Consider the following 104,378-nt stretch of genomic DNA (forward strand, 5'->3'; position numbering starts at 1 on the left):
TATATATATATATATATATATATACTTATTTATTTTACATTTTTTTAACATTTTTTAATTTTATCTTTTTATGTATAATTTAATTTTTTTTTATATTCGAAAATTCTAAAAACACATATACTTCATTTTATTTAATTATTTTTTTTAAAATTAAACTATAAATAATATCTTATTTCATTTTATTTAAATATATGTATTTTAATTATATTATAAAACTATTTTTTTTAATTTAATAAAATTTTTCTTTATATAAAATTATTTTTTTTTATTTTTTTTATATATTTTAATTTATTATATTAACAAAAAAATTTTTTATTATATAATTTTTAACTTTTTAAAATGTAAAGTAATTTATTTTTATTTTACCTAAATAAATATTCTTTATATATAGTAGTAAAAATTCTAATTTATAAATATTAATCTATATATAATTTTCGTATTTTTTTTAAATTATTTAATTTTATTATTTCAAATTAAAAAGTTAAATTATTTTATTTTATTTTATTTAATTAGTCATTCCATTCCAAATAATCCTTCGAAATCACTTTGTAAAATTAATTGAATGTTATTTCTCATATCTTCTAATGATTAATACCTTATATTTAATTAATAAATAATAATTTAATCCATATATTATATATTAATATTAATACATAGGTAATTCTAAACGATTAAAGCATGTATGAGACTTCGGATATGGATATTTTATATCATATTCAACTTATTAAATTACAAACTTTTAATAATCTCCTCTATTGGATTCTAATTTTCTGAAAATAAAATTAAAAAACTTAAAAATTAATAAATAATAAATTTACTTAAATCCTTCAATAGGAGTTTATGAACAACCTGTACAAAATTATAAAAATCTAGAAAGCTATTATTAATTAAGTTCACTTAAAATTTACCAAAACCATTTTACAACTTGATGTTCACTACTGTAATTTCCTTTATATTCAGTATTATTTTTCCAATCATCTAAATTAATAAAGGTTATTCCATTTAAAATCATTTCTAATTCATGACTTTAGAAAATACTTAGTATTTCAAAAGGAATAACCTTATAAATTTCCTAACACATAGATTCTAAAAAAGGCTTAATAAATTCAACACATAAATATTAAATTCTTTTTTATTAAATTAATAATAAATATAAAATAAATGATTTTACAATTTTTATATATATTATATATTTAATATTTACTATTTCTCAATAAAAAACAATTTATTTTCATTATTTATTTCTATATTTTCTCCATTCTCGATTAGTTCGAATTTTTAGATTTTACCATTTATTTATTTTTCTATTGTAAAATTTCCTATATAATCGTCTGGCTTTAAAGTATTATTAACCAAATAAATATAAGAGTTATAAAGCTTTATTTTTTCAAACCAAAAAAAATAAAAATAATAAATATTATAATAATATAAATTATAATTAAAAAAAAAAAATTACTTTTTCATCATAATAATATATATCACTAATTAAATTATTTTTACCCAAAATATAATTTATAATAGTTCTATCAAAGCAAGCTTTTATTGGAATTCTTTCAAATAAAGATTTCCCTACAATTTTACCTAATAATCCAAAAAGTTCAATAAAATATTCAATATATTCAATATTAGAATTTATTCTATAAGCCAAATTTTAAGTATCGGTCTTAACAAACATTTCTTTATATTTATTTAAATTAGAATATTGTTTATATTATTCAAAAATAAAATACCTATTTTTTTATCAAAAATATCTCTTGTGCATAAATGTACCCATTCCCTTAATAATCCTCCTGCATCTTAAACAATATCATTTGAGAATTAAATTTTAATCTCCTATTTAGATTTTAAAAATAAATATATAAAAAAATTACTCTTCTTAAATCACAATATTATATGTTAACAACACTATCAAATAAAACATTATTTGAACTTATAAATATCCAATCACTCCCATATGTCCAAGGAATTCTTAATTATTCGCATTAATTTCGAAACCATATATTTTTATACTCAAAAGATTAATTTTATATTTCTTATGGAGTCATCTAAAGTACTTTATTATAGTTTATTTTTGATAAGTCAAATTATTTTTTTTCCCATATATATCTTATTTTGTGTATATTTTGGTTAATTTTTAGGTTTACTAAAGGTGTTTTATTCCAATAATACTCAATGTTATTTTAATTATCTTTTATGGTATTATCGATATTTGTTTTAGATTCTTCATTTATAATATTACTGTTATATCTTTGTTATATGCATATAGCTATATGAGCATGTACCTTTTTTAATTTTTTAAAAATTTTATTTTATTTATTATTAATAACTTATTAGTATGTTTAAGTTTAAACAAATTATAATGAACATTTTAGGACATTTTAAATTATTATTTTAAATTCTATCAGTTTTTTTATTTTTTATTTGATGAAATATTTTTGATCCCATTTTTTTTTTTGCTATTATTTGTATTTTTTTTTTTAGTTGAAATATTAATGTTGAAATTTGTATATTAATTGTTTTTAATAAATTAATAATTTTATAAAGTATAATTTTTTTTAAAAAAAAATAGAAAAAAAATTATTAAATTTTAGAAAATAAAATATTATTATATATTTGATATAATTAATATATATTATAAAAAAAAAAAAAAAAAAATTATTAATTATTTTTTTAAAAAAAATCATATACTATTAAAACCGCCTTTTATTATAAAATAAAGGCGAATAAATAAATATAAATAAATATATAAATAAATATATATATAAATATATAAATATATATATTTATGTATATATTTATATATATATATCTTTTTTTATAATTTAAATTAATTTATTTAAAATAAGATTATACTATTTTATTTTAAATTTTGTTAATAATCTATGTTACTTATAGCTTAATAAATATATAAATATATTTATTCTTAAAAATTTATCCATTTTTTAAATAAAAATTTTATACAGTTTTTTAATTTTTATTTATAATATAATATATTTTTCTAAATAAATAATAATATTAAATAATTTATATATAAAGATATAATATATTAATATGCATTTATTTTTACTTTTATTTTTTTTAATTTAAATATAATAAAGATATATTTCTTTAGCTTTAAATATTTTATATTTTATTTAATATATACATAAAATGAGATTTTAATCAATAATATATATTAACAAAAATATTTTATTATAACATTTTTATAATTTGATAATATTTTCTTTTAATAATTATTTGAAAATGCATAAACTAATAATAATAATAATATTGAAATTTATTGTATTAATTATTATAATAGATTTTTATAATAATGAATATAATATATTATATAAAAAAAATATATCATTATTTTTCTATTTAAAATAATAAGTCTTTTCTTATAATATTTTTTTTTTTAAATATTTGTTTTTATTTTTAAAAATATACATATATATTTATAAAGAACCATTTTTTGATAACTTTCTAAATTTTCAAACAAAATCAAAAAAAAAATGATTTTAAATAATATTTTTATAAAACTTAATTCTAAATATAATAATTTTAATTTTTTTTTTTATTTAAATCCAAAATATGTTTTAGTATTTTATTAATAATATTATTATTGTTTAAATCTTAAAATTAAAATTCAATATTTTCTAATATATTTATATTTTTTTTAATTTGTCTATAATTTTCTATTTTTATTTTTTAGTTTATTTTTTTTAAAGGAAAATTTTATTAAAGCAAAACAATAAAAAATTCTTGAAATTTTAATTCTAAATTATATAGGATAATTTTTTTTAACATTAAAAAGTCTTATATAAAAATTAAAGAGTTTATTTTTCGCAATATATAAAACTATTAAAATTAACAATAAATAATTTAAATAATATTTCTTATTGAAATAAAACATTATAAAAATAAAAACAAAATATAAAACTTTAACATTGAAAATCAATTAGTAGTGAAAAATCTAAAAAAAATTAATAATTAATTTTACTCTTATAAATTATACTCTAATATAGATAATAAATAATATATATTAAAAAAGCAATTATATATTGCTAAATAAATATTTATTTTCTATTATAAACTTTAAAAATTATAATATAATAGTTTAAATATTTATAAATTTAATATATATGAGAAAAATATGATATAATTAAAATTTAAAATATAATATATAACAAAAATAAATAACATATTTATATAAAAAAAATTCTTATTTCATGATCTTTCTTTAATTATAATCTATCTAAGTAACTCCACTAACTTCAAAAGCAAAACAAAAACATCTAAATAGACTGTAACAGCACTTAAAATGGAATCTCTATTTTCTAATTTTACTTCCGAAACCCTAGTTTATGATTCATAAACAAGGAAGTATCCCCAAATAATAGTACCCATTAGAATAAAAATCAATTACAAATAACTTAAATTCGTAAAGATTAAAAACATTTAATAAACAATTAAAGCCCCACTAGTAACAAAAAGAGTAGATCCTTTAAATGAAAGTTCCGTTTTGGAAGTAAAAACATAACAAAATAATGTAAAATAGCTCATAAATACAGATATTAAAATTAGAAAAGCAAGTTCACTTGAATAAGTGTTCATAATATAACAATACAATATAGTTAATGAAGCAGAAAAAACTAATAGAAGAAATACGTTTAAAGGGAACATACTGCACTTTTATCTGAACATAAATGATAATAAGCATGTCGTAATTGTTAAAGATAAACTCACCCATGTTAACCAGTTATTTTGATTTAAAAATTACAATATTTAACTAAAATAATGAGCTAAAGTTACTGTAACTAATATTATTAAAGTTTATATTAATAATATAGAATATAGACTTCTTAAATAACTCATATATTTAAATTGCGGGTATGTTTGTTCCTCAAAACTATGATTTTATGAAAACATAATTTTCTTTATTTTTGATTCTATTTTTTTTTTTTTTTCTTTATTTTTAAAAATTAAATGAAATAAAGAAGTTTTATTTATTATTATTAAAGTAAAATGATAAATAATAATAATATATTTATTTATATTATATTTATTGAAATATATTTTATTTAAAGAAAATTAAAAATAAATATATTTTATTGCAAATAAAAAAATACATATTTAATAAAGTAAAAAATTGCATATTTAAAATATTTATTTTAAACAGTAGAAATATATATTTAGTTTAATTTCATTATAATCTACTTTTTTATTTTATATAAAAGTAATACTATTTTTTTTTTTCTATAAATAACTAAAATAAATTCATTTATTTATTGGTAATATTAAAATCTTTTAATAAATCTTTTGTTTTTTTTCATAAGGAAAAAAAATAAAATATTAAAACAAATAAAATTTTATTTATATTTTTAATTAAATATTATAAAATAAATGTATAACTCTGAATTAATAAAGCTTTTTGACCAGCTAAAAAAAGCCAGAAATGAAACTTCTGAAAGACTAGCTTAAGAACTTTAATAATATTATTTAAAAAACAGTAGTTAATATGATGAAGTAATAAAAAAATTATTTTTTAAAAAAAACAAAAAAAATTCAAAATTTATTTATTTTCTGTTCTTATTTTTTTTTTTTAATATAAAAAAGATATTTTAGTATCTTTAAAAAATAATAAACAGCTCTGACTTATAAGAAAAATATAGTAATTTTATTTTTAGCTATTAAATATAATTTTATTTATTCTTTTTTTTTATTAAAAAAAAAAAAGATGGATTACTTGGATTAGATTAAATATCATATGTCATACAAGAAAATTAATATATGAATTTTGTTAATAAATTTCATACAAATGTTTTTTAATAATTCCAAGAAAATGCAGATTAGCGATATTTGAAAAAAACCGCAGAAGTATATGGCCGCTTATTAAAATTAGGTGGGACTAGAATATAAAATATATTGCATACATATATTACTAATGCCATTGATTGGCTTTTTAACAAGAATTTTAAAGAAAATCGGAAATATGCAGGTTTACTCGCATTAAAAGAGCTTCTCGAGTAAGCTCCTTTTGTAACATTTAAATCAATAATACAAACAGAAAAGTACAGAGAAAATATATGGAATTTAATAAAGTAAAAAAAAAATATATATATATTTAAAAAATAAATAAAAAAAAAGAAATAAAAGCATTCAATTAAGAGAAGCTGCTCTTATGTTTTTTGAGGTTTATATAAAATTAATTAGTTTAAAAGAATGTAAAAAAAAATTAATAATTTATATTTTATTTTTCTTTAATAATAAAAAGCGGATTTTCAAATAAAAGAATATACCACATTTTATAATGATATTTAATAAAGTGTAAAATAAAAAGATGATGATGTTATAATTGGGAATATCTCTGTATTAAAAATAATCTTAAGTTATTCAAATCCTGATGTTTTCTAAACACAATAATTTTATGATATGTGTGAATATGTTACAAGTAAAAGAAGTTCTTCTTCAGAGTAAATTCAAAAAGCAGTAATTGAGGCTTTACCAATTTTATCTAAATATAAAAAATAATATTTTATTGAGAATTTTTTCTAAAAGACTATCGAATTTCTTATTCTAAAAATAGCATAAAACCGAACTAGTCGAAACTATAATCGTAAAATAAAAAAAAAATACAAAAAAATATACTATTCTTTGCTTTTAAAAAATTTATAAAATTACATAATTCCTTTTTTATTTTATTTTTAAAAAAAGTTGACATTACTATAAGTTATTATGATACTTTAAATAAAATTTGCTAATGTTTAGATGGAGGTGTTTATACTAAATTAGATGAAGCTTAACAAAATATAGTATTTAAAAATATAGAACTAGTAACAAGGACTATCCGATAAGATCTGATAGATAGAAAACCTTATATACCTTCTAGAATTTTATGTTTGCAGAATATTCTGAAAGTATTTAACGCATAATATTAATAATTAATAATTGATGAAGATAGCTTGATAAATAATATATTATTTAATGGTTTATACCCTCAAAGCATTGATTTTTTAAAGCAGATATAGAAGACTTATTTTTTTTAAAAAGATTAATAATAGAATAGTAAAGAATTAACTAAAAAAAAAATAGACTTAACCTAAAGTATTTAATATAAGCTTTTACTTTGTATAATAACTGTTCTTTCGAAATAAAAGAATACCATTCCTTAGAGTCTTTTATCAAGAAAATAAGAGAGAAAAGAAGAACATTAAAATTTTTTAAAAGCTTTAAATTAAATAAATGAATAAAACAAATAAAATGATGAAAAATCAATAGCTAATGCAATTTAAACTTTATCCACTTTTAACTTTTCCAAATATGAAAATGAACTTGCTAATTTTGTTAAAGATAATGTCCTGGACTATTTGGATGATAAAAATAATAAAATAATAAGAAAAGCAGCAGCAAAAGCAGGATGTTTATTATATGTAAAAAAAAAAAGAGAATAATAAATCTCCAAAAATATTATGTATGAAATTCTCGAAAAATTCATGAGTGTAGCTATTAGTGACCCTGAAGATGAAATCAGATAAACTATGTTATCTTCTTTGAATGAAAATTTCGATTAATATTTAAATGAACCTAATTATTTAAAGAAGCTTTTTTTATGTGTGAATGATAGTAATATGTAAAAAATATTATATGAAATATTTTATTTTTTTTAATAACAAAAAAAATATAAAAAAAAAGAAATGTTCAATAATTAGCACTAACTATTCTTTGTAGACTTTCCAAACATAATCCTTCAGATATAGTTCCTTTTTTAAAAAAAACTTTGTTTGAGTTTTTATCATAATTAGCATTTGATGAAGTAAAAAATTAATATAAAAAAAAAAAGTAAAATAAAAAATAAGATGTAAAATGAAAAATAAATGATAAACTTATTAAGTAGTTTAACTTGTCTTATTAAAAACGGCCCAGATATAGTAAAATCACATTCAGAGTCGATAGCTCATATTTTGCTTAATTTTTTGAATGATCCAAATATGACAAATAATATGATACCTGAACTTCTAAAAGCATTCAGTCAATTAGGAAATTTAGGAGAATAAAATATGCTCCTTTATATTGATGAAGTTGTTCCTATAATACTTTAGGCTATGTAAGATAAATCTTCTACTTCAAAAAGGGAAGCTGCAGTAAAGTCTTTTGTTGATATTATAAAATGTACAGGATTTGTTGTCTTACCTTATTATAAATATCCAAATTTTTTAGAAATTATATTGGGATTAATGAAAAATGAAGTAAATTTAGAAATGAGATAATAATGTATGAGATTAATAGGATGTTTAGGTGCCATAGATAATTTTTATTATAAAAAAGTAGTGGATAAATTAAAAAATAAGTTCAAATTAATAAATAATTAGGATAATAATGAAATCGTTAATTCAATTGTAAGTAAATAATTAAAGAAGAAATTTAAATTTTTCGAAAAATTCAAAAACGCCAAATAACTTCAAGGATCATATAATTTAGTATTTATTAAAAAAATATATATATATATTTAAATAAAAAAAGACAAAATAATTACATTAATATTATGAGAATATTATACTTTTAGAAAATTTTAAATAGAAAAAATTGTTTTTAAAATTGGCAAATATTTAAGCTGAATCTAATCAAAATTAAACGAACAACAAAAACAGTGTAAATGGTACTATATTTGCTAAAAAAGATTCCAAATTAAGAGATTAAATTTAAATTGATAAAATTAATAATAGACAAGAAAATGATGAAGAAATTAAAGTATTACTTTAAGCGCCTACTGTTATTTCTTTAAATGATGAAGATTATTATTCTAGAGTAACTATTAAGGCTTTATTAAAAATTCTATGTGATAATTCCCTTAGTTAACATCATGATCTTACAGTAAATACGCTTACATGCATTATTGGTAATTATAATATATTTCTAAAATAATTTTTTTATTTTTAGGTGTTCTTAAAAATAGAACAAAAAATTTCCTTGACATAATAATTCCTGTATTTACGAAAATAATTTCTTAAGAAAATTTAAGATAAAGTTTATTAGATTTAATTTAGAAAATAATATAACATTGCGGTATTTTATTTTTTGAAAACAAAAAAATATATTTATATTTTTTTTACAATTTATTTAAATAAAAAAAAAGGAGTCCATTATGATTAAGCATATATAGATCCAATTTTAAATATATTTTTGGAATATGGAAAAGAAGTTAAACATTAAAAAATTTGTTTCTAAATATTAGAAAATCTAATAGATTAATAAAAAATTAATCTTAGGCATAAAATGGAGCCCATAATTCGTCTAATAAATAATGTAATAAATAAACCTTAACTCGATAATTAAGCTGAAATAGTTGATTTTTCTAAAAAAATGATTAAAATTTATATGAAATTAGCCGAATTATTAGATTCTAATCTTCATTTGATAATTCCTTTTTTATGTCAATTTATAAATAAAAATCATTCAAATGCGCATTCAGAAGTAAAAGTTGAAATTGTGAAACTTTTTAAAACTTTAGCTTTATATTGTCCTTCTACAATTTAATTTTTATCTTTAATAGTTGATTCAATATTGAATTATTTAAATGATGGAAAAAACGACTAAGTAACCAATAATTAAATTCTAGACACTATTGTTGTATTTATTTATAAATATAGAAATTAATTTTTAGTTTATTTACCTAAAGTAAACATAATTATTAAAAATTGTAATATTCATCATAATTAATACTCTCGTTGTATTGAAATATTTTTAAATAATGGAAATTTAGATGACGTTTCTTCTTAATTAGAAAATGAATATCCTGTAAATATTATATATATATATATTTATATTTATAAAAAAATATTAAAATAAGAATATAGTTGAATAAATATAGAGATAGCCTCCATATACCACTGAATCAAATAACGGAATATACCGAAAAATGGTAAATGAGAAGTTCATAAAAGTATTCGACACTTCAAGCTTGACATCAAAAGAAGACTGGAATTAATGGATAAGGAAGACTTCTGTAGAACTACTAAAGGAATCTCCTAATTTAATATTATCCCCATGTCATTAACTAGCAGAAGTATACGAAGAGCTACAAACGGAACTATATAATATATCGTTTGCCTGTGTATGGAGTTTTTTGAGAGATAAAGATAAAGAATTTATAATAAACTAACTCACAAAAGCTATCAACCCACAACATTAAGACGCAGATAATATTCCAATAAATATTCTTTAAACAATTCTTAATTTAGCCGAATTCATGCAACACGATAAGGATGGTTTATAAATTGATAATTCAACTTTAGGAGATTTAGCAGAAAGATGTATGGCTTATGCTAAGGCACTTTATTATCGAGAACATGAATTCGAAACTGCAAATGAAGAAACAATAGAAATTTTAATTTCCTTATATACAAATTTAGGGTAGAGGGAAGCGGCTAACGGACTTCTTAATATTGTAAAAAATTAATTGGGAATGAATTAGAATATGAGCTGGTATGAAAGATTACACTAGTGGGAAAATGCCTTGGATGATTATAGAGTAAGATAATTAAATTAAGTTGGATAGAATTTTTTTGTGCCGAAAATGAGATGTCTGAATGCACTTTCAGATTGGGAAAAATTAATTAAAAGTACAGAAGATGAAAAAAATATGGAAAATAGAAAATAGGTCATGCATTTGGCTGCTAATGCAGCAATGCATTTAGGTAAAAAAAAATTAGTTTTTTTTTTTTTTTTTTTTTATTTTATAGGTAAATGGGATTAACTTGAATTATATACAGAATAAGTAAATGATGATTATCCTGATAAAAATTTCTGGAATGCAGCTTTGTGTATTTAAAAGGCTTAATTTGAAGATGCTAGGTAATATATTTCTGAATCTATTCTTAAATTAGATAGTTAGGTTAGTGGTCTTTTGTTAGAAAGTTATAATAGAGCTTATGATAGTATTTTGAGGTTATAGTAATTATTTGAAATGTAGGAAATTATTGAAATTAAAGAATTTGAAGACAAAGTTAAATAAGCTTAGAAAGAAAATAGAGAAGGATTGACTAAAATTTATTTATAATAAGACCTTGAACAAAAGAAAAAATAACTATAAGATGTATGGATTGACAGATTAAATGGAAATCCAAAAGATATTGACACTTGGTAAAATATTTTATCCGTAAGATAATTATTATTATCAAAAGTGGATAATATGGATACGTAAGAAATATATTTATAGATATAAAATTAATATTTTTTTAAAAACAGATGGTTAAAGTTTTGTAGATTAGCTTTAAAAGGAAATCAAATGAAAATCTGTTAAAAAAGTCTTGACGAATTAATGAAAGAATAAAATCCAGACCCAGGTGCTATTGAATTTTTTGATTATCCACCGAAAGTAGTACTCGCGAATCTAGAATGTAGTTATTAAATGTGTACAGCAAAAGAATAATAAACATTTGAAAGAATGGACGAGTTTTTATAAAAAAATTAAAATTAAATAGATAAAAAACTAACAGCAAAAATGTTTTTAAAAATGGGAAACTGGTTAAGAGATAAAGTAAAATAAATAAAAATATATTAAATATTATATATATATAATATTATTATATTAATATTAATTTAAATTAAAAAGGCTGAAGATTTAAGTTAACCTGAAATTATTGAAAAAATCGAACGTTTTTACTAATCATCTAAAAACTTTAAAGCAGATTATTATAAAACCTGGCATCATTACGCCTTATTAAATTTCGATGCCATAAACATCGCCCATAATTCCTTAGGAGAAAACCAAGAAGAAAAAAAGCAATAATACATAAAAAATGCTTTAGAGGGTTTTATGAAAAGTATATCTTTAGGTGCTTCCTAGGAACATAAATCTCCTTACTTATTCTAAGATTCCCTCCGTTTATTAAGTATAATATTCGAATATGGTGAACTAGAAGAAGTGAATAATAAATTTCTTGAAGACTATAAATAAATCGACATTCGTGCTTGGATAGAAGTCGTACCTTAAATAATAGCAAGAATTTCCATATCAAAAAAAGACATATAAAGACTTCTACATCAACTACTAATACATATAGCTAATCATCATCCTCAGGCTCTTATATATCCCCTAACGGTAGCTTGTAAATCTAAAACTTAGGGCCGTTAATAGGCTGCAAATCAAATAATTTCTGATATTAAGACTCATTCGCCTACTTTAGTTAACTAAGCTATGTTAATATCTGCTGAATTAAACAGAACGGCAATTTTATTCAAAGAGCAATGGCATGAAGGTATAAAGGAAGCCTGGGAATCATTCCTCTAAGGCAAAAACTCTCATTAACATTTGATAAAAGTACTTTTAGGACTACATGAAATGATGACAATGTAACCTGAATCTTTAAGTGAAATTTCCTTTCACTAAAATTTCGGCGCTGAAGTTTTTGAAGCCGAAGCCTGGCTTCAAAGATACAATACTACAGAAAACGAAATCTGCTTATGTTAGGCTTTTGATATATACTATAAAATTTATTAAAGAATAAATCATTAGTTGGAAAGTTTAGATTACGTCTATTTAGAAAATGTATCCCCTAAATTACTTGAAACTAAAAATTGCGAAATTTCAATCCCTGGTTTATATAAGCCATCGCGTCCAGTGATAAAAATAAGCTGTTTCTAGCCTAAACTAGACGTTCTTTTTTCCAAAATGCACCCTAGAAAACTTTTTATATATGGTAGTGATTCCAAAGAATATCATTTTTTATTAAAAGGAAGAGAAGATATTAGATAAGATGAAAGAGTTATGCAATTATTCGCTTTAGTTAATCGACTTTTACATAATAATCCTGAAACAGAAAAAAAAGCCTTAAATATTACTAGATATAGTGTAATACCATTATCTATTAATACAGGAATTATCGGTTGGGTACATAATTGTGATACATTATAATCACTTATAAAAGAATATAGGAAAGCTTATAATATTCGAGAAAATCCAGAAATGTCTCTAATGGATTAATTTTGCACTAATTACAGTGCACTTCCTTTGCCAAATAAAGTTGAGATTTTTAGACATATAATAGAAAATACTAAAGGGGAAGATTTAAAAAAAATTCTCTGGTTAAAAAGTCCTAATAGTGAAATTTGGTTAGAAAGAAGAACTAATTATACCAGATCTTTGGCTACAATGTCAATAGCAGGGTATATTTTGGGATTAGGGGATAGACATCCATCTAATATTATGTTATAGAGATAAACAGGTAAAATTGTGCATATTGATTTCGGAGATTGTTTCGAAGTGGCTATGAGAAGAGAAAAATTCCCAGAAAGAGTCCCTTTTAGGTTAACAAGGATGCTTGTAAATGCAATGGAAGCGTGTGGAATAGTTGGAAATTATAGAAATACATGCGAATTGGTAATGAAAGTGATTAGGGAAAATAAAGAATCGTTAATTGCAGTTTTGGAAGCTTTTGTTTACGATCCTTTAATTAATTGGAGGCTTATAGCTATTTCTGGAGATGATTAAGGAAATAATAAAATAGCTGAAACAAAAGGAAATAAAAACTAAGATAAGGATTAATAAAAAAACAGTTTAATTGAAAATGATCAATAATAGAATTATTTAGGAAGTATTATTTAATAAGGAACTTCCTTAGCAATTAAAAAAGCTATGAAATAAACTTAAAAAAATAAAACAGAAGATAAACCTCCTTTATCTTTTAAAAAAGAAAAAGAATAACAATATTATGAAGATGAAGAAAAAGAACAACCTTAAGAAATTATAAATAAAAAAGCGCTAGAAGTAATGGATAGAATTAAAAAAAAACTAAACGGAAAAGATTTTAAAGAAAATGAATAGTTGTCTTATGTTGAATAAGTAAATAAATTAATAAATTAGGCTACTTCTCATGAAAATATTTGCTAAGCTTATATGGGTTGGTGCCCTTTTTGGTGAGCAAATAAAAAATAAATTATATTATATAATAATTATTTTATTTTATATTATTTTATTTTATTTTATTTTATAAATATAAAAATATATATAATTATAAATATTTATTAAATTATCAAATATATTTTTTTAATAATTTATTTTATTATTTTAATAATACATAATTCATATTTTTTTAAAATTTAATATTTTTCCTTTTTTAATACTTATTGTTGTTTTTATTTTTCTTTTTACTTTTTGTTTATAAAACAGATATTTTTATCATTTATATTTAATTATAATTTTTATTTTGTCTATATAAATATTTAAATTTCCATTGTTGATTTTATGTATTAGATTATAGAAATTTAAATAAAAATTTTTATAATTCATAGTTTTTAAGTATATCAAGTAGAATTCTTTATTTTTTAAAAAACATTTTATTTTATTTATATTAATTTTAAATTATTTTTAAATATAAAATTATAAATGATATTTAATTCTTTCTTTTAAAATTATATATTATTTTTAATTACCATATAAACATTTTAAACCTAAAACAAACTACTTAATTTCAAAATATGTAAACGAAATCTCCAAACTAACTTATAATTACCATTGAAAAATATACATAATATCCATTATGATACCGAAATGTATTTCGGAACTCATAAAGATGCTTTTAATTTAATAATTGATACTGGATCCACTGAATTATGGATTCCGGATATATCTTGTAGTTAATGTAAAGCTCATAAACTATGGAAACAATACGATTGTAAAAAAAGTACTTAATGTAAATTATTAAAAAATGATTAAAATGAAAAAGAGATATTAAGAAAAGAAATAGTATACTCAATAGGTAAAATATAAGGATATGGTGTAAAAGATAGAATATATGTAAATGAACAAGATTAAATCGGATTTTCATATTAATTTTTATTAGTTGAAAATGTTGAAGATTTAAACATTATTTAAGGACAAGGACTTTTAGGTTTTAAATTTATATATAAAAAAAATTTAATATATGTAATAAAATAAAAAAAAGGCTTAGGAAGATAAAAAGCAAGCGAATTTAATACAACAATTTTATGGACTATGAAGCAATAAGGAATAATAGATAAAATGATATTTTCATTATACTTAAATGACGCTAGTTGTTAAGGAAATAGTGCCTTAATAATCGGTGGATACAAGTAAGAATACGCTTTAGATAAAATTAAATACATAGATCTTAACAGCGAGGAATTTTGGAGCATAGATTTGACAGGTATAGGTTTATAATTTGAAGAAAAAGTACATAAATTAAATCTTTTAAGTAAATCAGTTGTATTAGATAGTGGAACTACTAAAATAATAATGCCATTTGACGACATAAATTAGCTTTTATAGCTTTTTAATAATTAATATAATTTATAATGTAGTGTAGAGTAATTAAATAATAATTAATAAGTAGTTAATATAGTATGTGATAGTTCTGATAAATTCCCTACTTTATATATTGGGTTAGCAGATAAAGAAAAGAAACTTAAATTAGAATTTAAACCAGAAGATTATATAGAAAAATGCTATTTTAGGATATCTTCGAAAAAATGTGTACTATATTTTTAGTCTATATAGGAAGATTAAAATGATGAATATACTATTGGAAATATTATTTTATTAGGAGATGCTTTTATGAAAAAATATTATACGGTATTTGATTTGGAAAAGAATAGAATCGGGTTCGCTTTATCTTATAAATTATAATAAAACTAATTTCTTTTTTCAAAAATAATGGACTTTTAGTTGCCTATATATCAGTTTTTATAATTATTATCTTTTTGATTCTTTTTATAATTAGTTGTTTAGTTTATAATAAATTTGAGAATTAAAAATTACTTAAATATATTTAAAGTTAAGGGCAAATTAACAAAACTAATAATTAAAATGAAAATGATTAAAATATTGAAAGTAATAATATTGAATTTTAATCAAATTTTAAATGCTATGATTAAAGCTAAAGTATGGAATCTGAAGAAATGAGTTAAGAAGAGATATCTGATATTGATAATTCTGAGAATAAATAATAATAATAATCAATAAAAAATTTTGATAAATGAAAAGAGCATTTATATGTTTAATTATTAGTTTTTTTTGTTTTTGTTTTGTTTTTTTTGTTAAAAATATAAAAGTATAAAAATAAATAAATATTAAACAAATGATTAAAAAATCTATACTTTATTTTTTTACATCTAAAAAAAAAAACGTTTAAAAGCTATCTATTAATAGAAATTTAACTCTAGAAGATTAACTTTTATAAAGGAAAATTTAAGTTGAAACCTAAAATTAATAACAACCTTAAAAAAAAGCCAATAATAAGTAAAAAGATTAGCCTAGAAATATTTAATTTTCTCAAAAATAGGCTATTTAATAATAATATACATAACACTCCAATTAATAAATACAAAAACCTTAATTAAAAGAATTTTAAATTCCCATATAATAAAATAATATATAAAAACCTTAATAATATAATATATAAAAACCTTAATAAAAAAGTCAAGATACAATATTAGATTATAAATTATTTTTATAAAACTTGATTTTTCCATGGAAATTTGACGAAATAAACATAGAAAACTAAGAATATTTAAAAGACTAAAACCTAAAGACAATTTTAAAATTAGACGAAAAATAATTATCAAGCAAAAATATTTTTTCTTTATTTAATTAATACTGTACTGCATTATAAGAATATGATTATGAATTATTAGAAGATATACTAGAACCAAGTTTTTATTAAAAACTAAAAAAAAGCCTAAATACGATGCAATAATCTAATACGGAAATAAAAATAAAGAATATAAGAGAAAATAAACCAAACGATAAATTTGCAAATCTATATGATATTTAGAATTTTTTTGTAATTGGAGTAAATGAAAACAGGAATTTAAATGATGGAAAAGATAATTATGTTATTTTTTAAGATTTTATAAAGGAAGATGTACCTTCTACAATTATATTTAAAAAAACAGCTGAATAAGATGATATGGCAAAGATAATTATATAATTTCATATTTAGATTTAAACAAATATTTCTATATAAATTAAATGTGATTAATACTAGATTTTATTTTAAGATTCTTTATGGAATTAAAATTCTTCTTAAAAAATGTTCCATTATCTTGTCCTTGAATAGGTTTTATCTTAGATTAAACTAAGTTAAATTAAACCCGATATATAAGAAATGATAGAATCATTAAATAATAATATAAAAATAGGAACTAAATTATATATTGTTGATTTTGATTAATATATGAGTTAAAATTAATTAGTTAAATGAAATATTTATTTAATTTTTTTTTTTTAAAAAAAAAAATTAGTATTTACATATTTTTATATAAAACTTTAAAATGATTTTATTAATATTTTTTTTTTTTTGTAAATAAAATATTATCAATAAAACTAATCTTTATTTTCATAGTCTGCTATTTTATTAAAAGTTGTATTATTTAAATTTAAAATATTAGATGTATTATTTTAAAAAAATCGACTTTTATTAACACTATTAATTATTTTGTTATTATAACTTTAATTAAATGTTTATTCTTTACTTAAATTTATTTATCTTTTATGATCTTGTTTAATTAAAAAAATAATATAAATATTTTTATTTTAGTTACTTAATTTTTTATTTTATATTTAAGTAGAATTCGTTGATCCAATTGATGTAATATAAGAATTTGGGTAAATAGTTTAATTATAATTATTAGTTTAAATCTTTTAGTTATAAATTTTTTTATATATATTACAAATATGACTTTAAGGATTTTAAACACTTTTTATTAATTATTCTATATCACTATTATAACCCATACAAATCTTTTATTAAATATAGTTGTATATGTATATATACTTATAAATATATATATTATATATATATATATATATATATATATATATATATATATATATATAAATATATTTATATATATCTATTTTAATATTAAGTTACTAGAGTATTTAATATATCCTAATCAACACTTTAAATAATTTCTTTTTATCCTAGAATCTAAAACGGATTATTACTTTTATTTATTATATTAGTTATTCCATTAAAATTAATATTTCCTTCGGAATTAAAAGTGCAGTCTTTTTATTAATATTCTTAAGAATACTTATTTCTTTATTTATTTGTTTACAATAATTCTTAATAATTATTGCTCATAAAATAGTCTTCTGCTATATTTTTTGTAGTTTATGGCAAAGGTGGTTTATTTACAGGACTATTAGTATTATTAGTATTTAAATTAATTTTATTTTTGTTAGGAATTTATGCATTATTTTTATTAGGATAAAACAAAAAATTATTATTACATTATGGATGTTTAGGAATATTATTATTATTTTCTTTATTAAGAATATTTTTATTTGTTTAATAATTATTAGGAGATAAATCAACTTTATTTCTTGGACTATTTTATTTAACATAATTATTCGTCTGAATTGTATTTCCTGAACTACCTCCTCCATTAGCTATAGGTCTTTAAATAATTCCATCAGACTATGAGTTTTGAAAATTTTAAAATTACAAATAAAAGCTTTAATTATATTAATCTTCCTTTTATTTTTTTGTATCCCAGAAATATTATTAAAGCTAATAAAAAAAAAATATTTCAATATAATATTTATAAAAATTAAATATATATAAAAATAATAAATATATATATATATATATACATATATTTACGTCACTTGCAGAAGGTCTTTAGTCAGCATCTACAGTTAAAATCCATTTAATGAATTATTTTGATTCTATTGATAAAAAATCTGGTTAATTATATTCTCCTTTATTTATTCTTTTATATAATTCTTTATCAGTTTAACCTAAAAATTATATTTGTTAAATACTTTTTTTTTTATTAACAAAAAATAAATTAATATACCTTTAAAAGGAAAAGTTCCACACAATAAAACATATAAAAGTACTCCTAAAGCCCAAATATCAGCCGGAGGTCCACAATATTCTTATTTATTAACAATTTCTGGGGCCATATAAGAGGGTGTTCCACAGAACATTTTATATTTTTTATCATTAGGGATACATGTCGAAAAACCAAAATCGATTAACTTAGGATTATTGTTTTCATCAAGGAGTATGTTTTCAAGTTTAAGGTCTCTATGGCATATTTATTTGGAATGGCAATATTCAATTGAGGAAATAATTTATTTAAAGATTCTTTTTGCTTCATTTTCGTTTAATCTTTTATTTGGTTGAACTTTTAAATACTCATAAATAGAATATCCAGAAATATATTCCATTATAATATTGACATGATTATTAGTTTCTATAGTGTCATAAATTTTAATAATATTCTAATGACATAATTACTATAAAATAAGAACTTCCCTTCGGACTGACTTTTTTCTGTTTGCATCAGATATCCTTTATTTTTCATATATTTTAATAGCTACTTTTTTATTATAAATTTTATTAAAAGCTACCCTTACAGTTGCATATGCACCTTCCCCAACTTATTTTCCGACTAAATATTCTTCTTTGAATTTTGCGGTTTTATCATAGTTTTATTATACTTCGATTTCTCTACTTTCATTATTTTCATTTTCCTATACTTATTATTAATTATTATGGAAATAGTCGGGAATTTCAATCAATAATTTATCTAGTTCTTAACATTTAGGGTCTTTCCATAAAAATTCTAAATTTTTAAGAAAGTCTTTTTTAACTAAATCATAAGTAAAAGTATCTTTATTTATAAAATTTTTAGTTGTATTATTTCCATTATTATTTTATTTATTTTGGGTATTTTCTTGATCGAATTCAAAGGCAAAATGTTTTTTACTTTAGTTTTATTACCACTAGTTAAAAGTTATTATTAATTACATATTTATTATTGCTATTATAAAATCTTAGTTTTTAAAGGAGAAAACTATAATACTCTTTATTAAATAATACCACTATTATTTATATTATAACTATTACTGCTCGTATTACTATTATTTTTCTTTAATAAAGAGTTCGAATTATTTTAAATAATGTTACTTTTATTAGTACTTGGATTATATATTTAACTAAATTAGGATGCGTTTATTTTTTGTGTATTTTTTAAGGAATATAATGTATTTTAATAATTATAAAATTAATAATCTTTTTAACTTTTTTCTTTGAAATTTTTTTAGTAATTTTATAAAAACTCGCTTGAGTTATTCAGACATATATTGCCTTTTATTATTGCTGATTTTTTTTTTAATTTATATATGAATTTTATAGTTCTTAATTTTTAGTTTTTTAAAATGTTTTTTTAGCTTATTATTATTTTTCAAATTATTTCATTAATTATAATTAAGAAGGGGATAGAGAATATATTTGATTTTACTAATTAAAAAAATAAATTAAAATATAGAAAATGAAGAATAAAGAATATATATATATATAATATTTATAAACTCGTATTTATATTATATATTAAAATTTATTTTTATTTTTTTTACCTTTTTTTATATTTTGTTTTTTGATTATATTTATGTATTATTAATATCGTTTGTATTTTAATTTTCTAATTTGTTAGGAATATTCATAATTATTTAATTAATATTATTTTTTATGATTTTCTTCATTTATTAATAACCTTATTATTAATTAAGATAATATGTATTATTATTTTTTAGTTAATTTGCTTTATTGTGTATATTTAATTATGGAGATTTTTATTTTTTTAAATAAAAACTATCTATAAGTTCCTTCAAATTTTACTTTTAATCTAAATTACAATTTGTCTTATTACTGTTTTTGGTTGATTCTGGTTGATTTATATACATTTTTTTGATTCTTTCTGCAATAGATGAATTTTTAGTTGTATAACACCCTAAATCTTGACAAAATAAAAATTAATTTTGAAATAAATGAAAATAATTGAATTTTAAATAATTATTTAATTTCATTTTTGTTATATATAAAAATATAAAATTTAGTTATTATAATTTATTTTTACTTAAAATCGAAGTAATATCACCTTTTATTTGAACTTTTTGATTTTATTTTTTAATATTATTTTATATGATATTCATTTTTTTAAAAATATAAACAAAAACAAAAAATTATATATAAAATTTAATAGTTAATTTTTAACTTTTTTTAAAAAAGTATATATAAATAAAAAAGAAAATATATTGTTTTTATTCTTTAAATAGTTAAAAATTAATTTAAATTATTAAATAAATAATACAATCAGATATAATATATTCAGATTATAGAGTTTATATATTTTATCATATAAAAATAAACATTAAAAATGATATTAAATTAAATAATTAATTTAATTGTATAATTTACGTAAATTTAATTTAATAAATAAATAATAAAATTTTACGCAAAAAAATCGATTTTTAAATATTTCTAAAATTTTATAAATATTTTAACTCAAATTACTATAATTTATTTATTAAAAAAAAATAATAAAAATTATTTAAAATAAAATACATTTTTTCATTAATATTATTTTTATATTTAAAGTAGTATTAATATATTTTAATATTAAATTTTGCTTTTACATATAAATTAAAATAAAATTCAATTACAAAATTTATTTTTATCTATTTACTTTCCTTAAATTAATTTAATTCCATTAATATCTTAAAAAAAAAGTTTTTCATTGTGCTTTTGGCATATACTATAAATAAGGATTTGGTTCTTATTTTTTTAAATTTTTTATTTAGCTATCATAATTAAAATAGGTTGCAAATAAAATCCCATAACTAATCATTAATAAAACGGATAAATACAATTTTAAACTATAATACCATTAAGGACATGTTTAATTTTTGAAAGCTAAATTATCTAAACCTTATAAATCTATAAAAAAAATAAGGCATATTTATAAAATATAATTTTTTTTTGTTATATATATATATCTGTATTTTCTAATTTTACATAATTATATTCCAAAAATAATTTATATACAAGCAAAATTTTATATTCCTAAAACCGGCATTCCATATATCATATTCATAATATTACCCAAAATAGCAAATAAAGGTAATGTGGCTTTTTAATTTTTTTTTTTTTTTATATTAATAACATAAATTAATTTATTTAACTTAAAATTAAATATCTGCGAATATAAGGGCTTGATTTAATATAATCTGTTTATAAATCATGCTATTAAATTAAAAATCCCCAATGAGTTGCAGCCTATTAATTATAAATAATTTATTTCGGCATATTTTTTATTTATAAACCTATAATGATTAATGAAAGCCTATATATTTAATAACCCCAGTCATTATTGAAATTGTAAAAATTGAAGCTGATTAACTATAAAATTGATAAAATACATATCCTGATCCAAATAAGATTGGTGAAGTAAAAGTCAAAAAGAAAAATAAAGCGTCTTTTGGGATTTTTTTTTGATTTAATATTGGTTAAAGTTATGCTTCTCTTTCAACTATTAATAATTCTAATTATTATTATGTATATTATTCTTATTATGCAACAGTACTAAGTTCGTTTATTTATTTTATTGCATTATATTCAAGCTCTTTGTTTTATCTTCTTTTTTCTTTATTAGTTAATGTAAAATTATAACTTAATTAATATCTAAATTGAAAATTTTTAATGTTGAATTTCAAAAATTTTGTTAACATTAAATATATATCTTTTTATGTTTATAATTTTTTATTTATTTAATTTAAATACTAATAAATATTTCTTTTTATTTTTATAATATAGTTGTATAAATAATTTATTTTAGTTATTTTTTTATTTTTTATAAATTTATTTAATTAATATATGTCTGCGAATTATTACTTATTATAATTTTCTCAAATACTAATTATGTTTATAAATATTTATTTTAAAATAAATATATATTCACCATTTCAAATAATAAAAATATAGAACAATAATCTTTAATTAAAATTTAATGGTTAACTTTAATATTTATATTATTAGATTTTAAGAGCTATACTTTCTAACAGAATTTTATTTTATATATTAATAAAAATAATATTTAATTTAATTTTTTTTTTAATAGTATAAATAATGTATATATATATATATATATATATATATATATATATATATATACTTTATTTAATTTTAAATTATTTCTTATATATATTTAATATTAATTATTATCATATTTTAACTAAATATTAAATATTAAGCTATACGTCTTTTAATAAATAATAATATTTCTGTTTTTTATATTTTTAATTTAAAATTATTTAAATTAAATTAATAAAATATAAATAATATTCGAAAAGTTAGAAATTTATATTTAAATAATAAAATTATTAATAGATTAAATACCATAAAAATTATATTTATAATTTTCATCTGTATTCAACTGAATTAATTTCTTAACATTTTAAACATTTTATTTTATTTTTCTAAAAAAATGCTTAATAAAAATTTAATTTTTTTAATAACATTTAATTCTTATAAAATTTATAAAACAATTTTGAATGAGATAATTAATAACCTTTAATAATAATTATTTAAATATAATAAAATTATTATTTTTACTATTTTTATTAATCATTTTTAATATTCTTTTATGTAATTAAATATTTATTTATTTTCTTAATAACCAATATAAAATAATTTCATTTCTCATATTTGAAAACCACATAAATTAAATGTTTCATAATTTTTATTTATAAATAAAAAAAAAAAAAATATTATAAATATTTAAAAAAAAAACTTGAGAGAAATAAAAAATAAATTAAAAGCAAAACAAAAAAACCAGAAAATAAAAATGAAAAGAAATTCCGACTAACCTGAATAATAAAAGCCTGTACAAGACAAGAACTAAAGCATCAACCCTAACAACAACGCTAATACCCTTTAATAAAACTAAGCCTAATTCTAAGGATAAAGTATTTAATAATAATTATAAGGATAAAACTTTAGCTAATCCTAACCATAGTAAGCATAATTAGGATAATAATTTCCCATGTAAGCTACTTCTTAACCTGCTATTTACAACTAACCAACTATCGTTTAATAACCTATGATCTATTCATAAGTATAATAATAACCTGCAATTTAAGTCTCTTCATCCATTTAAAGAGAAGTAATTAAAGGTGAATCCAGAATCGAATATGTTCCTTATGAAAAAGTAATAGTTGAATATGAAGCAGTATAAGAGTAGAATATGTTCCTAAAGAAAAGAAGTCACTGACTATTATGCTGTAGAATACTAAACTGAATACATTCCTTAAGTCTATTAAGATAGATATATAGAATACGTTCCTCAAGAAAGACTATAAGAAAGAGTAGAATATTAAGCCATAGAAAAACAAATTGTTCACTAACCTGTACAAGAAGCCTAATAATCTTAAGTATATGTTACTTAACCAGTCTTAACTTAATCTTAAGTCGTTGTCTAATAACCTGTATACTAATAATAAGTATACACAACAGTATAGTAACCCGTCTAATTAGTTAGCTCTTAAGTAAGAACTACTACTATTCCAGTACAAAATGTAGGAGCATCTTATGTTTAGACTGTAGGAGCACCACTTGTTTAAACTGTTGGAACTTCCTATGGATAACCTATAGTTAATTAGGTTGGATATCCTTATTAATAATAATATATGGGTAATTCTACTTAAACATTTGGAGGAATAAGCAGATAATAAGCAAAGAAAGAAGAGAAAGGATTTTTAGAAAAAATGTTCGAATGATGATATTATGATTATTATCAAAAAAAAATATAATAAAAAAATATATAAATATTTATTGCATTAAAATAAAATAAAAATTATATATTCATATATAAAATTATAAAAATTTGAAATTTTATGATTAAAATATTTAATTATTATAATAAAAATTACATATTTATTTAATATATTTTATATAAACCAATTTTTTTCTTTTTTTTTTTCAAAAAAAAATCAGCTTTTCATAATCAATGTTTTATATTTAATTACTTAAAAGTTTTTTATATGATTTAAAAGGAATTTATATTTCAATATATAAAAAATATTTTTTAAAAAAAAATCAAGAATATATAAATTAAAAACATATATAGTTAATTAATAACTTTATAATATAAAATTTAATTTATTTATATTTCTAATATTTTCTAATTTGTATTTATACATTTATATATATGTTTTATAATTAACTTAAATCACTTTATTTTACTTAATAATAATCAAAAAAAAAAAAAAATCAACAAAAATGTTAAGATAAAATGGAGATGAAGGTGAATAACAATAATAAATAATAGAAGAGAAAATATAAACAGTAAACGGCGACACAATAATAAAAAAATACTTACAAGGAAATTTGCTTGGGAAAGGTGGTTTTGCAAAATGCTTTTAAATCACAAACATAGAAACAAAAAAAATAATGGCAGCTAAAATAATGCCAAAAAGCACTTTATAAAAAAACCGTTCTCGATAAAAACTAGTATCAGAAATAAAAATACATAAAAGTCTTCATAATTAAAACATAGTTAAATTCGAGCATGTATTTGAAGACAATGATAACGTATATATATTATTAGAATTATGTCCTTATTAAACATTAAATGAATTAATCAAAAGACGAAAACGTTTATCTGATTTAGAAACACAATATTATACGGTATAAATAATAAATGCCTTAAAATATATTCATTTTAATCGAGTAATACATAGAGATCTTAAATTGGGTAACCTATTTATTGGGGAAAAAATGGAAATTAAATTAGGAGACTTTGGTCTAGCTACTAAACTTGAATTTGACGGAGAAAAAAAACGTACAATATGTGGTACTCCAAATTATATTGCTCCTGAAATTTTAGATGGTAAAGTAGGACATTCATACGAAGTTGATATATGGTCTTTAGGAGTCATTATATATACATTACTAATAGGAAGGCCACCTTTTGAAACTTAGGAAGTTAAATCCACATATAAAAAAATAAAATAAAATAATTATTCGTTTCCTGAAAATATTTAAATAAATGAAAACGCTAAAAATTTAATTTAAAATATTCTTCTATAAGATCCTTCAAAACGACTTACTTTAGACTAAATCTTATCTCATCCCTTTTTAAATAATGGTGGAGTTATTCCGAAACATTTACCTAATTCAACACTCTAAAATGCACCAAATTATCAATTTTTAAAATAATTTGCTCCCTAATAATAAAACGCAAAATAAAAAGATGTTATAGTTTATTTTCATAAAAGTCAAACAACCAATTCCATAAAAAATAAATAAACTGAACTTTAAGAAAAAATAAAGAATCAAGCTATTAGTAGTGTTAATTTACAATAAGTAAAAATATAATAATCAAACGATTTTAAATATTTTGAAAGTGCGGCCACTTACAGATTCAAGGAAACAAAAATTAATGAGGAGGCCAAAAACGAAACTTATGTTTGTTATTATGTGGATTATAGTTCTAAGTACGGACTTGGATATTTACTTTCAAATGGCTCTTCTGGAGTTGTTTTTAATGATAATACAAAAATACTAATAGATCCAAAAGGTGAAAATATATAATATGCATGCAAAGTTGAAAATAATTAAGAAGTTATTAAATAATATACTCTTGCAGATTTTCCTTTATCTTTATAAAAAAAAATTACTTTGATGTAGCATTTTAGGAATTATTTGTAAGAAGAATAATAAAAGGAGTTTAATAGTACTTAAGGACTGCAAATAAATGTTTAATAAAATAAGGATTAAAATTCTATTTATGTTAAAAAATTTATGAATACAAAACATGCCATTTTGTTTAAATTCTCAAATAAAAGTGTATAAGTACAATTTACAGATAAAACTGAAATAATTCTAAATAGTTAAGATAAAAATGTTATATTTGTAAATAAACAAGGAGAAAAATTTTATTATATACTTTCCGAAGCAATGGATTCGAAGAATTAAGAAATGACAAAAAGATTAAAATACACAAAATAAATACTTACACATTTACTTAAATATAATAATGAAAATAAAAAACTAAAGGAATCATAATTATAGTAATAATAATGTTAATTATAATTATAAAATTAAGAAACTATAAGAAAATAAGATGATGAATTTGAAAAAAAATAAACTTTTGAAAATACTATTTCTTTATAAATAGATTCAAATACTAAAAAAAAATGATTATTATAAAAATAAATTATAAAAAATTAATTCAAGAATTATTATATAAATTTATAATATAAAATATAATATAATATAATATAATTTTTATTTATTTAAGCTATTAATATTGTTTAAAAGTATTTATTATAATAATTTATATTTTTAAAATAAAATAAAAAATAAGTTATTAAATAATTAATATATTTTTATTTTTTTAAAGTTAAAAATTAATACTTATAACACATTAAAAAAAATTATAATTTGTCAAATAAATTATGTTAATTATTTTTCATTTTTATTCATATAAAAAAATATATTATATGATTTTAATTTAGATATGAAAATTATATACTAAAAAAATATCTGTATAAATTAGTTTAGAATAAAATTTTTATTGAAAACCATACAAAAATCAAATAAATAATAAAATAAAGATAAAAAATATAATGATTAATTATAAAAAAAAAAAAATACTATAAATAATTTTATTTATAGTCATTATTAAAATTATATTTGTTTAGAGTAAAAATATTTAAACATAAAACTAAATTTAATTTTATTTATAGAAAAATGAAAAAAAAAATTATAAATATATAAAAATATATATATATATTTCTTTTTTTTTGATTCAGTATTCATTTTTATATAAATTTTAAATTAAATATAAAAATAGTTTTTATTAAATATATAATTAATGAAAATTTATTTTTTAATCTATTATATTTTTTTATTATAAATAAAAAATAAATATAAATTTTTAAAAAATGTCTTTTCTAATATATTTTGTTTCTTTATAAAGGTTTGTTAATAATACTAATTCTTATAAAATTATTTATATACAATATAATTAGTATAACCTTTTTTTTATCAATATAATTTCTATTTATTATATTTATTCCAATACTATTTATAATATAAATGTTTTTTTTATATTTTTATTTTATATTACTTTACTGAAACTTTATAAATTTGATATTTTATTATTGAAATTAGATTAGTTTTTTTAGTTTTCTTTTTATTCAATAATACTAAATTTTTCTTTTTAAAACAATTTATTCTTATAATATATAAATAAATATGAAATATTTTTTTATTAAATTACATATTTTTTATTTATAAATGATATATTATTATCTTCTTTTTTACTTTTTTTTTTTTCTTAAAAAGCTTTATAAATTAAATAAATTTACTTAAGAAAGGAATGAAGCTAATTTTATTCTTTATTTTGTTTTTTTGTTTAATTTTAGTTATTTTACTATTTTATCTATAATTAAATTTTATTCAAAGCATTTAACAAAGGACATTAATTCGAATTAATATTGATATTATTATTTATTTTTCTATTAGTTAAAGAAGATTAATTTTGAATAATATCTTTTGTACTTTGTTTTCTACTATTATATTTACTAAGGAATTCTATTTTTTATTATTTAAACTTATGAGCTTAATCTTCAAAAGCATTTTATTATTTTTGAATATTAATGAAACTTTTTATGCCTTAATTTTACTGATTATATAAATAATGATTAAAAATATAAAAATATTTATACTCTTTAAAAATTTTTATTTATTTGAAAAGTTTTCTATTACTATTAAGTATTATTATATTGTTGCTATAATCTAAATTTAAAACTATTTTATTAAACTTACTTAGAAATTTTCATTTAAGGAGAAGGAGTATTTGGATAATTTTTAAAATTACTCAATGAAATTTATTATCCAGTTGGTGAATAAAATTAGGTTTCTTTTGAAAATAAATTACTATCAAATTTTACTTCGTCTGAAATAAGGAATCTTTCAGGGGAATTGTAAGCCGAAATTTTATTTGGTTTGATTAGATTTATTAATTTAGTTGTTTCTTTTTCTAAATTAATTAAATCAGTCTTTTATTATTAAAAAAAATAAAAAATTATAATTTTTTCATATAAAATTATTATTTTCTTATATAAAATTATTATTTTCTTATATATTATTATTATTATTATTTATATTTTATAAAATAATTATTATTATTTTTTTTTATAAATTTTTTTTTTTTTTTTCTTCATAAAAAATTATTACATTTTGCTAAAAATTCAAATTTAAAAGGTTTTATTTATTTTATTAAACTAGGCTTTTTTAGGATTGTATTTTTGATAAAAAATTATTATTTTTTTATTAAAAATTAGAAAATTAATTATTATTTTGACTGTTTAGCTTTAAGTTCTTATTATTATTTTTTAAAAACTCCAAATTTTGTTATTTTTTATTTGAATTTTAATTTAAATAATTCTAGTTATCACTAACAGACCTTAGTTTATTTAAATCATCTTTATTATTTTTATTCAAAATAGGTATTTTTTAATCTAATTACAATTTTATTCTTTAATCAATAAGTTTTAAATTATTCTAAGAATGTTTTTAATATTTAAAATCAATATTTACATTAAAATTACTTAAACATTTTTTATATACATTAACATTATGAGGTAATATTATTTTTTCTGGTTTCTTCTTTGGAGAAAACACTTAAATTTTACTTTAAGGGATTTCCAAAAATTTATTTTATTAGAATTTCTATTCTTAAAATGTTTCTTATAACAAATTACTCTTCTTTTTTTCACAAATAAAATTCGAGACTTATTAACTTTCACAAATTTAGAAATTTAAATTATCTTATGATGTATTTCTTTGAAATTTAGGCGTATATTATTCTTTGCTTTGCGAATTTGCATTTGAGTTATTTTGATGTATTAACTTTTGGGCTTTACTAAAATAAGAATTACTAGAATATTCTGAATTTGAAAAATCGTTTTGCTTTGTAAATATTTAAGTTTCCTATTATTATAATAGATCATTCCTTAATTCCTAACTTTCATTTTCTGAAAATAAAAATACTTTATTTTGCTAATATTATTGTTGCTAATGATTTTCTTTATTTTATTTTATTTTTTTATAAAAAAAAAAAATAATAATAAAATTTTAGTTAAATCTTTTTTTTTGTTTTGTTTCTCTACTTTAGATATTTTTTTATATTTATAATTAAAAATTATAAAGTGCTTTTTAAATTGGATTCATTTTTTTGTTTTTTTGTTTCTATTTGTCTTTGAAAATTAATGTTTTTGTTTTGTTTTTTTTTTTTTTTAAATATTTAAATATAAAAAAAGTAATTTAAAATAATAGTAGTTTAATTAATTATGTTTATGTTTATTTTACACAATTATATAATTATTTATTTAAACATTGAAAAATATATTTATTTCTTATTTTATAGAAATTCTTATTATTTTTTACATTCAAACTATAAATAATAACTATTCAAATCATATAGGGGATAAATACTTTATTTTTATCTTTTTTAAATAGTTCTATATAAATATTTTAAAAGTAAATTCACAACAATTAATAAATAAGATTTTTTATCGAAAGAAAATACATAAATATTGATTCATATAGATAAATAAATTTTATTAATAATTAACAAAAATAAATAGATTAAATAATAAAAAATACTCTAAGCTTCCGAAAACAATTCTATAAATTTGTAAAGGTTCGAATTTTCAAGTATATAAAGTAAAACAAAAATAAGTTACATATATATATATATATACAATGATAAAGCTAAAAATGCCCTAACTAAGTTAAAAAGAGGGAGAGAGACATAATGTATTAAAAGAAGTTTTTAAAATCAGCCTCTTAAGCATTCGATTATATAATAATTTACAAACAGACATTTATAAATGGAATAAAAATATCACTGAAAAGGAGATTTATAATAATAAATATAATTCCATATAAAACCATTCTAAATTTACAGAAGCGGAAATAAGGAAAGCTATATTTTTTATAATAAAAAGATTAAAATAACTTCATAATATGAATACTTTACATAGAGATTTAAAATATGGCAATATCTTTTTAAACTGATAAATTAAAAAATGTATATAAAATTAGTTAAAAAATAAAAAAATACTTCTCTTATTATTTATATAAGCATTAAAATAAAGCATTTATATTTTAGGTAATATAAAATATTATAAAAATTACAAATAAATCAGACCTTGTTTATACTCAAACTCCTTATTATGCCTGTTATGAAATTTAGAGGTATTAACTTTATGAAAAAATGAGTGATATTTGGTATTTAAGATATGCTTTATATGAAATGTTTGGTTTAGAATCTTGTTTTAGGGTAAAAGATGTAAATAGGCTTTATAAAAAAGTATAAAAATGCATTCACTTTTAACAAATTAATAAGCTACTTAACATGATCTAATATATTCATTAAGTAATTATTATAAAGCTAATGAGTAAAATAGGTATAGAGAAATCGAAAAGAAGTTTATCGAAATATATTTAAAATAAAGTTTTGATTTTATTAAAAAAATAAACAATAATTATAAATAAAGAAACAGAAATTTGAGTAGAAATTTTATTCATGACAATATAAGAAAAATGAGATTTTAATTAAGGAAGAAGTATTTGAATAAATGTGTAATATAATTAATAAAATTACGATATAGATTTTTAGGCTTTGAATTTTAAATAGGCTAATAAATAAATAGGGTTATAAGGTAATATTTTTAGTAATATTAAAATAATTATAGAAGCAAATAATATTGAGAAGATTTTAAAAAGATGGCTGTTTCTAGAGATTATAAAAATATATATGGAGACTTAAATAATTAATAGAATAATTTTGGTAATATTGATTACTATATTTTATCTCTAAATATATAAATTGCAAAAAAATAATAGAATTAAAAATTATTAAAATAATGTTATAATAAAAAAGTAGAGATAATAATTATATATAAATAGATAATAATAAATTAAAATAAGTATTAATATATAATATTAATTAAAATTTACTTATATATATCCCATTTTCATTTTATATATATATATATATATTAAAAATAAATTATATTTAATTTTTAATATTAAATAATAAGAACTACATAATAAAAATGTTAAATATTTTTTTTTTTTTTTTTTCAAACTTTATAAGTTATATAAAATAAATATTTTATATTTTCTTTTTTCGAATAAACAAAAATAAAAATATATTATTATTATATTTTATAAAAAACAGTAATTAAAACATTTATATAAATAAAATCATAATTTATCTTAAGTAATTTTTTTATATTTGTTCATAGGACTAATCCACATACTACAAAGAACTTATTCAGCAGAAATTCTTTCTAAAGGATTAACACAAAGTAATTTATTTAGCATTTATTAAGCACTATATGAAATATTTTCAGGATATTCAAATATTCCTGATTTAATTTTAGTATATAAACTTTTATCATCGATTCCGTTAAATGGAAATCTTCCAGCTAGCATGAGAAATAAAACTACACCACAAGCCCAAATATCAGCAGGAGGTCCAAAATATTCTTTTTTAGCTATAATCTCAGGGGCCATATAATTAGGGGTTCCACAAAAGACATTTAATTTTTTTAAAGACGAAGTTGCAAATCCAAAATCAATAATTTTTATATTTTTAGTATCATCCATTAATATATTTTCCAACTTAATGTCTCTATGTGCAATATTTTAACTATTTAAATAAGCCATTCCCTTCATTATTTATTTAAATATTCTCTTAGCTTCATCTTCAGGTACTTTTCTTCCTTCAAAGCTTTTCAAATATGTATAAAGTGAACTTTTTCCTACATATTCCATAACAACATATATACATTTTTAAGTTTCGAATATTTAATATAGTTCGATACAATTCGGATGTTATATTTCTTTTAAAATTTATATTTCTCTTTCTACATTCTTTTTATTCTGTTAATCTGATAATTTGAATTTATCGTATATTTTTATTGCAACTTCTTAATTAGTTCTTATACATTTTGCTATTTTTACTGAAGCATAAGATCCTTTTCCTTTTTTTTTTTTTTATTTTTTTGATAATTTGTTATTTAATAGTTTGTTTAAAATAACCTATTTCAGCTCCTATTTTATAATTATCTAATTCTGATGTTTGTTTCTATTTTTCTGATATACTCTAGGATTTATGTAAATCGGATTTCTAAGAATTCTTTATTATAGTTTAGGTTATTATCTTGTCAATTTTTTTAATTTGCTCCTAATTTTAGATTTTGATTTATGCTAATCCTTATTGATTTTAAAGAATCTATTGTTTTATATTATTCTATTAATAATTTTTATTAAATATTGGCTTTGTTTATATTTTAAATATAAAATATACTATTTATTTAATTTAAAATATATTCATATATTTTTATTTTATTTTACTAAAAAATTTTAATGGTTATCTTTGGTAATGTTTGGTTCTTAAATATTTTGTTATTTGCAAATTTAATTTTCAGCAATTTAGCTAGCTCGTGTGTTTATTTAAATATTATTAATACTAGAGTTTATAATAATTGGCTATACTTTTTAATTAAAAGATGTATGTTATTAAATTTGTTTTTAATATTAATAAGATAATTTTTATCCAATTTTTGGTAATTAATTATTTTATTCTTTTTTTTTTATATATTATTTATTTAATATATTTTTTTAATATTTTACAATTAAACTTATTTTCATCTTCTTTTTCTTCTTAATTTAATTTTTAAACTATTTTAAAGTTTAATTATTTTTTATAATTTTAAAATAAATTAATATTTAAATTTACTTTTTATCATTTTTTTTCTTTTTTTTTTATAAATGTAATTCTTTTTTTTTTATTTTTTTTTCTTTTCTTTTTTTTTTATAAAAAATAATAAAATATTATTATTATATATATGGGTAAACATATTATTTATTTTTATAAAAAATTAAATTATATTTTATCATTTAAAGATTTAAATTAAATTAAAAAAATAAAAAAATGTTTCTTATTTAAAATTTTAATATATGCTTTATTTTTAGCATTATTATAAATAGAAAAAGTATGTAAAATAATAACTTCGTTTAGTAAAAAAAAAAAATATCTTATAAAAAAACCCACAATTTTAAAATGATTTTTTCAAAATTTGAAATAATTAAACAACATAAATACACATTAATTAATAATATATAAAATATACCCTCTAAGAAATATAAAAATAAAAATGAAAAAATGTTTATATATTTAAAAAAAAAAAAAAATCAAAAAGGCTTCCTTTAATTAATAGATTTAGAAACTGTCTTATAATAAATAGACCCTAAATATTCCCACATATTTTCCTAATTAGAAAAACCATCTATAGGCCAGGAATTATTTAAACTTTTAGTACCTTTTTTATTTCCTTCATTTTATCCTAAATTTAGATTATCTTATTATTCTAACGATTCAGGCATACTGTTTTTTTAAAGCAATGATTATTTAATATAGACTTAAGAATTAGATTTAAAAAAAGGATAATCTTTTTGTTTTTTTGGAAATATTTAATCTACAGTTAATTTAAAACCATCATCTAGCATTCTTTTAAGGCATTATTATAAATGGGGAGAAGACTCATCCAAACAAGGATTAGTATTTACTTCAATAAGAAATATATTAAATTTATAATCAATAATGAAGTCATATCCGAAAATTTCAAAAGTATGTTTTATATTTTCTGCATTTATTTTCTTTTTTGCAGCTTACATAGTCATCATAGTTATATTTTTCATTTCAGAATGCATTTTTTCTATATCGATATTCGGATCTACTTTTTTGCAGTATTCAAAAAAAGATTATAAACTCAACTAATTACCCTTTTCGAATTCTCCATAATTATCTGAAAATCTCTAAATTGCATTATTAGTTAAATGAATAAAGCAATTATTTATTTAATCACTTTCTAAACTAAATTATTTACTTGAAGTTCTAATAACACCTTCTTTAAATTAAAATACACTCAATTAATGTGTTAATAGAACCCAAATACGAATATCGAATTTTCTATTATGGATAAGAAAAGGTCTTTCTATGTATTTTTGGATGACAAATTGACTACACTTGATTATACTAACGTTATTAACATTTTACTTCTCCTCATTTTAAAGATTTTTTTCCTCTACACCTTATTGAAATTAAAATATGTGTTTTTCTAGTTCATCCAAAGTATTAAAAATAAAAATGCCACTTCCTCTATTAGTATTTGTAGGCTTAAGAAGCCAAAGATAACTATCTCCATTTACATATGATGGATTTATTTTAGGTTTTAAATAAGAATTTATTTTTTTCTTAGAATGATCTGCACACCCTGTAAAATAAGTCATTGTTGGCTTCATTTTTTTTTTGAAATCTTAAACTTTTCTTTTAATTTAATTCTGTTTTTAAGGCATATTTTTATAAAAAAAAGAGGCAAATCTTCCCAATTCGAGCTCACATTATTCATCATTTAAATCAATAAGGAATGATATAGGAGTAAACGAAAAAATATTAATTTTGTTTGTTTCACAATAGAATTTTAAATTCTTAACTAATTAAAATTTGCATGATATTTATTAATGAAACTCGAAATGATTTACTATTTATTTCATTCCTAAACCAATTCTTTCAAATTTAATTCCTTAAGAGGTTGGAGCCCATCTAAAATTATAAGCAGAATTATGACTTTGTATTAATTACCAATTTTATCTTTTTTGCATTACTATCTTTACTAAATCACTATTATTTCCTTTGTTAACTACATATTTATATTAATTTTATTGATTAAATTCATAATTTGCATTAACTAGAAGCTGTTTTTAAAGCCAATACCTTTTGCTTTCTGACTTTATGATGTGTTTTTTTTAATTTTGTTATTATTAGATAAATTTTTATTATTATAATTAACCTTATTATTTTAGTTAGGTATCATCTTCTAAGAGTGTATTTATTTCTTAATAAGCAGATTAAGGGCTATTAAATCCTACTTATTGATAATTTTTTAAAGGATTTTCAATACAGTAATTAGTTTAATTTTAAATAAAACTTTATGGTTATCGGTATGATTAAAGGGGACGAAATTTTGATTAGGAATTTGAAATACGAATATAATTTGATTAATTTTATATTTTTTTAGCTATTAAAATTATCTGTTAGAACTTATCCTTAATATCTATTATTTAATGTTTTTCATTACTTGTTAATGGTGATAATTATTAATTAATTTATTTTGGCCAAGAACAGATAATATTTAATTGATTTTTTTGCTATACTTATTTTTACTGTTAATGAAGATTTTGTTTAATTTAATTATTTGTTTATTTTTATGTTTGTTTAAAAAATGTTTATAAATTATTTGATTTGTTTGTTAATTTGGATTTTTCTTTTTTTTTTTGGATTTTAGAATTCTTTTCTAAAAAATTACTTAATGAACAATTCATAATTATTATTTTTAAATTTAGGTATAATTTTATATTTTAATAATGAATTATAATTTTTATTTTTATTTTTTTAATATTTTTCGTCTCAAATATTTTCACAACTTTTGGTTTTTTTTTTTTTTTTAAAAAAAAAAAAAAAAATTAAATGTTTAGAACTTAAATATTTTTATAGTTTTAATATTTTATTTTTTTTACATATTTTTATTAATTAAAAATAAATTAGGAAAATAAAATAAAATATTGTTTTAAAAATAGATATATCATATCAAATTACTTATTTTAAAAATTCTAAAGTTATGTTAAATTATAAATATATTATTTAAAAAAATATAATTATTAATATTTTTTAATTAAATTTTTAAAAAGAATATAAAAAATAATATTAAAATTTAATATTTAAATTCAATATTATTATTAAAGTTGCAAGCTTTTTTTTATTTATTCAAATAATAATAAATAAAGATTATATATAAAACTTAAATAATTTATAAATGTTTTAATAATTTTGAATATATAATATTATATTAATTAAATATTTTTATTCTAAATAAATGATAAAAATAATTTTTTTATTTTCCTAAATTATAATAATATTATTAATTAATTATTTATTTACTAAATAAAAATATTTATTATAATCATTTAAAAATAATAATAATTATCTAAATAGATTATTAAATATTATACTTTTTTATATAATATTATTTTTAAAAAAAATTCATTATGTATTTTTTATTTATAAAATTATGTGTATATTTATATAAACTATATTTATCGAATTCAAATTAATAAAATTTATTCAGAAAAATGAAAAATATATAATATTAAATCAGATATTTTAAAATATAAAAAAGCAAAACTTATATACTTGAAATCATCATATATTAATATTTATTTATTATTTTTTTATAAAGTCTTAACTAATTATTTTTATTTTATAAATTATTATTATTATTATTATGACGGATGTTACTCTTTAAACAAACGAAAACATACAATATAATATACATTTATATAAAAATATAAATTATCATTATTTATATTCTATTATTTGTTCTATTAATTTTTTATAATTTATTAATATTTGTTGGAGTTTTTGAAATTTTTTTAAATATATTATTTCTTGATTTATTATATGTATTTTAAAAAATTTTTTATATCATTTCTTGAATATTTTATTCATCATTATCATCCTCTTATTTATGTTGATTTTTAATATGTTTTTAATTCAACATTTTGTTTTAGTGTATTTTGCATTTAGCTTTCTTGTTGTAGCATAGTATATTATTTAGTTTTATTATATTCCAGTTTATTTTAGTTTTATTTGATTCCAGTTTATTTTATTTTATAAATAAATAAAAAAATTCTTAATTTATTTTTTTAAATTTTTATAATATTAATTTATGTTTTTTTTATTTCTTTTATAAAACTAACTAAAAATTTTACAAATTAAGATTTTTTTTTTTGTTATTAAAAATTCTTATATTCAAAATTTTTTATAATAAATAATCCTAATTTTTTTTTTATATATGAATTTAATTTAAGTCATAATGATTATTGAAATTTATAATATATATAAATAATATACTAAATTATAAAAATTCATATAAATAGCAAATTTAATATATATTTTTGTATGTAAAAACAATTAATTTAAAAAGAAAAAAAAGCCTATATAAGCATATATTTTTTACTTACAAATTAAAAAAAAAATACAAAAAAAAAAAAAGCAAACAACATATAAATACATTAATCTTTGTAAAAAAATATAAATATATATATAAAAAAAGCATTTTATAATTTTAAATTTAAAAAATTAGCTATTAAAAAACAACTATTTCTCATAAAAAAAACAAACAATATAAAATTTAATAAAGCAAACTCATACATAAACAAACAAAAAATATAAAAAATGCATTAACTAAATTTCTAACAAATAAAATTTAATGGACAAATAAAACCATAAGCCCGTTTTGGTCATACCTTAACTATGATAACCAAATCAAAAGCAATATTATTTGGTGGCGCTATAGGAGATTCTGGTAAATTTATAATCACAAATGAAACCTATTAATATGATTTCGAACTGTAAAAATGGGAAAAGCTTGATTGTATAGGTGAAATTCCTTCATAAAGAGCTGCACATGCTTCATGTCAATTTGAATAAAACCAAATAATGATATTTGGAGGTGCGGCATCAGGAAGTGGTGGACTTTCAAATGATGATTTATATTTGTTAAACATAAAATACAATACTAATAACATTACAAGTGCAGCCTTTGTAAAAGTTCCAACAACAGGAATTTCACCAGGTAAAAGATATGGGCATATAATGATATATCAAAAGCCTAATTTAATAGTTTTTGGAGGAAACACAGGTTTAGTTTCTGTAAAAAAAATATATATGTACAAATAATTAAAATGATATATACAAAATAAATTAAATAAAAATTTAAAAATAAATTAAAAAATTAAAAGGTCAATGACGTATGGACTTTAAATTTCGAAAAATAACCATATCAATGGCAAAAATAATGCACTTAAAGTAAAGATTAGCCAATCCCAAGAGTTTATCATTCAGCTTCTATCTGTTCTTCAGGCTCTGCAAATGGAATGGTTATAATTTTTGGAGGTCGCTCATAAGAATAGGTTCCTTTGAATGACACTTGGGGTCTTAGAAGGCATAGAAATGGCGTTTGGGATTGGATTTAGGCGCCTTATAAATAAAATGGATATATGCCTGTTGGTAGATATTAACATAAAACAGAATTTTCGGGAAATTAAATGATCGTTGTGGGAGGAAGAACTATCGAAAATACAGATGAATAGGGAAGCTTTATAGATATTTATGATACTGAAAATAGTGAATGGCGGAAAATGACTTGCTTTAATAGATATAGGCACAGTTTAGTTATTTTTGAAGAAAATATGTATGTCCATGGAGGATTTGAACCTTAATTTCCTAATAAACCTTTAGAAACAATGATTTAAGTGGATTTAAAGGATTTATTTTTTAATAAAAAAGGAGGTGTTTTAAATGAGAAGAATTTATTTAATGAAAAATAATATATTTTTGAATAAAATTAAACGTAAATTTTGGAAAAAAATTAAATTTTGGAAAAAAATAATACTTTTTTGGAAAAAAATAATCAATTTTTGACAAAAGAGAATAAATTTTAAAGCTAATTTTAAGTAGACTTAAAATAAAAATAAAGGTCTCATACACCAATAAAATAATAAAGTAATAATAGAGATATTCGACTAAGCAATTAAGTAGTAGTAGCCACAACTACACTATAAGATTTCGAAAATTAAAGCAATTACTAGAATAATAATAATAATAGTAACAGTAGTGCAGGAAATAATATAAAGAAAGTCAATCTTTTAGATTTATAAGAAGAATCTAGAAAATTAAACGCTTCAGAATATAATGAATAGTCTATGTTAATGATGGTATAACCTTCAGATTAATAAACATCGAATTTATTTGAAATATTTATTAATACTTTAGGCAAGAAACCATAAGAATGGAAATATAATGAAATCCGTTTACCTTTTAAAAAAGAGTTAATAATAAGACTTTGTGAAGAAACATATTAAAAAGTTATTTAATAACACACAGTTTTACGATTGAGAGTTCCTTTGAAAATATTTGGAAACATTCACGGTAGATTTGGAGATTTGCTAAGGTTTTTTGATAGTTTTGGCTGTCCAATAGAAGATGGAGATATAGAAAAATTCGATTATTTATTTTTAGGAAATTATGTAGATAGAGGATTTAATTCTTTAGAAACAGTACTTCTTTTATTCGCTTTAAAATGCAAATTTCCAGATTCTTTCCATCTTTTAAAAGGAGCACATGAAGAAAGAAAAATAAACAAGCTTTTTGGTTTCGGTGAAGAATGTGCAATTCGCCTTTCAGATGATATACAAGACCTCCATTCTATATATAATAGAATAAATAGAGTTTTTGATGCACTTCCTCTTGCAGCCCTTTGTGAAGACTATATTATGTTTGTATCTGGAGGTTTAGGCCCTAATGTAAACCATGTGAATGATATTATGGATATAAAAAGACCCATAAGTGCTTTTTAAAATCCTATAGTCTATGATTTATTGTTTAGTGATTATTTAGAAAGTGATGTAGTATTAAATAGTGAAAATAAATAAAAAGATTTATTCGGAAATGCATAAACGTTTAACTTTTCGGAAAAAAAAGTAGAAAAATTCTTATAAGAAACAGGACTTAATATGATTATTAGATCTAGTGAATGTGTTCTGGAAGGAATTCATAGAAATAAATAAGGAACTGTCACTACTATTTCGAGTTAAACTGATTTTATGGGAAAATATGGTAATAAGGCTTGTATGGTTAAAATCAGAAAAAATTTTTAGATTGAACCTTGCATTATTTAATAACTTCCTTATAGAAACGGTAATTGGATTGGTTCTGAAAATAATATTAAATCTAATGTTTATTTTACTGAGGATGAACAAAAAATTAGAAAAAAATAAGTTAATAATTTACTTAAAATATGAAAATTATTGAATTTTGGAATTAGATGCTTATTATAATATGAATTATAAAGTATTATATATTATTTGAGAATTAATATTATTTATAATATATAAATATATATATATATATTTATATATATAAATATATATATATAAATTGATATATTATTAATAAATTTTTATTTTATAATTTGTAATTAAATATATTAAAATTTTTTTATTTTTATTTTCTTTTACTTTAATATTTTTAATATAATTATAATTTTGATAGATATTTTATATACAAATATATTATTTTAATTATATATAAATATTATAAAAATAATACAATAAATTTAAAAATAAATAACATATATGCATTTCTAATAAAATTTATTTTATATATAATAATATTTTCAAAATATTAATATGTATTAAAATATTTTCTTCGCCTCTAATTTTTTCATTTATTTTACTTATAAAGTAAACAAAATAAAAAAAAGTATACTCAATCTAAATAAATCAATATTAAAAAGGTTTAATTTTCATAACTTTTCCAAATCCTATAGTTTTCTCTTCATCTCTCAAAGTAAATCTTCCCAAATTTTATATTTTCTCGAATTTTTCAAGACACAGATGAGAATTTTTAAGCTTTAAATAATAAAAAAGCTATTAATAAAAATATATAGAAAAAATAAAAAAATACACTAATTTTAACAACTCCAATTTGCCCGCTTTTCAAAAACGAAATTTTGTTAAGCCTTTTATTATCCAGATTCATCACAGCTTCAACTTATTCAATTTCAACTTCTATCACAGAAGTATGAATATGTAAAACGCATGAATATCCTTAAGAAAGTATCGGCTTATGATCTGGTAATTTCAATATATTAATTTCTGCTATAAAACACTAAGTAACAAAACACAAATCATCAGTATTACAAAAAACAAATCCTCTTTCAATATCTTTATCTTCTCCAGCCTTAATTTTGAGTTTGATATTTTCTCCAGCTGATGCATAAAATACTCTTTAATCTTTTGTATTATAAATAGCTTATATTTGAACCTATTATTTATTAGGCATAACAGTAATACACATGTCTTCTTTGACAGTTCCACTTTCGATTTTCCCTAACACAAAAAATCCTTATTATTCTTTAATTTTATCTAAAACCGGAATTCTTAAAGCCCCATTACAATTCCTAGCAGGCACTGGGCATTAATTTAGTGTTTAAAAAAGTGTAAGTCCTTAAAACCATTAGCATTTTTCTTCTGGTACCTTCACATCAATATTTTCATTCTACAATCCATTTACAGGAACCCAATCAATAGATTAAAAACCTACATCCTATCTCAAAAAAGTTTCCATTTATTCTTTTATTTTCACATACCTATTTCTACTCCATCCAACCTCATCCATTTTACTAACTATACAAATTACATGTTGAACACCTAAAGCTTTTGCCAAATGTGCATGTTCTTATGTTTATCCTCCTTCAAATCCAGCCTCGAACTCACCTTGCCTCGCCGAAATAACTAAAGCTGCAACATCTGCTTGGCAAGCTCCTGTAATCATATTGGGAACGTAATTTTTATGTCCAGGAGCATCTATTAACACAAAACGTCTTTAAGGAAGCTAAAAGTGAGCTTTTCCGCATTCCACAGTGATTCCTTTAGTTCTTTCTTCTTCATTAGTATCCATAATATAGGCTAAGGACCAACTCTCACGGCTATTTTCTTTGGCTTCTTATTCATATTTTCGAATTTCCTATTCTTCGACTTCTCCACAATTTTTTAAAATACGTCCTGAAAGTGTAGATTTTCCATGGTCAACATGCCCTATGAAAACGATATTCAAAGAACCCCTTTCTCTATCCACAGGATGATAATCTTGATTTTATTTTAGAATTTTTTTTTCAATTTCAATAACTTCCTCTATATTTATAATTTTCTCATATTTATAATCTGAATTATTATTATTTATATTGTTATTAATTTTATTTTATTAGACTCCTTCTTTTCCTAAAAGACGTTTAGGTATTCTTGCTGGAGGAGGATCTTTTTTTGGCAACTATGAAGTTTTTTTTATTTTTCTTTCTTTTATTTACTCATAGTCTAAAGAAAGTAAGTTTCCATACTATCATAAACAAACTTATAATACATTTAAGGAATAAACTCAAAATATTAAAAATCCTATGTCATTAGAATTAATGGTAATAAATTCCCAAATTAATCAGTAGCATATTCCATATATATTTCACTATTTTAGTCATATAAATCCCCTATAATATCACCTTCTTCTGATGGAGATATAAATACAGGATTTCCGCTCAAATCAAAATACCATTCTCCAAATTCATATGTTCCTTCAAACCATTATCCAGTTTTATTCCCATTTTCATCAAATGGAGGAGGCAAACAATCTATTTATTAATAAATATCATCAATAGGATTTTGTATTTAATTAACTATTTATTAATCTTGCATTTTTTATAAGTAATTATTTATTATTTCGGGATCATCAGGAATAAATTCTTATGCTTTTTTAGAAAGCTTTATTGGTTTTTTTAGTTTCTTTTTGGTCTTTTTTTTTTTTCGAAATTTAATTTATTTTTTTGAATATTTTTATATTTTGTTTGTCTTTTTATATAAAATTTACTTCTGTTTGTTCTATATTATTTTAATTGTTTAGTTACATTTATTTATTTATGTTTTTATTTATTTATTTAAATGTTGATGATTTCTTTTTCTTTTTAAAAGTTTATTTATTTAGTAATTTTGAAAATAAGTTTTTTTCTAAATAATATTTAATATTATATTAATATTTTTTTTTTAAATGTGTTTGTTTTGTTTTTTTTTTTTTTTTTTAAAAAAAAAAAAAAAACTTAAAATAAAATACAATACAAAAATAATAAATTTTTAAAATGGAAATTCAATTTATTTTAGCAAAATAATAAATATTTATATATTAAACAAAATTTATAAATTGGATGATTATAAAAATAAAATAAAAGGATAAATAATATTAAATTATATATAAATTTAATTATTTATATATATCATATATATTTAAAACATAACTAAATAATTCAAATATAATAAAAAATATTATTTAAAACAAATATACATTTATTTATACATATATTTAAATAATAAAAAGAAATTATCTTATAAAAAACCTAAAAAAAAAAGTTATTTCACCATACTTTCGCAAAGTACTTTTTACTCAAAGTTTTACAAAATCTTTATTAATATCTATCAGGACTAATAATAGTAGGATCTTCTTTAAAAATGAATTTTTTCATTTCAAACTCTATTTTTTTACTTAAATCATACTACCTAAAATAATCAATAACTCCTAATCTAACACTTTACTTTTCTTTATCAATAATAGTTAACAAAGAATAGTCAACTACAAATCTTTTAGCCAAAAACTCCGAATCACTTTATAAAAACCTATAAATTTTAGTGAAAACTTCCTCTTTAAAAAATAATGGTTCAGAATTAAAATCAATAATAAAATTAGTATCTAAACCAACATCTCCATCTTTTAGAAATCTATTAATTTTTGAACCTTTAAGATCATAAATACTAATAAATTCTTTATTAATTCCATAAAAGAGATTTTCCATAACTACAAAATACTTATTTTATCCTTCGGAAATGATTTCATACATACCAAAGACTTTTGTTAAAAAAGAATTTCTTTCAAAATTTAAAACATATTCAAAATATTATTATATAAAAGATTCGAACATGAAAAATTCTTTTTCGCTAATTTCTTTTATCACAAACAAATCATTACTACTTTTGAAAAATCCGCTTCTTGTTTTTCCTCCTTAGAGTTTTATAGGTTAACTAGAAACTAGACTTTATATATATCTTTCGAATGTAATTTTATATTGTTTTCTTATGTTTTAAAATTACTTGGGATAATATATATTAATTTCCGCTATTTTATTATTTGTTTCCTTTGTACCTGTTTGATATATTGCTATAGCCTTGTTTTAATTTCCTTTATTATGACTTAAGTTAGAATTTTATAATTATAAAACCGAATTTGCTTTATTTTTATTTTTTTGTTCATTATTATTTTATTTATTTTCATCTTAATTTTGGTTCTTTTTTTCTTTATTATTAAACTCTCCTCCTTTGTTTTTTATGGAATGTATTTTATATTTTAAAAGTTCGTAATCTCCTTCAATTTTTAAATTATTTTCATTATTTAAATTAACTATTATATTTTACTATTATATTTAAGGTGTCATTTATTCCTATTAATTATAATATTCATAGTTTGAATCAGAAAAAGAGTTTTCAAATAAATTTTTTTATTTTTCTTCATTTTTTTCTTAAAGTACTTCATTATTTTCGTTATGTTCCTAAAAATCTTCTTTTTACCCCTAAATGACATATTTTTATTCAGAATAATACTAGATTTTTTTTTTTTAATATGAGCATCTTTTTAAATACTAATTTCTTGATTATTTTTTGAATCAAACTTGCTTTCATTTATAATACCTTATTTGTTTTCTAAAGCTTTTCTCTTTTTAAATTCTTCTTAAAATTAGTGTATTTAATCATCTTAAAATATAGTATTTTCAATAACAAAATCTTCTGGTTTATTAATCTATCCTATAGTCTATAAATTATTCAAAGATTAAAATTCTAAGTTTTCATGTGGATAAAATTTTTAGCTTTTTTCGGGAAAATAATGATCAAATTTCATAAAAACGTCATTTTCTTATTATTTAAGGATTTTTACAGATATTTTTTTATTATATTCTGGGAAAGATTTATCGGATTCTTATTAAGAATCAAGAATATTATTTTTTTTTTTATTAATTTCTTATTAATTATCTAAACTTCCATTTAATTCTATTTCTTTCATATGTTTTGCATAAACTTTAGAATTTAATGCCCAAGCAATCATACACAGAAAATTTTTTTAATAAAGAGGAATGTATTCCTTATTTATTTATTTATTTATTTTTAAAAAAAAAAAGGTAATAATATTATTATATACTCTTTTTATATACAAATAATTATTAAGTTTCTTTATCATTTATATTTTCTTCTTATCCATTTAAAACTTAAAAATCTTAAATTTTTTATTTATTTTCATCTGTACTTTTTTTTATATATATTTAAGTTTAATATTATATTATATATATATATATATATATATATATATATATATATATATACATTATTTTTTCTATTGTTTCGTCTATACTTTCTATATTATCTAATCCACTTATACTTACACTTTCATCTCTAAACAAAAATTATAAATATATTTATTTATATATAATAATTTTAAAAAACCTTTCGTTTTTAGGAATTTATTAAGTATCAATTAAAAGTTTATTCTTTCTTCTTTTGACTTCTTTTAATCTCTAATTTATTTTTATTAAATAAATATTAATTCTTTATTCCAAAATATAAATTTTAATGCAATCTTTAAAGTATTTAATATTATCATCCATAATATTCATAATATAATCAATTTCACATTTTATTTTTTCATAATAAAATTCTACTTCACTCATTAATTATTAATATTTATGATTTTTTTTAATTGCTAAGTAATTTTGAAGTTCTTATTATTTTTAAAAAGCCTCATTTTTCGCAATTGTAAGCATATTTTTAAACTAAAAAAAATACTCTTTATAATATTTTTCTTCTAATTTAATTGAATTATTTTCATTAAATTATATTTTGTCTAATGAATAAATATTATTTTTCAAAACTTCAAATCTAATTTCAACATCTGTAATTAAAAAAACTCTCGATTTTTTTAAATGGCTACATTTTTATTAACCAAGGAAATTTAAAGACTATTAATATACATTATTATTTTAATTATAGTTGTTTTCTTTTAATTCTTTTAATTATTACACTTTAGATATATTATAATTTTCACTATAATTCTAAAACATATGTTATAAAAATCTATTAAATGAATAGTATTTTGCTATATTCGTAAAGTCTATATTTTATCCATTACATAAATTTAAATTACATTGTTTACAACATATATAACTATATACTTTTTTATCATTATTATGTGTATTTCTATCTTAATTATGTGTTTTTTATTCTAAAATATTTATATTTTTTATCTTATATTTATTATAATTTTTTATTATATTAACCTTGGGATTGCTATTGTTGTTATTAAGTCTATTTTTATACATATTTTATTACTTCTATTTATTAAGAGTTTACTATACTTACAAATTTTTCACTTATACTAACTCTTATAAATGTATTTTATTAAACGAATAGATGTATATGATTATACATTGCTGACTAGCAATTTTAACATTATGTGTTTATTTTTTTTGACAAATAAAAGAGAAACTTAACTTTAAAAATATAAAATTTAAATAAATATATGAATATATATATATATATATTTATATATATATAATTTTTACATAAAGATTCATCTCCTTAATTATAAAATTAAATTTACTTATATTAATAGTCACAAATTTTAGCTAATTTTCCTACTTTAGTATTATAATAATTTATTTTTTTATCTTAAATATATTTCTATAAATCTTCTTTTTGTATTAAATCACTAAAAATTTATTCACTTCCTATTCTGTAATTTATTTATGTATATTAATAATTATTTAAGCAACTTTAAATATATTCATTATCTCCAATTTTATCATTTATAAATCCATTTAAATTTCCAAAATCAATAATGTTATTTTCCAAACTTTCTAAATAAAGTTTTTTGCTTTTTTTATTTAATTTAATCATCTAATCATTTTTGTAAATAAGTTCTCTTTCTAAATACAAATTTTTAGCCAAAGATAATAAAACTATTAAAAATATATAAAAAAAAACAATTAAAATCGATTAAAATAACTTTTAATATTTTTTTTTGTTTCTTTCAATTTAATTTCATCATCCCCGCAAATTAATAGTGTATAAAAGGGCGAATATTTTTAATCACCTTCAACAAACATTAAAGTTTTTTAATTATATTTATAATGAAAATTTTTGAAATAAACTGATGTTAAGTGCCCAATATAATCTTCATTAATTTTTTGAGAATAAATAAATTATTAAGTATTTTCAATAATTTAACAACGCGCAATCTCCGCCAATTAAGCAATTGTAGTATCTTTTAATTTTTAAACTACACAAATACAGCCTTTTTCAAGTTCCTAAAGTATTTTTTCATCTACATTTTATTTACAGAAAATAATTTAAGGCTAATAATTTTTAATTGTCCTTATTATTTTTTAGAAATTTTCTTATTAACAGTTTATTATTTCTTATAAATCAGCATGTATTAAATCGTTTCCTAAAAAAGTGTCTATCTATGAAGATATAATTAAGCATCTTACTTAAAATTGATTACATTCTTAATAATAATGAGACTAAGATTCAAAAGAGTTAGAAAAGCTTTTATTTGATTTTTTTGTTTTTTATTTATAATATTATGTTTATTATTATTTCATAATATTTTAACATTATTAATCAAAATTTAAGTCATTTGAATTTATATTATATGTATTTACATTATTTGTATGATTTTATTATTTACCTTTTCCTAAATATGTTTTCATTTGTTTTTTTGCTACATTTTTGCTTTTTATTATCCCTTATACATTTATTAAAAATTATTGTTCTTTACAAAACCATTTTTTAATAAAAATTTATTAATTAATATCCATTTCGTTTTTATTATTTTAAATAAAATAGTTCTTCTTTTTAATTGTTTTTAGTTATTTCAAACATTAATTAACAATTAAGAAAAAGGTATCTCTATTATCAAGAATATATTAATCATTCTAAAATATAATATTTGTTAGTTTCCTTAAATTTTAATCAAACAAATCTTTATAATTTGAATTTAAGAATAATAACTGGTTAATTTTTTCTTCTTCTATTTCGTCTTCGGAGTTTTCATCGAATTCTTCGTCTGATTCTATATTAATTAATTTTTACATTTTTTATATTTTATATAGAAAAATAAATTAAAATATTTTTTTTTTACTCTCGTAAATATTTTCCTATTTTAAATAATCCTTACATTTATCAAAACATTGTTTACATAGTCTTGTATTTTTTATGATTTTATTGTTTTCTTAAGTAAGTGTAGAAAAATAATAATTTCCACATCTTTTTTGTTTTATTATAATAATAAAATAATTAGTATATAAATTATTATTTATTTTTACTTAGAACAGAATATTTACCCACATATTCTACAATGATGTCTTCTTCTAAAAATAAAGATAAATAGTTTTCTACATTAAAAACAAACTTTTGCATCAGAATCTTTTACCCAATTTTTATAAAACTTTTTCATTACTATTTGTTCTTTTTTCTTTAGAGTCTATTTTCTTTGTTCTTATTTATTTAGATTTAAATCTATATATAAAGATATTTTATTATTTTATTAATTATCTTCCATTTTTTTTTGTTATTTTTTTTTTAAAAAAATATGTTTATAATAAATTAATAAATATAAAATTATATTTTAAATATATAATATATTTTTTAAGTATATATACAAAAGTTTATATATTAAAAGTAAAAAAAATAAATCACTTATTATATAAAATAAGTTATATCTAAAATATAATAAAATTAATTATAATTTGAAATTTAATTAATCTTATTATAATTAAAATAATACATTTTTTGAATATTTATTTATCTTAATTTTTTTTCTTTATAAAATCTAATTTATATGTTTATGTAAAATAAAAAACAAAAACATTCAATTATATAGTCCTTTTAATAATTTCTTATAATAATAATAAAAATAAATAAAAAACAATTAAATATTAAAGATATAAAATAAAATATTTTTAAAAAGCGCAATATTTTAATTATTTTGTCTAAACAAAAAAAAAAAAAAGAATATAAAAATGGAAGAAAAAATAAACTAATTATTAAAAGAATAAAAGCCTTTAATAGTTGAATAAAATTTAAATAATAAATCCGGACTTATTTTTGGCGAAAGCCTATTATTTTTAGAAACTAATAACAAAAATGTCTATTTATGGTAAATAAATGTTTCAAATGAGTAAGAGATATTTAATAAAAAATATTAAACGAATATTAATTAATAAGAAGAAGAAGAATAATTTGAAATTATAATATCTGAAAAAGAAAATATTATATGTATATATTCTAAATTTTAAGCATATTTGATTGATTTTAAAATCTTAAATGATAAGCACTAAAAACCAAACCTATTATTTTAAAAATTAGAAATAAAATAATAAATATAAAGCATAAAGTTTTTAAGAATGGATGAAAAAAATATAGCTGTATTAACAAAAAGCAAGTAGTTTCTTATTTTTCGAATATAGAATTATTTAGGAGAAGAAATTTAACATGATTAAAACTAATAAAGCTAAATATATAAATTTGAATAAGAAATTTTTATTAGAAATATTTAATATAAAACTATATAACCTATATATGTGTAAAATTTATAAAATTTCGTAAAAGTAAATGAATTTTTAATAGATTTTGAATTCGGAAACAATTAATCTTTTGTTGATTTAGATTTTTTCGCATTGTATTTTTTAACTGATAAAGGAACTATTTATTATTAATGTCCTTTTTTTATTAAAGGTGTCTAAGTATAAGTTTCTAATATATAAAATCTTATTTAATAATTAGAAAAGGAAATATAAAATATACTATAATCAAATATAGAATCTGAAATAAATTAAATAGATTGGTAAAAAAAACAATATTTAATTAAATAATATAATTTAAAAAAATTAGTTTTAAATTTCTGATTTAATTATTAAATAAAATGCTTAATTTTTAATCTTCCTAAGTCTTAAAAAGTTAAAGTTTTAAAAAAAATACGATATTATTAGGAAATATGTAAGATTACAAAATCTAATTTAATTTATAAAAAATAACAAAAAATAATGAAGAATATAAAATATTAAGATAATATGTTAAATTTCATAAAATTTAATCAAAAAAAGGAATTCTACACACTTTTATTTTGGTAAAAAAAACAAGTAGAAATAATTATTCTACAGTAAAAATATTATTTAGTACTTTACCTGTATTTCCTAATGATTTTGGTTCAAATAAATACGTTTTTTAACTTTTAGATTTCTAAAAATTTCATTTAGAAAGTCCAATAGAGTATCCATAAGGAAAAGCCCTTTAATTTATTGAAAATTAATATGGAAAATTAACAAAAGAGAACCCAAATATAGAAGAAGCGATATGTTTTTTATATATGAATAGAATTTATTCAATTAACTTAATTTGGCTAGCAAATATAGAATAGAATTCGATAGATAAAATGAAATATTTAAACGAAGACTCAAAAAGTGAATTCAAAGTGTTAATTAATTCAGAAAAAAAGCTTTCTGAAAAAAATGTTTCTTTGGAATCTTTTGGATATTATTTTGTTCATTAATAAAATGATCTATTGATTGTTTGTAATGTCAATAAAAACGTTTAAAAAGAATTATTTATCCATATTCACTTTTTTTAAGTTTAATATTTATAAACTCATTTAAATTTTGAATATTTAAATCAAAACTTTTTAGAATAACTTTTAAATATAGGAAAATAAGAATACCAAATGTAAGTTTTTTAACCTTAAGAAATTGATTTTCCAGAAAAAATAGTGGATTTATAGGAAAAAATAGATTTTGGAATTTCTAAATTGTAAGAATAATATATAATTTTTGACGATAAATATACTAAGATGAATGATTTAAAAGAAAAAACCGAAAAAAAATATATTGAGACAATAGAAGAAAAGAAAAATATCTATTCTTAAAAAATAAACAGAATAAAAAATAATATAGAATTAATATAAAAAAACTTAGTGATTTAGAAAATCTTACAAAAGATAAAAAAAAAATAGTGATTACTGTCCCTTAACTAAACTAAAAATTTATTTAAAATTATAAATAATCAGAATAGTGTTTAGATAAACTATTTTAAGACTTACAAAAATATTAAGAAGAAAGAACAAATCTTTTTAAGAAAAAATAAGACCAAATATAATAATTAGATCATTAGAAATTTCAAGAATTATAAAATTAAATAGATGAAGTTTTAAAATAATCTGCAAAAAAAATTAAATCTTTATAATAATAAAATTAATATTGAAAAAAAAAAAAATATTTATTTTTATACATAAACAAATAAAAAAATTAATCATTTATTATTATTTATAATCTCTAAGCACTCTTTTTCAACCTCCTCTATATCAAATATTAGTTGTTTTTTATTAATTTTAATCTATTAAATACTCTTTCCGAATTCTTAAATAATTTCTTCTTTAACTTATTAAATCCAAATACAAAAATCACTCACAAAAAGCGTATTTAATAAATATCTAGGTTCGTTTTTTTCAAATATGCCATAAACTCCTAATAAACATTTAAGAACTTATTTTTTTCCTTAAATAAATATCTCTGCTACCTCCTTCTAAGTTTAAACACATAAATCGTAATTTCTAACAAGAGGAAAGACAAGTGCTCTTGAAAAGCAAGCACTTAATATATTTTCGATACAATCTTCAGAAAAAAAGCAAGAAAAAGAATTCGAAATTTAATTTATAGTTTAACCACTTTCACATGAAAATTCGCCTTACATACATTTATATTCATAAACATAAGCAAATATAATATCAAGTAATTCTAGTAAGCATTTTTTTTGATTTTTTATAATAAATTCTTTATTAGGAAGTTTTTTTAAAATAATAAATTCTTCATTTGTAAAATAATCATTATTTTTTTCTTCTTCTTTTTAAATTTTTCTTAAATAATTACATTTTATATGCTCTTATATTTCTTCGTTCTCAAAAGTATCATATGCATAAGTATCTTCATCAAATTTCTCCTTTAAATAAAGGTTTCTTAAATCCTTTCTATCCTTTTTTGGGATTTAATCAGGATTTAAATTTCCTATTTCATAAATCTCATCTTCTAAATCATTAAAAAAATCACAAAACTAATCATTAAAACCATAATTAAAATTATTAATACGATTACAAATAACTAATTATTCATCAAATTATTCTTCTAAGCTTTCTACTTCTCCAATAACTTATATTTTAGGAGCTCTTTTCTTATCTTTTTTGGTTTTTTATTCTAATTTAGTAATTTAGAGATCATATCTAAATCTTCGAAAAACTCTCCTTCGTTTTCTTTCAGTAGATTTACTGTAAGCTCGTATTTTTCGCAATCATATTTAACCGAAGAAGGTTCTTCGACATACTTTAGAGGATTTTTAAATGCTATAGATAATAAATAAGGATGAAGAAAATACTTAAATGTATTTTAATCTATAAAAAACTCTGAGTTTGATATTTTAACATAAGGTAGTCGTATTAATATTATTATATACTTTGTATCTTAAGATATTTTAAATTAAGGAATAATCATTTTTTTTAGTTTATATAAGAGTATAGCTTTTTTTAATTAATTTTAAAGCTAAAAAAAATATTATTAAGAATTAATTATTTTTGAATAATGTATTTTTATACTTGTCATTTTTTATATATAAATTTAATAAACAGTTTCTAATTATTATTTCAAATAATAAAGTATATATATAATAACAAAAAATATAAAATAAATAGTGATTTTTTTTTTTTTTTTTTTCATTTTCTTAAAAAAAATTCATCACCTTCGAAAATGTACCCTAATTTTTCATAAAAAGTAATATTAGAAGCTTTACAATAAAGAGATAGTTTTTAGCATTTTTAATTTTCTAAACCAATTCTATTTAGTGCTTTTATAATTAAAGAACCCCAACCTTTTCCCTATTATTCTTTAGTAGTAACAATATTTTCAATGTGTCCTATATTTCCAACAATATTTTTTTCAATAACAATAGTTCCGGCAGCAACAATTTTTTTTTCACTTAAACTTTCTATTACTATATTAATATAATTAAATAAAGGTTAATCTTATTATTCGAAAAATTCATTTTAAAATTATTCTCTTGAAATTTATGGGGCATCTGTTAGATTTTATAAACATTAAAAGTAAAATTTATCATAATCATCTAATTATAATTCTCTTAAAGCATAATTACAGTCTATTTAAAATTAAGATAAGATAATCTATATGGCGGACATTTTATTATTAAATATTTTATTTTTTTGTTTATTATAATTAAAAAAATAATATAAATTATAATAAATAACATTTTTTTTATTTTATAAATTTATTATTTGTTAAAATTGAATTAAAATATATAAGATAAAACCTTTAATAAATTAATTTATGCCTTATAGCCCCTCCTTGTCTCTTTTCACCTCCACTTGGAAATAATCTAAAAGTTGTTTAGAAAAAATGATGAAAAAACGAGTCTAATTGAAAACTGTTTTAATTAACTACTATTTACAAATATGATATTTTATTTCAAATAAATATTAAACAGATTATAACTTTTATAAAGAACTCATAGCATTTTTTAATATGTATACTGATTTTCTATAATATGAAATTATTATTATATAATTTTTGTTAAAACAAAAAAATTGAGTATTGTAAATACTATATTTATATATATATTCAAATAAATTTTAATTTTATTATTTAATAACTTTTATTATATTATATTTTAATAAGTTTTTATAAGATAAAAATATATTTTGGCTTATAAAATTATTCTTCTTTTTTTTTTTTTTTTTTTTTGTATAATTTTAATATTTATGTTATAGTGCGAAAAACCTTTTCAAAATTCTTCTTACGTTTTACTGTTTGATCTTTTGATAAATGAGGTTATAATAAATTCACTTTTTACTTCATTTTCAAAAAATTCTTATCTGTATTAATTGAAATAAAATTTATATATATTAAAATTAAAAAATACATAGATGCATTTTTATCATCAGAGTTTTAAGATTTATTTAGTTCTTATTTAACTCCAGTACTTTTTTTAGTTTAATTATCTTATTCATTTTTATTTTATTGTCCATCGCTATTAATAGAATTATCAGTATTATTATTTTTATCACTAGGTTCTGTATTTTAATTGGCAATATCATGATTCTCATTTTTAATATTTTCAGTCGTACATTCCTCATCATCATCACTAAAAACATACTCATTATCAGGATTTTATTTTTTATTCTCAAAATAATTATTAAATCTCTATTTTTAAAAAAATAAAACTTAATTCAATAAAATAAAAAGAAAAATACTTAACATATTTATTCAGTATCTATTTCATTGAAATTAGTATCTTAAATTTATTTCTAACTTATAATATTTTCAACATTTTCATTAGCCGCTAATTTTTTATTTTCTCTTTCAGTTATTTTTAAATACGTTTCTTAAACATATTTTTACCAAATTAAATTATTTTCTTTATATTAAGAAAAAGCTTTAGTATTTTCTTATATTTTTCTAGCTAAATTAGTTAAAAAACCCAAAAATCCATTTTTCTCTTCTTTTTCTTGTGAATTAATAGCAATAAACTCAAGTATATTATTCTCTTCAAAAATATATTTTTATAAAATTTAAGATTTTTTCTCATTTATAATTTAAATACTTTCACTAAATATTTTCTCTATATAAAAATGTAATATATTATTCCAAGGATACTAAATCATTAAATTTTATAAAATTTTAACCAAGCCAGCTTCTATTAATTTATTAATTAATTAAATATTTTCGCTTTTAAATATATGTGCCATAAGTTCTGCTATTTTAAGCTTTCCAAAACCCAAAGGAGTAATTTATTATTTATATGAAGTCTAAATTTTATCATCTACCTTATTATTAAGGTAGTTAACTAAAATTTCTGTACTTTAGTTAAATGATTCAACTGCTGGAAATACAATTTCTTCATCATCTTCGAATATTTTTTCATTTAAAACTTCATGAGATTAATCACAATGTTATTTTATTTTAGAATTATAATAAGCAACTAAAATACTAAGACTATTAGCCGCATATCCAACCGAAAGAATACAATTATTTTAATCAGAAATAACATCAAAAAAAGATTAAACAAATTGTATATTATTAATATAATTATAGCATGTTTTAAGTGCTTTGTTATGTTTACTTTATTAAACTAATTCTTAAAAAATTTCCTATAAGATTAGAAAAATGTTTTCTTTTTCATTAACATCACCGCTTTTGAATTTTTGGTTTAATAAATTTAATAATGTTTCTCTTTATTAACAAAATTAGTCTACTTTATCATCTATATGAAAACCTACATGTATTATAAGTCTAGAAATTAACTCCAAAATACTTTTACTTCTTACATTATTTACAAGGCCTTCTAATATTTCCTTTTTATCTGAAATATAATTATATATTTCCCCACTATTAGTCATCAAATTAGAAAATATTTTCGCGAAATAACCTGCTTGGGTTTCTTCGATTTCCTTATTCTCAATTATGAACTTAAATATTTTATTTAATAACTATTTACTGGTAATTTCCGTTACTTAATTTTAACTTTTTTATTTTGTGTCTTTTTAATTATTTATTTCTTTTTTTTCCAATCTTTCTTATTTTTCATTTTGTTCGATTTGAAGGCCAAACGAATCATTATGCTTTGCGGCTATATTATTTTCAGAATTTTGATCTATTAGGTTAATATTTAAATTAAAATATATTTCTTCTATGCCTTTTAAATTAGAACCTAATAATTCACTAGAAACAAAGGGATATCTAAAAAAGAAAAAAATAGCTTAATAAAAATAAGCCTTTTTTAAATATAAATTTTATCTTAATTTACTTATATAACTTTTTCTCATCATCTCCTTCTTCATCTGGCATATTTATAGCATAATCTAAAAGCTTATTAAATATATCAAAATTATTTTTCAAACTTTATTATAATTATTTTATATTTAATAACAAATTTATTTTAATATTAAATTTCAATCAAAATTTATATGAATTTTATTTTTTACAAGTTAATGAATTTTATTGGGTTTTGCTTTACTTCATTTATTATGTTTTCTGTATTTAATAATTCCTCACATGTCAAATTTTCGATGCTTAAAATTTATTCTAAATTTGATGTATTATCACATCCATATTATTACCAAAAAGAACTAATAAACAATTAATTTTATAATATAGTTAAAATTTATATAAAGACAATATTTGAGTTACTTAAAATTCATAATTTTTATATTTTTCTTTTTTTTTAAATATTTGGATGAAATATAAATAGTATTAAAATTTTATTTATAAATTAATTTTCAAATTAAAATAGCCTATATATATTAATATTTACAAAAAGGTAAAATAGCTTATAAATTTAAAAAAAAAATTTAAATGATAATTTAATAGAAAAGATTAAAAAAAAAATCGATTAAAAATTATAAATAAAATATTTTGTATTTATTTAAAATTAATACTTAATAATTATTAATTAAAATTTATTTAAGTTTTAAAATTAAAATTTATAAATAATAAAAAAAAAATTAATAAATATAATATATAAATATAATATGTATATAAATATAATATATATATATAATATTAATGATTTATAAAACATAGTATAAATATAAAAAAAATATGGATAATTTATATTTAAATATAAATATTTCTAAAAATATTAATATAAAAAATAATAGATATAAAATGACAAAAAAAGAAAAATATTAATAATAGATAAAAATATTGAAAATATAATATAATTATAAAATAATATAAATATAAAAATAAATACATCTAAAAAAATATAAATATATAAATTTGTATATAAAATTAAATATAAATACATAAAAAAATTCATAGATATATATATATATATATATATATATATATATATATATATATATATAAATTAATTAATAAAAATATAATATGTATATTTTTTAATACTATTAATTTTTCTAATGGTTTCTTTGATAACTAATTTTCTTTATTTTTTCTACTATTTATTTAATATAAATTCAAAAAAAATTTATAATATTATTATAAAAATAATAAAAAATGTAAAAAATTTTAAAATAACAAGACTCAGCATCATCTTCTACTAGTGGATTTGAAAAAATAGAAAGTTAAGAGTTTTAACTTAATAAAATTTAAATATTTAATAGGAGTAGCTTGGGTAAATTTAATAAATAAATATAATTATTAACTTTTTTTATTTACTTTATATTTTTAATAGCTTTAAGATTGACTATGGATCCTAGAACTAATGATTGTTATTAATAAAAATCTTTGAAGAAAAAAATGTTAATTTTAAAAGATGCTGTTTTAAAGGAAAGAGAGTTAAAAACTGAATCAGATAAAAAAAATTAAGAATTAAAACGAAATTTAGAATAGGTTTAAAAGAATTTAATTTAAATAGTAATATATATTTCTATTTAGTTTTTTAAAAAATATTGTTAATATTATTATAAAATAGGAATAGTTAAATGCAAAGCTAATTTAAGAAATTTCAGACTTAAATGAAAGTTTAATTAGAGAATAATTAAATAAAGAAGTATTTTGTTAAAAAAAAAAAAAAAAACTATATATATAATTTTATTTATCATATTTATTTATTTAATTTAAAAATTAAAAGAAATATTTAGATTTGTATATGAAATTAAAAAAGGAAATAGAAAACAATTAAAATAATAATTAGAATGATTCTTTCTTTTAAGAATTAGTTTCAATATTAGGCTTTAATGTGTAAAATGATTAATAAAATTATAAAAATATATGCAAAAAATTATTAAATGAAAACAAATATTTGAAAGAAGAAAATCTAATTCTTAAAAATTAAATTGATTAATAAAATTAATAAAGTTTGGATTTAACTGCATTTTAGAATGAAATATTAAATTTGAAAAATGAAAATATTAATTTATTAAATTAAAAAATAGAGAAGTAGAATAAATAGATAATTAATATAAAAGTGCCTAAGTTGATATTTAATTATTAAATGAAAAAATATAAAATTTGGAATATAAAAATAAAATGTTTTAAAAAAATAAAAATATTTTTTATACTAATAATTTTTTTAAAAAAATTTAGAAATTAATCTAATAATGAGAAAACATTACTTTTAGAAAAAAACCTCGAAATTTAATAGCAAGAAATCTCTAAACTTAATCAATATGTATAAAATTATAATTTAAAAAATAAAAATTTAATTCGATTTAAAACAAAAATAATTCAAATAATATAGATAAGTTAATTAGATTAAACAATTATGATTTTTAATTTAAAAAAATAAGGGTAATAGCAGATATTCCCATGTTAAGTATTTTAAATTATTATTTATAAAACATATACTTATAAAATAATAAAAAAAGATTATATGTAAAAAAGACCCAGAAGGATAATCAATAATCGATATTGATTATATTGAAGAAAAGTATATTATAAATGCTGACGATTTGAAAACTAGTAAGGCTGATTACGAGCCAGAACCAATATTAACTTTTTATTTTAAAGTAAATTCATTAATAACAAAAAAAAATATTTAAACTAAATAAAAGAAATAAGATAAATCTTTATCTTTTATTGGAGGAATTGATTTAAATAAAGTTCATTAGAAAATCTAGTAAATATTAAAAAAATACTTTAAATATATAAATAATAATAGAACTTTTATTCTAAATGCCACTTCAAACTAAAATTCGATTAGAAGTTAATTATAGAAATAAACATAATAAAAAGGATTAATAGGAAACCTCTATTAATATCTTAAAAATTGATATATACTTTATAAATAAACAAAAAATTATTTATTAATAAAAAAGAATTGAATAAATTTTATATAATATATATATATATATATATATATATTTTCATTTATTAATTAATTTTTATGTACTTCATATTTTATTTATTGACTTTACTTTTTTTATAATTAATTTTAATTAAAATTAATATATTTATTTTATATTTATTATTTATTTCGAAATTCTAGTTTAAATTTTAAATTTATTTCAATATAAAATATGTCCAAAACTTTAGACGGACTTAAAGGTACTAAAATAAATATAAAAAGGATAAAAATTCAACTATATTATATATAGGAGGTGAAAAAAGTATTTATATTATTTAATATATCGTAGTTTTTCATTAGTTATCATTATTTTTTAATTATAATATCTGAAAATAAAAAAAAAATCGTATTAATATATCAGTAGAATGTAAAATTTTCTTTTAAATATATTTTTTAATCTATCAAATTCATTAGATGTATAAAAGGCAGAAAAGTAATATTTTTAAATAATATAATTTTTTATTTAGAAACTTAAAATAAATTATAGGAGATTTTGGTAAATAATATTTTGAAATTACTCCTTATATAAATAGTGAATTAAAAGATTACAATAAATAAGAAAATTAATAATTCATGAAAGAATTAAACTAATAGTAGCAAAGAAATAGCAAATATACTAAAGAAAATTATCAATATAATTAAGATAACAATATCATAAAAGACTGGATTAAAATATAAAAGATACTGATATAATATATAAATTCAAATAAATTATTAAAAAAAGATAAGAAAATATAAATTACCAACCATAATAAAATTGTATATAATAATAATAGATATATTTACTAAATAATCAAAATTATATATTTATATGGATGAAAGTAAACTACTAAAAACAAATATAAAATTAAAATTGCATAATCATAAAGATGTAAATATAAAAATTAATAAAACTGATAATATTCAAATTTTATATGATTATTTAAAAACTAAAATGAATTAGAAATTTAATATATAACTTTCTGAAAATAGAAATACTACTACTGTGAATAATCCGTTTTAATTTTAATTTTTTTTCTTGTTATATTGCTAGATAATAAAGAATTGGCTGTATAATAAGAGGATTTAAGTATGTCAATTATTACATAAAATTTGAATAAATAAAAGATTAAATTTTAAATTTATCTAATAATAAATATAGTCAAATATAATTAAGTTTATTTATATGAAAAGTGTTTAAATTTTGTTTTTAGAAAATGAAAATATGTTTATATAATATTATTTAAAATATTTTAATTTTAAAAAATAATTTTAATAATAATATTACAATTTTATTAAATTATTTATTATTTTTAAATAGTGATGAATTATATGTAAAAATAATTATGTTTAAAATCAATCATTATTTTTCATATTTTTCACATTTTCCTGTTTTTCAGCTCCACCTCCAATATAACTAATACTTTAGGAATTATTAACAATTTAAGCTCTAGTAGAATTATTAGAGTCATAGTTAGTAAATGATTTTTTGCTTTAATTATTTTTCTTAGCTTTTTTAATATTATTTTGCATATAATTTTTATTAGATTATCCTTAAGATCTAAGATCTAAATGAGCTTCTAATTTATCATTAATTAAACTTTATTCGGGTTAAGGAGGATCATATTTTGGTAATTTTCCTTTTACAAGATATGACCAATACATTTCTTCCGTTTAAATTATAAGTTTAGCAGTACGAGTTCCTCCATATTGAATAGGGGTAAACGAAACGATAAAGTTAGTTCCATCTCTTCCATAGGATTCTAAATTTCCACTTTTAGGAAATACAGTAAATTCAGTGTCAGATTCTGAAGTAAAACTAGCTGTAAAGGAGGCAAACTACTTAGATTTATTTGTAAGCTTGAAAGAAACTGATTATGTTTTATTCAAAGATGAGGAAATTATTATTGTATCATCGAATTCTGGTTCTGTAGCTTCGAAGCTCATAAAATATCTTTTATTTAAAATAAATAAATTGTTATATATATATTTAAAATTACCTCCATTTACCACCTGTTTTTCTCAATACATGAAATTCGATAGTTGTTTAGAAAGGTTTCAAAGGAGTGAATTTTAATTAGAACTCTAATTTGTCGTTTGCATTGGCAATTTAATTTTTACTAATTTTAATATTAATAGATTTCTCAATTATTGTTTTTAAATGTTCTTCTATACCTTTTAATTCAAAGGAAAAAATATCATTTTAATTTAAATTATCATTAATTCCATCTAATTTAAGTGAAAATTCTTCATCTAAGCTTTCTCGGCATTTACATTTAAAAGATTGTATAATTGTTTATTAATTTAACTAAGTTATTCCTTCTATTGGATAAATCCATTCTATTTTTTCATTCATTGCTACTACTATTTCACAATAATACTTTGCTATTTCATTAGGAATAAATGAGAAAGGAATATTTAAGGCCTATAAGGCTTCTATTTATGTTTGAATTTTTTCTTCCTTTACCTTCTTACCTTTTAATAACATTTTAAATACCTTCTTACTTTCTGCTTATGCTCTCATATATATTTATATTTATATTGATTCTTTTAATGGATTCTTAAATTATATTGACGATGAATAGTCTTTATTTATATTAACATGTATTTATCTTGTCTCATATTTATTTGGAGGAATTCCTGTACCTGAAAAATAATAACTCCATTTTCCTATTTCTGAAGTTAAGAAAGTTATTTCAGCCTATTCTATTATCTTTTATTATTTATATAAATAAATATAATATCAAATAATTATAAAATAATATGTTACATCTAAAGTAGAAGGACTATACTTAATATAAATATCAGTTTATTGGAGTGGCTTAAGTACAATATCCTGAGGGAAAACTTCAAAGTTCTAACTGTTAGAGCATTTAGTAATTACTTTGACTTTTTTATCAATAGGATTTTCTAATTTAATAACATATTAAGAATTTTTTCCTAACTCAGTTTTAAGAATAGGGACTTTAACTTATTAGAATTCATCACATTATAAATTTAAATCAAACCATTTTTCTCCTAAAATCGAATTAATAAATGCTATTGAGCCTTTGTTTTTTCCAGCTTATAAAGGACTATATAAAAGTGTATAAATTTTAGCTTAGTTAGATTCAATTTAAAACACTTAATTTCCAACAAGCCCAACTCCATTAATTATAACATCGAAAACTACACTATGAGGAAGTGGATTTAATATTTCTATATCAGTTGCACAACTTTATCTTATGCTGGTTTATATGTCAATAACTTTTTCAGCTGCAGGACCTACAGTGTTAAGGGTAACTGTAAACCATTAATAAATACCTTCTTATTCTTGAAAAGTTATAGAGCCTGTATATTAACCACTTAGAACTGGAGTGACTGAAATGTTATAAGAAGCTTTGGCTCCTGCTTTTATTTTCAAAGAAGGGGGTCCTTAAGCATTTATTAAATCTGTTTCAACTTAATAAGTGACATCTTTATCTGTGTAGGGATTTTGAACTTAAATTTCATGTATTTATGATTGCCTTGAAATGCATTTTAGGACTATATGGTTTTCAGCTAAAGGTTCTAATCCTTTTCCTTTTAGGGTGTATTCATAAAGATCATTTGTGATTATGTTTTATAGTTGAAGTTTACATTCAGCCTCACAAATCCATTTAGGTTTGAAATATAAAAGGAAATTTGTTTGAGATTTTTTTTTTACGACAAACTCTTTACTAAAATTGGCCGAGGCTTAAAATAAATGATTATTTATGAATCTAGGTTCTCTGAAAAACAAAACTTTTATAGTCCAATCTTTTTCTGAGTCATTTATAATTGGAATTTCTTATGTTGAAGTTTATCTGGCAGGTATTTTGAATTCAAGTATTGCTTTTATTGGTTTAGGATTAGAAGTTACTTCTAGTCTATATTTTCTGATATCTGTTTTTGCTTTATTATGCAATGTCAACTCTAATTTATAATCTTTAACTGGATTTTTGAAATAAAATGACAAAGGGAATCTCACTAATCCAAATATATTATTATTATCAATTACTGTATTTTCCAAGTTTTAAGATTCTTTTACTATACTTCCTCTAGTATTATTATTATTATTACTGCTAGTATTTGTTTAGATTAAAGCTACTTGGTTTAAAATAATATTCGGAATTGTAAAACTTTAAGGTATAGTAATAAAAGATACAGCTGGTTAAATTTCTACTTAAAACTGTCCTTATTATTCTAAATTAGTACCTGGAAAGTTAATTTTATCAATATTTTTAAGAGCATATTTATCTCCTTTTTAATATTTCTCTTTATTTTTTTCTAGCATTAATTATTCAATTTGCTTTCTTGCCCTCTTTTAAGCTTCATTTTAAACATTTAATTATATTTCGATATTTGTAGTTGTTTCAATATATATAGGCTAAGAATTTAAAGGAAGCTTAATTATTTCTGGATACATTAAAGGTGAATCTACAGTTCCTATAATTTCATATTAAAACTCTCCTATATTAGGGTCTTTGAAAATCAAATAACAACGCTAAGTTTACATGATTAATGGAATGAAAAGTATATTAATATTTGCGCTACTGTTTTTTTTTATTCTTAATTTTTAAGTATTATATTATCTACAGAAAAATGAAGGGAAAATTTCTTCATCATGTGTTTATATTTTATTAGAGTTTTTGAATTATGGATTTCTCTTTGTCTTTGAGTTATTTTCATGTTGTATTTCGGGTTTTATATGAATAATTTGGACTTCATATTCGCCATCTTAAGTAATGCTTTTATTTGTGACTTAAATTTAATGTCTGTCATTACATTCATATAAATTTGAATTGATATGAATTATCTTTTCAGAAATTCTTCCTTTTATTTAAGATTATAAATCAAAAACAATAGCAGCTGTTTAAACATTGCTTTCTTTTCTGTTTGTAAAGAAAATTCGAGCAGTAACCATATCACTAACTCTGGATACGAATTTAACTCTAAAAGAGTATTCTTTTTTCGGTTCAATCATAAAAATATCTTCTGAATTTAATTAAAAATCACTATGACCTACTAATCTTACTTAATACCAAATAGTCCTTTAAGTAGGATTACTAAGAGTTATAGTCCTTACTATTTCTTCTCCTAGGATGCATGAGAATATTATAGGATTTTCTTTTGGAATATAGTTAGGTAAAATATATATCATTTATAAATTGAAAAGTATTAACTCTCTCATTTATCCTTTTGTGAAATCTTAAACTTCAAAATAAGTATTAATACCTGTATTTTTAGCTACTTCAAGTATTTTTTCTGCATTTTATTCTTAATCCTATTGATTTTAGCAATCTCTCTTTATATTTTAAAACATTTTGCTTGTACTTTTTCCCACATGACTTTATATTAAATACTAAAAGAAAACGCAATCTTATAAATCTTATTCAATATTACATAATTTTTTACGAATTAAAGGATTAGCAATTTCAGTATGGATTTCAATCCAATATAAAACTAATTATTCAGCTTAAGAAAAAACATTACTTTTATCAATACAAGGGGGTAAGTTAAGTTTTTCTGTTGGAATTCCAGGAAGTTATTTGAAGGTTTTAGGAACTAATCTTCCCAAAAAATAGATTTTAAGTATTTAGTAGAATAAAGTTATCCAGCTATCAATTTATAAATAAGTGAACTTTTAATTAGACATCCTTAAAGCATTTTGGCTAATTAATTATGTTTATTATTAAGGAAGCATTTTTACATAAATTAAATAGTCAGTATAAACTAAAAGAAATTCTGGACGAATGTGATTTAACATAGCCCCTTCAATTTTAAGTTATTAAATCAAACATTCATATTAATGCATAACCTTTTTTATTCTTTCGACTCTTTTTATCATTTAATCACTTTAATATTTAAATGGAAAGTTTTGTTTTCCTGTTAAAAAGGTCATTAATTCAAATATCTGACTCCCGTGACTTTAAATTACACTTTAAGGAAAATGAACAATTGGTTGTTATAAAACTTAATAATTAAGCCATCTTTTTATATGATCAATTGTTTTATCAAGCAAACCCATTGCAATTGATTAAAATCCAAAACTTTTATTAGAAGCTACTGAAGGTACACCCATGTTCCTTCTATTAATTTCATGATTAAAAGACTCTTCATTTATATTTTCGATATCTTTAAGGAAGATAAATCCTTCTGGAGCAACTTAAAGCTGCTATTTAGCTTCTGGATTTCTTTAAAAATAAGAATAATTCGTAAAAATACTATTATCACTAGTTCCTGAAATATTAATAGAATAAATACGATCTAAATCATCAATAAATTCTACTCTAGTAGTAAAAGATAGTGGTTTTTTAGAAGAAAATAGTGCTTCTACTTTGATTCTATGTTTAGTAATTCCCAAATTTTTTCCTTCAATCCAATTAATAGTAACATTAATAGGTTAAATATCCTAAATAATTTTATATTTAAGGTTTAAATTTTCATAACCGTCATTAACAATTCTAAAAATGCATTTCGATTGCACATCTAAAGGAACAGCAGGTAAAATAATTTCTTTTCTATCAAAAACTAGCCTGGGGAATGCTGCTTCTCCTTTTAGGGAGATTTCTACATAAGGAACTTCTTCTGATATCTCATCATCTTCTAGAATATATAAAGGGACACTCTTTTAATATTTGTCTGGAGTATATGGATTGAATAGTGCATCAATCACTACTTAAGAATTTCCTTCTACAATACCATTACTAGGAATTATATTGAAAACATTATCAATACTTAAACTACTTGTATCTATTTTCCATTTCATAGGCATTCTACTTGGATTATTTAAAGCTATTTACATAGAGCTAGCAAAACATTTATCTGGTGTAGTAATTATTTTCCTTTTAAATTCACAAATTTAAGGATCTATCAGAAATTTAGGATGCAAACCTTTACACAGAATTCTTCTTTCTAAAGAGCTTATAGAACCATATCTAGAAAGAGTTAAAGGAAGATAAAAGTCATATTTTTATATTTATTTCGGGCAAAACTTTAACAAAAAATTAATTTTACTTTAGGGAAAAATAGTTAATTTATATAATTTATTTTTATTTTTATTATTTTTAGCTTCAATAGAATCTAAAGAATTATATGAAGATTAATTTATTGACCTTTCAATATCATCTTCTTCTTCTTCCTCATCTATTTCTTTATTTTTACTATTATCTTTTTTATCATCTTCTTATTATTAGTGTTCTTCTTCATGTACCGAATTTAATATTGATTCTTCATCTTCTCCATCAACTTAAACTTCTAAGCATTCGACTCCTTCTTATGCACCTTATAATTCTTAATTTGTTCTCATATCTAAAATTAAATCTGCTGGAATATCGCTTCTGTTGACTAATAGCATTTTTTGAATTCCTTAATTTCCTAATGTCGTTAAATTTCCAAAATCAAAATACTCTTCTTGAATCATTACTTAAGGAATTATTACTTCTGCATAAAAAGGAGCTTTTAAAATCTTACCACCTCTTATTAAAACACTTATTTCTCCTTTTATCTCTTTTTCTTCCTTACATAAAAAAGTAACTGTTATTTCCTTACTTTCATCTGGACCTATTCGACCTTTAACAGGGCTTAATGTTACACATTCAGGAGTAGTTTATTCGTCTATAGCAAATACTGCTTACATTTTTGATTAATTTTTTATAAAAAATGTTCTTAATACTGTTTTTGATACACATACTTATTTTAAATCCAACTAATTCTTTTTATTGATTTAAAAAATTATTAAAAAGCATAACTATAAAAATAATATATAATTACAAATTTTTAAATTTGACATTTAGCTTCTTAAATGATTCCCTAACACTTCAACTAAAAATCCAATCCATCAAAAGTTCTAAGTGTTAACTTTTCTTCTTCGATTCTGTTAGTGGGATTGTAAAGAGCTTTATCAGCAACTTATTATTCCTATAAATGTTACTACTATTATTATTACTATTATGTTTATTGTAATTATTAATATGATTGTCTTTATTAGTTATTATTGTTATTTAGTTATTAATTATCTTATTTATTAGTACCTTATAATTAAGTAGGCTTATAAATAACATTTAAATTAATATTAGAGTAAGCAGGGACTTCACCTTTTTCAGGAACAACAGTAAATATTTTATTAGGAGTGTGAAACCATTCAAATTTACCTGGAGCATTTCCATTATTGGTAAGTTTGATAGTTTCTTTTGTAAACATTTCATGATTATCATCAAAAAATTACATTTTTACGAAACTTTTTGATAATTCTAATCTAACAACTTGAATTTCTGCTAAAACTTACAATTCAAATGTATGTTTTTCATTAATAATATATTTAACATTACTTCTAAATTATCCTAATTTAAAGCTTTTAAGTACTATTTCAAACCCAGCATCCTGGCTAGGAGGTACAATCTACATCTTTTAATAAGTTCCAGCTAAATCATCACTATCAACAATTAATCTTACAGAAATAGCTTTTCTTAAATCGTTTCTTACTGTAAAATGTTTTATAATAGTCGATTTTATGTAAACCTATCCAAAATTAATATGAATAGGCCCAGCAAATATTTTTTTTAATGATTCCCCTTCTAATAATTAATTAACTTCTCGTGTTTCTTTATGATTCACAGGCTATTCATGCCATTTTTTCTTTATACCTAAATTTGCATCAGGATTAAAAGTTTTTTCAAGTTCTTCATTTTTAAATGGTATATAATTACCAATAGGTTTATTTACATAAAGAGGTTCATCAACTACAGGTAACTATAATTATGGAGAGTCAATTCTATTTTCAATCATTCCTACTTCATATGCAAAATCTATTGGAGGAGGCTGTTTTGCATCATTATCTGAATCTACTAAAGTCGTAGCTTTATCTAAAACTAATGATTAATTTCGATAACCTAATTCTTGCATTTTTACTGATAATTATTCATATTTTTATTTTATTTTTGCATTATTTTCTTTTTTTATTCTTTCTTTTCTATGATCTCGTACAATATCGTTATACTTTTTCTCGTTCTCATATTTTTTTATAATTGTCTAATCATTAATTTCTTTAACCCATTAAGGTGTTTCATTTATACGAACATCATACTATTTTTTGTTGAAAAAAATTAATATAATAAGTATTTTTAAATAATAAAAAAACAACCATTTTTTTGTTTTTTCTTTGAACATTGCTTTTTCATCGATATATTATCTTTCACTTTAAAAGTCTTCAGGAAGGCTTTCAATGCCTCTTTTAAGTATTTCTTTTTTAGCAATATCAAGGGCTTTTCCAATCATTTTAACACTAAGAACATATTATTTATTAATAAGGAAAATTTGCATATTTTTTTCAAAAGTTCCAACAGCTTTAGGAAAAAATCTAGCATTAAAAAATTATTTACTATTTGCTTAAATAACTTAATTATTTGGGCTAATTTCAAAATAAGGAATTTTATCAAAGCAAATCTTAATAGGTATATTATTATTCTTATTCTCTATTCCGAATTTGAAATCGCGATAGGCGTTTACGCTACAATCTCCAAATTAGATAAGGCTTTTTTGCAATTTAACTGTAGGACAAATACCTCTACCAGTAATATGTAAAATAGTAGGTTATTCTTTACTATCTTCATAACAAAATAAAGCTGAATATGAATAGTCCTCTAGTTCAGGCAATAAATCTTCTTTTTGTAAGCTATAAGATTAAGCCCAAAATTAATTTTTAAGTGCAACATTAGATTTGCAAGTAAAAATAAGTTTTATTTTGGAATAACTTTCAATAACTCCTTCCGAAGGACTTACACTCATGATTTTTTCGGTCTATTCTTTTCCAACTTCATTAGGAGTTTAAAAGCTGGTAATGTCATCAGCTGAAAAGAGTAATCCGAACCTAAAAAGACTTTTAAAATTGAATTTATTGGGTGTATTATTTACTAAAAATCCTTCGATTTTCCTCTCTTCACCAAAATAAAAAGTTCCAAAATCAAATTATGTGCATTAATTGCCTTTATTATCAATAATAAATTTACTAAATTCAACACAAGTAGCAGTCACATCTACTTATTTTTGTAGGCATTATGCGTCTGTTTTTACACTTATGAATCCTTTAAAAAGGCCTGCATCAGGACTATCAAAAGAAATTCCTGCAGCGTATTCTTAGTTTGGTTATACCATAAATTAATTTACTTCGATTTGTAAATCTTAAGGATCCGATGATTTTAATTCTACTTTAGCAGCTATACTTCCTTCATTTTTGAAGTATATTTTATCTTTTTTTTTTTCTTGTACTTTTACAAAACCTTTTTTTATTATTATAATTACTTTTTTATTTAAATAATATATACCTAAATTTATAAATGGTTCAAAAATTAATTATGCTTAAGGCATATTTGCATACAAAGGAATTTCTTTACAAAAACCCTCTTCACTTACTATTTTTAAGGTGTCTATATAATTGCCTGGAGGAGTAGTTTCAAAAGTAATAGTTATTTTAATTGCTAATCCAGCTGTAAGAGGGCCTTAAAGATCGTAATCAGCTTTAAAATACGGTGTTGTAGGTTAAAATACGCGAATTCTTCTAACTTTTTTTGTTAGATTTCTTACCTTTAAAATTACTTCATATGTTTAGTTGATTTATATATTTTTGAAATGAATTTCTGATGGAAAAACTTCTATCGGGTTTAAATTAGTAAGACATTATATTTAAGATTAATTTAATTTTTTTTAGCCAGTAACAATAAAAGGTTTAGAACTATTTTCATCGTTTTCTTTGCTTTGTATATTTGATTTGATAGGACTTTATTGCCTTTGAAAATTAGGCTCATTTTTTATTTGATTTTCTTTGCTTAAAAATGTAGTTTGCTATTGATGTTACATTTTTTTTAATTTCAAGTTTTGTGAATTTTTTTAATAATGATATTATTCTTTATGAAAGTATAGATTTAATATTTTTAAATGATATATTTAAATTGAAATTAGTTTCAAATTAATAAGTATTTATTTTTAATTAAATAACTGTATATATATAAAAATGTTAAATATATACTATATATATAAATTTTATTTATTTAATAAAATGCATATTTTAATATTTTTAAACTATTCCAATTAAATTTAAAGTAAACTTCAAAATATTAGTAATCCACTGTGATATATTTAGATTTAAATAAAATCAATCATATTTAAATAGCATATAAATGGTGAAAAAACGATAAAATATTAATTGCCATAGTCTTTTTTAATGACCAATACTAATTTATTTCAATATAAAGTAAAGATAATAAATATTTCATTTATTTAATGTTAGTATTAAAAATAAAATTACTGCTAAAGCGATTTTTATATTTAATATAAAATTTTTATAACACTATATTTATTTATCAAAAATTTTGTATTTCAATGAATAATAAATTATTTTATATTTAATATTAGTTTTTTTAAGTTATAAATATTGTTAAATAAATTTGTAAAAAGTCGTAATTTAACATAGCAAAGTTCCTATTATTCAAAATATTAATAAATAGGTTTTTATATTGTCATAATATATATTATTTTTTAATATTTATTTATTAACTTATGCAAATTTTTAGGCTAAACATAATTTACATAAATTATTTTAGATAAACTAAAAATTAATTATAAAAGGATGAAAAACTAATATCATATGGCATAGTTTTAAAAAATTAATATACTAAAATCATTGATTCTATTAATAAATAAGTTAATCTTAATAAATTATAAGAAAATAATAAAGTAAATCATTTTTATATAATGAATGAAAAAAAAATAGAAAAATTTGAAAAATTTGTTAAAAAATTGTTACAATCAAATTGATAAAAAATATATAATTATAGAATATATTAAAAATATAAATTAAATGCACTAAAATTTATATTTAAAGTAAAATAAATAGAAAAAATATAAAAGGGGACAGCAGTGTTATCAACAATAAAACAAAAAAAAGATAAAATAATAAAAATTAGTAATAAATTGATTAATAATTATAAATTAAAATTAATATTGATATTAATTAATATAAATTAAATTTATTCAGTTATTATTAATTATGAAAATATTAAATTATAACGATGAATAATAATATTTATGTTTAATTGCTATTAATTTAAATCTAAAAAAGAAAATCATAGAAAAAAAAAAATTAAGTAAAATTAAATTATTAAATTTTTTTTAAAAAAAATATAGTAATTTTGTTTAATATATAAAAAAAAAAATCAATATTAATTAATTAAAAAATAATAAAAAATAAATAACCGTTAAAAATAAATATCAATTCTATTTAAAAACATATAAAATATGTTAAAATTATATAAAAATATCATAAATATATAATATAAAAATAAAAAGATATTTATTTAAGAAAAAAAAAATTATTTTAAAAAATAAAATAAAAAAAATTATATTAATAAAAAAACTAAAAATAAAAATATATATTTCAAATAAAAAAATTAAAATAAAATAAAAAATAGTATATAATATATATTTTTAAATCTTTAATACAATATAAAAAAAAAAAAATACATATTAAAATATTATTAATTACAATATAATTTATATAATATAATATAAAATAAAATGTATATATAATATATATATATATATATATATATATTTATATTTATATATTTTTAATAATTTAATAATAATATAAAAAAAATTATTACATTTATTTATTCTTCTTTTCTTTTCTTTAAAATATATATTTTTATTACTATAGATATATTTTTTTAAATCTATATACTTTTTTTATTTATATTTTATATATTATAATTTGTATATAATTTTTTTTTTTTATTAATAAATCTTTTTTTTATATTTTTAGTATTTAAATTTCTTATATTAATTTATTATTTTACGTATATTTTATATATATTATTTATTTTTTTTATATCAATAATAATATATTTTATTAGTTTTTAATATTCACAATTATCTTTTATTTTTAGAACTTAATTATAATTTTAACTTATATTCATTACTTTTATTTGAAAAATATATATTTTTATATTTTTTTAATATATATTTTTTTATATATATAATTATAAATTTATATATTTTTTTATAATAATAATTTAATATTATACTTTTTAATATCAATGAATTAATTTATATTTTATATTTTTTATTTTATTTTATTTTTAATTTTTATTTTCTATTTATTTAACTTTAATAATTTTTCTTTTAATTATCAAAATAAAACATAATAAATAATCTTATAAAAATTTAAAAAATAACTTTTTTTATAGAATTTTATTAAAACAATATTTTTAATACTAAATTAAATTAACAATAGTAATACCAATTATATATATTATATATTTATCTGAATTGTCTTTTTAACAAACTATTTTTAGTAAAAATATCAATAGAATATAAAATAGATAAAATATAATATTATATTTATCTTATTAAAAGAATTAGATATATAAATCCATATTTTTATATTTAATTATTTTTTATAGTAAATTATATAATAATATTATTTTAGAGACAAATAAAAAAATATATTTTCATTTAGAAAAAAATATATAATAAACATATTTTATTTAAAAATTTTATATTAAATATGGAAAGTTAAATTTAATCAATATTACAAAATCCTGGATAATTATTAGATTAGAATGATCCTGAAAATAAAGAAATATAGAAATTTTTAAATGATTATAAAAATGAAATGCTTTAATAATAATCTGTATAAAACGGATTTTAAAAAAATAATTTCTCTAAAATAGATTTTTTAGGCGCATAACCAATATCACTACGAATAAATGATATAAATAATAAAATAAAAGATAATAAATCAGAAACAAATTTCCTAATGAGTGAAAAAACTGATGGAGTTCGATATATGATGATAATAACAAATAAAGGTAATAGCTATTTGACAGGAAGAAATACAGGATAAAATAAATAATACAAGTTACATAAAACAAATATTTAATTATAAAGCAAAATTTTTTCAAACAAATAAGACAAATCTATAGAAATAATTGAAATATTTGACGGAGAGTTAATAATGGATCAACACGGTGAAGATTTTTACTTAAAATATTTAATTTTTGATTGTATTCTTCATTTTGGATAAAAAATAAATAACAATCCTTATATTTAGCGTTTAACAGATGCCTTATATTTTTTAGATTATAATAATATGTTCTTTGAAATAATTGGACAATAAATACCTTAACCCTCTAAATATAACTTTAATATTTAATAACAATAAACAGAAAATAATTCAGAAATGAATATCGATGATGAAGATAATCTAATATTAGACGAATAAATAGTGAATTACATATTTTTATGTGTTAAAGATTTTTATAAATATAAATATGTTTAATTTATGTTTGATCAATATATTCCTACACTTCCTCATAGTAATGACGGATTAGTATTTACTAAAAATTTATCAGCATATAAACCCGGAACTGATGAAAACATAATAAAATGGAAGCCGCCTTCAATGAATACTATTGACTTCTTATTAGTTCCAAATACTGATAGCATTTTAGACGAGTTTAATGATTATGAAGAAGAATTGGAAGGGAAGGTTCTTGATTTATATGTTATGGAACATGTTTAAGAAAGAGATTAATATGAAATTATTTTTTTTGATTTTATGATAACTGAAAAAAAGTTTTATAATCATATAAGAGAACTATTAACAAAAAAAGAGGGAGCAAAAGGAATAGTAGCAGAATGCAAATGGGCAAATGCGAACATATAATAATAAAAGTTATTAGAAATTATATATAAGGAAAGTACAGATAAATTAATGAGATGTCCAGAATATAAAAGCGATTATAAAAAAGAGAACGTAAGATTATGGGTTTCTTAATAAAAAACAAGTTATAAAACTCAATAATATAAATAATGTTGGGTATATGATAGAATTAGAGAAGATAAAAACTAAGCAAACAATATAAAAATAGCTAAAGATATAGTAAGCTCAATTAAAGAGAATTTAGATAAAGATAAACTTGTATAAATTTTAACTGGAAAATGAATAATCGAAAAAGTGAAAAAACTATATTTACAATAAAAATATGTTTTAAATTATTTAATTTTTTTTTTTTTTTAAACAAAATAATAAATATTTATTCATTATAATATATTTATTATTAAATTTTATATATAATCATATATGATTCAATGTATTAAATTTTTAATTTATATTTTTTTAAACTACAATAATATTTTCAGTTTTAATTTGAAAATCTTAATAATTTTATTTTATCCATTCAACAAGCATTCCATTTTTCCAAAGACCGAGTTTTTTTTATTTTTTAAAGTTAATATATACTCCATAACCGTTCTTTTAATTTTTAATATTAATATTAAAATAGTTAATATAAAAAATAACTTATTTTCCATCTAACCATTATCCTTTATATATTCTGCCGCTTGGCCATTGAAATTTTCCTTCTCCTTATTTTTTATTCTTAATAAATTCTCCTATATAGACTCTACCATCTTTGATTAATAAATTAAATTTCAATTTTATATATATGTAATTTATTAATTAATATAGTTTAGGAATTTTAATAACTCAATTTTTATATTGTTTTTTGGAATTTGTCAATATTTTTTTTATATAACTAAACAAATTTCATAATTATATGATAACGAAGGGATTTAAAAATATAAAATTTTATTAATGGAATTCGATTTAATTTTTATATTTTTAAAATACTTTTAAAAAACAACATTAAAATTTTATCATTTAGAATTCCTAAAACGATGTAATATATAAAAATACCAGGCCATTAATATGTACCAAATCCTTCCATTTAATTATATTTCCAATTACCTTAATAAATTGACCCATCTTTATGTGTAAGCATACCTTAACCATGAAAAAAATAAAGATCATTTTTTAAATTATAAATATTTTATTATTTTTAGTCTTGATTATTAAAATCCAATTCACTAATGAACTTTTCAATGTTTTCAACTTAAGTTTAATCTAAAAACTCACCTTCATATACTTATTTAATAAATAAAAAAACTTATTTTATATAAAAATTTACTATCCTATTTAAATGTAATTAATCTTCCAATACCATATATTTTATCGTTTTTCCAAAATCCTTCGAAAAATGATTCATTATTCCAAATAATAAGTCCTTTTCCATGTCTTTTCCCAACTTTCCATTATCCTAAATAGAAAGAATTATCAATTAATTTAAACCATTGTAGTTTTTAATCATCATCATTATTTAAAAATTCTTTTTCTTCAAATTATTTATAATTGTTATAATTAAAAGGACCTAAATCTAGTAATATTTATTTTATTTTTTCATTTAATTTAAGATAGGGGTTTTCTTAAATAGGAACTGCAAAATTTATTTTCGGGGAGTTAATATTTTATTAAGTTTAAGAAAACTATTTTTCAGTAGTAATTTATTATTTATCTATTAATGATTTATTCTACTATATTTAGTCATTCTAGTCTACTGGATATTAATCTTTTTCTTAAATTTAAACTTGAGAATTTTTAAAATTATAACAACCCATTTTATTTTTATTTTAATTTTTGTTTATAAGCCTCTTTTGTTTGCATTTTCCAATTTACGATTTTCGTTTTTTACGTTTATAAATTTATATTAAATTAAAGATACATTAAAATAATTAGCATTTTGTTAAATTTATTAATTAAATTCTAAGCAAATAAAAATACTAATTTTTTTAAAACACTATATATATATGAAAATAATTAAATAAATTTTAATATTAATTCTGTAAATTTTTAAAAAAGTATTTTTTATAACAAAAATATTTTAATTAAAAATTGTTTTAAAATGTTCAAATTTACCAAAGTATATCTAATAAGAAATTATTTTAATTAATTTAATTAGAAAGGTTTAAAATCAAAGAATAACATCAAATTATTACAATAATGACTTTACTTATTTTATTTTTTGAAATTAATATTGTAAATACAATTTGAAAAAATTCTAAAATTAAATAAAAACAAAAATATGTTTTCTTTAATTCAATTATAAAAGTTTGATGTAGCTTTCATAACGTAAATAATAGGCATTTTATGATTAAAAACATTTTTTTTTTTTTTTGAATATAATCAATCATAAAGGATTATTTAAGTATTTTATTTTAATTAGATTTTTTGCATAATAAAAAAAAATCAATATTTTATTATAAAAAAAAAATAAAAAAAATTGAATTAATATTAAATGATTGTAAAAATTTTAATTAAATATTTATTACAAATTTGATAATATCATACAGTTATTTACATAAAATAATTATTTTATTTATTTAAATAGAACATAAAAGAAAAAAAGAAAGAAAAGAAAAGAAAAAAATCATGTAATTTATAATTTGTGTTTCGCATATTTTTATTTAAGTTAACTAATCCATATTTATGAAATTTTAGGTTAAATTTTTTGATATTAGTTTAAATGTTTATCTTATTCATTTAATCTTTTAATAAAATTTTCTAACTCAATTAAATTAAAATCTTACTAAGAATTCTATTTTTTCTTTTTAAAATTCTTAACTAACACTATCTTCTTTAATATCTTTTTGACTTTTATTTTGAGAGTTATCAGGTTCTTTTTAATACAAATTATTTGCTTTTTTCTTCTTTTTTTTCTAATTATTTTTATTTTAAGTTTTTTAATTAAGATTTTCTTAATTTTCATTTTAATTCTAAACAGATATCTATTTATCTTATTAGTTATTTTATTAAAACTAATCTTTCAATAAAGTTTTTTATTTTTTTTAAGTTATCCTTTTTTATCTTTTTTTTAAAAGCTTATTACTAATCTACTGATTGCAACTCATTTTAATTTTTTAATAATGATTGTTTATAATCTAACTTTTTTCTTCGTAATTCTATGAATTTTAAAAATCTTCTTCGAAAATTTCTTCCTCAACTTCTAAATCTTAATCACTATCTACTAAATATACATTCCATTAATCTGTTTCGTATAATTTCATTTATCTTTTGAAATTTAGAAATGTTATAAATAATTTAATCATATGCTTATTTTCTATATAATGATTAGTTATTGAAATTTAGTAAATTGCGTTTTTCACAAACTCAAATATTTAATCGTCTCCAAAAATTATTTATATGAAACTATTTATATGTTCATCTTTTGAATTAAAATAGTTCTATATTTTTATTAAATATAATTATTAATATATTATATACATTTTACTTCTTTCTAATATTTTCCGAAAATTTCTTTATATAATTAAATCAATATATTTGTATAAATACTATAAGTTTTCATTTTTTCATAGCATTAATAAATTGAATTAATCATATTAATAAATACTTAAGGATTTTAAGGAAAATAATTATTCACAATATAGTTTATTGATTAATGTTTATTTTCAATTTCATATATTTTTTACTTAATTTATTTTAATTTTTGACAAACCTTATATTTAATACACTTTTTTATATTTTATTTTATTTATTTTAAAAATTATTATTACTTCGCAACTTAAAATGATCTATTACTTTAATGCTTGATAAATATGATTTATATTTTTAATACTTTTAAATACATACATACATATTTATTTCATCTCATTTTCGTTTAAATTAAATTCTTCAAAATATATTTTATTTAAAAACTCTTATAAGCTAAGTTAAACTTTTGTTTTAATTAATTTTTGTATTTTTTTTATTTTATATTTACAATATAAATCTAAATTATTATTTTAATTCTAATTTTGGCTATTTTAATTTAATTTCACATTATCGATTTTTATATCTTTTTTTAATAAAATATATAAATTAATCATTATTCAATACATAAATTTTGCATATTAGATTATATAAATTTAAAATTACTCTATTTTAATTCATTGAAACACATTTATTCTTTATTTATTATCATATTATTGTTTATATTTGTTTATTTTTTTATGTTTATATTTTATTCATATTAAAGTTAATAATTATTCTAATTTTATTTTGTATAATTATCGCAACTTTTAGAAATGCATTTAATATAATCAGATTTACTATAGAAACTTAAATCTCTTGTATTTTTTTTTAAATTATTTAAATAATATTAATGCATTTTTTATATTTTTTTAAATAATTAAAATTACACTGAATTAAGTTATTATTATTTTCCTAAATATTCATATGAATAAAAGCTAGCGTCTTAATTCTAATTAATAATATAAAATAAATTTTAAAGGATATGTTATCTAAAATATCTATATTTAATTACTTGAGTATTATGATATTTTATTCTTTATATATATGGTGAATAACTAATTTTGTAATATTTTGTTATAATTTTAAATAAAAAACTTATATTTATATATTTAATGTATTTATAAATTTACTATTAATTGTAATTTTAAACCTTTTGAATTTCAGATTACTCTTTAATTCTTATGTTTTATATTTTATATTTTAATATTTAATTATTTATGTATAAAATACCTGATTTGAATTTAATTATTATTATTATTTTAAGATTATAAATTTTCTTCTATTTTTATTTTTTCTTTTGAATTATTTGAAGAGTTTGACTTTTTATTTTTTCTTACCATTTTTTTATATAATTATGATATTAATAGATATTAATTTATTTGTTATTAAATATATTAAAATTAATTAAAGACATTTAAAAATATATATATATATATATATATATCATAAATTTATTTATATAATTTTAAATTTATTAATAAAAATAAGAAATATATTTATTTTATTATATTAAAATTCCTAAGAATTGCATTATTTTTAGAATATTATATAAATTATTTTGAGAATATTTAAATTTTATTTTAATTATAATTTAAAAATAAAAATATTGTATAAATCGTAAAATTCTAAACTAAGAATTTATAAAATTTAGAAATTGCCTATATTATATATTGTAATTTTTTAATATTTTATAAATAAGATTTTAAAATATTATATTATATTTTTAAAAATAATAATTATATGCATTAATTTACATTATTACATACTATTTAAATATATAAAAATAATTTTTTATAAACATAGATAACTATTGAAAATAAAATAAACTTAAAAGTGCTCAAATATTAAATTTTTTATTTAAAAAGAATTTAAATTTAAATTTTTATCATAATTAACTAAACATTATACAATAATAAATAAACATAATATATATAAATTATTATTTTCATTTTTTAACAGTAATACAATCGTAGGAAATTTCGATTAAAAGGGCAATTGATTAAGAGTAACTTTAGCAAGAAGAAGCACAGAATTCTCCATTTTATTTAGTAACTTCAGGCAGTGATAATATTGAGCTTTATTTCAACATTTCTTTATGATATGCAAGATAGCTCATTATTTTTTCATTTTTTATATATTATTTCTTATAAAGCTTAATTAAACTTTTTAAAAAATAACCAAAAAGCCAAACATATTCCTATTTTTAATTTTTGATTACAATTTTAGATATAAAAAAAAAAAAAACTGGTCCATTATGCTAGCTAAATCCCTAAGAAGTTTTTGGTTAATTACTATTATCATCCAAATCGAAATCTGGAACATATTCAGGAGCATCCTTATCTAAAGTTTATAATCCAATACTATTTTTTCCCATTAAATAAGCTTCCACATTCGCTAAATAGAGCAAAGCATTTTATTTAACGAAAAGTTCTGGAGCTAAACAAATAGAAATACATCCATTTGGTCTTAATAAATATTCTTACCTTGGAATTTTAGAAAAGCATGTATCTTTGTAAATACTTCTTTTTGTAATAAATTTAGTACATTAGCTGCTATCATCTGCATTAAGGTTAGGATTTATTGGTATCCAATAATGCTTTTCGAAATTAGCCTTTATTAATTAGCTCCATTATTTGAAGCTTAGCTTTCTTCCTGAATGTGTTTCTACTTCTGTATAAGGGTAATATTTGCAATTTATTGCAAATTTTAAAGCTCTTTTTAATAATGCAGTACATTCTATAGGAGCCCCATCTCTAAGAAAATTAAATAAAATTAAAATAATAAAAATTACCTACAACAAGCAGGAAAACCTTTATTTCCAGCTTTTTAAGACGATCCAATTTTATTCATCCAAGTAAGAGCATTTTTATTATTACCCCCAATAATAAAACCAGTAGTTTCACAAAGTTTAAGTTCAATGTTAAAGCCTTCAGTAAGCAGTGCAGAATCAAGTTCGAATCCAGCTCTCCATTCTCTAAATTTGATGCCTTTTGCATGCTTTTAGAATATTTAATGGATTATATCTTATAAAGGAAGTATTTTTTATTACTTTTATTGTTTAAATTTCCTGTCTTCAAGGATATCATCAGATAAGAATAGTATATAAACTTTTTCCTTTAAAATAGAGTAGTCTTTAGTAAACAAAATATAATCACTGATCGCTTTTATAAACCACCAGCAAGCATCTCTTGAGTTATAACGTAAATTTTCAATAGAATCTAGTTAGTTTGCTATCAATCCATGTTTTATAGTTTAGGCAAAAGTCAAAATTAATGCTTTAGCATCATCATATAATTTAGGAATTAAGAAAGAACCCTTTAAACATATAAAAGCTTATCTAGAATTACATTTAAATGCTAATTAAGGTAATCCAACAGTTATTTATATTTATTAAGAAAAAGGAGAATTTAATTTTTAAGAAATAGTATTTGATAAAAATTAAAAGTTCGCCAAAAAAAGGGAAAAATGGAAATTTCTAGTCATTTTGGAAGCTTTTCCTTACAATTATGAAGATATTTATACCCATAAATCCCTTATTAAAATAAGAAGAAATTTACAAAAGTAATGTGGAATTAATATCTTTGGAATTGTTTTAATTAACTCAAAATATTCGCTTATGAAATTCACTAAATTTTACAAATTTTATCCTCCATACTTCCTTAATCTTCTCACCTAATAATCCAGATACCAAGTACCATCAAATAAATGCTTTATAAAAGGCTTTTGTAAATCATTATATAGGCTTGCTTAATGTACTTAAGGAAGAATTCCTCCGAATCCAGCAAAGAAAAGGCTTCCTTAGCCTGGAATTTGATATAAGGATTCTCCTGTAACCATTTTTTCTTCTTATTCAATAGAGTATAGCAAAAAGTTTATGTCTTGAGCTTTTAAGCTTTTTAAATTTTGTACACAAGTTTAATTTTCACACATATTCTCATACAAAGTATTTAATTATTTGATAGCCTATTGTTGTTCTTCTCTAAGAGAACACTTCAATATGACACAAAGAGATTAAGGAGCATTATAAAAGTGCAAAACGGATTTTTTTTTATCATCTGTAAGTCTAACTTCTGCATATTTATAAATATTATCTTCTTCTAGAGCAAGACATTCTAAGCCTTTCAAATACTCAAGATCATCTTAAAAATTTTAAACTGAGGTCCAAGAAGGAATAAGAAAAATTCCTTCCACATTTTGAATAATGCCTGAACATTATATTTCAACATTTACTTAAGGCGACTATTGAGAAAATGCTGTTCTACAAACAAGGAAATAAAATTCAGTTTTATTCGTATTTTACCTTTTAATTGTAATAAAATCATAAGGAAAATGTTTGTAAAAAATAAAAGGATAAGGATTTTAAGAAGAATTTAAAAATTAATTAAAAGATAAAAATTTTTTCCTTATTATACATAAATTAGAATATTATCGAATTTTCTTTGGAATTTGTTATAAGAAAAAGAAATTATTTCCATTTTTAGTTTCTTTTCGATAATCTGATAACCATTCACCATTTATAACAAATTTATATTCATATTCATAATTAATTTATTATAATAAAACTCTAGCTACATATTCATCAGAACCTATATGTTGTAAGGGGATTCCCTTTTACCAATTGTCCCAACTTCCCATAACGAAACCTTCGTAAAATTAACAAGAATACTTTACAATAAAGCCAACTTCGATTTCTGAATATTAAATTTCTTCACACTTTATTTCAGGTTTTGGTAAATAAAGTCTTCGTTCTTTTACTATTTTTACTTTTTAAGGAAACAAATCATCATATCCTCTTGTTGTTCCTTAAATTATATGACTAAAAGAATTTAAAGCAATTAAAGAAAGAGATTAAGGAATTGAAATTTAGGATAAAATAGGTTCATTATAATGAGATTAATCATAAATAATAGATTTTAAAGATCTAGAAACAAGAACTTATTTTTTTTCATTAGTTTATAAGTCTGTTTCATAAAGAAAATCTAATGAAGCCGGATTTGTTTCTTCAGTTCTTGAAAGTACTTATAAATGTTAGTATAAAGAAAATGTATCTCTTATGCCAGCACTTTCTCTAATGACTGCATTCGATCCCATTCGTTTGTAATATATGACATCTCTTTCTACATTTCCAGTAAATAACTCGACAAAAATAACAAGATTTTTATTATGATTTCGCGCTTTTCTCATTATGTATTCACCTACATGTAAAGGAGTAGAATGGGCACTATCCATTCGGAAGCCATGGAAAAATTTATGCCATTTTTTGGACGTATTTCTTCATTTTCATCCACAAAAAAGGAGCGTCTTATTTTTTATTTCCGAATCTAAGTTTTACTAAATCAGCCCAAACATTAATTGTTCTTCTTAATAATGAAATTCTCCATTATCAGCTAATTCTTCATAGGATCAGGTTCTCTAATCCAACCATTATTCGCTGCATAAGTTCCATTCGATAATTTTGTAAAGTAAGGAGGTACTAATGGATTTTCAAGAGTAATTTCAAATTTTTATGTTTTTAATCGATTTTCAATAATATGAATCCTTGTATATTTTATAGCTTCATCAATATATTCTTTTACTTAATTTATCTATTAATTATTATAATGTTTTATTGCCCTTTTGAAAGCCTAAACAGAATAAAGCTTGGGTTTTTTAGCAATATGTTCAGATACTAGATTTTTTAAATTTATTATAAGCCCATTTCTTTTTGCTCCTTTTCGGTGAGTTCGCTTTCTTATAAAGTCGCTTAAAATATCAAAAACCGATCTTGAAAATATGTTTTCACCTTCATCTGCTTCTTCTTCTTTTTCGACAATTTTTATACAATTTTCCTTTAGTATCTCTTAAAATTTTTCTAGGATTTTAACTTCATCATAAATGAAATATTCTTCCAATTTCAAGGCATAGAATATTTTTTTTTCATTATATTCATTAAGCAATCCACCATTTCTTCATTTTCTACTCTATTGCTTCCATTATAGTATTCTTTCTCATTTCCTGCAGCCAAGTTCTCACTAAAAGCCTTAATTGCAAGATCTAAATCTAAAGCAGATTACAAGCTAGGAGTATTTTCAACATTATAAACTCCATTTTCAACCTAAAGTAGCCACTCACTATCAAAAGAAGTGTGATTAAGTAAAATATCTACAATACATATTGCATTATGTTCCTTTTCCATTGTATTTACTATTTCTTTCATTTTTTAAAATCCTCCATCCTCCATGTTAGCATATTATTTAAATATTTCAATATTAACTTATAATTATTCATTTATAGAATAATAAGATCCACTAGCTCCTAATTATTAAATAGGTGGAAAATGGAAGCCATTATATCCCAAAAGTGTTTGATTTTTTAAAACTTCGACCCAATTTTCTACATCACCAAGACTGTAGGGTAAAACAGTTTAGATTACTAATTCATCCATATTAATAGGTTTTTAATTTATAGTTATTCTTGGCTATATTATAAGCCATTCAGCTGCTCCAAAATCCATAATTTCGATTTCTTCATCTATATTACTTTTAGTTAATTCTTCTTCTATTTAACCTTCTTTTATTATTTCATTATTTTATGTTTTATTTTTTATTGATTATTACTACTATATAAATATAACTTATAAAAATAATGAACCATCAAAATCTAATATATATAAATCAGCCTACCATTATCCGTCTATATTATAAAATCCTTCGAAAATTGTATATTTTTTATTTATTTCACTTGTAGAAAATGTCAAATTAGATTATGAAGTTATTTCAGGGGCTAATGGACGTTTATAGGCCTTTTTGCGTGCATTATATTACGGATAGTTTGTTAATAATAGTGGACGATATTTTTATAATTTTTTGGAATCTAATACTATTGTTAGTTTTTCGTTTGCATGAATACTGTATATCTTTTCTTTACGATTTTCAAAGTTACCATTTTAATCTAAATAAACTATAAAAGATTTATTTTATGAATAAATATGACAATCGCTCATTATTAATTTTTTGTTTTTTATTTTATTTATTAATAAATAAAAAAATTAAATACATAAATGATTTTTTTTAATTTTATACAAATATTTTTTTTTGTTTTCTAGTTGTGAAATAATTACAAAAAATATATTTAATATTAAGTATTATAAATTTAATCAATATCATTTATATTTTAATATTAATCTATAAAATTTATATAAAAATCTAATATATTTTTTTTTTTTCTATAATTATTATATTAATTAAAGTAATTGTTTGTTAATAATGTATGTTTACAAATAGCTACCAAGCAATAAAATCATGAAATAGTTTTAAGAAATTCATAATTTCTAAAAAAATTCATATTATGTTTTAGTGTATTAATTTTTTATTTTATTTTTAACTTTAAAATTTCAATAATAATTTGATTAAAAAAAATTTTAGTAAATTTTTTTAAAAACTATTATTTCCTTTATTTATTTTATTTTAATAAATTTTAATTTTACGAATTATTTTTTAAGAATATAAATACTAATAATATATATATTTTTTTTTCAAATTTTTCATAATCAATAGTAAAATTATTTCATTAATATTTATTATAGTTTATAAAATTTTAATTTTATTTTATAAATTTAATTCATAGTATTTAACAAATACATTTAACACAATTTAATTCAAAAAATATTTTTGTGAATATATTACTACTTTGTATATTAATTGATTCAATTTAAATATCTAATTCTAAGTATTTAAGTTTTTATTAATATATCTTTTAAACTAATAAAATTTAGAGACTTTATGAATTTAAATATTATTTCTGTAATAAAAAAAAATAATAAAATAATAAATTATATAATTGTCTGTTTTTATATTTTTTTATTATTATATTTAATTTAAATAAATGATATGATCAATAAATTTATTAATATTTAAAAAGTATAAAAAGAAATTATTTCTAAAATAAACATAAAAAAAAAAAGTTAAAATTTCAAAAATAATAAAAAATGGATTAATATGAAGTAATCCAAGAAATAAGTAATGGTTAATTTGGAAAAGTAACTAAAATAAGAAGAAAATAAGATAATAAATATTAGTATGGAAACAATTGGAATATGGAAAGATGGATGAAAAGGAAAAAAGTCAACTAGTTGCTGAAGTAAATATCCTAAGAGAAGTACGTCATCCAAATATTGTAAGATATTACGATCGAATAATCGATAAACAAAATTAGAATATATATATAATAATGGAATATTGCGAAGGAGGTGATTTGAGTGCATTTTTAAAAAAAATAAAGAAAGAAAAAGAACTAATACCTGAAGAAGCAATATGGAAGATATTTATGTAAATAATACTAGCTTTACATGATATTCATCATAAAAAAATAATGCACAGAGATATTAAACCTGCAAATGTATTTTTGGATGCCAAAAATAATGTTAAATTAGGTGTATTTTGGTCTTTCTAAAAAGCTATCAGATTAAACTAATTTCGCATACACAAATGTGGGAACTCCTTATTACATGTCACCAGAATAAATAGAAGAAAACAAATATAATGAAAAATCTGATATTTGGGCATGTGGTAAAATATAATATTATTTTAAAAAATTCATCATAAAAAATAAAAGGATGTCTTTTGTATGAATTAGCGGCTTTAATACCTCCTTTTCCTGCTTCAAATCATCTTGCTCTAGCAATGAAGATAAAAAATGGAAAGTTTGAAAGGTTAAATAATAAATATAGTGATGAGTTAATGCGTGTTATTAGTTGGTGCTTGTAAAAATAATCCTAAAATAGACCCTCAGAAGATGATTTATTAAATTTACCTTAAATTCTTTAAGGTTAAGGGAGAAAAGGCTTAGAGAAAATTAAGCTGTTTAAAATAAAGAGAAGAAGAAGCCAATAAAAAAGAAGAATAATTATAAAATCTTCAATATGAATTAATTTAAAGAGAAGCTTTAGCAGATTAATAAAATTAAGAACTTACTTAGAAAATAGCTCTTTTGGAATAAAAATATGCTTAAATTCTTATTTAGGCCCAAAATAAATCGAAATTGGGGTTAACTTCTTAAAAACCTCCAGCTGGTTTTATATCTGGCATTAATAGTCTTACTAAAAGAAGTACAATAATCAAAAATGAGGAAAATAGTGAAAATAACTTTGAAATGGCAAATAATGCATTTTAATAAACTATAAATATATCAAAAAATTAAAAAAACAGTTAGTTAAATAATAATTTATGATTTCTTTTTATGTATCTTAAGTTTTTGTAATAATTTATTTTCGTTTATAGTTCTCTATCTTTAAACTTGCTTTATTAACATTTTTTAATTTGTATATATATATATATATATATATATATATATATTTTTTATAATTTATAATTATCCGGTAAAATAAGCTTAATGAAATAAATATAATACAATTATTTTCAAATAAATTATAAATAATATTAAATAAAATATAAATAATATTTATAAAAAAGTAATTTAAATACAAAAAATAATTAAAGAGAAATAATATAATAAAATAATATATCGAAAAAAAAAATTAATTAAATAATATATTATATTTATTTAAAATAATATATATATTTATTAAATTAATTAATTATATATCTTATAAAATAAAATAAAAATTTATTGAAAAAAAAAAAAAAACAAAATAAATAAATAAATAAATTTATATTTTCTTTTTAAATTCGGTAAAATAAACATTAAAATTAAAAATAATCTTTCAAAAAAATTATTCATTTATAAAATATAATAATATTAAGGCAGTTTGTCCGAGTGGTTAAGGAGGGCGACTTAAGATCGTCTGGACGTAGTCCGCGTGGGTTCAAATCCCACAGCTGCCAATTTTTTTAATTAACATTTTCTGTATATTTATTTTTATTTTTAATATAATTTTTTTTTTATAATAACATATGCTTTTAATATCTATTCTTTAAATTTATTTTTAATATATAAAAATATAATAATAATGAAGTATTTAAAATATTATTATATTTTTTTCATTTTCAATCTAAATAAAATTTTAAGTAGTAATTCGTATAATACAGACTCATAAAAAATAATAATATATAAAATATAAATAAAATATTAAAAACTAAACATAATATGGATAAAATAATTAAGATATATGTATATTTACAAAAAATATATGATTATAATTAAATATTCATAAACTTTAAATTTATGTTTCATGTTCAATCATATATTTTATTAATTTATTAATTATTCGTATTTTTATAGTTAAACAATATCTATCATATTTACAAATAAAATCTAAAAAATTTATGTGAAATAAAAAGATATATGACATAATTGGAATATAATTAAATTAATTTAACTTTTTTGAATGAGTTTTCTAAATATATACAGATTTTGATTAAAAATATATGTTTTAATTTTCTAATTTAAAATAAATGTTAATAATTATAAAAAAATCTAAAAAAAGTATAATAATAAAAAATGGTTCGGTACATAAAACAAAGAAATATTAATGATTTTTATTTTGAATAAATAATATTATTAATAAAAAATAATAATTTTATATTAAAATTGATACAATATTATTTAATATTATTTATTTTTAAATATAAATTTATCAAAAAGAATTTTATATATAATTATAAGATTTTTTTTAAATATAATATATTTTAATTTATAATTAATTAATTAAAACATTCCCATATTGATTTGAAGTGATTAAAATATATCCTAATCAAAATTTTTTTTTTTTCTTAATAATAGTTAAATGTTTTTAAATAATGAAGTTATATAACCTTTTTTTTATACCTAAAATATAAATTTTAACTTAATTTTAATATTATTGTTAAATTTCATTAATTTACAAAAAAACAGCTATTTTAGGATTTTTTTGTTGATCCCTTTTTTTATTACTTTAATTAATTAAATATAATTTTATTTTATAAATAAAAAAACAAGAAAAATTATTTTCAAATAAATTATTAAAACCTTAAAATTAACGTAAAAAATAATATATTTTTAAAAATATGTATTTTAATTTAATAATAGCAGTACTAATATCGTTATTTTTTAAAATTTAAACCCAATAATTTTTAAAAAAATATACAGATTTCTTTGTTAACCAAATCGAAATATATTCACCAATTCCATTATTCTAATTTCAACCAACTTAACAAGAAAATTGTGTACCTTTTTCAATATACACATCTTAAAACTATATATATTTAGCTTGTGGATAATTCGGAATAAAAATAATAGATAAATAAACATTTGAGATAAAAAAAAGCATATAAACATAAATATCAATAATAAATATTTCATCAAATAAAAACGAAAATTTAATCTTTATGGCATCACATGAAGGATTATTAATATTCTCATATAAAAAGCAAAATTAAAGTTTGTTATAAATATATTAAAAAACACAAAAAGAAATTAATGAAGTAAAATGCATAAATTAAGAAAGATTATTATTTTTTTATGGATTAGAAGGTATTTTAGATACCTTAGATATTTAAAATTTACGGGATATAAAATCTCATTACTCTTATACATTGAGTAATGTAGAAATCAAAAAAGCAGTTTTTTCAAAGAATGAAGATTGGCTTTTTGTTGCAAATAGAGTTTAAGGGTTTATTACTTTAAAAGTTGAAAAAGACACTAATGGCTTAGTAAAATCTTATACAAAAGTAAGTTATTCATTTACAAACTATTTAGAAGTATGGGATTTATGCATTTCTTTAGATGAAAAATTCGCTTTTATTATTGATAGATGGGATGCTCTATATATTTTTGACCTGAATTTAAGCTATTTTTTACCTTATGATTCATATCCTCAAGAAATCCCATTTATTAAACGGTGGTGGCCATTTTCCTCACCTTATTTGCAATCAATAAATGTTTCAGATAAAAAACTTTTTTTAGGTTTAAGGTCTAAAGGAGTACTTATTTTAGATATATATGGAGAAAAAGGAGATTTTTTAAAAGAACCTATTTTTGTACAAAAGCTATAAGTACAATACATTACCTCTTTAACTAATAAGTGAAGAAAAAAGACTTTATTTTTTGAATGGAGATGGACTTATAATTTATCAAAAAAAAAAGCCGAATTTAAATGCCGATTACCCAAATTTATTTAATGTATTTTAGTCTAACTTTACTGATTATTTTATGAATTAAAATACTTATGGAGTTTGGGCATGTTATCTTTTTTAGAAAAAAAATAAAACTTTTTTTGTTGTAAACTATGATAATTCTGGAATGTATATTGCTGACATTACAAAAGATCCTAATAATATGTAAATAATTTTAAATATTACTGATAAAGGATAAATTGACGAAGTTATAGTAAAAGAAAACGTGTTTTTTTTACCTTAATCTTATAGATAAAATATATTTTTAATTTATAATATATCAGAATTTCCATTTTAATTTGAATTTGCTTAACGTTTTCCTGCACCAAATAATAAAGATTTTGATTATAAGAGTTCTGACACTGATTGTTTTTTTTTTAGTAAGGAACTTTTGGGTATTGCAGCTGGAAACTATATTCTTTTATATAATGTGTTAGATTTATAAAATATTAAATTTCTTTCTTATTGGTCTATTAATTAAGATATTAATGGATAAGTGGAAGAACTTATAATTACATAAGATAATAAATATATTTTAGCATCTTTAAGGTTTTATGGAGTTGTTTGTTTTGAAATATAAAAATAAACTTTTTAAATTATAGTAAGAAATTCTAATAGGACTAAAGGAGGAGAAGGAATAATATTATCTAAAGATGGTAAACATGCTTTTGTAGCAGATGGATACAATGGATTAAGGATAATTAATATTGAATAATTGCCAGAAATAGATATTATTACAACAATAAAACTAGATGGATGGCTAAATAATGTAATTTTAATAAAAAATGATGAATATATTATGGCTACTAACGCAGATGGAGGGTCTTTATATCTAATAAATGTAAAAAATAAAAAGGTTCCAGAAATAATAAGTAAATTGTGGCTAAAAAATGAAGATTGCTTTTGTTAATGTGTTTTGGATGATCTTTCTTATAGTATTGTTGGCTCAAGCAAAGGTTTAAGAATTATGCCTTTAAAAAGTGGTGTACTAATTCATTCAGAGTTCAAAAAAAATAACATAAATAGAGAAAAAAATTAAATTAATCAGAATAATGATGAATATGATAAATTTAATAATATTATTCTCGAAGTAGGTGAATAGGCTGAATTAATTATTACTTAAGTTTATCCACAAGCAGATTCATAAATAGTATAAATTTAATATTATGAAGATTTCGAGTTGAAACCTTTACCTTTTTGGATGTCTTATCATTAATTTAATTAAACTATTACATTAGATATTGTAAAAGAAAGTTTAAAAGGATAAAATTATAATTTAAATACTTTAATAGTGAATTCTTATATACCAATTAATAAAAAATCTTTTATATTTGAGGGATTAACAAGTATAGAATAAAGTGAAGAAATATATAATTATTTAAAAATAACCAATATAATAGATGGAAATAATTTAATTACTCAATTTTTTAATACTAATGAAGAAATAGAAATTAATGTTTAAAAAACATATATTAATAAAGATTTGAAAAACTATATAAAAAGAACTCTTTAATAAGGAATACATAGCAATCCAATAATTTTTTATACAAGAAAATCAATACAATTTATATTTGAAGAAAATTAAAAAAATAATATTAATTTTTCTTACATATAAACTAAATCTGAAAAAGCCTAGGTTTTTATGTAAATCCAAAACATGAACTTAGAAGCTATTTTTATGAGAAGAGAATATAAAAATATTGTACTTTCATAAAATGATTTAGAAACAGAATTAATTTTTAATGGAAGAATTATTGATTTAAATAATGTTTTGAATAAAGGAATTTATATAGAATGCAAATAATTATCTTTAGAGTAAATTTTAATTGAAATAGTAATAAATGATGGAATAAATAATCCTATAAAAGTATTAGATAAAGCCTCATTATTTCCTTTTTTTAAATAAAATTAGCATGTATATTTAAACAAGCCTTTATAAGAATAATTTAATTTAAAGTTCTAAGATGGGATTATTGCTATATAAGAAGAAATCAATTTTTTATTTGATTCATAAACTTTTATTGATTAAGATAATCCTTAATTAAAATATACAGTGTAGATATTTGATTTCGAAAATAATAAATGGAAAAATCTTACAAACGATTATTGGCTTCATCATTTAAACTAAGATTAATTATAACTTTCTGGAAAACCTCCTACTTCCTTTTTTTATTAAAAAGTACTTGTTTAGGTTATAGCATCAGACGGATATTATTAAACTGAGGATTAATTTACTATTTACATCTATTCTGTTACTTTTATTTATATTTTAAACTTCTTATTATAGATTTGTGGTACTATTTTAGGTTTTTTTGGAATATACAGATATAGAAATTAATTTTATAATACTTATTTTGCAAAAGAAACTATGTATTCTTAGGAATTTGTTAATATTAATACTTTGTATTCTAAAAATATTTTTCTTTATGGAGAATTGAATATAAGAGCAAAATTAATATTTAATTTGTACAAGAAATATAAAGAAAAGGAATAATAAATGATAAAAATATTTTTATCTACAAAAAAAATAAGTTTTATAAAATAATATTAAATAATAAATATTTTAAGTAATTATTAGAAAAAAATATTGCAATAATAATAAAATAAAACTTTTAAAAAGACAATAATATAATTAGAAAGCGCTTTAAAAGTTAAGCTTTAATTAGATTTTTAGAGTTTAAATTTTTTTTCTAGATATATGTTCTCACCTAAATGTATAAACTAAGATGGTTCTTTTAATTTTCATAAAATAGCAAACTAAATTATCCATTTAAATTTAAAATATAAATTTAAAAATTTTATTTATAATACTATAATAATCGATAACATTAAGAAATATTAGATGAAAAAAGTAAGTTAAATCTATGCTTATATTCTTAATTCATAAATTATTTAATAGAATAAGACATACCTTCTTTTTTGATTTTTTAACATCTTAAAAATTATTCAATAATGTTTTTAAAAGTATACAATAAACTAGATTGGTATAAATCATATTTATATTTTCAATCTTTAGATGAGGAAAAATAGCCTTTTTATTCTCTTTAAAATTTAAAGATAAACGAATAAAAAATATGTGAAGCATTAAATATTTTAAAATTTGATTTAAGAAGTATTGACTACTAATTTTTTTTTCAAAATGGCATAAATATGAGTTTAGTAATAGATAAAATCAAAATAGATGCACTTGGTCTTGCATATGAATCACATAATTCATTTTAATTTTAAAGAGGGGAATGTTTTCAATTATATGATTATTAAATTTCTGGAGTTAAGGCTTTTAAAAAAATAGAAACTTCTCGTATTATGTGGATTAGGAAACATTTCAAAATTAATTATTAACCTTATGGTACTAATTAAAATAATCCCCTTCCAAATTGGATGAAGTTTTCTATTTAAAATAATACCCTTAAAATGAAAGGAGTCCCTGAATTTTATGATTAAGAAACTATTCTAATTAGAATTTATGATTAAAATCAATTTATTTTAAGATAATTTTTACTTAAAGTTATTAATGAAGCTCAACCAAATGAAGTTGATGAAAAAACTAATGAATTTTCTATAGGTCAAAATTTTCAGTTTACAAATTTTTGTAGTGTTCTTAATAAAAATGTATCAGAAATAAAAAATACGAATTTAATTAATAATCATAAATTCATTATAATTAATAATAATAAATCAAATTATTATGAAACAAATAGTTTTTAAATAAAAAATAGTTAGAAAATTAACAATAGTGTATTGTAATTAAATTATAAATAAAGTAATATAATGAGATGATTTTTTTTAAAAAAAAAAAATATTTAGATGTTTTTAATTACTTGAAAAAAGTCAAATAATTTTATCACTATATAATATTCTCAAAAAATAAACATAATTTATAATATTTTATATATATATATATATATATATATATATATATATATATATATATATATATATATATATATTTCTTACTATTTAATATTTTTAAAATTTAAAATTTATTTTATTTAAGATTTTTTTTTTTCAAAATTTTAAAAATTATAGCAAATTTTCAAAAAGCATTTAGTATAAATAACATATGATTAAATTTAATTTAATAATAATACTTTCTTTGTATTTACTCTCTATAAAAACTCAAGTACTATTACAAGATAAAATATACACTTTAGCCCACAACTCCGAGGATAAATTACCAATTCTATAAGATGGTGAAATTCAATAACCATGGAATTACAATCAAAATTAAGAAACAACTTGTCATCCTGCCCCAACCATATATGAATTAAGTCAATAAACTTTTAGAAAGATACTTATAGAATCAAGTTAAAATATTTAATTAGTTTTAAATGTAATAAAAATAAAAAAAAATATTGAAAACAAAAAAATTAAAGGACTTTGATAATAAGTAAATGAATGTCACTTTAAGGCAAAACACTATTGAATAAGGAAAAAAACAAGAATACATAGTAACATACAATTGCCTTCCGAATTCTAAATGGGGAAGGATATATCTAAATGTATATATTAATGAAACTCATTAAAAAAATTTGAATTTTTCATTTTTAAAAATATGCAATAATCCACAATAAAAATATGATATTTCTATATTAATTCTTATGGTAGTTTCAATAATAATAGCAGGAATAGGAGCTATATAAATAGAAAATCCAATAATAATAGATAACGAAGAATAAATATAAGAAGTATCAAAAACTCATGCATTTACATTTGTTTTAACTGGTATAATTATATTATATTTATTTTATTTTATATATAAATAAAAAAGCTTCATTTTTCCTCATTATACTATATTATTTTTATTATTATCTTTCTTAATTATTAAAAATCTTGATATTAATATCAGGCTTTTCTTCTTCTTCTTTATTAATAACTGAATATTTAGATAAATTATAATTTATGCCAAAGAAAAATTTTGAATTTAAATATTTAGGAATATTATCATTTAATTATATAGTATCATGTTGTATATCTTCTATACTTATCTTATTTTATGCATTAACTTAAAATTGGATTTTATCAAATTTGATTGCCTTTTCAATTATATTTTTAATGTTTAAAATTATTAGAGTTCCTTCATATAAAATTGCCTTCATTTTATTATCTATGGCTTTTCTTTATGATATTTATTGGGTCTTTTTAAGCTCAAATATATTCGGTTAATCCGTTATGGCCGCAGTGGCTACTAAATTAGATTTACCAATGATGCTTTATTGTCCTAAATTAAGCGATTATCCAGTATAGACTTGCTCTTTGATTGGATTGGGGGATATTGCTTTGCCAGGAATTTTTTTGGCTTACTGTTATAAATTCAGTAGATAAAAATATAATAATAGTACTTACTTTTTAACTTCTTATGCTGGATATATTATTGGGATTCTTATTTGTGTTATTTGTTTAACAGTTTTTAATACTGCCTAACCTGCTCTGCTTTATTTAAGTCCTTGCACTCTTATTCCGGTTGGTATTCATGCACTTCTTAAAAATGATTTTATGGAAATGTGGAATGGTATACAATAAAAAGTTAATTTTGAAAAAACTAATGGATTTTAATAATAAGAAATTAAAGGTACATTTTAGTATTTGGATGAAAAAGATGAATTATGATACTAAAAATACTTATTTATTGATAAAGGGTCAATTTTGGTTATTTCGAAATTCGATATTAATTTCTTTTTAGCCTTTATAATTTTTATAAATATATATATTTATATATTAAATTTATATTCAAAAAGTTATTTTTATTTAAATAGTATATTTATATATTAAATTTTATTTTATAAATCGTATTTAAACTTATTTTATAAAAAGGAAATTTAATTATTGTATACGCAATAAATAAAAAATTGATTTTGAAAATAAAACTTTATTTAAAATATATATAATTTGTATATACAAAAATAAAAAAAAGCCCTCCTATATTGTAAATAAATAATTTTTTTAATATTTTTTGTTGTAAATTTTATATATTAGTAGTATAAAAATATTAAATTATATATTTTATTTTTATTTCATAAAAAAAAAATGAAAAAAAATGCAAACATAATTTTTTTTAAAAAAAATAATAATATAAATAAGGCCTAAATGTAATGTAAATTAAGATCATTTAAGATAAAATTGCAGAGTAATTATAAAAAAACCTTTAATACTTATAACAAATGAGCTAATTATATTTTGCATTAATCAATGATAGTTAAAGTATTAAATATATATATATAGTTTTAATATTGTAATATATTTTAATAATATTAGGTTTTAATTTATAAATATTTATATAAATTACAGTTAATTTTATTATTAAATTATTCCTTAGATTTTAATAATTATTTTTAATTTTATTAAATTACAGATATTAATATTATATTTTTTTAAATTTATATAATTTATAAAAACAATAATAAATACGCTTTAATATTATAAATTTATATTTTTTAATTTTTTGTATTTCATTATAATAAGTTAAAAAGAAATAAACTTTATTTTAAAAATATAACATTTAAGCATATAATATTATTGTATAACATTATAAAATAAACAATTAATATCCCAAAAACTCAAAAAGAAAGAAGATTAAAACATGATTTAAATACTATATGTACTATTAATATATAATAGTAACTAATATAAAAGCAATTTATAGATAAAAAAATAAATATTAAATTTTAAACAAATTTTCGAATAAATAAACAATATAATAAAAAATAAATCAAAATTTAAATAATTTTTTAATTATTTGTAATCATGAAATTGGATTAGATTTTTAATATCTAATAAATAGAAATAATAATTAATGAAAAGAGCAAACATATCACTTCTAGATATATTATGAACAATATTTTTTTTTACATGGAATTTTTATATATCTAATTATATGAAGTTTATATAAAATTTATTGGTTGGCTTTATTTTTTATGTGAGATAACGAGTTTTTATTGAAATAAAAACCTATATATTAATAAAAAAAATTAAATTTTTTTATCAAATTAATAATTAATATAAATGAAACAAAAAATCTATTAAGTAATTATATTATAACCATAATAATTTAGGAGGCGAATATAAAGATCAATAAAGTTTAAAAAACTAGGTCTAAACTCAACCATAATGTTTTTTTATGATTTTTTGTTTTTATTTAAAAAATCTAGTTTATAGGTAAAATTAATATTTATATTTAATTTTTAAAATTAGAATTTTAAATATAAACTAAGACTTACTAAAAAAATACAGTTATAATGTGACTTTAATTAATAAATCTTATAATAAAAGAACAAATTAAATAATTATTACCAAATAACCTATTTTTAATTTAAAATATTATTTTTATGAAAGGATTTTATTACAATGTATATTAAAATATTTTAATAAATATAAAAAATAAATTATAAAAAAATATACAAATAAAAATGAATTAAATACATTAAAACCAAATATAAGATAAAAAAAAACAAATAACTTAATTATAATAGCATTTAGACTAATCATAATAAATATAAAAAGGAAGTTTTTTAATTTTAAAAGCAAAAAAACTAGTAGAACCTAAGATTTGTAGATATATGAAACATATCTGGAAAAGTTGTAAAAGCATAATTATTTTTGATGGGATTTACTGTATTTTGGGCTAGGATTTATGAATAAAGCAATTTTAAAACATTTTTTAAATCAAAATATTAATATTATGGGTTCGCTATTTTAATTCCTTCATTAGTGCATTCTTTTTATATTTAAAAAAATAAAGTTCAATGATGGAAACATTAGATAAAAAGTATTCTTAATTATATTTGTAAAATTATGTTAATAAAATAAAATGAATTATTTTTGTTTAAAAAAAATATAATTGATTATATTGCTTTTTTTATTTTTGATATATTTTTATTAAAAAAACTAAAATAAGATATTATGGAAAAAAATTATATATTATATTATATATATAATTTTCAAAAATAAATAAAAAATAAATAAAAATAAGAAAAAATTGAAAATTTTTTGAAATAAATATTATAAATAAAATAAATATCAATCATTTCATTATTTGTTTTTTGTTTTCGTTTAAATTTAATAGATAAAGTATATTTATTTATAATTAATTAATATTGTTTTATTTGATCGCAATTATTTATTTTGAATGCTTAATTTTTTTAAATAATAAATTAAATTAAATTAAATTAAATTAAATTAAATTAAATTAAATTAAATTAATTTTTTTTTTTTATACATTATTTTTTTATTTATTTAATTTGATTTTATTTTCTTAATAGATATATTATTAAATATATCTTTTTTTATTACATTAAATTTAATTAATTATATATTTTTAATTTATTTTTTTCCTAATATTAAAATATTGTTTTAAATTTTATTTTATTTTTTTTGATTAAATTATATTAAAAAAATATAAAAATTTATTATTTTTAATAAAAATATTTCTTTAAATCCTAATATATTTAAACTATATAAAAAATTTTCTTTTTTTTCCATGTTATATTTTTTCATATATATTTTTATTTTCAGTATATATATTTTTTTAATCAAGATTACTTTAATTCTTTTATGTTAATTAAATTTTAAAAATAATCATTGTATATTTATAAATATATTAAATAATTCCATTAGAAATTAAATAGTGAATAATAATTATATAAATAATATTTATTTATATATATAGAAATCTCAATTTACCTAAACCTTTTCTCTGTTTTAAACTATTTTTAATGCCTAAATATTAAATTTTATTTTTTATTATCAATAAAAATTTATCAAAATGTAATTTTAATCGTATTTAAAATTAATATAATTTTCTTTATATACTAAATAATAAAAAGATAATAAATAATTAATTAAATTAATTTTAGATTATATTAATATTTTAATATATTTACAAATCATGCTTTTTTTAACAAAATTAAGTTCAATAAATATTTTTATAAGTTTTATAATACTATTTACATAAAAATATTTCCCTTTTATTAGATTTAATATATTAAAAAAAATAAAAACTAAAGTAATTTATTTATTCATTCATATTTTTCATTATTAATATATTAATTTTAAGACTATATTTCAAGATTGAAAACATTATAAGTATCAAAAGTCATTTATTTTTACATTATATTTTTATATTCTTATTAAAATTAATTAAAAAAGGGATTTTAATAGAAATTTTCAAAATCTTATTATTATTGATTATAAGAGCTTTACACAAATAACTATTAATTTTTTAACTAACTTATTTTATTATTCTTTAAAAAACCTAAATTTTAACAGCTTTTTTGGCATCTACATTAATTATTACATTTAATTCCTGTATTAAAACATTCACAATATTTTTTATAACAATTAGATTCTTTTGAATTATTAAAATATTAACTATTTTTTAGCTATATTATTAAAAAAAAATGAGCATTTTAAAAAATAATATTTATATATTTACTTCTTCATTTTATAAAAAATCAATTTTAAAAGCATTAATATTTTTTTCATTTAAAAAATTAATTTTTTATTATATTTATTAACTATGTTCAACTGTATTACAGCATTAGTTACAATTACTATCTTTTGTACAATATTAGCCTGAGTTAAAACAGTCACAATAAAATTTTAAGCATTTGCTTTTTTTACAGTTACAAATAATTATATTGTTTATTTATAAGTTATTCTCTATTATTTGTTGTTCTTGTGTAAAACTGTTAGACTTTGATTCAAAAAGATTATAAAGCTTATTATTTTTTCCATATCTAATACTGTTAATTTAGTTTAAATGTATTAAACGATTTTTTATCTTTTTTTATAATTATTTTTTTTATTTTGAAGAGTTATTATTTATATTTTCATCATTATTTAATGTTTTTTATTCCTTTTTTATTATTTAGGGAAAATTATCATCACTTTCAATTATTTGTATAATTAAATTTTTTGTTATTAATTCGTTTTTAAAATATTTTTAACTGCTTTTATTAGAGAATACCATTGTTACCCATTTTTTATCAATATTATCGTTTATTTCAATTTAGTTTTTTTATTAAAAAGTCAATTTTTATATTATTTTTTTATTTTTTAAAGTTTCTTCTTGTTCGTTTTTATTATTTATGCATATTTTTTAAAAAATATAAGTTTATGTGTTTTAACTATTAAAATAATTTTGTAATTATTTATATTTAATTTATAAAATTTATATAATTACTCATCTGTTTATTAAAATTAATATTCATTTTTATTATTATGACATTAATTTTCTTTAATTATTTAATTTTCGGTTTAAAAGTTTTTAATACTCATTTTTTTATATTCACTTTTTTTAATTACTTTTTTAATTTATAATTACTAATTTGGTTAAAAAATTTAAAATATTTTTTGAAAAATAATAAAGAATAAATAATTCCTTTTTATTTTTCTTTTATATATATTTTTATTAATAAAAATCCAAAAAATAATTTTTTCCAATATCTAATTTCATTTTAAATAATAATTAAATAACGAAAAAAAAAAAAGCGCGGTAAAATTTAATTTTTCTTTTTAGTTTTATAATATAAAAAAATAATTAAAATTTAATTTTAAAATAAGTTTAAACTTAAAAATTACTTTTGTCAATATAAAAATTAAGTAAAATATAGTTTATTATATTATTTACTTTTTAATAAAAATATGTAAATATAAATATCATATTAAAATAATAGGTTAATAAATATTAATAGAAATAGCTTTTTAGTTTTTAATACATTTGCTTATTTACTTAATTGATTCTAACTCTTTATAAATTATATAAAAAAAAAATCTAATAATGATTTTAATATATTATCATAATATTATAAAAATGAAAATTATTTAGAAGAAAAATTAATAATTATAAATTTAAATTTAAAAATAAAAATGATATTTTTACACAATAATGTGTTTTAAAAAAATAATTAAATAATTAATTTTTTTTAATAAAAAATTAAAACATGATTATGTCGTAATAATTATTTTTATGTTAAAGTTATCAAAAAAGGATTATATTATTTTTAAAATTATATTTAATTAATAATATAAAATCAAATAAATTAAAAATTTCAAAAGTATTTTTAAACTTATTAAAGTTAAAATTGTAACGAGAACACAAAGGAATTGTTTTAAAATTTAAGTTTTCAAATATAAATATAATTTAATAAAAATATCTCCAAATTATTTTAATAAATTTTGAAATTATCTAAACTCTTATTTATTAATCCCAATACTCTTTTCTTCCCTTAATAATTTATGAAATCGACTTAATAAATTTTTATGTATATTATTATAAGCCTATATATTTAGCCAAATTAGAATAATTTTATAAATCAAAAAAACTTGATTAAAATATATTTAAAAAATAAAAAACATTTATTTATAAAATATAATTATCTAGAATTTAAATATTATAATATAATACTATTATAGAAGAAAATGATTGAGAAAAAAAAAATGAGTTAATTATTTTTATTAATAAAATGTAAAAAATAAAATATTATTATCCAAAATAGTAAAAATATTTAATAAATAATAAAACATATAATATTTAGCAAAAATATTATATTTTATATTAATTATGCTTTTTTTTACAGAAATTATTCACTATTTTTTTAATTATTTTTATTCTATTTTTATATAAAATAAGTATAATATATAATACTATTATATTAATATATTTAGTATTCTTTATTTATTAATATATTTTAATAATTATTTCTTCTAATTATAATAAATTATTTTAAATTTAATGTTTTTTTATAATAATAATAATTAAATTACTATCATATATCTAAAATACAAAATAATCAATTTTATAATAAAAATTGAAAAAATTTAATTATATAAATAAATTTTTAATTTTTATTAGTTAAACAAACAGTTATTTTAATAAATAAAAATAATAAAAATTTATTGAAGATAACATAATAAAAATAAAACTAAAAAAATGAATTTAGATTAAATATTTGATTGGTAAATATAAAAATAACAATATAAAAATAAACAAATAAGGATACTAAATAAACCATAAAATTATCCTGGAAAACATTAATTTTCTCAACCTAGAACAAATTCTGTATATAGGCCATTAGAACCTAAATCTTAGCTACATATAATATTTAAGGCAACAAGCCAATATATACTAGAGAAAATGAAAGAAGGAAAAGTAAAATAAAAAAAAATATCTAAAAAAAATTAAAAAGGGAATAAATATACCAGACTTTGGAGCATTTACATTTGAAATATATTCTGACTTTGTAAAATCAGCTTAATAATCTAACTTTGACATAACAAAAGATTTAAATGAATAACGTTCTGATAGAAACACATTCATAAAATAAGGTTTTTATAAATCTTTAAATATTAATATAACATTTATACAAAGACCTTGCTTTGTTCCTAACAAAAAATTTAAATAGGCTCTTTTAAGATATCATGGAAAGGAAGAAATTTCAGTATCAAAAAGTTAAATTTCTATATATTAAAAAGGTTTTGCAATGACTTTTTGTAATGCAGGTCCAATAGCAGCATCTTGGTATCTATTTTAATATTTAATTATATAAATAATAAATATATTTTATATAAAGTTTTTTAGGAAAGGATGTTGTTGAAAGTGCTCATTATGCATTTATTTGTGCTGTTTAAGATTTAACTACTTTGGGTAACCTATTTTATTTTTTTCTATTTATATGTTATATTTATATTTTATTTTAAGGCTATTCTTTAAATATTGATTTTTAATTTATCAAATTAACTGTAAATAATAAAAACTTACAATATTAATATAATTAAGAATTTTTAAACACACTAAATAGTAAGAATTTTGAAATTAAAGTTATAAAAAATATATTAAAAAATATTTATATATATTCTTATGTTTATATAATAAAATAGTTAAGAAAATCTAATATTCCTACATCTGAATACTGGACTATGTCTTACTTAAAAAATTCGGATTAAAACAGGTATTTCATTATTATTATTATGGTTTAATTATATTTTTAATAGCTTGAATACTTTACTTAAAAGACCTAATTCTAAGTAAGTTAGATATTATAATGAAAAAACACAGGCTTTAAAGATAATGTCACTAGATTTAAGCACTGCTGAATATATAAATTATTCTTAAAAATAAAAAATATTACCTTAGTTGTAAAAGAAATGAGAAAAATATGATTAAATTTTAAAAATAATAACAAATATAAATATTTGGAAATATGGCTTAAACAAATAAATTATATTTATATTATTTATAATATATTAAAATATAGTATTTTAGAAAATATAAAAATATTTATTTTTAAAAATTTATATAAAATAATAAATATTATGTATTATATTTTATTTTAAAGAAATAAAACAATTATTATTTTTTTTAAAAAAAATTGATAATTAAAGAAGTTAAGTTTTAAATTATTTCTTTGGAAGTACATATAGATATTCTATAAAAATGTACAATATTTTTTTTTTATTGATTAAAATACATTTTTCTTGAATAATAAAAAATTTTAATTACTAATTTAACATTAGATATATTATAATTTTTTTAAAAAATTTAAATTAATATGAATGATAATATAATTATATTATATATATGTATATTTAAATATTTTTTCAAAACATATTAGTAAAAGTTATATAATAAATAAATATAATTTTCAAATAAAAAAAGCATATATTTAAGTAATAATTAACAATATTAGATTATGCAAAGAAAATAGTGGATTAAATGTATATATATATAAATATATATATGTATATATATATATATTTATATATATTTTTATATATATTTATATATATTTTTATTTTATTTATATAAGAATATATATATTACAAAAATACGACTATTAATATTTTAGAAGTTACTTATATATATAATATTATATAATAAAATTTTTTATATTTACTTTATTTTTAAAAACTTGTATAAAGATATTTTATATTTTAATTTAAAATAAAAATAAAATATTATTTTAAATATTATCTAATATTTTTAAATCTCTTTATTTTTTTTGTTAATAAATTAAAAATATATATATAAATTAATTTACAAATAGTTCTCTAGACCAATTCGTCAATTTATTTTTTTTTTTAATTTTTTTTTATATTTTTCATATATTAATAGAATAAGTTTATAATTTTTATTTTATTTAAAAATTATTATTTTTACTTATATATTTCAGTTATTACTTTTCATCTTCAAAAATAAAAATTATTAACATAAGAAAAAAAAGTTGTAAAAAAATGCATAAAATGTCTAATTTTATATTCTATGTTATGTATAAATAAAAAAATAGTTTTAAACAATAATAATATATCAAAATATAATATATAAAGTAAATATATTATTTATTATAAAAAATAAGTTAAATAAATATATAAAATGAGGGCATTTTTATGTTCAAAATAGCTTTTAAAAGTATAATAAAATAAAAAAATGATTGATATATTATTAAAATATATTTTCTATAAATATTAAAACATTACTAATTTTTATTATAAATAAATTAGAATAAACAATTAATATTTAAAATACAAAATACATATCTATCCAAAATACAATTTACTCATGGAAAAAACCAATGAAAACTATATCTATTAGAGAATCATTAAATTTAGCAT

At 18.3% G+C, this 104,378-nt stretch overlaps 19 protein-coding genes and 1 non-coding gene across 20 annotated transcripts, besides 85 other annotated features; 10 read left to right on the top strand and 10 right to left on the bottom strand. All coding sequences in view use genetic code 6, as the record gives it.

Moving 5' to 3' along the window:
* Window positions 1-513: 513 nt before the first annotated feature.
* IMG5_121350 (hypothetical protein) lies at window positions 514-2,045 on the bottom strand (the record flags this gene model as incomplete). The annotated part of the gene is made up of 7 exons (XM_004032428.1): window positions 514-595; window positions 654-770; window positions 819-1,127; window positions 1,205-1,377; window positions 1,457-1,677; window positions 1,731-1,833; window positions 1,872-2,045. The coding sequence occupies 7 exons, from the start codon at window positions 2,043-2,045 to the stop codon at window positions 514-516; spliced, it is 1,179 nt and encodes a 392-aa protein (XP_004032476.1).
* Window positions 1,407-1,439: a microsatellite.
* Window positions 2,046-2,722: 677 nt separating the features above from the next.
* Window positions 2,723-2,776: a microsatellite.
* Window positions 2,723-2,780: a microsatellite.
* Window positions 2,724-2,783: a microsatellite.
* Window positions 2,732-2,809: a microsatellite.
* Window positions 2,810-2,924: 115 nt separating this feature from the next.
* Window positions 2,925-2,971: a microsatellite.
* Window positions 2,972-4,069: 1,098 nt separating this feature from the next.
* Window positions 4,070-4,113: a microsatellite.
* A 1,272-nt stretch (window positions 4,114-5,385) lies between these two features.
* On the top strand, window positions 5,386-13,900 carry IMG5_121360 (phosphatidylinositol 3- and 4-kinase family protein, putative; the record flags this gene model as incomplete). Its single annotated transcript, XM_004032429.1, has 13 exons — window positions 5,386-5,508; window positions 5,599-5,653; window positions 5,720-6,083; window positions 6,130-6,206; window positions 6,257-6,598; window positions 6,697-7,612; window positions 7,675-7,795; window positions 7,839-8,459; window positions 8,503-8,878; window positions 8,920-9,045; window positions 9,116-9,777; window positions 9,830-11,518; window positions 11,594-13,900. The coding sequence occupies 13 exons, from the start codon at window positions 5,386-5,388 to the stop codon at window positions 13,898-13,900; spliced, it is 7,779 nt and encodes a 2,592-aa protein (XP_004032477.1).
* Window positions 7,798-7,853: a microsatellite.
* Window positions 7,809-7,856: a microsatellite.
* Window positions 11,534-11,578: a microsatellite.
* Window positions 11,534-11,586: a microsatellite.
* Window positions 13,901-13,931: 31 nt separating the features above from the next.
* Window positions 13,932-13,971: a microsatellite.
* Window positions 13,933-13,971: a microsatellite.
* A 559-nt stretch (window positions 13,972-14,530) lies between these two features.
* On the top strand, window positions 14,531-15,348 carry IMG5_121370 (hypothetical protein; the record flags this gene model as incomplete). The annotated part of the gene is made up of 3 exons (XM_004032430.1): window positions 14,531-14,672; window positions 14,925-15,172; window positions 15,301-15,348. The coding sequence occupies 3 exons, from the start codon at window positions 14,531-14,533 to the stop codon at window positions 15,346-15,348; spliced, it is 438 nt and encodes a 145-aa protein (XP_004032478.1).
* Window positions 15,349-16,358: 1,010 nt separating this feature from the next.
* Window positions 16,359-16,414: a microsatellite.
* A 1,345-nt stretch (window positions 16,415-17,759) lies between these two features.
* Window positions 17,760-17,853: a microsatellite.
* Window positions 17,854-18,536: 683 nt separating this feature from the next.
* Window positions 18,537-18,587: a microsatellite.
* Window positions 18,588-22,922: 4,335 nt separating this feature from the next.
* Window positions 22,923-22,964: a microsatellite.
* Window positions 22,965-22,973: 9 nt separating this feature from the next.
* Window positions 22,974-23,025: a microsatellite.
* A 2,543-nt stretch (window positions 23,026-25,568) lies between these two features.
* On the top strand, window positions 25,569-26,236 carry IMG5_121380 (protein kinase domain protein; the record flags this gene model as incomplete). The annotated part of the gene is made up of 2 exons (XM_004032431.1): window positions 25,569-25,724; window positions 26,198-26,236. 2 exons carry the CDS (start codon window positions 25,569-25,571, stop codon window positions 26,234-26,236), a joined length of 195 nt encoding a protein of 64 aa, XP_004032479.1.
* Window positions 26,237-27,029: 793 nt separating this feature from the next.
* Window positions 27,030-27,077: a microsatellite.
* Window positions 27,078-27,553: 476 nt separating this feature from the next.
* Window positions 27,554-27,587: a microsatellite.
* Window positions 27,588-27,796: 209 nt separating this feature from the next.
* Window positions 27,797-27,853: a microsatellite.
* A 1,027-nt stretch (window positions 27,854-28,880) lies between these two features.
* Window positions 28,881-28,955: a microsatellite.
* Window positions 28,905-28,971: a microsatellite.
* A 3,104-nt stretch (window positions 28,972-32,075) lies between these two features.
* IMG5_121390 (protein kinase domain protein) lies at window positions 32,076-32,684 on the bottom strand (the record flags this gene model as incomplete). Its single annotated transcript, XM_004032432.1, has 1 exon — window positions 32,076-32,684. Exon 1 carries the CDS (start codon window positions 32,646-32,648, stop codon window positions 32,076-32,078), a length of 573 nt encoding a protein of 190 aa, XP_004032480.1. The 5' UTR covers window positions 32,649-32,684.
* A 780-nt stretch (window positions 32,685-33,464) lies between these two features.
* Window positions 33,465-33,504: a microsatellite.
* Window positions 33,505-33,656: 152 nt separating this feature from the next.
* Window positions 33,657-33,692: a microsatellite.
* Window positions 33,693-34,070: 378 nt separating this feature from the next.
* On the bottom strand, window positions 34,071-35,168 carry IMG5_121400 (tubulin-tyrosine ligase family protein, putative; the record flags this gene model as incomplete). Its single annotated transcript, XM_004032433.1, has 2 exons — window positions 34,071-34,747; window positions 34,970-35,168. 2 exons carry the CDS (start codon window positions 35,166-35,168, stop codon window positions 34,071-34,073), a joined length of 876 nt encoding a protein of 291 aa, XP_004032481.1.
* Window positions 35,169-36,637: 1,469 nt separating this feature from the next.
* Window positions 36,638-36,671: a microsatellite.
* A 511-nt stretch (window positions 36,672-37,182) lies between these two features.
* Window positions 37,183-37,218: a microsatellite.
* A 329-nt stretch (window positions 37,219-37,547) lies between these two features.
* Window positions 37,548-37,609: a microsatellite.
* A 548-nt stretch (window positions 37,610-38,157) lies between these two features.
* IMG5_121410 (protein serine threonine phosphatase, putative) lies at window positions 38,158-40,799 on the top strand (the record flags this gene model as incomplete). Its single annotated transcript, XM_004032434.1, has 2 exons — window positions 38,158-38,649; window positions 38,739-40,799. The coding sequence occupies exons 1-2, from the start codon at window positions 38,173-38,175 to the stop codon at window positions 40,797-40,799; spliced, it is 2,538 nt and encodes an 845-aa protein (XP_004032482.1). The 5' UTR covers window positions 38,158-38,172.
* Window positions 38,693-38,730: a microsatellite.
* Window positions 38,702-38,737: a microsatellite.
* Window positions 39,319-39,419: a microsatellite.
* Window positions 39,351-39,386: a microsatellite.
* Window positions 39,373-39,425: a microsatellite.
* Window positions 40,800-40,872: 73 nt separating the features above from the next.
* Window positions 40,873-40,944: a microsatellite.
* Window positions 40,878-40,944: a microsatellite.
* Window positions 40,881-40,933: a microsatellite.
* A 335-nt stretch (window positions 40,945-41,279) lies between the features above and the next one.
* On the bottom strand, window positions 41,280-44,434 carry IMG5_121420 (hypothetical protein; the record flags this gene model as incomplete). The annotated part of the gene is made up of 4 exons (XM_004032435.1): window positions 41,280-41,408; window positions 41,464-42,647; window positions 42,866-43,180; window positions 44,083-44,434. 4 exons carry the CDS (start codon window positions 44,432-44,434, stop codon window positions 41,280-41,282), a joined length of 1,980 nt encoding a protein of 659 aa, XP_004032483.1.
* Window positions 43,454-43,486: a microsatellite.
* Window positions 44,435-44,990: 556 nt separating the features above from the next.
* Window positions 44,991-45,015: a microsatellite.
* Window positions 45,016-45,913: 898 nt separating this feature from the next.
* Window positions 45,914-45,964: a microsatellite.
* Window positions 45,965-47,148: 1,184 nt separating this feature from the next.
* Window positions 47,149-47,194: a microsatellite.
* Window positions 47,162-47,192: a microsatellite.
* Window positions 47,195-48,430: 1,236 nt separating the features above from the next.
* IMG5_121430 (hypothetical protein) lies at window positions 48,431-49,108 on the bottom strand. The gene is made up of 3 exons (XM_004032436.1): window positions 48,965-49,108; window positions 48,781-48,905; window positions 48,431-48,711 (listed from the first exon to the last, which is right to left on the bottom strand). Exons 1-3 carry the CDS (start codon window positions 49,056-49,058, stop codon window positions 48,514-48,516), a joined length of 417 nt encoding a protein of 138 aa, XP_004032484.1. The 5' UTR covers window positions 49,059-49,108; the 3' UTR covers window positions 48,431-48,513.
* A 140-nt stretch (window positions 49,109-49,248) lies between these two features.
* Window positions 49,249-49,286: a microsatellite.
* Window positions 49,249-49,297: a microsatellite.
* Window positions 49,298-54,313: 5,016 nt separating this feature from the next.
* Window positions 54,314-54,356: a microsatellite.
* Window positions 54,357-55,349: 993 nt separating this feature from the next.
* Window positions 55,350-56,018, bottom strand: IMG5_121440 (hypothetical protein; the record flags this gene model as incomplete). Its single annotated transcript, XM_004032437.1, has 1 exon — window positions 55,350-56,018. One exon carries the CDS (start codon window positions 56,016-56,018, stop codon window positions 55,350-55,352), a length of 669 nt encoding a protein of 222 aa, XP_004032485.1.
* Window positions 56,019-57,194: 1,176 nt separating this feature from the next.
* Window positions 57,195-57,588: a microsatellite.
* Window positions 57,196-57,251: a microsatellite.
* Window positions 57,196-57,561: a microsatellite.
* Window positions 57,200-57,251: a microsatellite.
* Window positions 57,323-57,356: a microsatellite.
* Window positions 57,406-57,561: a microsatellite.
* Window positions 57,512-57,558: a microsatellite.
* Window positions 57,589-57,709: 121 nt separating the features above from the next.
* Window positions 57,710-60,804, top strand: IMG5_121450 (hypothetical protein; the record flags this gene model as incomplete). Its single annotated transcript, XM_004032438.1, has 7 exons — window positions 57,710-57,827; window positions 57,888-58,069; window positions 58,128-58,205; window positions 58,287-58,396; window positions 58,742-58,826; window positions 59,023-59,163; window positions 60,802-60,804. 7 exons carry the CDS (start codon window positions 57,710-57,712, stop codon window positions 60,802-60,804), a joined length of 717 nt encoding a protein of 238 aa, XP_004032486.1.
* Window positions 59,435-59,476: a microsatellite.
* Window positions 59,487-59,518: a microsatellite.
* A 32-nt stretch (window positions 60,805-60,836) lies between the features above and the next one.
* On the bottom strand, window positions 60,837-70,334 carry IMG5_121460 (hypothetical protein; the record flags this gene model as incomplete). Its single annotated transcript, XM_004032439.1, has 7 exons — window positions 60,837-61,434; window positions 61,481-62,193; window positions 62,251-67,194; window positions 67,254-67,415; window positions 67,542-68,350; window positions 68,678-69,757; window positions 69,803-70,334. The coding sequence occupies 7 exons, from the start codon at window positions 70,332-70,334 to the stop codon at window positions 60,837-60,839; spliced, it is 8,838 nt and encodes a 2,945-aa protein (XP_004032487.1).
* Window positions 70,335-71,808: 1,474 nt separating this feature from the next.
* Window positions 71,809-71,887: a microsatellite.
* Window positions 71,838-71,896: a microsatellite.
* Window positions 71,858-71,951: a microsatellite.
* A 102-nt stretch (window positions 71,952-72,053) lies between these two features.
* Window positions 72,054-72,101: a microsatellite.
* A 377-nt stretch (window positions 72,102-72,478) lies between these two features.
* Window positions 72,479-72,512: a microsatellite.
* A 64-nt stretch (window positions 72,513-72,576) lies between these two features.
* Window positions 72,577-72,627: a microsatellite.
* Window positions 72,580-72,637: a microsatellite.
* Window positions 72,581-72,633: a microsatellite.
* A 274-nt stretch (window positions 72,638-72,911) lies between the features above and the next one.
* Window positions 72,912-72,945: a microsatellite.
* A 267-nt stretch (window positions 72,946-73,212) lies between these two features.
* IMG5_121470 (mRNA capping enzyme alpha, putative) lies at window positions 73,213-74,481 on the top strand (the record flags this gene model as incomplete). The annotated part of the gene is made up of 1 exon (XM_004032440.1): window positions 73,213-74,481. Exon 1 carries the CDS (start codon window positions 73,294-73,296, stop codon window positions 74,479-74,481), a length of 1,188 nt encoding a protein of 395 aa, XP_004032488.1. The 5' UTR covers window positions 73,213-73,293.
* An 83-nt stretch (window positions 74,482-74,564) lies between these two features.
* Window positions 74,565-74,599: a microsatellite.
* A 14-nt stretch (window positions 74,600-74,613) lies between these two features.
* IMG5_121480 (hypothetical protein) lies at window positions 74,614-75,992 on the bottom strand (the record flags this gene model as incomplete). The annotated part of the gene is made up of 4 exons (XM_004032441.1): window positions 74,614-74,790; window positions 74,839-74,948; window positions 75,235-75,462; window positions 75,506-75,992. The coding sequence occupies 4 exons, from the start codon at window positions 75,990-75,992 to the stop codon at window positions 74,614-74,616; spliced, it is 1,002 nt and encodes a 333-aa protein (XP_004032489.1).
* A 3,125-nt stretch (window positions 75,993-79,117) lies between these two features.
* Window positions 79,118-79,158: a microsatellite.
* A 224-nt stretch (window positions 79,159-79,382) lies between these two features.
* Window positions 79,383-79,424: a microsatellite.
* A 203-nt stretch (window positions 79,425-79,627) lies between these two features.
* On the bottom strand, window positions 79,628-82,773 carry IMG5_121490 (hypothetical protein; the record flags this gene model as incomplete). Its single annotated transcript, XM_004032442.1, has 5 exons — window positions 79,628-80,435; window positions 80,474-80,997; window positions 81,439-81,821; window positions 81,913-81,940; window positions 82,255-82,773. 5 exons carry the CDS (start codon window positions 82,771-82,773, stop codon window positions 79,628-79,630), a joined length of 2,262 nt encoding a protein of 753 aa, XP_004032490.1.
* An 802-nt stretch (window positions 82,774-83,575) lies between these two features.
* On the bottom strand, window positions 83,576-84,106 carry IMG5_121500 (hypothetical protein; the record flags this gene model as incomplete). The annotated part of the gene is made up of 1 exon (XM_004032443.1): window positions 83,576-84,106. The coding sequence occupies one exon, from the start codon at window positions 84,104-84,106 to the stop codon at window positions 83,576-83,578; it is 531 nt and encodes a 176-aa protein (XP_004032491.1).
* A 1,644-nt stretch (window positions 84,107-85,750) lies between these two features.
* Window positions 85,751-86,901, top strand: IMG5_121510 (hypothetical protein). The gene has a single exon (XM_004032444.1). The coding sequence runs from the start codon at window positions 86,356-86,358 to the stop codon at window positions 86,887-86,889; it is 534 nt and encodes a 177-aa protein (XP_004032492.1). The 5' UTR covers window positions 85,751-86,355; the 3' UTR covers window positions 86,890-86,901.
* An 80-nt stretch (window positions 86,902-86,981) lies between these two features.
* Window positions 86,982-87,014: a microsatellite.
* A 65-nt stretch (window positions 87,015-87,079) lies between these two features.
* Window positions 87,080-87,117: a microsatellite.
* Window positions 87,080-87,121: a microsatellite.
* A 75-nt stretch (window positions 87,122-87,196) lies between these two features.
* Window positions 87,197-87,269: a microsatellite.
* Window positions 87,200-87,262: a microsatellite.
* Window positions 87,270-87,421: 152 nt separating the features above from the next.
* Window positions 87,422-87,503, top strand: IMG5_121520. Its single transcript has one exon. It is a non-coding gene; the product is annotated as a tRNA-Leu (tRNA).
* Window positions 87,504-87,711: 208 nt separating this feature from the next.
* Window positions 87,712-87,754: a microsatellite.
* Window positions 87,722-87,777: a microsatellite.
* A 5,871-nt stretch (window positions 87,778-93,648) lies between these two features.
* Window positions 93,649-93,723: a microsatellite.
* Window positions 93,661-93,721: a microsatellite.
* Window positions 93,724-93,745: 22 nt separating the features above from the next.
* Window positions 93,746-93,789: a microsatellite.
* A 313-nt stretch (window positions 93,790-94,102) lies between these two features.
* On the top strand, window positions 94,103-95,381 carry IMG5_121530 (signal peptide peptidase 2b, putative; the record flags this gene model as incomplete). Its single annotated transcript, XM_004032445.1, has 2 exons — window positions 94,103-94,496; window positions 94,543-95,381. The coding sequence occupies 2 exons, from the start codon at window positions 94,103-94,105 to the stop codon at window positions 95,379-95,381; spliced, it is 1,233 nt and encodes a 410-aa protein (XP_004032493.1).
* Window positions 95,382-95,493: 112 nt separating this feature from the next.
* Window positions 95,494-95,538: a microsatellite.
* A 1,596-nt stretch (window positions 95,539-97,134) lies between these two features.
* Window positions 97,135-97,163: a microsatellite.
* A 547-nt stretch (window positions 97,164-97,710) lies between these two features.
* Window positions 97,711-97,736: a microsatellite.
* A 181-nt stretch (window positions 97,737-97,917) lies between these two features.
* Window positions 97,918-97,970: a microsatellite.
* Window positions 97,971-98,257: 287 nt separating this feature from the next.
* Window positions 98,258-98,294: a microsatellite.
* A 1,738-nt stretch (window positions 98,295-100,032) lies between these two features.
* Window positions 100,033-100,083: a microsatellite.
* A 1,646-nt stretch (window positions 100,084-101,729) lies between these two features.
* Window positions 101,730-101,756: a microsatellite.
* Window positions 101,757-102,250: 494 nt separating this feature from the next.
* On the top strand, window positions 102,251-102,918 carry IMG5_121540 (hypothetical protein; the record flags this gene model as incomplete). The annotated part of the gene is made up of 4 exons (XM_004032446.1): window positions 102,251-102,288; window positions 102,341-102,414; window positions 102,469-102,718; window positions 102,762-102,918. 4 exons carry the CDS (start codon window positions 102,251-102,253, stop codon window positions 102,916-102,918), a joined length of 519 nt encoding a protein of 172 aa, XP_004032494.1.
* A 567-nt stretch (window positions 102,919-103,485) lies between these two features.
* Window positions 103,486-103,556: a microsatellite.
* A 278-nt stretch (window positions 103,557-103,834) lies between these two features.
* Window positions 103,835-103,868: a microsatellite.
* A 197-nt stretch (window positions 103,869-104,065) lies between these two features.
* Window positions 104,066-104,102: a microsatellite.
* The last annotated feature ends 276 nt before the right edge of the window (window positions 104,103-104,378 follow it).

This window comes from Ichthyophthirius multifiliis (assembly GCF_000220395.1).
Source record: "Ichthyophthirius multifiliis unplaced genomic scaffold scaff_1120509250968, whole genome shotgun sequence".
Classification (NCBI taxonomy): domain Eukaryota; phylum Ciliophora; class Oligohymenophorea; order Hymenostomatida; genus Ichthyophthirius; species Ichthyophthirius multifiliis.